General features: G+C 45.3%; 1 long non-coding RNA gene and 20 other non-coding genes across 21 annotated transcripts; 7 read left to right on the top strand and 14 right to left on the bottom strand.

Annotated features, from left to right (window-relative positions):
- Positions 1-31,755: 31,755 nt before the first annotated feature.
- LOC137098028 (uncharacterized) lies at positions 31,756-34,408 on the bottom strand. The gene is made up of 2 exons (XR_010910583.1): positions 32,768-34,408; positions 31,756-32,596 (listed from the first exon to the last, which is right to left on the bottom strand). It is a non-coding gene; the product is annotated as an uncharacterized lncRNA (long non-coding RNA).
- Positions 34,409-67,625: 33,217 nt separating this feature from the next.
- trnas-gcu (transfer RNA serine (anticodon GCU)) lies at positions 67,626-67,707 on the bottom strand. Its single transcript has one exon. It is a non-coding gene; the product is annotated as a tRNA-Ser (tRNA).
- A 1,232-nt stretch (positions 67,708-68,939) lies between these two features.
- On the top strand, positions 68,940-69,012 carry trnaa-cgc (transfer RNA alanine (anticodon CGC)). The gene has a single exon. It is a non-coding gene; the product is annotated as a tRNA-Ala (tRNA).
- Positions 69,013-74,051: 5,039 nt separating this feature from the next.
- Positions 74,052-74,133, bottom strand: trnas-gcu (transfer RNA serine (anticodon GCU)). Its single transcript has one exon. It is a non-coding gene; the product is annotated as a tRNA-Ser (tRNA).
- A 5,380-nt stretch (positions 74,134-79,513) lies between these two features.
- On the bottom strand, positions 79,514-79,595 carry trnas-gcu (transfer RNA serine (anticodon GCU)). The gene has a single exon. It is a non-coding gene; the product is annotated as a tRNA-Ser (tRNA).
- Positions 79,596-80,439: 844 nt separating this feature from the next.
- On the top strand, positions 80,440-80,512 carry trnaa-agc (transfer RNA alanine (anticodon AGC)). Its single transcript has one exon. It is a non-coding gene; the product is annotated as a tRNA-Ala (tRNA).
- Positions 80,513-81,215: 703 nt separating this feature from the next.
- trnas-gcu (transfer RNA serine (anticodon GCU)) lies at positions 81,216-81,297 on the bottom strand. Its single transcript has one exon. It is a non-coding gene; the product is annotated as a tRNA-Ser (tRNA).
- Positions 81,298-91,457: 10,160 nt separating this feature from the next.
- trnas-gcu (transfer RNA serine (anticodon GCU)) lies at positions 91,458-91,539 on the bottom strand. The gene has a single exon. It is a non-coding gene; the product is annotated as a tRNA-Ser (tRNA).
- Positions 91,540-92,383: 844 nt separating this feature from the next.
- On the top strand, positions 92,384-92,456 carry trnaa-agc (transfer RNA alanine (anticodon AGC)). The gene has a single exon. It is a non-coding gene; the product is annotated as a tRNA-Ala (tRNA).
- A 703-nt stretch (positions 92,457-93,159) lies between these two features.
- trnas-gcu (transfer RNA serine (anticodon GCU)) lies at positions 93,160-93,241 on the bottom strand. Its single transcript has one exon. It is a non-coding gene; the product is annotated as a tRNA-Ser (tRNA).
- A 6,756-nt stretch (positions 93,242-99,997) lies between these two features.
- On the bottom strand, positions 99,998-100,079 carry trnas-gcu (transfer RNA serine (anticodon GCU)). Its single transcript has one exon. It is a non-coding gene; the product is annotated as a tRNA-Ser (tRNA).
- An 844-nt stretch (positions 100,080-100,923) lies between these two features.
- On the top strand, positions 100,924-100,996 carry trnaa-agc (transfer RNA alanine (anticodon AGC)). The gene has a single exon. It is a non-coding gene; the product is annotated as a tRNA-Ala (tRNA).
- A 703-nt stretch (positions 100,997-101,699) lies between these two features.
- trnas-gcu (transfer RNA serine (anticodon GCU)) lies at positions 101,700-101,781 on the bottom strand. Its single transcript has one exon. It is a non-coding gene; the product is annotated as a tRNA-Ser (tRNA).
- Positions 101,782-108,508: 6,727 nt separating this feature from the next.
- trnas-gcu (transfer RNA serine (anticodon GCU)) lies at positions 108,509-108,590 on the bottom strand. The gene has a single exon. It is a non-coding gene; the product is annotated as a tRNA-Ser (tRNA).
- Positions 108,591-118,750: 10,160 nt separating this feature from the next.
- On the bottom strand, positions 118,751-118,832 carry trnas-gcu (transfer RNA serine (anticodon GCU)). Its single transcript has one exon. It is a non-coding gene; the product is annotated as a tRNA-Ser (tRNA).
- Positions 118,833-128,992: 10,160 nt separating this feature from the next.
- On the bottom strand, positions 128,993-129,074 carry trnas-gcu (transfer RNA serine (anticodon GCU)). The gene has a single exon. It is a non-coding gene; the product is annotated as a tRNA-Ser (tRNA).
- An 8,457-nt stretch (positions 129,075-137,531) lies between these two features.
- Positions 137,532-137,613, bottom strand: trnas-gcu (transfer RNA serine (anticodon GCU)). The gene has a single exon. It is a non-coding gene; the product is annotated as a tRNA-Ser (tRNA).
- Positions 137,614-139,248: 1,635 nt separating this feature from the next.
- trnas-gcu (transfer RNA serine (anticodon GCU)) lies at positions 139,249-139,330 on the bottom strand. Its single transcript has one exon. It is a non-coding gene; the product is annotated as a tRNA-Ser (tRNA).
- Positions 139,331-140,174: 844 nt separating this feature from the next.
- Positions 140,175-140,247, top strand: trnaa-agc (transfer RNA alanine (anticodon AGC)). The gene has a single exon. It is a non-coding gene; the product is annotated as a tRNA-Ala (tRNA).
- Positions 140,248-141,876: 1,629 nt separating this feature from the next.
- Positions 141,877-141,949, top strand: trnaa-agc (transfer RNA alanine (anticodon AGC)). The gene has a single exon. It is a non-coding gene; the product is annotated as a tRNA-Ala (tRNA).
- Positions 141,950-143,578: 1,629 nt separating this feature from the next.
- trnaa-agc (transfer RNA alanine (anticodon AGC)) lies at positions 143,579-143,651 on the top strand. Its single transcript has one exon. It is a non-coding gene; the product is annotated as a tRNA-Ala (tRNA).
- The last annotated feature ends 528 nt before the right edge of the window (positions 143,652-144,179 follow it).

Genomic DNA, 144,179 nt, shown 5'->3' with positions numbered 1-144,179 from the left:
ATCGAAAATAATCTGGCTTTATTCCATGATATTCCCACTCAAACTCATGTGATTAGCCATGACATTGATGTAGGTGAACACAAACCTATTAAACAACATGCGTATTGCGTCCATCCCACGAAACGAACAGTGATGCAACAGTGATGTATCTCCCTGACCATGGCTTTGCTGTCCACAGTAATAGTCCATGGAGTTTACCTTCTGTTCTTGTTCCCAAACCAGACCAGACACACCGGTTCTGTAATGATTACCGCAAAGTAAACGCTATCATGAAACCAGACTCGTTTCCGCTTCCACGAATGGATGACTGTGTAGACCATGTTGGTTCTGCCAAATATGTCACCAAACTGGACCTCCTAAAAGGGTACTGGCAGGTCCCGTTAACACCACATTGTCTGAAATTAGTGCCTTTGTCACCCCAGACCATGTCCTCCAGTATACAGTTATGCCATTTGGATGGAGAAATGCCGCAGCCACTTTCCAGCGGCTGATGAATACAATGCTTTCAGGTGTGAACACATGTGAAGTATACTTAGATGACATACTGGCCTATTCAGCAACCTGGTCTGAGCACCTGAAAACCCTTGAAATTGTTAGTCGCTTGCGTGCTGCTTCCCTCACTCTTAACCTGGCGAAATGTGAGTTTGGGAAAGCGGTCATTACCTACTTGGGCAAACAAGTAGGACAGGGCCAAGTGTGCCCTGTTGCTGCTAAAGTTCAGGCCATCCTTGACTTCCCAGACGTGCCGTGAGCTCCACCGCTTTCTCTGGATCGCTGGACATTACCATGCCTTCTGTAAAAACTTCTCAGACATCACTGCTCCATTGACTAGCCTTGTAAGCCACAAAACCCCATACCAGTGGTCAGAGAAATGTCAGTCTGCTTTTCAAGCTGCTAAAACTCTCCTCTGCAGTGCCCCTGTGCTAGCCGCCTCAAACTTTACGCATCCGTTTAAGTTGTAAGTAGATGCCAGTGCTCTCGGCGCAGGTGCAGTGCTCCTGCAGGAGGATGATGCTGGTATAGACGATCCAATTTGCTACTTTTCTAAAAAGTTCAAAAAACACCAGCTCCTGTTGTGCTGTAGCACTGTTGAAAAAAAGGCATTAGCTGTGCTACTGGCATTACAACATTTTGAAGTGTATTTATTTTCCAGTCCCATACCCACCGTTGTTTACTCTGACCACAATCCTCTCTTGTTTCTGACTCAGATGCGGAACAACAACAACCGTCTCGTGCTGGTCTTTGCTGCTAAGGATTTTAATATTATAATTCGTTATAAAAGGGGTCCAGACAACATGTTGGCTGATGCTCTGTCTCGGTGTTAGGCAGAATAAAACATTTACTTGTGGCAAATGATTTTTTTTGGGGGGGGGGGGGAGCTGTTATGACCCGAGTCATTATGTTTGTAAGTGTTATGTTGTCTTTTTCTCCTCCTCTTGTTTTTTTGTGTGGGTGTGTTTTTGTGTGGGTGTGTCTAAGGGGGTGGGGTTGACCCACAGGTGGTCGGCACGGATTGGTCCATTCAAACTCATTGTCGCCACCTGATTGGACAGGATGGAGCGTCCTTCTCCATTTATAGCAAGATGACAGCAGCCCCAGCTGGTCCACCTCCGCCACGCCAAACCAACCCAGCATTTGTTCGCGACTCTCAACTGGACTTACAGGGAGCTCCGCACTTTGTTTTGTGAATTTGGATATTTCTGTAAAAATTGTAAATATAACTCACTGTAAATTATGTTACAGTTAGTGTTATTAGGTGTGTTCACATGTTTAGGTTTGTTATGTAAAGTGTATGTGTTAGCCGGCACCGTGAGGGAAGGTGATGGGTATATGAATGTATATGGGTATGAATGGGCCTCACGGTGATCGGCTACTTGTGGGTGTGTTCAAAATAAAGCTCAGCTATCTCTGTTGTGAGAGGTAGCTGTAAAAAGGCAAGAGCTGTGTTGTGATTGCTTCTGTCAAACAGCTCGAGGCACTTGGGGTCGTGCGGTGTATGGGGCGCAAGTGTTCTCCCTTCCGCCTGCCATTTTGAACTGTTCGTTTGACGTTAGCTTGCTAGCACCCAAGCTAGCCGATTAGGTTAGTTAAGTCAGTTAGGGTTAGCCTTAGCTTTAGCTTCACCGCCTCCCACAGTTAGCTCCCATAAACCGTGGGTTGCTACATTGGTGTCAGCAAGTGGGATTAATCGTCTAGTAGACGCCATAATGGAGCGAAGCATAGGCGAGTTAGAGCGTGCAGTCCTAGAGAGCAGCGTGCTGGTGGAGCACCTCGAGCTGGGGGGACGGCGAAAGGCTAGCGAGTCACGCCGACCCGATGGCACCAGTGTGGGCCGGTCTACACACTGCAACCCTGACCACGGGAGACACGGACCGTTACCCATAACGCCAGTAAAGCTACCACGCTACAGTGGGCTGACTCCACTGGAACCTTACCTCGCCCAGGTCGAGTTGGCTGCCCTCCATGGGGGATGGAGCGGTAAGGAAACGGCTACTCACCTGGCCCTGGCCCTGGAAGGTCCTGCTTTGCAGGTGCTTGCTGACCTACTCCCAGAGTATCGTCGGGAGCTCCAAGCCAACACTGCCGCTCTCCAACGGCGCTTCGGGCAGAGAACCTCCGTCGAGCAGAGCAGAGAGCAGCTAGCAGCTTCAGACATGACGGAGAGAGCTTGGGGGCTTTCACCACTCATGTACAGATCTACACCCAACGCGGCTACCCCACCTTTCTGGCTGCAGCCCGAGAGGAACTGAGCCTCCACTCCTTTCTGCGGGGGCTAGCACCAGAGCGGCTTCGCCAACATGTCCGACTGTCCACACCCCGCTCACTGGAAGAGGCCCTGAGAGAAGCCGAGTGTGCAGAGGAGGTGTTGGGGCTGGTTCAGCACCGGGCCGATCCCCGTCCTGGCACAGGCCAGTCAGGGCAGCCAGCCGGGGGGGCGCCGGGGAGTGCCTAGAGGGAGAGGTAACCAGCCGAGCCCAGCCAGCTGTCACACGACGACGACCGAGGGACGATCGCTGCCACCGCTGTGGGGAGCCAGGGCACCGCTGGTCCTCTCCCCGCAGACTGGACTCCCACCACCACTGAAGTGCTTACGGTGACGGGAGAAAAGACAGTTATGCCAGGCAAGAAACTGTTACCTGTGGTGGTGGGGGCGCAACAGATAAGCCATGAGTTTTGGCTTGCAGACATTAGAGACGACTGCATTGTGGGTCTGGATCTGCTGGCCCGCTGGGGGGCTTGTGTCGACGTGCCGGGGTCTGCTATCTGTCTCGGTGCAGAGACCATACCCCTCCGGTCAGGCCGGAGTGCTGCTAGAGAATCCCAGAGACACCATGGGAGCTGCACAGCCAGGGCCAGCGTACCCTAGCTGCCTCATCGAGACCATCGCTCTCCAGCCCAGGCAGGGCAGGAGAGGCAACGGAGACGCCGCGGGAGCCGCACAGCCAGGGCCAGCGTACCCCAACAGCCACTCCCCCGTGCCTCTGCTCCTCCCTCTGATGAGACTGCTGCTGCTGTTGCAGAGCTAGCGCAGCGGAGCGGTGGACAGCTTGACGCAGTGCAGCGGCAGCAGCTGAACAGCCTGCTGCAGGACTTCGTAGACATTTTTGCTGCCAGGGACGAGGACTGCACTAGGACAGGCCTGGTGCAGCACCACATTGACACTGGTGATGCGCCTCCCATTCGCTTGCGGCCCCATAGACTGCCGTTGGTGAAATGCCAAGCCGCACAGGAACTGATCGAGAGCATGGTGGCCAATGACATCATCGAGCCCTCGGACACCCCGTGGGCTGCACCAATGGTGATGGTGCAGAAAAAAACAGTAAAATGGTGCCCCTGTGTGTATTATAGGTGTTTAAACGCAGTAACTAAGAAAGACTCTTACCCGCTGCCCCGCATCAACGATGCCCTGGACTATGTTGCTGGATCCTGCTGGTTCAGCTCTTTGGACTTGCGTAGGGGGTACTGGCAAGTAGAGCTGTCACCAGAGGCCCGCTCAAAGACTGCTTTCACCATCGGGCAAGGACCGTGGCAGTTTAAAGTAATGCCTTTTGGACTTTGCAATGCCCCGGCCACCTTTGAACGGTTGATGGAGCGTGTTCTTAAGGACATTCCACGGAGCCGCTGTGTGGTCTACCTGGACGACCTGCTGGTGCACGCCAAGGGCTTCAAGGATGCCATCAATAACCTTGCAGGCATGTTCATGGCCATTCGTCAGGCTTGACTGCGACTTAACCCAGCGAAATGCCACTTGCTGGCGAGAGAGACTCAGTTCCTGGGTCACGTGATCACCGAGCATAGGGTGACGACGGACCGGGCCAAGGTGGCTGCTATTAAGGAGTGGCCCCAGCCAACCACCACCAGTGAGCTGAGGAGTTTCCTTGGCCTAGCCTCCTATTACCGGAGGTTTGTAAAAGACTTGGCCACCATTGCCAGTCCCCTCCACCGAGTGACTGAGAAGGGCCGGCGGTTCGAGTGGTCTGAGGCCTGCTCAAGGGCTTTCCAACGTTTGAAGGTGGCCCTCTCGGAGGCTCCTGTCCTGGCGTACCCCGACCCCCAGCAGCCGTTCATTGTGGACACATATGCCAGTGGAGTGGGAATTGGAACGGTAATCTCTCAAAGGGGGGAGACAGGAGAACGAGTGGTGGCCTACTAAAGCTGCAGTCTGAGCCGCCCTGAACGCAACTATTGTGTGACTAGGCGAGAACTGTTGGCGGTGGTCCTGGCTGTAAGACACTTTAGACCATATCTCCTTGGCACTAGGTTCACTTTGAGGACCGACCACGCCTCTCTCACCTGGCTGCTCAACTTCAAGCAGCCCGAGGGCCAGGTGGCAAGGTGGCTGGAGATCCTCCAGGAGTATGACTTTGAGATCCATTACAGGGCATCAGCATTGCCATGCTGTCGCCCTCTCCCGACGCCCCTGTCTTTTGGACGATTGCCGCTACTGTCGCCACCATGAGGAACGAGAGCTGGGGCCATCAGCAGCTGCAGTCACCACCGGGGAGGGAGAGCCGTTCAGCAGAGAACAGCTGCAGCAGCATCAGGAGATGGATCCGGTGCTGGCTGAGGTTCGGAGCTGGCTGGAGACTCAACAACAACCAGAATGGCCGGCCATTTCAGCCAGAGGGCCAGAGATCAAGCTGCTTCACTCACAGTGGGGCAGGCTGGAGCTCTGTGACGGTATCCTCTACCGGCGGTGGTGGGCACCAGGTGGGGGGGCTGACCGCCTGCAACTCTTGGTCCCCAGTGCTCTTCGGGCGGAGGTACTCCGGTGGGTCCATGGATCTGCCGGGGCTGGCCACTTTTGAAACTCCAAGACGGTGTGCCGTTTGCGACAGCGTTTCTACTGGCCTGGCTGCCGTCAGGACGCGGAGCTTCACGTCCACTGCTGTGATGACTATACAGCTCAAAAAGGACCCACCCAACGCTCCTGAGGGCCTCTGCAGCAGTACCTGGTCGGGGCGCCTATGGAAAGGGGCGGCGTGGATATCCTGGGCCCTTTTCCCACTACCAAGGCTGGCAATCGCTACATCCTGGTCGCAATGGACTACTTCACCAAGTGGCCTGAGGCATATGCAGTTCCGGACCAGACTGCCACCACAGCTGCCCAGCGACTGGTGGAGGACATGTTCTCCCGATTTGGGGTACCGGAGGAACTGCACAGCGACCAGGGGCGGAACTTTGAGAGCCGGCTGTTTGCTGAGGTGTGCCAGCGGCTCGGGGTGAGAAAGACTTGGACCACACCACTCCACCCTCAGAGGGATGGACTGGTGGAGCGGTTTAATCGCACCCTCGCAACTCAGCTTGCCATTCTAACCAGCCGGCATCAGAAGGACTGGGACCAGCACCTACCCCTGGTCCTGTTGGCTTACCGGACTGCTGTCCAGGAGTCCAGCCAATGTACCCCAGCCACACTGATGTTTGGGAGGGAGCTCCGGACACCAGTGGACTTGGTTTTAGGGCCACCCCCGGAGCCTGAAATTACGGGGGGGCCCAGAGTTGGATAACCTCAGGCGGCTCAAGGAGCGCCTTAGTGTGGTCCATCAGCTGGCTTGGGAATCGAAAGGGGATGCTGGAGCCCGACAAAAGCGGGCATATGATGGACGGTGCCATGGACACCCTTTTTCAGTTGGGGACAATTTCTGGGTGTACTGCCCTGTGAGGAAGCGGGGGCTCTCGCCAAAACTCACCAGCCACTGGCAGGGGCCCGGAGAGATCCTGGACCGGATCTCTGAGGTGGTGTATCAGGTTCGCATGCCGGGAAGGGGGCGGAGGGTGGTGCTATACAGGGATCGGCTGGCGCCATATCATCCTCTGGCTCCGAATCAGACAGAACCGGAGGACAGTCTTTTGTCACTCCCAGTGCCAGCATGAACAATGGTGGACTTGGGGCTGAGCCTGGTACGGTGAGTGGGCCGCTACAAAGACTGCCGGGACAGTTAAGAGACTTTGTTGTGGGAGTGAGTGACTGAGGGTTGTGGGGACACTGAACCCTCTTTGGGGGGGGCAGTGTAACGGCCCAGCAAGTGGGTTAGTGTGGGGGCGGATGCAATCTGCCCAGAGGGAATTATGGCTAAATGTGTAGTGAATAGTTCTGTGCTTTAATTGCTTAAATGTTAAATGTTGTTAAATGATTACGTTACAGTTAGTGTTATTAGGTGTGTTCACATGTTTAGGTTTGTTATGTAAAGTGTATGTGTTAGCCGGCACCGTGAGGGAAGGTGATGGGTGTATGAATGGCGCTCATGGTGATCGGCTACTTGTGGGTGTGTTCAAAATAAAGCTCAGCTATCTCTGTTGTAAGAGGTAGCTGTAAAAAGGCAAGAGCAGTGTCAAACAGCTCGAGACACTTGGGGTCGTGCGGTGTATGGAGCGCGAGTGTTCTCCCTTCCTCCTGCCATTTTGAATTGTTCGTTTGACGTTAGCTTGCTAGCACCCAAGCTAGCCGATTAGGTTAGTTAAGTCAGTTAGGGTTAGCTTTAGCTTCACCGCCTCCCACAGTTAGCTCCCATAAACTGTGGGTTGCTACAATATACTCAGTATAGTCAAAGTGAGAATAAATTTCCTGAATACACACTGAAAGTAAATGGTCAATGTGACATTTTTGGTAGACAGTGGAGCAACTAGGTCAATATTAAAAGCAACTGAACTTGTAACATCTCCTAAAATGACTGGTAACTTTGTGTACAGTGTTGGTGTTTCTGGAAAAATGCAAAAAGAGTATTTAACCCAGGCATTGCTTTGTGTTGATTCTAAAGATCAACCTTTCAAACATGCATTCATGTTATCAAAATTGTGCCCCGTCAATCTGTTAGGACGTGATTTAATGTTTAAACTTGGGATTTGTTTGATGCCGACATCAGAGGGCATACAAGTATTCAGTAATTTGGATTTGCAAACACACACCATGTTGAAGTACAGTCCTGATTCTTTGTTATATGTGTATGAATGGAAGTTGCAGCGGTCTGTTTTGTCTGGAGACTTACTCTCAGATGCACGTGCTTTGGTGTCTCTGATTAGCACAGAGTTCATGTCAGACGGTGATTTACATTGTACAGCGCATGTTTCACATGGCCCTGACGTTCCTTACGAACAGAGATGGAATTCAGTGAGGTCTGACAAATTAACTACAGTGTTTTTATATTGGTCTGATCAAAGATGTGCACTGTCTGTCTCTCTAAATGAGAAACAAAATTGTCTCTATGATGTCTCAAATGCTGTTCCCCACATCTCACTGGCCAAGTCAGAATCAGATGAATAGGAAAATGTAGGATATTTTGTTAAAAAGTGTTCTTCTGTGCATGACTGGAAACAACTTGACACTGAATCAATTGTGATGTTTTCGTCGTATGCTCGTGCGTATAGACAGTCCTTCACCTCTCTTTTGCATGCTGCACGCACTGTCTCTCTAATGCCTGAGCTGAGAAAATACACACACACACACACACACACACACACACACACAGCTCCTCTTTCTTATCAGAAACAGAGGAAGCGACCGTACCAGCATTAAAGAGTGTGACAAAGACAAAAGCCAGCCCACTGAGTGGCGCTTTGTTCAGGATCTGCAAGAAGTAAATGCTCCATTTACCCCAGAGCTAACAATGTTCCAAACCCTTATGTAGACCTGGCGAATGCATTTTTCAGTGTGCCTGTTCATCCTGAAAGTCAGTTCTGGTTTGCTTTTTGGTTTGGTGATCGTATGTGGACCTGGAGCCGGATGGCACAGGGTTACTGTGAATCTCCACAAAAATACAATGAAGCTTTATGCAGAAGTTTTGAATCTCTTACTCTCACTTCTGGTTCTACCTTGTTGCAATATGTTGATGACATAATGATCTGCAGTCCCACACGTGAACAGTGTGAGGTGGATACATTTGCTCTGCTTAAACATTTGGCGGATGAAGGCCATTAAGCCAGCTTGTCTAAACTTCAGTTTGTACAACGGAGAGTTTTCTTTCTTGGTCATGTTAACACAGCGGAGGGAAAAACGTGTTGATGCTATTCAGAATCTACCGAAACCAGTCACTAAGAAACAAATGATGTCTTTCCTGGGAGTGTGCTCTTACTGCAGAAACTTTATACCTAATTATGCTGTTCTTGAAGCTCCTCTCAGTGCATTGATTCATCGCAAATCACTGAAATTACATGACACAGTCACCTGTACTCCGGAGGCAAATAAAGCTGTTGTTGATATGAAACTTATCTTGAAGTCAGCTCCCACTCTTGGTCTGCCCAATCCTACACAGCCCTTTGTGTAAACTGCGGATGAGAAAAACAGCTGTATGACTTCTGTTCTCTTGCAACAACACGGTGGTAAACTGAGGGCTGTGGCCTATTTTTCTTCTAAACATGATCCAGTTGCTGCTGGTCTTCCTCGCTGTTGAGAGCTGTGGCAGCAGCAGAAAAAGCTGTTCTTGCATCACGTGACATTGTAGGATGTTCTGATCTTACTTTGCTTGTTCCACATGCTGTTTCCATTATTCTTTTGGAACAAAAGACTTCACATTTGTCTACAGTCCGCTGGCTGAGCTATAATACTGTGCTTTTGGACATGCCTAACATAACAGCAAAGCGATGCACTGTGCTTAATCCTGCCACACTTCAATTCAATTCAAATTCAATTCCAAGTGTTTATTGTCATATGCACAGATAGAACACATGTTTCCCTGTACAATGAAATTCTTACTTTGCCCTCCACTCTGAATGTCAAACAGTAAGTAAAATGAGAATTGACAAAAAATAGAAATAAAATAAAATACAAATAAAATAAAAAATAAGCGCAAACAAAATAAGATCAATAAGGCAATAAAGGTGAGGTAGTGCAGTTCTGAGTAAGGCAATAAAGTGAGGTACTGCCGTTCTCAGTGCGGTATTGCAATTCTGAAAAAAAAAATTAGTGTGCAAATACAAAATGTGATTCGTAAACAGTTGTGTCCATGTAAACAGTTGTGTCCATGTAACAGTTATGTTATGTTATGTTCATGGTTGCAACTCCTGTCAGCTGTTTAGGATTCTGATGGCAGAGGGGAAGAAAGAGTTTTTCAGCCTTGAGGTTCTACATTTCACACTTCTGTACCTCCGTCTTGAGGGCAGAAGTGTGAACAGTCCGTGCTGGGGGTGGGAAGGGTCTTTGAGTATGGACACAGCTCTCCTGTGGACTCTGCGGTGGTAGATGCTCTGCAGAGAGGGCAGTGGAGTCCTGGTGATCTTCTGTGCAGTCTTCACCACTCTCTGCAGACGTTTGCGGTCCATGGCAGTAGTGCTGCCGTACCACACCGTGATGCAGTTGGTCAGGACACTCTCAATGACGCAGCTGTAGAAGTTGCTGAGGATCTTAGGCGACATGCCAAACTTCCTCAGCCTCCTCAAAAAATACAGCCACTGTTGGGCCTTCTTGACCAGCTGCGTGATGTGAGGTGTCCAAGTGAGGTCCTCAGTGATGTGGACATCCAGATATTTAAAGCTGCTTTTAAATGCCATAAATATTATTTATGTAATTTTTCTATGTCGTTTACATATTATTTAAATGTTTGTGTGATTTATTTAATTGTTTAGGTAGGAACTATAGGTTTTCTCTTTGTTGCACACGGACACCTTTTTAAGACAAGTGCTCGGTAAAAGAAGAACATGTGGAGCGGTAATTTAAAGAGCTGAAGTTATGGTGTCTTACGTGATGTGTTGAGTTTCATAAGTTGTTTTTGTTTTGTTATATATATTTTAATTCATTCTCTCCTGGATGTGCAGCCAGCGAGGTATGTGTAATAAGTTTGCATCCCGTTTTACATTTTATTTACGTATTTGATGTTTATGTTATCCACTTCGTGTACAACGTGATTTGTCTATGTGATGTTTTATATGTTTAATAGTTCGACGGTGGATATACAGTACCTAAAGCAAGAGCAACAAGCGCTAATTAAGAGGGAATAAATCATTCAGTTGCAAAGAGCTTCGGTGTTGTGTCTTTCCTGGAGGGAGTGATAGTCGAACTCGGACATGCCGAATCTTCTCGATCTTGTAAGAGTCCCGACAGCTCGCCGACACGGAACTCAGATAAGACATTACAAAAATGTTAAAGACACCCAAGTTCATCAGTTTTCTGAAGATGTCCATGAGATAGACACCAAAGGTGTGTCTTGAACGTGACAAGGACTGATAACTGATATTAGAGGATTAATAATAATTGAAATATTGTGAAGGTATTGAATGCGAAGAAAGTGATTGATTATTTGAAAGAAGTATTCCTTGCCACATTAAGTATATTGAATTGAATTTTAAGGGTTATTTACGGTTCAATGTTTCTAATGTTCACTCTAGTGTTCCAATAAGCATCTTGTTTATATTATTGTTACTTTGTTATTCAAATGTGATGTTTACCTACTATAGTAAGATTTGGAAACAGTAATGTGTTTAATTAACATATATGCTTAAGAAGTTGCAAACCAATGCAGTTAAGGGCCTTTATCACTCTGAAATAGTTTTGTAACAAAATGTCTCATACAAGTAAAGAAGCTCAGAGTGTGTTAGCTGGCATAGAACAAGAGGTGGATGTGTCAAACTTTCCACAACCAACATCACCGTCTGAAGAGCCTCGTAGAAGTGAAAGAGCCCGAACATTAACAGAAAAGGGAAAGGAATTTCAGAAAGAAAAACTTAAGGTTCTCCTGCTACACTTTGACAGCACATATGAACGATGGAAGGCTTTAACTAAGGTTGCTAAAAAATCTGTAATAAAAAAAGATCCCAGAGATATTCTACAGGTGCACGTTGTCAGCATTCAAAGAGAGTTATCTGAGCTGAACAGTATTTATGATGAATACAGAAAAATTGATCGCCCAGCTCATGACATGCGTCGCAAGATGGACAACTGTACATCAATTACTGAGATTGTAGTGCAAAACGCTCAGTCTCAAATTCAAGGAGCAGAGGAACAGATCATTTGGCCTGACGCAAAATCAGTATTTGCATCCTCTGTATCCAGTGTTTCACCTTCTGCTTCCAGCTGTTCTAAGGTTAATTCTATGTACTCTAATACTTCCTCAATAAAAAGACAAGAAGCTGCTGCTGAATATGCTGCCACACAAGCCGTTTTAAAGATTATGACTGAACAAGAGTCTTATCAACAGAGACTATACAACCTTGAGGCTGAAGAAAAAAGGATAATTGCAGAACAAGAAGCTGCTGCATTAACTCATCGCCTGCAAGAAGAAAAGGAAGAAACGGAACGAAGAATAGAAAGAGAGAAAGAAAGGGCCTCTCTCTTAAAGAAACAACAAGAAGAGAATGCTGCAAGAAGAAGGTCTGTAGAAACCTTAAAGAGGGAGCTTGAGCGCTTAGAAGAATTGAAAAGGCTAAATGCAGCCAAGGCAAAACTTCAAGTTTACGATGAAGGTGAAATCAATCAGATTAAGGGATTCGTAGCACACAGCTCTGAACATCTTACAGTTACGCAGAAAGACATTCAAGTGAACAATGTAAATCAGCAACCAAAACCACCAAAGGCTGGGACTCCTACCAGTGCAAGCAAAATTGAAACAGGAGAGCTTGTAAAGGTTTTGGCTGAGGCCATATCAGCAAATAGGCTTCCCATTCCAGAACCTGCAGTCTTTTATGGAGATCCACTTAAGTTTGCTCATTGGAAGGCATCCTTTCAGACTCTGATTGAGCAGAAAAACATTCCAACCTCAGAGAAAATCTTCTTCCTTCAGAGGTATATTGGAGGACCAGCTCGAGAGGCCTTAGAAGGCTATTTTCTAATTGGTTCAGAAGAGTCATATGATGCAGCTTGGAAAATGCTCAGTGAACGATATGGACATCCATTTGTCATTGCAAAGGCTTTCAGAGACAAGCTATATTTCTGGCCAAAAATAGCCTCAAAGGAAAGTTCTGAGTTAAGGAAATTTGTGGACTTCTTGTGCAGTTGTGAATGCGCTATGAATCAGAATGAGAGTCTACAAATCCTTGATGATGGAAATGAGAACCAGAAACTGGCAGCCAAGCTACCTGACTGGTTAAGCACCAGATGGAACAGAAAGGCCACATAGTATCAACTGGAACATGGGAGATTCCCAAGGTTCAGTTATTTTGTAACATTCCTTTCATTGGAAGCTAGTATTGCTTGCAATCCTATTACATCTTATCAAGCATTGGAATCAGAAAGGGTGAAGACAAAGAACAAGAACACCGTACCTTTTAAGAACCAACCCATTGGTACCAAGATATTCACAACAAATATCAGTGAAAGAAACGTAGTTACATGTCTGTTTTGTAAGAAAAGGGGACATGGTTTGCATAAGTGTCATAAATTATTGGAAAGGACAGTTGCAGACAGAATTAAGTTTATTAAGGACGAAGAACTATGCTTCGGCTGTTTGAGCACAGGCCATCAGTCTAAGAAATGTAACAAGAGGATGGTTTGTGAAGTCTGCTCAAAACGTCATCCCACATGTTTACACCAAGATCGCTCAAACCAAGAACAAGGAGCTAAAAGAGAACAATCTAAATGGAGAGATTGCTGTAAGGAAAGAATGACATAATCAGTACAACAAAGTCTCACCAAAGAAATCACATCCAACAGAGTTGTACAAGAAGGTAACAGTGTACAGACTTCAGCTATAGTTCCTGTGTATGTGTCATCACCAAGAGATCCAAACAATGAAGTACTTGTTTACGCTCTGTTAGATTCACAGAGTGACTCTTCATTCATTCTTGAAGAAGTAGCTGATGCTTTAAACATGGACACAGAACAAGTAAGGCTAAAACTATCGACAATGTCATCTAAAGGGACAATTGTTGCCTGTAAAAGACTTAATGGTCTACAGATAAGAGGACTACATTCATCTAAGAAGATCACAGTACCAACAGCTTATACTCGTGAGTTCATTCCCGCCAATCGGACACATATTCCAACTCCAGAGACTGCTAAGGCATGGAGTCATTTAGAACATCTTGCAAAACACATAGCTCCCCAGAAGGAGTGTGAGATTGGTCTTCTGATTGGTTATAATTGCCCACAAGCCTTATTACCTAGAGAAGTTGTAAGTGGAGAAGAAAACCAACCCTTTGCACAAAAAACAGATTTAGGTTGGAGCATAGTGAGCTATGGTGTCCCATGTGAGAACTATGGTGATGCTATTGGAGTAAGTGATCGTATCATTGTAAAGCAGGTGATACCAGAACCTACAACAATAGTTAAACTCAGAAGTGAGGTTAACTATGTGTGTAAGACTCAAATCAAAAAAATGACCACTCCAGATAATGTAATCAAGATGCTAGAATCCGATTTCAGTGAAAGAGATGTTGGAGAAGAAACTCTCTCTCAGGAAGATTTTAACTTCCTCACCAAGATGAAGAATGGAATCAAGCATAAACAAGATGGTCATTACGAGATGCCCTTACCTTTCAAACAAGATAGGCCAAACCTTCCCAACAATAAGGCATGTGCTGTACAGTGTTTGTCAAGTTTGAAACGCAGATTCAAGAGAGACCAGAAATACTACACTGACTACAAGAACTTCATGAAAGACCTCATAGTTCGTGGTGAGGCAGAAAAGGTCCCAGAAGAAGAACTGAACAACAAACCAGTCTGGTATATTCCTCATCATGGTGTATACCACCCTCAAAAGCCTGGGAAGATACGTGTAGTTTTTGATTGTTCAGCAAGATTTCAAGACACATCACTGAATGATCATCTTCTTACAGGCCCAGAACTCTCAAACACCTTGCTAGGAGTTCTTTGTAGGTTTCGTAAGGCCCAATTGCCGTCATGTGCGATGTGGAACGCATGTTCCATCAGTTCCATGTTAAACGTGAAGACCAAGACTACTTAAGGTTCTTATGGTGGGAGAGCAATGATCTAGAATCAACACCATCAGTATTTCGGATGAAGGTTCATCTGTTTGGGGCAGCGTCCTCACCTGGGTGTGCCAATTTTGGTCTGAAACATTTAGCCGCTCAGTGTCAAGATCAATTCAGTCAAAGTACTGTTAAATTCATTCAGAGGAGTTTTTATGTTGACGATGGACTGGTGAATGTTACTTCTGATGCTGAGGCAATCCAACTCATTAAGGAAGCTAGAGAACTTTGCAGTACAGGCAAGCTGAGACTACATAAGTTTGTTTCCAACAGCAAGGATGTAATACAAGCATTACCAAAGGAAGAGTGTGCTGATAGTATCAAAACCCTGGATATGGCTTTGGGAGAACCACTCTTTGAGAGAGCCCTTGGTATTCAGTGGTGCGTATTCTCTGATGACTTCCAATTTAGAATTACTGTCAAAGAACAGCCACTAACTAGAAGAGGTGTGTTGTCGACAGTAGCTTCCATCTATGACCCTTTGGGATTCCTAGCACCCTTTGTCCTACGGGGAAAGCAAATCTTGCAGCAACTGTGTCAAGATAAAGTTGGTTGGGATGAGTCTCTTCCAGAAGAACTCAGAACACAATGGATGTCATGGCTACAAGACCTTCAAAATTTGTCCAAAGTAAGGATCAGAAGATGCTATTTACCAGTAAACTTCACTGATGTCAGGCAATATGAGCTTCACCATTTCTCAGACGCGAGTGCCACAGGTTATGGGGAGTGTACATATCTTAGAGCAATTAATGCTAACGGAGATGTCCATTGCTCACTTGTTATGGGGAAGGCACGTGTTGCTCCTACTAAGATAACCACAATACCACGGCTTGAGCTTTCTGCGGCAGTGGTAGCAGCAAGGACAAGTGTTGTTCTTAGAGATGAGCTTGAAATAAATGGTCTTCAAGAACATTTTTGGACTGATTCAAGAGTAGTTCTTGGATATATAAATAATGATGCAAGACGCTTTCATGTGTTTGTGGCAAACAGAGTCCAAAGAATCAAGTCCAGTACAGACCCTCAGCAATGGCATTTTGTGCAGTCTGAAGATAATCCTGCAGACCATGCTTCCAGAGGTCTAACTGCAGAACAACTAGTTGCTTCAAACTGGTTCACTGGCCCAGACTTTCTATGGGAAAAGGAGCTACCCATAGGTACAGTGGTGGAAGAGGTCAGTAAAGATGATCCAGAACTTCGGAAGGTGCAGGTGCTCAACACCAGTGTAAAGGTAGATAGGACACTGTTAGACCGCATGACAAAGTTTTCTGACTGGAATAGAGCCGTCAAGGCTATTGCTCGTCTTAAGTGCTTTGCTCAGCAAATTAAAGGACTTAGACCAAAACCAAAGGAAACCACAAGTGTTGAGGAAAGGCAAGAAGCAGAACTTTACATCATAAAACTAGTCCAAAGAGAAACATTCAACAGTGAAATCAAAGGTTTAGAAAAAAGCAAGGAAATAAGATCAAAGGACAAAGCCAATAAGCTACACAAATTAAATCCTTTTGTGGACGAGCATGGTGTGCTTCGAGTAGGTGGACGTTTGACAAGAGCTAGCCTTCACCCATATGTCAAACATCCTGTCATTTTGCCAAAGGCAAGTCATGTGTCTTCTTTACTTATTAAGCATTACCATGAGAAGGTACATCATCAGGGAAGAGGTATGACTGTAAATGAACTGCGATCCAATGGGATATGGATCATAGGATGTAGCAGTGCAGTTGCTTCACACATTTATAAATGCACAAGGTGCAGAAAGTACAGAAGGACTGCACAGGCGCCAAAGATGGCAGACTTACCTGAAGAAAGAGTGGAAATGACACCTCCATTCACGTACTGTGGCATAGATTGCTTCGGACCATTCTATGTGAAGGAAGGGAGGAAAGAACTGAAAGGATATGGTCTTCTTTTTACGTGCATGTGCTCTAGAGCCATACATATTGAAATGTTGGACGATCTTACAACAGATGCCTTTATCAACGCATTGCGTGCATTTATTGCAATACGTGGAAATGTAAGACAGCTAAGAAGTGATCAAGGCACTAACTTTGTAGGCGCAAAGAGAGAGTTCATGAATGCAATGAAGGACCTGAATCAAGAACAACTTAAAACATATGGATGTGAGTTTATCACAAACATTCCATCATCCAGTCATATGGGAGGTGTATGGGAGAGACAGATAAGGACAATTAGAAGTGTTCTCACAGCGATTCTGGATCAGTCTGCTAAAAGACTTGACAGTGCCTCACTCAGAACCTTTCTGTATGAAGTAATGGCTATTATAAATAGCAGACCTCTAACAACAGAGCATTTGAATGACCCCACAAGTCTCGAACCTCTCACGCCAAATCATATTCTTTTGATGAAGTCTGGAGTAATATTGCCCCCTCCTGGTCAGTTCGTAAGTCAGGATCTTTACCTACGTAAGAGGTGGCGCCGGGTGCAGTTCTTGGCAAATGAATTTTGGAGCAGGTGGAAGAAGGAATATCTCCTTAATCTTCAGCAAAGACAAAGATGGCAAAAGGACAGAAGAAACACAAAGGTTAATGACATTCTCATCCTTAAGGAAGATAGTTCTCCACAAACTCATTGGAAGCTGGCAAGGGTGACAGAGGTGTATCCTAGTAGTGATGGAAAAGTTAGGAAAGTAAAACTATTGATCAGTGACTCCAGCTTGAATAGTGAAGGAAAGCGTACTTCTAAGCCAGTGTATCTAGATAGACCTGTGCACAAGACTATTCTACTCCTTGAAGCAGAATAAATGTTATGATTGCTTTCAAGGATATAGTATTCACTCATTGTCTTAGCTTAGGTAAGAGGGATAAAGTTTAATTGTTAAGTGAAATCACAATAATGTGATTTGGTGGGAGTTTAAATGCCATAAATATTATTTATGTAATTTTTCTATGTCGTTTACATATTATTTAAATGTTTGTGTGATTTATTTAATTGTTTAGGTAGGAACTATAGGTTTTCTCTTTGTTGCACACGGACACCTTTTTAAGACAAGTGCTCGGTAAAAGAAGAACATGTGGAGCGGTAATTTAAAGAGCTGAAGTTATGGTGTCTTACGTGATGTGTTGAGTTTCATAAGTTGTTTTTGTTTTGTTATATTTATTTTAATTCATTCTCTCCTGGATGTGCAGCCAGCGAGGTATGTGTAATAAGTTTGCATCCCGTTTTACATTTTATTTACGAATTTGATGTTTATGTTATCCACTTCGTGTACAACGTGATTTGTCTGTGATGTTTTATATGTTTAATAGTTCGACGGTGGATATACAGTACCTAAAGCAAGAGCAACAAGTGCTAATTAAGAGGGAATAAATCCATCAGTTGCAAAGAGCTTCGGTGTTGTGTCTTTCCTGGAGGGAGTGATACTGCTCACCCTCTCCACTTCAAGCTCCCGGATGAACGGTGGCTGATGCGTTCTCCTCTCCTTTCGCATGTCCACTATCATTTCCTTCGTTTTGTCCGTGTTGAGGGTGAGGTTGTTGTCTCCACACCATGACACCACACTGGCCACCTCCCTCCTGTAAGCTGCCTCGTCACCGCCAGCAATGCGTCCTATCACTGCGGTGTCGTACGCAAACTTCAGGATGATGATGTCTTTGTGGGAGGCGACACAATCATAGGTGAACAGGGTGTAGAGGATGGGGCTGAGTACACAACCCTGCGGAGTGCCAATGTTTGTGATGAGTCTGGCTGAAGTCCTGTTACTTTTGCCTACTCCTGATGATGGTGAACCTCATAACTGTATTACTTCTCTTCAACAGGTCTGTATCCCTAGACCTGATCTTCAAGAAATGCCACTGACTAACCCTGATCTTGTTCTGTTTGTCGTCAGACCTGCCCAGGGGCGGAATAGCAGAAGAGATGTAGATCTCTTTAACATTCGAGTACATTCAATTCAATTCAACTTTATTTATATATTAAGTAACAATATGGTTTGACATTATATTTCTGAGATTTTTGGGCCACAATCACTAAGACTTCAGTTTTGTCTGAGTTAAGAAGTAAAGAATTGTGGGACATCCAGGCCTTTATGTCTTGTAGGCATATTTGAAGTCTTATTATATGATTATTTTCATCTGGTGCCATTGATAAATATAGCTGGGTATTATCAGCATAGCAGTGGAAATTTATGGACGTTTTTATAATAATGTTGCCTAAAGGAGACATTTATAAAGTAAAAAGTATTGGTCCTAGCACGGGGAAAAATACGCAGGATCATAGATCTTACTGAGGGCGGAGGTGTTGAGCTACGGGGGAGATCAGGCAGGGCAGGAGAGGAGCACAGCAGGAGATCAGGAAGGGAGGGAGGACAACTTAAGTCGGCTGGCAGAAAACAAGGCAAACAAAAACGGGAAGACCCGAACAAAGTACAAAAAGCAAAGTGAAAACTAAAACAAGTAGCAACAGAAAAATGCAGGAGAGCAGACTATAACTCAGACCCTGCTTAAAAAAGTTAATACAAAAAGCTTCTTTCAAAAACAAATTTACCAGGTAGGAAAACAGATGTTCAAAAATACTAGTTAAACAAAAATCAAACAGGCGTCCACTGGGACACTGTCATCAGGCAAGCAGGTAGAACAAAGTAGCAGCAGAACATAGGCTCTCAAAAAAAAACTAACGTAGGAATTTTCAGAAGAAACATAAACTCAAACTAGAACTTTAGCGAGGATTTTCAGGACCAGAGATAGGCTTGTCACCAGGCAGGTAGGAAAGACGATCTGGCAGAGAGGGAAGGGTGAACGGAGCATATAAGGGGAAGCCACAGGTAAAAGGAATGAGGCTGATTGGGGATCAAGAGAGAGAGAGAGAGAGAGCGAGAGACCAAAGGAAAACAGAGTGGGGAGTAGAGAGTACTGACCACCAGGGCCACAAGAATCAGACTCACAGCCGTGACACTACATGGATGAACACAATCAAGTGATTCTTGTGACATAAAACCAAAATCACTCTCTCACATTTACTCATGTCCTCCTCATCTTCCTTCTTATCCTCCTCATCTTCTTTTTTTCTGAAACATATTTTAATCAAGCTGTTGAGCACGTTCCCATCCTCCAACTGCAGAGACAGAAAAAGCACCTGATAGGCGTCATTGAGACAATCATTCACAAAGTCAAACTCATCTCCGTAGCTGACGGACTTCAGGATGCGCTCCACCCAGTTGGCCGAGACATATTTCTCAAAGAGCTCCTTTGCGGACAGTAGAGTGAGGCAGAGTTCCTTAAGGGCTGTTTTGTACATCAGCAGAGTTTTCCGCTCTCTCCCTGGAATCGATGGACTTAACCAGCTGTTCCAGAGCTTTGACTCGGTCAGAAACACTGCAACACCGCCTCTTGTTGCCCTTCACATTTTCAGCCAGGCTGTAGATCTGTGAGGCTATGGACAAGATGGGCTCTATAAAGTCCATGATCACCTAGAGACACTGAAAGTAGCTTATATGAGCAGAATAATAGAAAAACAATCAATTTAATTTGGAATTAAGGTCGACTTTCTATGAAAACAGTGTAAGAGTGTTTTTCAGGTTTACGCCTACAATAGGAACCAGCAGGCTCAAATTGCGTATATTTCGCAAAAGCCCAAGAAGAATGAGGCCACATACTTTCAAAAACTTGAAATGTTGTTTGGCTCATTTGCATAGTTTTTTTCTCTCCCTCCTCTTGTATCCAATCCTTCGTAAGAGCAGTAAACTCCACAAGAGCGTGTCTCCAGTAATGCTGTTCATAAGCACCAGTGAAGTACTATGGTAGGCATTATAGTAGTATTAGGTACTATGTTTTTCTTTACAAAACTACAGAGCAACATCACATTGAGAACAAAAACCCATCAGGAGACACAGAAACCCATCAGCAGAAAGGTTTACTGTAGAAACATTTAAGAACTAGGATTACACACCTTTTAGTGGAAGTCCTATTGTCTTGAAGTGTAAAATTAAAAATGTAGGCTGCAACTTCTCCCTCTGCAGCTCATCAGTTGCTGTCGCTCTGTCAGTTTCTCTTCTAGCAGACTGCAGACGAGATTGGTGACTGTCGACCTCAGACGGAACTTTGTAACTTTATCCGAAAGTTGCACACCAAGCATTTATTGCATATGCCCAAATAATAGCATCAGTGTACCCAGCACTTACTGTTTGGGTTTTATAAAACACACGAGAACATTAAGCATGTGTTAAAATGTAGTTGAGTTGGGGATATGTCTATGAACTGGCAGCGATTAGCAGCAACGCTTAGCATTAGTAATTAACAGCGTTAGCAATTTGCCGCCAGCATTAGCGAATGGCATGAGCAATCTACAGGCTATTTAAAATAATGATAAATATCACAAATGGTCAATTTAAATCAGTAAAGTCAGGTAAAACGTATATATTTAATTTGGACGAGGTCTAGCAGTTCGTTACTGTACTTTTAGCTGTTACTGTTACTGCTAAACCCAGTTTTTGTATGTGAAAGGGGGCACAGTGTAGTAAAACAACATGGAAATGTAGCTAATAAAGCCGCCAGAGAAAACACCTGGTTTGCTGGTAGAAAATTACATAGATCAAACAGAAAGTTTACCCGGGAAGGCTGTCAGCGAGTTAACTAGATAACCGGTAAGACTTGCATTGTATGCAGTTAAAGATTCAGATTCAAACAACTTTATTGATCCAATGGGGAAATTCTATTTTAGGAATACTTTAATATCCTTGGGTGACCCATGGCTTGTTGTTTTGGAAGAAATGGACAATTTTTGTTGGTACACGGATGTCAACACAGAAGTTGATTTACTCTATAATGCAGCCTGTCAGACAGTCCACCAATGTCTTCACCCTGTGACTCAAAACATCACTGCTGGGCATTTTTACTGTTTTGGTGGTGGATCAGGTTGTGGTCAGACCTGCCCAGGGGCGGAACGGCAGAAGAAATTTAGGTCTCTTTAACATTCGAGTACATTCAATTCAATTCAACTTTATTTATATAGCGCCAATTCACAACAAAGTCATCTCAGGGCACTTTACAGAATAAAGTCAAGATTATAAAGATGTATAGAGAGAACCCAACATTTCCCCCTGGAGCAAGCCATAGGCAACAGTGGAGGGGACAAACTCCCCATAACAGAAGAAACCTCCAAGAAAACCAGGCTAAGGGTGGACGGCCATCTGCCTTGACCGGTTGGGGTGAGCGGAAAGTGAAGAGAGAAAAGAACAGAGCAACAAAAAGCAACAACAAAACATCAGGCAGGGTGGTAGGACCAGTAGTTGCACGCTGGAAGACACACAGCTTCAAAGCCGGGGGACACCTGCAGAAAGGGACAGAGAGAGGGGGACAGAGGAGGACAAAGACAACTACGGGAGAAAACAAACAGAGTTAATGACATAGAGTAGTGACAATTGTGGGGTGAGAGGAGAGGAGAGAGGGTCAAGAGGAGGAAAGGAGCTCAGTGCATCGGGGGGTGGGTCCCCCAGCAGTCTAAGCCTATAGCAGCATAACTATAACTAACTATATGCTTTATTAAAGAGGAAGGTTTTAAGCCTAGACCTAAAAGTAGAGAGGGTGTCTGCTTCCCGAATCTGAACTGGGAGCTGGTTCCACAGCAGATGCGCTTGATAGCTAAAGGTTCTACCTACCATTCTACCTTTGGAAATTCTGGGAACCACAAGTAGGCCTACATTCTGAGATCAAAGTGGTCTGCTGGGATGATATGGAACTATGAGGTCTTCTATATATGATGGAGCCTGACCATTCAGGGCTTTATATGTACGAAGCAGGGTGTATGAGCCAACCAAGGGGGTTAGTTTAGTTACTTGTTTTATGTAATGTTTGCTGTGTGTGTGATGTAATTGTTTATATAATGTGTCTATGTACTGATGATGTCTTTAGTGACATCATATGGCTTTGATAGTTTGCCTTTGATGATTGCCTTTGTGGATTACCTTTAAGTTTGTTGACCAGTGGTCAAGGAAACAATGCAATGCTAAGGGTTTGTTAAGGAGAGATTCAGTTTTAGCTCAGCTACTGAAGGGTGTAAACGTGACACAGTAACTGGAGCATAGGAACTCTGACTACAAGAAAGGTGTGGACTGCAACAAGGTGGAAGAAAAGGGTTCTGTGTGTAGCTGTAGAGGCACACGGTTTCTTACCGAGTTTTACGAGTCCTGCAAGTCCCGTGAGTTCAGACATACTTTGGGAAACTTGTTTGATGTAACAGCTAGTGAGCGTGCTTGTGAGATCACCGTGCTTAAAGTTGTATGTACAATTGATCTGTCATTGGCTAAGTTGAGAAGCAAGTACAATAAATGTTCAATGTTTGTCTAACAACAATCTCTGGAGTGAAGTATAATCTGAAGAGTCAGGAGCGTTAGATTCGAGTAAGATCACCTCTACATTAGTAAGAAACCATCTCTACACTAAGCACTATTAAGAGACTGATGGAAAGACGGGTTGCTTCAGATGTTGATCCGGACAGCGTGATGGACCAACAGGCAAGGCCAAGCAGCGAAGCCGCTGAGGAGGCCTCACAGGTGGTACATGAAGATGCTTTGCGGAGTCTGAAGAACAAAAGAAAGGCTAAGTTAGAGCAGCTGCTGAGACAAAGGAGCAAGATCCACCAGTTCATGGATGAAGATTGCTATTCGGTAGTGGAGGACAGGATGCTACCAGCGTTCTACCAGCTGCTTAAAGAGTTATGTGATATAAATGACTCACTCAAGGAAACTTACCAAGAGCGTAAGCTTGAAGATGACATGGAGATCGATCAAGATTGGTTCGATACGAGGCTGTCTGCGCTCAGGGGACGTGGCGACGACATCGCATGTCGGTTAACAGAGGTACGCCAACATCGTGAGGAAGCACGTAAGGCAAATGAGAGCGTTGCTCCCGAGGACAGTGTGTCTGTAGCATCCACAAGGAGATCTAGGAAATCTAGAACAAGTTCTGTCACATCTTCAGCTACAAAGGCATGCCTTAAGGCCGAAATAGAAAGAGCTGAGCTATTAGCAAGGGCAGAAGCGTTAAAGCAAAGACACGCGATAGAGCAGGAAGAAGCTAGGCTTAGGGCATTAAGGGTGCAGGAGGAGGCTAAATTTAAGGCAGAAAAGGAAGAATTAGAAATGAACGCCGCTCTTGCAGCTGCTAAAGCACGAAGTCAGATCATGAGTAAACGTGCAGGCCTCACTGAGTCACGTGGTCCAAATGTTGGCACTGATGACTTCCATCTTAGTCAGGCAAAGACGACGTATGCTGGGGAAGAGGTACCTGTTGTGGGTAGTGTGGCTGTTCAGATTGAAAGGGCAAGAGAAGAAGCCGTAAAGGGGTACAGATTAGGGTACAGTACAGATTACAGTGGGGAAGTAACGACTGGGGCTCGCGGCTGTGATACCAAAGCAAGGGCTGTTAAACAGCTTCCAGGATCAATGTTTAGTGGTGCTCAGTGTCAAACCGACCGTACCGAAGTTCCGGATAAACAACTCAGGGTTTATACTAACCCTCCTCAAGCGATTCCTATCTTTAGTGGAGATCCTTTAGACTATGATGTTTTCATCAAAGCGTTTGAAAACTCAGTGAAGAATAGCGGGGGGGATGACAGTCAGCGACTCTATCTGCTGCACCAGCACACGAGAGGACAACCTAAGGAGATTGTGCAAAGTTGCTTTAGCATGCAACCAGACGAAGGATATCACAGGGCCAGGTTTCTTTTAAAGAAGCACTTTGGTAATGAATATACAGTTGCAGCAGCCTACATGGAAAAGGTTTTGAATTGGCAAACAATTAAGGATGAAGATGGCAAAGCCCTATATTCATTCGCTCTTTTTCTAACCAATTGTGTGAGTTCCATGGACTGTATGGCAGAGCTTAATACTACAATCAGCATACGAACAATTATTTCCAAGCTTCCATATAAGTTGAGAGAGAAATGGAGGGATGTGGCTCATGACCTGAATGAAAACCACAACCGTAGAGCTACGTTTGCAGATGTAGTTAAGTTTATCACTGATGTATCAGAGAAATCACTGCATCCTTGCTACGGGGACTTGGGAAGACTTAAGGAACACTTAAAAGGGCCTGCAGCTGCCTTTGGGAAAGTAAGTGGAATGAAAAGGAGTTTTACCACTACTGCAAAGCAAGTTACTACTCAAAGGGATGCAAGTATAGAGCCTGGTTTTAGTAAGACAAGCTCTTTCAATACCACCAAAGCATCACCCAAGCCTATCACTACCATCAAGGCCTCACAAGAGTCTTGTCTCTTTTGCCACGAGGGACACACATTCGACCATTGTCAAAAACTACAGAATACGCCTTACAAAGAGAAGATAGAGTTTCTCAGGAAGGAAGGTTTATGTTTCAGATGTTTAAAATCGGGGCATATGAGCGGCACTGCCAGGAAGTGGTAAACTGTCAATTATGTTCCGGAACGCACAACACGTTGCTGCACGTGAAGCCAAAGGAAAGGCAGTCCGTGGATCGTGACAATCTGGCAGTGTTCAACGGATTGGTGAACAGCAAACGTAAACAGAATTTTGACGACATGCCCAAGAACACCGAGTGCATCCTTGCCATCATTCCAGTCCGAGTAAAAGCCAAAAAGGGTAACAAAGTAATCACTTTATATGCATTCTTGGATCCTGGCAGCACAGCTACGTTTTGCACAGATGAACTTCTTGATGAGCTGAATCTACGTGGGAAAAAGGTTAGCCTTATTGTTACAACCATGACAGAAAGCAAAGTTGTGACAAGTACTATGGTGACAGAGTTGGAGGTAGGCCACCTGAACTCAAATACCTTCATAGAGCTAAAGGAAGTGTTTTCACAAAAGGCTATTCCGGTAAGCAGGAATAACATCCCGCGACAAGAAGATATGGATAAATGGCCACATCTTAAAGGAGTACAAGTACCTCTCATTGATGCAGCCATAGGTCTGTTGATTGGAACTGATGCTGCCAAGATGATGGAACCAAAGGAAGTTATTCCTAGTGTCGATGATGGGCCCTTTGCAGTCAGAACCATACTGGGTTGGACAGTCAATGGGCCACTAAAGGTGGATGGTTGCAATACAAGCAGGAATGAAATAATGCAAGCCGTGTCAAATCGTGTATCTGTGGCCAGGCTGGAAGACCTGTGGAAACAACAGTTTAAATATGACTTTCCTGAGGATGGGCAAGAGGAAAGGTATGAGATGTCTAAGGCGGATCGTCTGTTCATGGAGAGGGTGAGACAATCTGCTAGGTTGGTAGACGGTCATTACTGCCTTGATCTCCCATTAAAGGAGTTGAACATTAAAATGCCAAACAACCGGGCCGTAGCAGAACAACGTGCTACAACTCTGAAGAGGAAGTTTCTCAGGAATCCGTCATTCAGGGCAGATTATATTACCTTCATGAATGATACAATCACCAAGAAATATGCGGTAAAGGTTCCAATTGAAGACCTTGGCCGTTGTGATGGGAAAGTTTGGTATATTCCACATCATGGGGTGTACCACCCTAAAAAGCTTAAGCTTCGTGTGGTGTTTGACTGTGGCGCGTCATATCAGGGAACCTCTTTGAATGAGCAACTCCTTCAAGGACCTAATCTTACCAGCACAATAATTGGAGTTCTATTCTATTCGGTAGTGGAGGACAGGATGCTACCAGCGTTCTACCAGCTGCTTAAAGAGTTATGTGATATAAATGACTCACTCAAGGAAACTTACCAAGAGCGTAAGCTTGAAGATGACATGGAGATCGATCAAGATTGGTTCGATACGAGGCTGTCTGCGCTCAGGGGACGTGGCGACGACATCGCATGTCGGTTAACAGAGGTACGCCAACGTCGTGAGGAAGCACGTAAGGCAAATGAGAGCGTTGCTCCCGAGGACAGTGTGTCTGTAGCATCCACAAGAAGAGGAATTTTATCCATGTTGAGCTCAGTGTACGATCCATTTTCAGGGCTAGTTGATTCGGCAGGTGAGTTGTTACACACTCCTTAGCGGATTCCGACTTCCATGGCCACCGTCCTGCTGTCTATATCGACCAACACCTTTTCTGGGGTCTGATGAGCGTCGGCATCGGGCGCCTTAACCCGGCGTTCGGTTCATCCCGCAGCAGAGAAACTTCCTCTTCAGAGTTGTAGCACGTTGTTCTGCTACGGCCCGGTTGTTTGGCATTTTAATGTTCAACTCCTTTAATGGGAGATCAAGGCAGTAATGACCGTCTACCAACCTAGCAGATTGTCTCACCCTCTCCATGAACAGACGATCCGCCTTAGACATCTCATACCTTTCCTCTTGCCCATCCTCAGGAAAGTCATATTTAAACTGTTGTTTCCACAGGTCTTCCAGCCTGGCCACAGATACACGATTTGACACGGCTTGCATTATTTCATTCCTGCTTGTATTGCAACCATCCACCTTTAGTGGCCCATTGACTGTCCAACCCAGTATGGTTCTGACTGCAAAGGGCCCATCATCGACACTAGGAATAACTTCCTTTGGTTCCATCATCTTGGCAGCATCAGTTCCAATCAACAGACCTATGGCTGCATCAATGAGAGGTACTTGTACTCCTTTAAGATGTGGCCATTTATCTATATCTTCTTGTCGCGGGATGTTATTCCTGCTTACCGGAATAGCCTTTTGTGAAAACACTTCCTTTAGCTCTATGAAGGTATTTGAGTTCAGGTGGCCTACCTCCAACTCTGTCACCATAGTACTTGTCACAACTTTGCTTTCTGTCATGGTTGTAACAATAAGGCTAACCTTTTTCCCATGTAGATTCAGCTCATCAAGAAGTTCATCTGTGCAAAACGTAGCTGTGCTGCCAGGATCCAAGAATGCATATAAAGTGATTACTTTGTTACCCTTTTTGGCTTTTACTCGGACTGGAATGATGGCAAGGATGCACTCGGTGTTCTTGGGCATGTCGTCAAAATTCTGTTTACGTTTGCTGTTCACCAATCCGTTGAACACTGCCAGATTGTCACGATCCACGGACTGCCTTTCCTTTGGCTTCACGTGCAGCAACGTGTTGTGCGTTCCGGAACATAATTGACAGTTTACCACTTCCTGGCAGTGCCTGCTCATATGCCCCGATTTTAAACATCTGAAACATAAACCTTCCTTCCTGAGAAACTCTATCTTCTCTTTGTAAGGCGTATTCTGTAGTTTTTGACAATGGTCGAATGTGTGTCCCTCGTGGCAAAAGAGACAAGACTCTTGTGAGGCCTTGATGGTAGTGATAGGCTTGGGTGATGCTTTGGTGGTATTGAAAGAGCTTGTCTTACTAAAACCAGGCTCTATACTTGCATCCCTTTGAGTAGTAACTTGCTTTGCAGTAGTGGTAAAACTCCTTTTCATTCCACTTACTTTCCCAAAGGCAGCTGCAGGCCCTTTTAAGTGTTCCTTAAGTCTTCCCAAGTCCCCGTAGCAAGGATGCAGTGATTTCTCTGATACATCAGTGATAAACTTAACTACATCTGCAAACGTAGCTCTACGGTTGTGGTTTTCATTCAGGTCATGAGCCACATCCCTCCATTTCTCTCTCAACTTATATGGAAGCTTGGAAATAATTGTTCGTATGCTGATTGTAGTATTAAGCTCTGCCATACAGTCCATGGAACTCACACAATTGGTTAGAAAAAGAGCGAATGAATATAGGGCTTTGCCATCTTCATCCTTAATTGTTTGCCAATTCAAAACCTTTTCCATGTAGGCTGCTGCAACTGTATATTCATTACCAAAGTGCTTCTTTAAAAGAAACCTGGCCCTGTGATATCCTTCGTCTGGTTGCATGCTAAAGCAACTTTGCACAATCTCCTTAGGTTGTCCTCTCGTGTGCTGGTGCAGCAGATAGAGTCGCTGACTGTCATCCCCCCCGCTATTCTTCACTGAGTTTTCAAACGCTTTGATGAAAACATCATAGTCTAAAGGATCTCCACTAAAGATAGGAATCGCTTGAGGAGGGTTAGTATAAACCCTGAGTTGTTTATCCGGAACTTCGGTACGGTCGGTTTGACACTGAGCACCACTAAACATTGATCCTGGAAGCTGTTTAACAGCCCTTGCTAATAGAAACAACCGGGCCGTAGCAGAACAACGTGCTACAACTCTGAAGAGGAAGTTTCTCAGGAATCCGTCATTCAGGGCAGATTATATTACCTTCATGAATGATACAATCACCAAGAAATATGCGGTAAAGGTTCCAATTGAAGACCTTGGCCGTTGTGATGGGAAAGTTTGGTATATTCCACATCATGGGGTGTACCACCCTAAAAAGCTTAAGCTTCGTGTGGTGTTTGACTGTGGCGCGTCATATCAGGGAACCTCTTTGAATGAGCAACTCCTTCAAGGACCTAATCTTACCAGCACAATAATTGGAGTTCTAACCAGGTTTCGTCAGGAACCCGTAACAATAGTAGCAGATGTGGAAGCCATGTTCCACCAGGTAAAGGTCTCGTCGGCCGACGCTGATCTACTCAGATTCCTATGGTGGCCAGACGGTGATGTTAGTCGACCAATGGCAGAATACAGGATGGAGGTACATCTGTTCGGAGCCACTTCATCACCCAGTTGTGCTAATTATGCGCTCCGCCGATGCGCGGAGGACAATACACATCTGTTCGATGACTGCACAGTAAACACAGTGCTACGAAACTTCTATGTAGACGACTGTCTAAAGTCGGTGGAGACTGTTGAAAAGGCTGAGTCTCTTTACCACAGTTTGAAAACTATGTGTCAGATGGGTGGCTTTAGGCTAAACAAATGGATCAGCAATGATAGCAGGGTGTTAGCAGCCATTCCAGAGGAGGAGAAAGCGACAGAAATAATGGACCTAGACTTGGACAAAAATGCACTTCCAGTAGAAAGGGTATTGGGCGTGCAATGGTGCATTCAGTCTGATCAGTTCAAGTTCAGGGTTGTTATTCAAAGTAAGCCCCCCACAAGAAGAGGAATTTTATCCATGTTGAGCTCAGTGTACGATCCATTGGGAATGCTTGCACCTGTGAATTTATATGCTAGGAACATTATGCAGGAGCTTTGCAGAATGAAGTTGGGATGGGATGAAATAGTGCCTGAACATCTCGCCCAAATGTGGTCTCAGTGGGTGCAAGGTCTTGAGCAGCTAACTGACTTTGGAATTGAGAGATGTTTCAAGCCAAAAGACTTTGGTCAAACTGTGTCCGCTCAACTGCATCATTTTGCAGACGCTAGTGAGAATGGCTATGGGACAGTAACATACTTAGTCCAGCGTAACATCAGTAACCAAGCTCACAGCGCCTTTGTGTTGGGAAAGGCAAGGGTTGCCCCCTTAAAACCCATGACTATCCCTCGTCTGGAGCTTACTGCAGCAACCTTAGCAGTTCGTATAGACAAGATGCTAAGGAAGGAGTTGGAACTACCATTGGAAGACTCTGTGTACTGGACTGACAGTACAGCGGTGCTAAAGTACATCAGCAACGAAACATCAAGGTTTCGCACGTTTGTAGCTAACAGGGTGTCAGCGATTCAGCAGACCTCAACAGTCTCTCAGTGGCACTACGTAAACTCTCATCTTAATCCGGCAGATGGCGCATCAAGGGGACAGAAAGTGAAAGCCTTTCTGCGAAACAAGCTGTGGGTGTCCGGACCTGACTTTCTTACACAGGCAGTCGGGAATTGGCCACGGAACCCAGACTCTCAAGAGATTGATCTGGATGTAGCCGATCCTGAAGTGAAGAGAAATGTCACGGTGAATGTTCTTGCAGTTGAAGAAAGCACTGACATAGTGCAAAGGTTGATGGAGTACTACTCATCATGGACACGCTTAAAAAGGGCCGTGGCGTGGTTTCTGAGATTGAAAGATATGCTTCTAACATCATCCAGAAGAAGAAAGGGGCTGTTACAAAATACCGTCCAAAATATCCAGCTTCGAAGGAAAAAGCTAAACTACAAGACAAGGAAAAAGAACCTAACTGTGGATGAGCTCAAAGAAGCAGAGGTAGACATAATTCGTCATTGCCAGCGAAAGAGCTTTCCGGATGAAATCTCATCTCTGCTAAAAGGGGAAGCAGTAAAAAGGAGCAGTCACATACATAGACTAAATCCGGTGCTTCAGGATGGAATTCTTCGCGTAGGTGGACGGCTCAGCAGAGCTGCCATGCCTGAAGAGTCCAAGCATCCCGCTATTCTGGCTAAAAATCATCGAGTATCTCAGCTTATACTGCAGGACATCCATGAACAAATAGGCCATGGTGGTCGCAACCATGTCTTGTCTACTTTGCGTCAAAGATACTGGATACCAAATGCAATCTCAGCCATCAGAAAGATTTTATCCAGTTGTCGCACCTGTCGAAGATTACATGGAGCAACTGGGCGGCAACAAATGGCAGACCTCCCTCTTAGTAGGGTCTTACCTGATGAACCACCGTTTACTAGAACAGGTGTCGATTGCTTTGGTCCCTTTACTATAAAACGAGGAAGAACAACTGCAAAAAGGTATGGTGTCATATTCACATGTATGGCTACCAGAGCTGTTCACATAGAGGTGGCAGCGTCATTGGACACGGATTCATTCATAAATGCACTTCGACGTTTTATTGCAAGAAGAGGTCAAGTTTTAGAAATTCACTCAGATAATGGAACAAACTTTGTTGGTGCTGAGAGAGAGCTCAAAAGGTCTCTAGAAGAGTGGAACATGTCAAAAATTGAAAATAGGCTGACTCAGAGTGGTATCAAATGGATGTTTAATCCTCCATCTGCTTCACATTTTGGAGGGGTATGGGAACGTCTAATTCGATCTGTTAGAAAGGTACTCAGCGCTACATTGAAGGATCAGAGTTTGGATGAAGAGGGTCTGCAGACATTACTCTGCGAGGTGGAAGCCATTTTAAATAGTCGGCCAATAACTACACCTTCGGATGATCCGAATGACTTGGAGGCTTTGACGCCAAATCACCTTCTCCTCCTAAAAACCCAGCCTTCGATACCCCAGGGAGTTTTCCAAGAAGATGATCTTTACAGCCGCCGTAGATGGAGACAAGTCCAGTATATGGCAGATCTCTTTTGGAAACGTTGGGTTAAAGAATATCTACCTGAGCTTCAAAGGCGGCAAAAATGGACACATGCAAAGCGTAATTTTGTTCCTGGGGACATTGTGTTGATTGTGGATGAGTCAGCGCCTCGTAACTCCTGGGTGATTGGCAGGATCATCCACGCAATACAGGATGAGCGAGGTTTGGTCCGCCAGGTTCGTATCAAAACGAGGACCAACGAGTTCGATAGACCCATAACCAAGGTCTGTCTTCTCCAGGAATCAGAGTGAGACAGTGGTAAAGACTGATCTCCTACGGTGTGTTAAGTGCTGGTAACCTCTGGCACCAGAAGAAAGAAGAAAGAACACCATAGAAGAATAGTCATGATGTTTAAGGATTTTTATTTTGTGTTTGTATTGTTTTGGTTTTGTGTAAAGTAATTTAGTAATTGTTTCCAACATTAAATGTCTAATATTGGAGCACAATTAGGGCCCGGGTGTGTATGAGCCAACCAAGGGGGTTAGTTTAGTTACTTGTTTTATGTAATGTTTGCTGTGTGTGTGATGTAATTGTTTATATAATGTGTCTATGTACTGATGATGTCTTTAGTGACATCATATGGCTTTGATAGTTTGCCTTTGATGATTGCCTTTGTGGATTACCTTTAAGTTTGTTGACCAGTGGTCAAGGAAACAATGCAATGCTAAGGGTTTGTTAAGGAGAGATTCAGTTTTAGCTCAGCTACTGAAGGGTGTAAACGTGACACAGTAACTGGAGCATAGGAACTCTGACTACAAGAAAGGTGTGGACTGCAACAAGGTGGAAGAAAAGGGTTCTGTGTGTAGCTGTAGAGGCACACGGTTTCTTACCGAGTTTTACGAGTCCTGCAAGTCCCGTGAGTTCAGACATACTTTGGGAAACTTGTTTGATGTAACAGCTAGTGAGCGTGCTTGTGAGATCACCGTGCTTAAAGTTGTATGTACAATTGATCTGTCATTGGCTAAGTTGAGAAGCAAGTACAATAAATGTTCAATGTTTGTCTAACAACAATCTCTGGAGTGAAGTATAATCTGAAGAGTCAGGAGCGTTAGATTCGAGTAAGATCACCTCTACATTAGTAAGAAACCATCTCTACACTAAGCACTATTAAGAGACTGATGGAAAGACGGGTTGCTTCAGATGTTGATCCGGACAGCGTGATGGACCAACAGGCAAGGCCAAGCAGCGAAGCCGCTGAGGAGGCCTCACAGGTGGTACATGAAGATGCTTTGCGGAGTCTGAAGAACAAAAGAAAGGCTAAGTTAGAGCAGCTGCTGAGACAAAGGAGCAAGATCCACCAGTTCATGGATGAAGATTGCTATTCGGTAGTGGAGGACAGGATGCTACCAGCGTTCTACCAGCTGCTTAAAGAGTTATGTGATATAAATGACTCACTCAAGGAAACTTACCAAGAGCGTAAGCTTGAAGATGACATGGAGATCGATCAAGATTGGTTCGATACGAGGCTGTCTGCGCTCAGGGGACGTGGCGACGACATCGCATGTCGGTTAACAGAGGTACGCCAACGTCGTGAGGAAGCACGTAAGGCAAATGAGAGCGTTGCTCCCGAGGACAGTGTGTCTGTAGCATCCACAAGGAGATCTAGGAAATCTAGAACAAGTTCTGTCACATCTTCAGCTACAAAGGCATGCCTTAAGGCCGAAATAGAAAGAGCTGAGCTATTAGCAAGGGCAGAAGCGTTAAAGCAAAGACACGCGATAGAGCAGGAAGAAGCTAGGCTTAGGGCATTAAGGGTGCAGGAGGAGGCTAAATTTAAGGCAGAAAAGGAAGAATTAGAAATGAACGCCGCTCTTGCAGCTGCTAAAGCACGAAGTCAGATCATGAGTAAACGTGCAGGCCTCACTGAGTCACGTGGTCCAAATGTTGGCACTGATGACTTCCATCTTAGTCAGGCAAAGACGACGTATGCTGGGGAAGAGGTACCTGTTGTGGGTAGTGTGGCTGTTCAGATTGAAAGGGCAAGAGAAGAAGCCGTAAAGGGGTACAGATTAGGGTACAGTACAGATTACAGTGGGGAAGTAACGACTGGGGCTCGCGGCTGTGATACCAAAGCAAGGGCTGTTAAACAGCTTCCAGGATCAATGTTTAGTGGTGTTCAGTGTCAAACCGACCGTACCGAAGTTCCGGATAAACAACTCAGGGTTTATACTAACCCTCCTCAAGCGATTCCTATCTTTAGTGGAGATCCTTTAGACTATGATGTTTTCATCAAAGCGTTTGAAAACTCAGTGAAGAATAGCGGGGGGGATGACAGTCAGCGACTCTATCTGCTGCACCAGCACACGAGAGGACAACCTAAGGAGATTGTGCAAAATTGCTTTAGCATGCAACCAGACGAAGGATATCACAGGGCCAGGTTTCTTTTAAAGAAGCACTTTGGTAATGAATATACAGTTGCAGCAGCCTACATGGAAAAGGTTTTGAATTGGCAAACAATTAAGGATGAAGATGGCAAAGCCCTATATTCATTCGCTCTTTTTCTAACCAATTGTGTGAGTTCCATGGACTGTATGGCAGAGCTTAATACTACAATCAGCATACGAACAATTATTTCCAAGCTTCCATATAAGTTGAGAGAGAAATGGAGGGATGTGGCTCATGACCTGAATGAAAACCACAACCGTAGAGCTACGTTTGCAGATGTAGTTAAGTTTATCACTGATGTATCAGAGAAATCACTGCATCCTTGCTACGGGGACTTGGGAAGACTTAAGGAACACTTAAAAGGGCCTGCAGCTGCCTTTGGGAAAGTAAGTGGAATGAAAAGGAGTTTTACCACTACTGCAAAGCAAGTTACTACTCAAAGGGATGCAAGTATAGAGCCTGGTTTTAGTAAGACAAGCTCTTTCAATACCACCAAAGCATCACCCAAGCCTATCACTACCATCAAGGCCTCACAAGAGTCTTGTCTCTTTTGCCACGAGGGACACACATTCGACCATTGTCAAAAACTACAGAATACGCCTTACAAAGAGAAGATAGAGTTTCTCAGGAAGGAAGGTTTATGTTTCAGATGTTTAAAATCGGGGCATATGAGCGGGCACTGCCAGGAAGTGGTAAACTGTCAATTATGTTCCGGAACGCACAACACGTTGCTGCACGTGAAGCCAAAGGAAAGGCAGTCCGTGGATCGTGACAATCTGGCAGTGTTCAACGGATTGGTGAACAGCAAACGTAAACAGAATTTTGACGACATGCCCAAGAACACCGAGTGCATCCTTGCCATCATTCCAGTCCGAGTAAAAGCCAAAAAGGGTAACAAAGTAATCACTTTATATGCATTCTTGGATCCTGGCAGCACAGCTACGTTTTGCACAGATGAACTTCTTGATGAGCTGAATCTACGTGGGAAAAAGGTTAGCCTTATTGTTACAACCATGACAGAAAGCAAAGTTGTGACAAGTACTATGGTGACAGAGTTGGAGGTAGGCCACCTGAACTCAAATACCTTCATAGAGCTAAAGGAAGTGTTTTCACAAAAGGCTATTCCGGTAAGCAGGAATAACATCCCGCGACAAGAAGATATAGATAAATGGCCACATCTTAAAGGAGTACAAGTACCTCTCATTGATGCAGCCATAGGTCTGTTGATTGGAACTGATGCTGCCAAGATGATGGAACCAAAGGAAGTTATTCCTAGTGTCGATGATGGGCCCTTTGCAGTCAGAACCATACTGGGTTGGACAGTCAATGGGCCACTAAAGGTGGATGGTTGCAATACAAGCAGGAATGAAATAATGCAAGCCGTGTCAAATCGTGTATCTGTGGCCAGGCTGGAAGACCTGTGGAAACAACAGTTTAAATATGACTTTCCTGAGGATGGGCAAGAGGAAAGGTATGAGATGTCTAAGGCGGATCGTCTGTTCATGGAGAGGGTGAGACAATCTGCTAGGTTGGTAGACGGTCATTACTGCCTTGATCTCCCATTAAAGGAGTTGAACATTAAAATGCCAAACAACCGGGCCGTAGCAGAACAACGTGCTACAACTCTGAAGAGGAAGTTTCTCAGGAATCCGTCATTCAGGGCAGATTATATTACCTTCATGAATGATACAATCACCAAGAAATATGCGGTAAAGGTTCCAATTGAAGACCTTGGCCGTTGTGATGGGAAAGTTTGGTATATTCCACATCATTGGGTGTACCACCCTAAAAAGCTTAAGCTTCGTGTGGTGTTTGACTGTGGCGCGTCATATCAGGGAACCTCTTTGAATGAGCAACTCCTTCAAGGACCTAATCTTACCAGCACAATAATTGGAGTTCTATTCTATTCGGTAGTGGAGGACAGGATGCTACCAGCGTTCTACCAGCTGCTTAAAGAGTTATGTGATATAAATGACTCACTCAAGGAAACTTACCAAGAGCGTAAGCTTGAAGATGACATGGAGATCGATCAAGATTGGTTCGATACGAGGCTGTCTGCGCTCAGGGGACGTGGCGACGACATCGCATGTCGGTTAACAGAGGTACGCCAACGTCGTGAGGAAGCACGTAAGGCAAATGAGAGCGTTGCTCCCGAGGACAGTGTGTCTGTAGCATCCACAAGAAGAGGAATTTTATCCATGTTGAGCTCAGTGTACGATCCATTTTCAGGGCTAGTTGATTCGGCAGGTGAGTTGTTACACACTCCTTAGCGGATTCCGACTTCCATGGCCACCGTCCTGCTGTCTATATCGACCAACACCTTTTCTGGGGTCTGATGAGCGTCGGCATCGGGCGCCTTAACCCGGCGTTCGGTTCATCCCGCAGCAGAGAAACTTCCTCTTCAGAGTTGTAGCACGTTGTTCTGCTACGGCCCGGTTGTTTGGCATTTTAATGTTCAACTCCTTTAATGGGAGATCAAGGCAGTAATGACCGTCTACCAACCTAGCAGATTGTCTCACCCTCTCCATGAACAGACGATCCGCCTTAGACATCTCATACCTTTCCTCTTGCCCATCCTCAGGAAAGTCATATTTAAACTGTTGTTTCCACAGGTCTTCCAGCCTGGCCACAGATACACGATTTGACACGGCTTGCATTATTTCATTCCTGCTTGTATTGCAACCATCCACCTTTAGTGGCCCATTGACTGTCCAACCCAGTATGGTTCTGACTGCAAAGGGCCCATCATCGACACTAGGAATAACTTCCTTTGGTTCCATCATCTTGGCAGCATCAGTTCCAATCAACAGACCTATGGCTGCATCAATGAGAGGTACTTGTACTCCTTTAAGATGTGGCCATTTATCTATATCTTCTTGTCGCGGGATGTTATTCCTGCTTACCGGAATAGCCTTTTGTGAAAACACTTCCTTTAGCTCTATGAAGGTATTTGAGTTCAGGTGGCCTACCTCCAACTCTGTCACCATAGTACTTGTCACAACTTTGCTTTCTGTCATGGTTGTAACAATAAGGCTAACCTTTTTCCCACGTAGATTCAGCTCATCAAGAAGTTCATCTGTGCAAAACGTAGCTGTGCTGCCAGGATCCAAGAATGCATATAAAGTGATTACTTTGTTACCCTTTTTGGCTTTTACTCGGACTGGAATGATGGCAAGGATGCACTCGGTGTTCTTGGGCATGTCGTCAAAATTCTGTTTACGTTTGCTGTTCACCAATCCGTTGAACACTGCCAGATTGTCACGATCCACGGACTGCCTTTCCTTTGGCTTCACGTGCAGCAACGTGTTGTGCGTTCCGGAACATAATTGACAGTTTACCACTTCCTGGCAGTGCCTGCTCATATGCCCCGATTTTAAACATCTGAAACATAAACCTTCCTTCCTGAGAAACTCTATCTTCTCTTTGTAAGGCGTATTCTGTAGTTTTTGACAATGGTCGAATGTGTGTCCCTCGTGGCAAAAGAGACAAGACTCTTGTGAGGCCTTGATGGTAGTGATAGGCTTGGGTGATGCTTTGGTGGTATTGAAAGAGCTTGTCTTACTAAAACCAGGCTCTATACTTGCATCCCTTTGAGTAGTAACTTGCTTTGCAGTAGTGGTAAAACTCCTTTTCATTCCACTTACTTTCCCAAAGGCAGCTGCAGGCCCTTTTAAGTGTTCCTTAAGTCTTCCCAAGTCCCCGTAGCAAGGATGCAGTGATTTCTCTGATACATCAGTGATAAACTTAACTACATCTGCAAACGTAGCTCTACGGTTGTGGTTTTCATTCAGGTCATGAGCCACATCCCTCCATTTCTCTCTCAACTTATATGGAAGCTTGGAAATAATTGTTCGTATGCTGATTGTAGTATTAAGCTCTGCCATACAGTCCATGGAACTCACACAATTGGTTAGAAAAAGAGCGAATGAATATAGGGCTTTGCCATCTTCATCCTTAATTGTTTGCCAATTCAAAACCTTTTCCATGTAGGCTGCTGCAACTGTATATTCATTACCAAAGTGCTTCTTTAAAAGAAACCTGGCCCTGTGATATCCTTCGTCTGGTTGCATGCTAAAGCAACTTTGCACAATCTCCTTAGGTTGTCCTCTCGTGTGCTGGTGCAGCAGATAGAGTCGCTGACTGTCATCCCCCCCGCTATTCTTCACTGAGTTTTCAAACGCTTTGATGAAAACATCATAGTCTAAAGGATCTCCACTAAAGATAGGAATCGCTTGAGGAGGGTTAGTATAAACCCTGAGTTGTTTATCCGGAACTTCGGTACGGTCGGTTTGACACTGAGCACCACTAAACATTGATCCTGGAAGCTGTTTAACAGCCCTTGCTAATAGAAACAACCGGGCCGTAGCAGAACAACGTGCTACAACTCTGAAGAGGAAGTTTCTCAGGAATCCGTCATTCAGGGCAGATTATATTACCTTCATGAATGATACAATCACCAAGAAATATGCGGTAAAGGTTCCAATTGAAGACCTTGGCCGTTGTGATGGGAAAGTTTGGTATATTCCACATCATGGGGTGTACCACCCTAAAAAGCTTAAGCTTCGTGTGGTGTTTGACTGTGGCGCGTCATATCAGGGAACCTCTTTGAATGAGCAACTCCTTCAAGGACCTAATCTTACCAGCACAATAATTGGAGTTCTAACCAGGTTTCGTCAGGAACCCGTAACAATAGTAGCAGATGTGGAAGCCATGTTCCACCAGGTAAAGGTCTCGTCGGCCGACGCTGATCTACTCAGATTCCTATGGTGGCCAGACGGTGATGTTAGTCGACCAATGGCAGAATACAGGATGGAGGTACATCTGTTCGGAGCCACTTCATCACCCAGTTGTGCTAATTATGCGCTCCGCCGATGCGCGGAGGACAATACACATCTGTTCGATGACTGCACAGTAAACACAGTGCTACGAAACTTCTATGTAGACGACTGTCTAAAGTCGGTGGAGACTGTTGAAAAGGCTGAGTCTCTTTACCACAGTTTGAAAACTATGTGTCAGATGGGTGGCTTTAGGCTAAACAAATGGATCAGCAATGATAGCAGGGTGTTAGCAGCCATTCCAGAGGAGGAGAAAGCGACAGAAATAATGGACCTAGACTTGGACAAAAATGCACTTCCAGTAGAAAGGGTATTGGGCGTGCAATGGTGCATTCAGTCTGATCAGTTCAAGTTCAGGGTTGTTATTCAAAGTAAGCCCCCCACAAGAAGAGGAATTTTATCCATGTTGAGCTCAGTGTACGATCCATTGGGAATGCTTGCACCTGTGAATTTATATGCTAGGAACATTATGCAGGAGCTTTGCAGAATGAAGTTGGGATGGGATGAAATAGTGCCTGAACATCTCGCCCAAATGTGGTCTCAGTGGGTGCAAGGTCTTGAGCAGCTAACTGACTTTGGAATTGAGAGATGTTTCAAGCCAAAAGACTTTGGTCAAACTGTGTCCGCTCAACTGCATCATTTTGCAGACGCTAGTGAGAATGGCTATGGGACAGTAACATACTTAGTCCAGCGTAACATCAGTAACCAAGCTCACAGCGCCTTTGTGTTGGGAAAGGCAAGGGTTGCCCCCTTAAGTAAGTAGTGAGCGTGCTTGTGAGATCACCGTGCTTAAAGTTGTATGTACAATTGATCTGTCATTGGCTAAGTTGAGAAGCAAGTACAATAAATGTTCAATGTTTGTCTAACAACAATCTCTGGAGTGAAGTATAATCTGAAGAGTCAGGAGCGTTAGATTCGAGTAAGATCACCTCTACACAGGGTTTTAAATTCTATTCTAAATTTAATGGGAAGCCAATGGAGCCTAGAGGTAACAAATGCATGGACCAGTTTTTCGGCATCATTTTGAGACAGGATGCTCAAAATTTGGGCAATGTTCCATATGTGAGGTAAAGGACAAATCCTGGTCAAAAATAACTCCAAGGTTCTTTGCAGTAGTACTGGAGGCCAGACTTTTGCCATCTAGAGTAACAATATGGTTGGAAATCATATTTCTGAGATTTATGGGCCCAAATATTAGGACTTCAGTTTTGTCAGTTTGTCAGTTTAGAAGTAAAGAATTTTAGGACATCCAGGCCTTAATGTCTTGTAGACATGCTTGAAGCTTGATTAATTTGATTTTTTTCATCTGGTTCCATAGATAAATCTAGCTGGGTATCATCAGCATAGCAATGGAAATTTATGCTTTCTAAAAATGTTGCTTAAAGGAGACATATATAAAGTAAAAAATATTGGTCCTAACACAGAGCCTTGTGGAACTCCATAGCTAACCTTTGTTTGCATGGAGGATTCATCATTAACATGAGTAAATTTAAATCTATCAGATAGATCAGATTTAAACCAACCTAGTGCATCTCCTTGAATCCCAACTCATGTTCCAGTCTCTGCAATAAAATGTTGTGATCAATTGTGTCAAATGCAGCACTAAGATCTAACACAGGGGTCTCAGACTCGCAGCCCGGGGTCTAATCGCGGTCCGCGAGACAATATTTTGTGGCCCGCAGGACAATATGAAAGTTTAATGTTAGTGCGGCCCACGAGTTTTATATGAATGGCACTTTACCGCGTTGTGTGAGGTAAGTTCCTTTTTTTGTGCAAGCTGGAGCTGAAGGAACCTACCAATCACAGTGGAGTATATGGCTCCCGGGGGCGGGCCATCAGCCGGGCTTAATGCAAGGAGAGAAACTTTGCAAAGCTATGGAAGCGCCCGTGTAACATCACATAGCCGTCATAGAATTACTACTTGTTACTGTGTTTGAAATGAGCATGTTTGACTTCGAGCTGGACAAAGTCAATGTTAACGGCGTTAACGACCAACACCGATGTTCCGTTTACGATGTCTCTAAGGGGTCTGGCCCTCAGGTAATTTGAGTTTGAGACCCCTGGATTAAACAGACGGTGGTCTAGCCACCTTCGCGTGAGGTTCCAGGAGCGTTGTTGTGGCCGCTACTTGCGGCGATCGGACGGCCAGGCGGTTCCGAACTATTTTTCTAACACTTCCTAACCAGGTCCGAACACTTCTGAATGAGGTCCAAACACTTCGTAACGGATGTCCGAACACTTCCGAACATCTCATAACGTGGTCCAAACCCAGATGGGAACACTCGGAACAAATGGTGCAAAAGAGCCAATCAATTCCTAACAGAACCTCGCCCGTTGATTGGATGTTTCTTCTCGGTGGGAGCGTCGTAGAGCCATGACGGCCAAGCTTCGAGAAGTTGCCATTCTAAATCAAAAATTGATCACAATCCGGCCGCTGGAGGTTACAGGTAAAGTTTGTCAAACACTGAATGAATTAAAGAGAAAGTTTTAGCTTATTGCATGGATCTTCTACTTATGGTACAATCCTTAAGATGGACTGTACAAAAAAGGTACAGTAGATGAAGATCTAAGCATTATGCCTACTGATAATAAACAATTGTAATTTAGGCAGAATATTTAGGCCAGCTGGTTTTATCCACCTCAGCAGCCCAAACCATTTCCTCCTGATCCTGGTTGGTAATATAGACAGAGGATGTTCATCTGGGCACCGATGAGTATGTGGTGGATTCCTATGAAATGTCCACAGTGTAGGTGGAAAATGCCCCATTCTGGAATCTACCCAAAGGTGAGGGAGGTGATCGACATGGACAGCTGCTAATACATAGTTGGAGGGACTATCCACGTTGCAGCAATTGCAAGCTACCTGTATGCCCATGGAGCCAGGATATCCTTGTCCAACTGGATGTGGCACACACAAGCCTGTTTCCAGCAGTATTAACTACGCAACTATCTCTAGACAGGAAATGTGTAACTTCCTTAAACCAAGGACCAGTGGCAACAGTTCCTCCTACCTCCACTCAGCTTCAGAGGAACTGCACGTTGCGGAGTGGGCACGACAGACCCTCCAGTACCTCTCTGAGTGTGAGCTTCAATTGAAGAAGACGGCTATCATTCCATCTGCAACTGCAGGTGATTATCGTCCTCCTCCGCCCTTCAGGCCCCTTCCGCTTGCCCAGTGGTTTGAAACTGTCCATGGCAATGATATACTTAGGCATTTGGATGAGATTAAAGGTGTGATCACTTCTACCTATGGTAGAATCCTTAAGTTGGACTCTACAAAAAAGGTACAGTAGATGAAGATCTAAGCATTATGCCTACTGATAATAAACAATTGTAATTTATGCAGTTAATTTTATGTTGTTATTATAGTGATACAATTTAGCATATTTAATAGTAAGCTTCTGAATTTTTCCTACAAAATGTAATCTGTTTTACAGATCACAAAAAAGCTGGCTGGTGGTATTGGGGACACTGCTGCATGGATGACAAACAGTGGCAATGAACTTGGCCAGGTTCTGAACAGCGTTTTGACAACAGGCGAAAGCGCAGGGCTGGAGGAGCTGTGCCAGGGCATCGTTAAGCGCTACGAGGAGAGCCTGAGCCAGAGGTGATTTATGTTGACCGTGACTACTGCAGTCAGTCAGGTAAGTTATTGTTCTATGGTATCACAAACAATGTCATGTAATTTTATTACCCAAAAGTCTGTGATTACAAATTTCATAAGGAAATGAATTCTTAATTTCCAGCATTTTTTGTTTTTCACAGGTGTGCCTCCAGTGCTGAGGATCTTTAGGCCATGGAAGTCTGTGGTAACCACAGAGCACCACCCTCTCTATGGTACTTTTTTGTTCTAAGCTTTCTTCCTGTATTTTTGAGTGGGATCAGGAGGATGTGGAACGGCTGAAGCAGGCCAAGAAAGGGGAGTGGAAAAGGTGCCATAGTGGACATGTTCCCACTGAAGCACAGATCATGTCCAGCATCAGCTCAGGTGAACTGGCAACGCACTGCAGACGGAGGACACACAGTGTTGAGAAGATCCGAGCCATGATTTCAGGGCTCCTGGAATCAGTGTGGGTGCTGACTGACACCACAGGGCTTCCTCTGGTGAACCCAGGCAGCATGGCCCATGTATGGGTAGTGCAGCAGAAGCACCTGGAGTGGATTGAGGACCCCACGGGTGTAGAATTATACACAAAGACAGGGACACTCCAAAAGGGTGGAAAAGTCCTCGATGTCCTTAGGTGTGGCAGAGGGTCCTCCTCACTAGAGAGTTTTCATCGCCATCAGTGTGCCTTCATTCTAGGTAAATTCCAAATATCAACTTGCAGTATGTCTGTTAAATATCATTGTTAAATATTGTTTGAAATTAATTTTTTATTCCTTATGTGTCTCCTTACTATCACTTTTCAGTTTACCCGCTGTGACTATAGTGGTTTCTTGGGATGGGAGACAGTAGATGACCTAGCAGCCTACCTAGTTGGAATGAATAGAATGATCACTGCCTTAGCAACAAAAGAGGAGGGCGACATAGTCTGCCTTTACACAGCTCTCCATCCCATGGATAAGGCACCTACAAAGTATAGCCAAATAGCTAGAAGGAAGACCGTACCAGGACCTTAGAGAGCATCCAGATGCCGAAAAACTGGTCCATGCATTTGTTACCTCTAGGTTGGACTACTGTAATTCCCTACTTTCAGGATGCCCCAGTAACTCCCTAAAGAGCCTGCAATTAATCCAAAATGCTGCAGCAAGAGTGCTGACTGGAACTAGCAAGAGAGATCATATTTCACCTTCACTAGCTTCTCTCCATTGGCTTCCCATTAAATGTAGAATAGAATTTAAAACCCTGCTTCTTACATATAAAGTTCTGAATGGTCAGGCTCCATCATATTTAGAAGACCTTATAGCACCATATCATCCCAGTAGACCACTTCGCTCTCAGAATGCAGGCCTACTTGTGGTTCCCAGAATTTCCAAAAGTAGAATGGGAGGTAGAGCCTTTAGCTATCAAGCTCCTCTCCTGTGGAACCAGCTCCCAGTTCAGATTCGGGAAGCAGACACCCTCTCTACTTTTAAGTCTAGGCTTAAAACCTTCCTTTTTAATAAAGCATATAGTTAGTTATAGTTATGCTGCCATAGGCTTAGACTGCTGGGGGACCCACCCCCCAATGCACTGAGCTCCTTTCCTCCTCTTGACCATCTCTCCTCTCCTCTCATCCAGCAATTGTCACCACTGTATGTCATTAACTCTGTGTGTTCTCTCCCGTAGTTGTCTTTGTCCTCCTCTGTCCCCCTCTCAATGTCCCTTTCTGCAGGTGTCCCCCGGCTTTGAAGCTGTGTGTCTTCCAGCGTGAAGCTACTGATCCTACCAATCTGCCAGATGTTTTGTTGTTGCTTTTGTTGCTCTGTTCTTTTCTCTCTCCCCTTTCCACTCACCCCAACCGGTCGAGGCAGATGGCCGTCCACCCTGAGCCTGGTTCTGCTGGAGGTTTCTTCCGTTAAAGGGAGTTTTTCCTCTCCACTGTTGCCTATGGCTTGCTCCAGGGGGAATTGTTGGGTTCTCTTTATATATCTTTATAATCTTGACTTTATTCTGTAAAGTGCCCAGAGATGACTTTGTTGTGAATTGGCGCTATATAAATAAAGTTGAATTGAATTGAATTGAATCCAGGTGAGGTGATTTCATGCAATTTGCAGTTACTGTTTTGTAAAGTAGTAGTCACTTATTTGTATCTTTCCTAGTTTACAGCACTATATACTGTGCTTTTCCACAGACTGTTCATGACTCACGGGCAGGACCCTGAAGTCCACAGGATCTGTGAATGTTTGCCTGAAACTTTTAAAAGAGTTTCAGCATGGACGAAACAAACCGAAGGACAAAAAGGGAAAAATTTTGCCAATTCCACAATCTATTGTGGTGGTGTACAGCCATCTGAAACAACTGGTGGAAGACAGCAGGGCAATTCTGAGCCAGACCAGAATAGTTGTGGTCCCACTAAACATCACCACAGTGTCTTCACGTGTATTTTTTGATATAATCATGGCAGTTATCAAAATGGAAAAAATTTAAAAAGCCTACATGGCAGCCTACATTTGCCATGTAGGCTGCTAAGTAGGGACAAACACACAGACAGGGACATGCTGCTGCAGGGCATCGTACTCTCCAAGCAAGTGCACCTAGCAAAGGAGCCAGTGCCTAAAGTGCAGTCTCTTCCATCTGCTCCTGCGGAGCATGGGCATGAGACCATTGTGTTTGAGGAGCCAGAAAACCAGGAAGGGGGAATACATAATACGGAAGCACACCTCAGACAGGTCAGTGGCGTCTAACCGGCCTTTATGGTCATGGCCCAGACCACCACCTGGATCTTACCTACCCGCTTCAGCCTTCTCCTCTCCTTCCAGATCCTACCCACCATTTCCGAACTACCCATTGTTGGGATTGTATAATGTTTTTTAGTGTGTGTTGTGTTTTGGGTTTTGTATAGTCAGGTTTTAAATTGTTAATGTATATAGTCTTTAGTTGTTTTGTTTGCACTCTCTCTTTAAAAAAAGTGGAAAAAAAACAACTCTTGTGGTGTAAAAGCAACACATCCATCCTTTGGGTGGAAGACTCCAGGTGCAAATCCTGGCAAGAGTGAGTTATGTGCATAATCAGTATTTCATTTAGTACGTTTCATATACCAGTTTTCATTAAGAAATTTTAAATATAATCTGTAATCCTACTATGTGTTTATATTGAGGTAATAATGGGTGGTTGAGGTGTTTATATCAAGATGTGATTCTAATGATTTGGCCTAATTCATGTTTAAAATGAATTAGGGGCAAAACATTTGAACCATATCTCAATGTATCCTGAAGTATTAACATTTTCTATGTTATTGTTACTGTGTATTATGGATTTTATATTTAATTTTTCTCCTTTTCTTTCTCTTTCCCACCACTTCCTTTTTTGTGCAAGTTGGAGCTAAATGAACCTACCAATCACACGGGACTATATGGCTCCCGAGGGCGGGCCATCAGCCGGGGTTGATGCAAGCAAAGAAACATTGCACAACTATGGAGGCGCCTGTGTAACATCACATAGCCGTCATAGAATTACTACTTGTTACTGTGTTTGAAATGAGCATGTTTGATTTCGAGCTGGACGAAGTCAATGTTACTAGCGTTAAGGACCAACACCGATGTTCCGTTGACGATGTCACTAAGGGGTGAGGACCTTCGATGGGGCCATTCAGCAAGCTCCCACTTGGTGTCCCACTTTAGAGTCAGGCTGGAGCCTCATCAAGGGCTTACCTGCCTCAGTTGTATAGTCAACGGAACATCGGTGTTGGGTAGGACGTACAGCTGAATCTATGGGGTGTCATGGTCCCAGTGCACTTCCTGTTTTTGGACTTTTATTTTGTGGCTTCTTCTCCCTACTTCTTATGCCTGGTTCCTTTGCCCAGCTTTACCCTCGTTGTCCCTCATTGTTTGTACCTGTTCCCTCCTCTATTTAAGTTCAGTCTTCCCTTCACACCCCTTGTCGTCGTTGTCGTCACCCTCACCAACCCCACAGTAGACTCTGGACTTTTGGAAAAACTCAACTTTGTGTTTCTTGGACTTTCTTGGCTTCATGGACTCTTTAATCATGGACCCTGTGCTTTTGTGTTGTTTTTGGTCTGAGGTTTGCCTTTTGTTTAATTCAGTGTTTTGGTCTAGTCTCTAGTTTTCTCCACTTGTTTTGATCCTGTTTTTTTGTGTTTTAGGTATGCTGGTGTGTTCTTCAGTTTGCCAGTGCTTTATGCTCCGTTTGTTCGTGTCTGCCTCCCCTTAGTTCTTGTGTTAGTTTATGTGCTCCCCCAACTCTGTTAATTTGGTATCTTTCCCTTCCAGTGTGTTTTAAGTCGTGCTTTGTTTTACTTTTAATTATTACAACGTGTGTTCCTTTGTTCTGTAGTTTGTCTCCTTTTATATTCCTGTTAGTCTCCTTAGCCTGCCCCTTGTGTTTACCTGCTTTAGTAGTTTTATGTTTATCTGTGCCTTATTTATTTAGTAGGCTTTGTTTTGTTTTTTATTCTCTAATTTCCTAGCCTAACTTGTCCCTGAGCCTTAGCTGTTTATTTTGGTAAATTCTCCTTCCCTCTTGTTTCAACGTCCACTCTGTTGTCACCTTAGATTCTATTAAGTTAACTCAACTATTGTGCTGGTCCTGTGGTTAGTTGTTAGTCTGAATCTGTTCTGAATCTGGTTTCTAGTATTCTCCTGTTAGGAGCGACTTCTGTTCACCATTTAAGTCTCTGTCAATAAAAGCCCCTTGTTATTTGCAATCCCTCTCACAGTCTCCTCACTTGGGTCCTCCCTTAACCAAACAGTGACAGTAGGATCTGGCCAGATATTGGACCCTGAGACGTGTGTAAGGGGCAAACCATGAATCTGTCTGAGGCAATCGAATTTTGGCTTCAGATTAGGGAGCAGTCAGACTCTCATGATTATTTTTTTAAGACCCCAGTCGTTGTTATTCAGTTAGGTACATTGCATTGTTAGGTACTCAGACCAAATCGCTTGTCCCTAATTCCCCTCAGTCTGCCCCTATTCCTGAGTGTATTTCTGGGCCGGCTGACTCTCCCTCTGCCCCTGACACTACCCCTGAGTCTGCCACAGCACTGCCTGCCCCTAGGCAGGCCTGCTGCCCACCTGTTCCAGTTCTGTTTCCTGTAGAGCCTACTCCTCTGACACCTGAGATGTCAGCCCCCGTTTCTGGGCTAGCTTCATGTCAGGTCGACACTCTCCCTCACTCGGTCTTGAGTGTCACAGACCAGTCCGCCACTGAACCACAGGTAGCTTTACCCTCCCTACACAAGAAACGCTCAGCGAGACATCGAATCCTGGATTAGGCAATAATTCCCCTCTACCTGCTCCTATCTCTGCGTGGGCCACCACCACCTCGGATTCTGGCCCCGGTCCAGTTCCTGCACCTTCTCCTACTGGCCCTGCACCTACATCTGCACCCGCTCCTGCAGTTCCTACTCCTGCCCCTGTTCCGGTGCGGGTCGACGCCGCCACCTCTGCTCTTGTTTCGGTGCGGGTCGACGCCGCCACCTCTGCTCCTGTTCTGGGGCGGCTTCTTTGGGGAGTGGACTCTTCCTCTGGTGACTCTGCCCGCTCGTGTTGTTCCTGTCGCGGCGCTGAGGGTGGCAACCGCTCTTCTAGTTCCTGTTCCTGTCCCGGCGCTGAGGGCGGCAACCGCTCCTCTAGTGCCTGTTCCTGTCCCGGCGCCAAGGGCGGCGGTTGTTTGTCCCGTCTCTGTTTGTCCCGTCTCTGTTTGTCCCTTCTCTGTCTGTCCACGTCCAGCTCCCGACTCTCATCCTGCTCCCGCCCCTGCCTTCAGACCGGTCAGTGCTCCGCCGGGCCCCGATGCCAACCCTGCTATGGCACCTGCCTCCGGGTCACTCGATGCCTCGTGTGGCTTCGACTCAAGTCCTGCTATGGCACCTGCCTCCGGGTCGCTAGCCGCCTCGCCCAGCCTCGACTCTGGTCCTGGCTCTGCTCCTGGCTCCAGGTCGGCCGATGCTCCCTTTGGTCCAGCTCCTCGTTCCTCTCTACGGGGTTCCAGTCATCGTCGCCGGCCTCCTGTCCGGCCCCCGGAGGGCTTCTGCCGTCGCCGCCAGCCAACTGCCTGGCTCCCTGCTGGGCCTCCTGTCTGTCCCCGGAGAGCTTCAGCCCAAGCCCCCCTCCAGTCCCCCACCTTGAATCTGTTCTGAATCGGTTTTCTAGTATCCTCCTGTTAGGAGCAACTTCTGTTCACCATTTAAGTCTCAATAAAGCCAATAAAAGCCCCTTGTTATTTGCAATCGCTCTCATTCTCCTCACTTGGGTGTAGAGGTGATCTTACTTGAATCTGACGCTCCTGACTCTTCAGCACATACTTCACTCCAGAGATCGTTGTTAGACAAACATTGAACATTTATTGTATTTGCTTCTCAACTTAGCCAATGACGGATCAATTGTACATACAACTTTAAGCACAGTGATCTCACAAGCACGCTCACTAGCTGTTTCATCAAACAAGTTTCCCAAAGTATGTCTGAACTCACAGGACTTGCAGAACTCGTAGAACTCGGTAAGAAACCGTGTGCCTCTACAGCTACACACAGAACCCTTTTCTTCTACCTTGTTGCGGTCCACACCTTTCTTGTAGTCAGAGTTCCTCTGCTTCAGTTACTGTGTCACGTTTACACCCTTCAGTAGCTGAGCTAAAAACTCCATATCTCCTTATCAAACCCTTAGCATTGCATTGTTTCCTTGACCACTGGTCAACAAACTTAAAGGTAATCTACAAAGGCAATCATCAAAGGCAAATTATCAAAGCCATATGATGTCACTAAAGACATCATCAGTACATAGGCACATCACAAACGCACATTACATAAACAATTACATTACACACAAGCAAACATTACATAAAACAAGTAACTAAACTAACCGCCTTGGTTGGCTCATACATATTTGGGCCCTAATTGTGCTCCAATATTAGACATTTAATGTTGGAAACAATTACTAAATTACTTTGCACAAACCCAAAACAATAACACAATAATAATAATAAAACAATAATCCACAAACATGACTATTCTTCTATGGTGTTCTTTCTTTTTTCTTCTGGTGCCAGAGGTTGCCAGCACTTAACACACCGTAGGAGATCAGTCTTTACCACTGTCTCACTCTGATTCCTGGAGAAGACAGACCTTGGTTAGTGGTCTATCGAACTCGTTGGTCCTCGTCTTGATACGAACCTGACGGACTAAACCTCGCTCATCCTGTATTGTGTGGATGATCCTGCCAATCACTCAGGAGTTACGAGGCGCCAATTCATCCACAATCAACACAATGTCCCCAGGAACAAAATTACGCTTTGCATGTGTCCATTTTTGCCGCCTTTGAAGCTCAGGTAGATATTCTTTAACCCAACGTTTTCAAAAGAGATCTGCCATATACTGGACTTGTCTCCATCTACGCAGCTGTAAAGATCATCTTCCTGGAAAACTCCCTGAGGTATCGAAGTCTGGGTTTTTAGGAGGAGAAGGTGATTTGGCGTCAAAGCCTCCAAGTTATTTGGATAATCAGAAGGTGTAGTTATTGGCCAACTATTTAGAATGGCTTCCACCTTGCAGAGCAATGTCTGCAGACCCTCTTCATCCAAACGTTGATCCTTCAATGTAGCGCTGAGTACCTTTCTAACAGATCGAATTAGACGTTCCCATACCCCTCCAAATTGTGAAGCAGATGGAGGATTAAACATCCACTTGATACTACTCTGAGTCAGCTTATTTTCAATTTTTGACATGTTCCACTCTTCTAGAGACCTTTTGAGTTCTCTCTCAGCACCAACAAAGTTTGTTCCATTATCTGAGTGAATTTCTAAAACTTGACCTCTTCTTGCAATAAAACGTCGAAGTGCATTAATGAATGAATCCGTGTCCAATGACGCTGCCACCTCTATGTGAACAGTTCTGGTAGCCATACATGTGAATATGACACCATACCTTTTTGCAGTTGTTCTTCCTCGTTTTATAGTAAAGGGACCAAAGCAATCGACACCTGTTCTAGTAAACAGTGGTTCCTCAGGTAAGACCCTACTATGAGGGAGGTCTGCCATTTGTTGCCGCCCAGTTGCTCCATGTAATCTTTGACAGGTACGACAGCTGGATAAAATCTTTCTGATGGCTGAGATTGCATTTGGTATCCAGTATCTTTGACGCAAAGTAGACAAGACATGGTTGCGACCACCATGGCCTATCCGTTCATGGATGTCCTGCAGTATAAGCTGAGATACTCGAGGATTGTTAGCCAGAATACCGGGATGCCTGGATTCTTCAGGCATGGCAGCTCTGCTGGGCCGTCCACCTACGCGAAGAATTCCATCCTGAAGCACTGGATTTAGTCTATGTATGTGACTGCTCCGTTTTACTGCTTCCCCTTTTAGCAGAGATGAGATTTAATCCAGAAAGCTCTTTCGCTGGCAATGACGAATTATGTCTACCTCTGCTTCCTTGAGCTCATCTACAGTTAGGTTCTTTTTTCTTGTCTTGTAGTTCAGCTTTTTCCTCCAAAGCTGGATATTTTGGACGGTAGTTAGTAACAGCCCCTTTCTTCTTCTGGATGATGAAGCATATCTTTCAATCTCAGAAACCACGCCATGGCCCGTTTTAAGCGTGTCCATGATGAGTAGTACTCCACCAACCTTTGTACTATGTCAGTGCTTTCTTCAACTGCAAGAACATTCACTGTGACATTTCTCTTCACTTCAGGATCGGCTACATCCACATCTATCTGTTGAGAGTCTGGGTTCTGTGGCCAATTCCCGACTGCCTGTGTAAGAAAGTCGGGTCCGGATACCCACAGCTTGTTTCGCAGAAAGGCTTTCACTTTCTGCCGGATTAAGCTGAGAGTTTACGTAGTGCCACTGAGAGACTGTTGAGGTCTGCTGAATAGCTGACACCCTGTTAGCTACAAACATGCGAAACCTTGATGTTTCATTGCTGATGTACTTTAGCACCGAGTCTTTCAGTGGTAGTTCCAATTCCTTCCTTAGCATTTTGTCTATGTGAACTGCTAAGGTTGCTGCAGTAAGCTCCAGACGAGGGATAGTCATGGGTTTTAAGTGGGCAACCCTTGCCTTTCCCAACACAAAGGCGCTATGAGCTTGGTTACAGATGTTACGCTGGACTAGTATTTTACTGTCCCATAGCCATTCTCACTAGCGTCTGCAAAATGATGCAGTTGAGCGGACACAGTCTGACCAAAGTCTTTTGGCTTGAAACATCTCTCAATTCCAAAGTCAGTTAGCTGCTTGCACTCACTGAGACCACATTTGGGCAAGATGTTCAGGCACCGTTTCATCCCATCCCAACTTCATTCTGCAAAGCTCCTGCATAATGTTCCTAGCATTTAAATTCACAGGTGCAAGCATTCCCAATGGATCGTACACTGAGCTCAACATGGATAAAATCCCTCTTCTTGTGGGGGGCTTACTTTGAATAACGACCCTGAACTTGAATTGATCAGACTGAATGCACCATTGCACGCCCAATACCCTTTCTACTGGAAGTGCATTTTTTTCCAAGTCTAGATCCATTGTTTCTGTCGCTTTCTCCTCCTCTGGAATGGCTGCTAACACCCTCCTATCATTGCTGATCCATTTGTTTAGTCTAAAGCCACCCATCTGACACATAGTTTTCAAACTGTGGTAAAGAGACTCAGCCTTTTCAACAGTCTCCACCGACTTTAGACAGTCATCTACATAGAATTTTCGTAGCACTGTGTTTATTGTGCAGTCATCGAACAGATGTGTATTGTCTTCTGCGCATCGGCGGAGCGCATAACTAGCACAACTGGATGATGAAGTGGCTCCGAATAGATGTACCTCCATCCTGTATTCTGCCATTGGTCGACTAACATCACCATCTGGCCACCATAGGAAACTGAGTAGATCAGCGTCAGCCGACGAGACCTTTACCTGGTGGAACATGGCTTCCACATCTGCTACTATTGTTACCGGTTCCTGACGAAACCTGGTTAGAACTCCAATTATTGTGCTGGTAAGATTAGGTCCTTGAAGGAGTTGCTCATTGAAAGAGGTTCCCTGATATGACGCGCCACAGTCAAACACCACACGAAGCTTAAGCTTTTTAGGGTGGTACACCCCATGATGTGGAATATACCAAACTTTCCCATCACAGCGGCCAAGGTCTTTAATTGGAACCTTTACCGCATATTTCTTGGTGATTGTATCATTCATGAAGGTAATATAATCCACCCTGAATGACGGATTCCTGAGAAACTTCCTCTTCAGAGTTGTAGCACGTTGTTCTGCTACGTCCCGGTTCAGCTCATCAAGAAGTTCATCTGTGCAAAACGTAGCTGTGTTGCCAGTATCCAAGAATGCATATGAAGTGACTACTTTGTTGCCCTTTTTTGCTTTTACTCGGACAGGAATGATGGCAAGGATGCCCTCGGTGTTCTTGGGCATGTCATCGAAATTCTGTTTACGTTTGCTGTTCACCAATCCGTTGAACACTCCCGGATTGTAATGATCCACAGACTGCCTTTCCTTTGGCTTCACGTGCAGCAACGTGTTGTGCGTCCCGGAACATAATTGACAGTTTACCACTTCCTGGCAGTGCCTGCTCGTATGCCCCGATTTTAAACATCTGAAACATAAACCTTCCTTCCCGAGAAACTCTATCTTCTCTTTGTAAGGCGTATTCTGTAGTTTTTGACAATGGTCGAATGTATGTCCCTCGTGGCAAAAGAGACAAGACTCAGGTGAGGCTTTGATGGTAGTGATAGGCTTGGGTGAGGCTTTGGTAGTATTGGAAGGGCTTGTCTTACTACAACCAGGCTCTATACTTGCATCCCTTTGAGTGGTAACTTGCTTTGCAGTAGTGGTAAAACTCTTTTTCATGCCACTTACTTTCCCAAACGCAGCTGCAGGCCCTTTTAAGTGTTCTTTAAGTCTTCCTAAGTCCCCGTAGCAAGGATGCAGTGATTTGTCTGATACATCAGTGATAAACTTAACTACATCTGCAAACGTAGGCCTATGGTTGTGGTTTTCATTCAGGTCATGAGCCACATCCATCCACTTCTCTCTCAACTTATATGGAAGCTTGGAAATAATCGTCCGTATGCTGATTGTAGTATTAAGCTCTGCCATACAGTCCATGGAACTCACACAATTGGTTAGAAAAAGAGCAAATGAATAGAGGGCTTTTCCATCTTCATCCTTAATTGTTTGCCAATTCAAAACCTTTTCTGTCACACTTTGATGTGTATTTATGCCCCAGAGTCTACCAGTGTCAATAGGGGGAGGGAGACTGACTGGTAAGTGAGGGTTGTGGACACTGTTAGCCGGGTTTGGGTCCTCGGAGCAGTCTGACAACATAAGCGACCTTCGCTGCATCTGAGGCGTAGGTTTGTGGCTGCTGGGCGAAGACCAGATGACACAGGAGGAGGAAGCCCAGACACTTGTCCAGGTCGCTGGAGAAGGGCTCGGGGGGAGGCACGTATGACTCGCGGACCGCGGGAGCGGTAGGCGGCTGCGGCGGTGGAGCAGACTCGATGGAGGAGGCAGACATGGAGCACTGAACCCTAAGTGTGTCCGTCACCTGTGAGAGCAGCTGGGAATTCCGGTCCAAGACCTCCTCGATCCGCCGCATCCGGTGGTCATGCTGGCCCAGGAGAGCCCCCTGGCTGGAGACCGCACGCTGCAGGTGGCTCGCGTCTGCTGGGTCCATTTTGCTGGCCAAATCGTTCTGTCACACTTTGATGTGTATTTAATGTTTTGCGGACCCAGAAAGAGAGACGGAACCAGGCGGTTAGGAAGGCGTGAATGTTTATTCAGGGGAAGGTATAGTGCATTGGGTTGGGGGAAAAGGGGAGCGCTGCCGGGAGGCGATGTCTGGAGAACGGAGATGCTGGTCCGAGGAGCTTGATGCCTTGTGCGGGGGGGAGCGATTGGGCGGCGAGTCACAGGTGGAGGTTGAATGGTGACCGCGGGATAAGGAGCCGTGGAGACGAGGAGCCGAGGGGATCGCTGAACACAGCAGGACGGCCGGATGATCTGAGGGCAGGGAGACAAAGAGCTGGTTAGCTGTTTCTAACTAATGGGTTTTTACCAGGAGCCTAATGTACACGAGTACCAAGGAGGTTACTGCGACGATTTGGCAACTTGTGGCGTGGAGGAGACCGGTATATGAACTGCTGTCATTAGGATGAGTGATTGCTTGCAGGTGTGGCCGCCGCTGTAGTCCAGGTGCACTGGGAGAAAGAAAACAATCAGGGAGAGAGAGAGAGAGAGAGCAGGAGGGAAGGGGAGGATAGAAGGGCGGATGCTGTGACATTTTCCATGTAGGCTGCTGCAACTGTATATTCATTACCAAAGTGCTTCTTTAAAAGAAACCTGGCCCTGTGATATCCTTCGCTTGGTTGCATGCTAAAGCAACTTTGCACAATCTCCTTAGGTTGTCCTCTCGTGTGTTTGTGCAGCAGATAGAGTCGCTGACTGTCATCCCCCCCGTTATTCTTTACCGCGTTCAAAAATGCTGTGATGAAAACATCATAGTTTAAAGGATCTCCACTAAAGATAGGAATCGCTTGAGGAGGGTTAGCATAAACCCTGAGTTGTTTATCCGGAACTTCAGTACGGTCGGTTTGATACTGAGCACCACTAAACATTGATTCTGGAAGCTGATTAACAGCCCTTGCTTGGGTATAACAGCCGCGAGCCCCAGTCGTTACTTCCCCACTGTAATCTGTACTGTACCCATATCTGTACCCCCTTACAGCTTCTTCTCTTGCCCTTTCAATCTGAACAGCCACATTACCGACAACAGGTACCTCTTCCCCAGCATACGTCGTCTTTGCCTGACTAAGATGGAAGTCATCAGTGCCAACATTTGGACCATGTGACTCAGTGGGGCCTGCACGTTTATTTATGATCTGACTTCGTGCGTTAGCAGCTGCAAGAGCGGCGTTCATTTCCAATTCTTCTTTTTCTGCCTTAAATTTAGCCTCCTCCTGCACCCTTAACGCCCTAAGCCTAGCTTCTTCTTGCTCTATTGCGTGTCTTTGCCTTAACGCTTCTGCCCTTGCTAATAGCTCAGCTCTTTCTATTTCAGCCTTAAGGCATGCCTTTGTAGTTGAAGATGTGACAGAACTCGTTCTAGATTTCCTAGATCTCCTTGTGGATGCTATAAACACACTGTCCTTGGGAGCAATAGCTTACACTCTTGGTAAGTTTCCTTGAATGAGTCATTTATATCACACAACTCTTTAAGCAGCTGGTAGAACGCTGGTAACATCCTGTCCTCCACAACCGAATAGCATTCTTCATTCATGAACTGGTGGATCTTGCTCCTTTGTCTCAGCAGCTGATCAAACTTGGCCTTTCTTTTGTTCTTCAGACTCCGCAAAGCATCTTCACGTACCATCTGTGAGGCCTCCTCAGTGGCTTCGCTGCTTGGCTTTAACTGTTGGTCCATCACGCTGTCTGGATCAACATCTGAAGCAACCCTTCTTTCCATCAGTCTCTTAATAGTGCTTAGCCCATGTAGAGGCACACGATTTATTACTAATGTAGAGGTGATCTTAGTCGAATCTGACGCTCCTGACTCTTCAGCACATACTTCACTCCAAAGATCGTTGTTAAGTAGACATTGAACATTTATTGTACTTGCTTCTCAACTTAGCCAATGACGGATCAATTGTACATACAACTTTAAGCACAGTGATCTCACAAGCACGCTTACTAGCTGTTACATCAAACAAGTTTCCCAAAGTATGTCTGAACTCACAGAACTCACAGGATTTGCAGAACTCGTAGAACCCTTCCTGTGCTTTAAATGGAGCTCAAAGCCAAGTTCAGGCAGGTGAGTGGAAAAGCAGACAAGCTAGCAAGGCAATTTTTGAGAAAACTGACCCCCGGCTCCTCTGAGCCTGTGCCTATTTGGGAACACATATTTGTGCAAAAAGTTTTTCTATAACTTCAATAAGTCCAAGTACAGGTCCTAACTGACGATCATCTTCAAGCCATAGTGAGGGTCTCAACTGCTTCCTCCCTCAAGCTAAATGTGGCTCAGCTATGTGAGAGGAAGCGCTGCCAGGTCTCTGGCAGCAAGAAGTAGGCAGGAGAAGCCATGTTCAGAATTATAGCTAAAGAACTGTTAGTAGTGTTGTTTGAGAAGATTAGATTTTTTTTTAACAAAGCTTTATAGTGGAATATCTGATGCGGCCCAGCCACACCCAAACTATTACCTCCTGCCGCCCTCAGGTAATTTGAGACCCCTGGAATCAACAGACGGTGGCCTAGCCAACTTCGCGTGAAGTTCCAGGAGCATTGTTGTGGCCGCCGCTTGCGGTGATCGGGCGGTCAAGCGGGTCCGAACGCTTTACTAAACAGGTCTGAACACTTCTTAACGAGGTCCGAACACTTCCTAACGGAGGTCCGAACGTCTCCTAACATGGTCCGAACACAAATGCGAACAATGGGGCAAAAGAGCCAATCAATTCCTAAAAGAAGCTCGCCCGTTGATTGGATGTTTATTCTCGGTGGGAGGGTCGTAGAGCTCATGACGGCCAAGCTTCGAGAAGTTGCCGTTCAAAATCAAAAATTTATCATGAATCACGGCTGCTGGAGTGAGGTTGTAGGTAAAGTTTGTCAAACACTGAATGAATTAAAGAAAAAGTTTTAACTTATTTATTACATTGAGTAAAGTGAGTGAAAACCTCGGTAGTGTAGCTGTCATATCATTGGTTAACGTGTAGTTCACTAGTTAGGTTACATATTTTCTGTATGAGTGGAGATGAAATTGTGGTTAGAGTATTTGTTGGGTTTCATTTGTTAAAGCAGAGCTTGCTTCTAAATGCACTAGCTTAACTCTAACATTACAATGCTAAAGGCCATGGGGTGAATTGAGGGATATGTTGGCAACATCACAGTGAAATTTACCTCACTGACTTAAATTCTACTTTTACAAGCTTATACTACTGGAGATTGTATTAAGAGGTGGTTTTTGGTGGTCACAGAGCTTCAGTATGTTAAATATCCTGTGTTACAAGTGACAACAATTATTTGCTTGGCTGTGCAATTATTTTCTTTCTGCAGCTTAACAAGGAAGTCCAACTCCTACTGGATGGACATCTGAGTACCATTTCACTACTGGCAAAAAACTGGTAGCAGGAAATGGAAAGAGGCCCTGGAGTGTATTGATGCTTGCCCATTGCAGAGCCAGAAGATGGTGGACCTTTTTGGCAGACAGATACCCATTTTTATGTATGCACATTTCTGCATAAAACTCATAAAACTCAAATTACAAATATTTTGACCCTTATGGCAAATAGTTTGACCCTTATGGACTTACTACTTCTTCCCCTGCCCTCAGTCAGCAGAACAAGTAAAGACGGAGGCAGGAACAAATTCAAAGAGGCAGCTGCTCAAGTAAGGCAGAGGCATCCTAGTCAGGAACAGCTGTTAGGGAGGTAGGGACATCACAGGTAGCACAGGGATTGGAATATTCAATGTTTAGTAAGGTTGTGGATGGAGAAAGATTCTCAGAGCACCTTTCTGACAACCACGCTGAGGAGAGATGTGATACCTGTGGGGCCAACGTTAAGGGCACTATAGGGCTGCTGCAGCACATTGAGACTCAACATTACGGGGCCTTATTGGCTTCACCATCTCCTACTGGAGATGGAAAAAAACAATAGCAACATCCATCCTTTGAGTGTAGGACTCCGGGTGCAAATCCTGGCAAGATCGTGTTATGTGCACAATCAATATTTCATTTACTAGGTTTCATATACCAGTTTTCATTAAGATATTTGTAATATCATTTGTATTATGGATTTTATATTGAATTTTTCTCCTTTTCTTTCTCTTTCTCTGTTACGCCCCATTGGCCACCTTGTCCGTTAAGCAAGGAAGCCAACGAGACTTTAATCGGTAAAGACAGACCTACAGGATTTCTAGGTCACCTCACAGGCTTTAATAAGAAAACCTAGAATATCTCCTCTGAATACAAAGTCTAAGTACCTTTGCGAGGTCAATGCCCACAATCTCCAATGCCTCATACCTCTCACGAGCGACAGTCAAAGTGACGCGCAAACCTTTATTATACAGATGATGCACTTCTGAGTTGGCTGACGAATGTCAATCCTGACAGTATTTCCTTCCGTATGTCCACACTCAAGCACAAGAGCAGACTGCAGCCTATCAAGGAAGATTATAGCCAACTCTTCTAAGGCTGCAATTAAACACTTTGGAGATTCTCTTTGGCAAAAAGGTGCACTCCATTAGCACCAAAACCTCATGCCACACCAACTGTTTGTTCCCTCCAACTGCTTCTGACCTTGTCAACAAGCCCGTGACTGTCACGTATTCGGGCTCCACAGTCTACAAACATGGAGGACATAAGGGGTGGATATTGAGAGTTCGTCCGGTAGGTTTGCAAATTCTGCCTTCTGAACACAGGGAGGAAAAAAAGCTTGCAGGGGAATTAGCTCAAATGGTAGACCGCTTGCTCAGCATGCAAGAGGTAGTGGGATTGATGCCCACATTCTCCACAATCCTTTGATTTCCTTTTTCCCATAAATGGATGAAATTGTTAAAAATTTTCAGCCTCCATACCCCACATGTGCAGATCATAAACAATTAGAATTGGAAATTGCCTGTCAGAAGTACAGCTCAAAAGGCGACCAGTTTGCTATCTGATCAGCTAAACACATGGCAACCAGTCAGTGTATTTAGGCTTGTAGACACGGTCAAGACGTTCTGCTGAAGTTCCAACCGAGTATCACTGGGGTCGTCACTAGACGACAGTAATGTGACACCTGAACCAAATGTTGCAGAGCAGCATGGAATACACACCCTATTATACAGCCTATCAAGTAAGCTCTTCCAAAGCTGCTTGTCCAGTGGGCTTAATCACCTGCACTCACATGTCAACAGTCTGATTTCTGCATCAACTGTCACACTCGAGTTCTCTGCACAAAACAGTATTTGGTTTACCATTGGATGTTGTAAGTCCAGCAGAAGGTTTTATCTGTATTTGTCTAAAAACACTTTAATCTGACATGCGACAAGGATGGCATTCGAACCCACGCGTGCAGATCACGATAGATTAGCAGTCCATCGCCTTAACCACTCGGCCACCTCGTCCATTAAGCAAGGAAAGGCGCCGAGACTTTGATCGGCAAAGACAGACCTACAGGATTTCTAGGTCACCTCGCAGGCTTTAATGAGAAAGCCTAGTAATATCTCCTCTCTGAATATAAGGTCCAAGTAACTTTGCAAGGGAATTAGCTCAAATTGTAAAGCACTAGCTTTGTATAAAAGAAGTAGTGGGATCAATACCCACATTCTCCAAATGGCTCATGTGAGGGAAATTTCAAAATTTAGGTAACACTGTTTCACTGTTTTCACACTTCTCACAGACCCACTATCAAACCTGCTTACACCAGTGCCTCCTCACGTTTTGCTCCGCAGCAAGACATCCTGTCTCTGGCCACACAAAGAAGTGATAAGGTAGATATCAACTATAAAACTACCTACACCTGAACATTTGCTTCCCAGAAGGGAGCCCACGGGAACCAGCACAAATCATCAATCTCAAGAACTTAAAAGACTATGAAGACAAAAGGACAAAGTAACATGAACTTGTTAATTAAGACTCCTGACCACATTGTATGAAGGTTGATTTGCATTGACTCATCCCTTTGTTCTTTGTGTGAACCCAGCTGTTGAGTTGTATGTATAAAAGGCTGAACAACCTACACATCTTGGTCAATCAGATTGGCCCGCTCTAGAGTGTAGCTCTGTTCTGCTCTGCATGTTTCTCTATTTGCTGATTAAATTCACCGTTATCATTCACTTGTAAGTTGCCTTTTTGCCTCCTAACTTGCCTTACAGTTTTTGCCACGACAGAATTGGTGTCAGAAAAGTGGGATTGGACGCGTGGTCTGGACTCTGATGGATGAACAGTAGCAGTGCACAAGTAACAGCTGATTCCTCCCTATGGTTGAGAAGCTCTTCTCCTGAGGAGCCCACCCACCGATCCAATCCAGAAGCGATACGGACCGTAATACGGCGGTGAAACAGCAACGGAGAAAGACGCGAGCAGACCAGAACTTGGTAAGAGAGCTCTATAAAACTCACTACTGGTTGGGTAGTTGACAAGACGTTGTCTTAGTTGAACCGTTGTGCTATTGACTACTGTTGTATGCAGCGCAGTAAACTCTGAGTCGCACGAGGAAAGGTAGCGCTAGGGAACGGCAACTAGAGGAATGGGTATAGTACAGTTACTAGAGAAATGAGCGCCTGGCCTGGGCACAGTCTACCAACTGATTTGTCACCATTATGTGAAGAAATGTCAAAAAAATACAAGGGTAGTTGTAATCAATTGACTGAATGGTGGGAATTGGGGTTTCCTAAAGAGGGTAGTCTGAGTAGCAGACAGTTAGCTCAGTTAAAAGATAAACTGGAAAAGAGAGAAAGGGAGAGCGCAGAGCATCACAAGTCCTTGTCCAAACGAAGTAAAAGAAAGCATAAGGTGTTCCAACCTGATTGGAAGGCATTTAGTATGTGGAAAGATGAATGTCATGTGAGGGAGAGTAGAATGTTTAGACGACAGAATGCAAATGAACATGAGAAGCCAAAACAGAAAGAACCAGAAAATGTAGTTTATAGACCAAAAGATTGTTCTGACACTGAACCTCTGTATCCTGTATTGTCTGAGTTTCACAAGGTGGATCCAGATCTGGACTCTGCTCCTCCACTGCCTCCCCCACCATACCAGAGCCAAGCAGCACAGCAGGGGGAAATCCAAGCCAGCCCTCCCCCATCAGAAAATGCAGCAGCCACACAAAGAGCACAAAGGGGCAACACCTCTGAGGAATCACTCCTGGAGCCCAGCCCTGGAAGTGTGAAAAGACACTCCATGCACACCAGATCAAAAGGACATAACTTTCCCCCCAATCTTGAAGAACAAATAGAAGATGGCATGCATGTTCTGACTTTTCCTATGATTGAGGTGGGAGGAGTTCATGGCCCCCAACTTGTTTTCCGCCCCTGGACAGAATTGGACATTAAGGAAGCAATTGAGAAAGTCACTCACCCAAAAAGAAATGCAAACAAGTGGGGAGAGGACTTCCAGAACATGGTGCAGGACTACAAACCAACATTTCAGGAATTGGAGTGCCTGCTGAAGCGACAGCTGGGATGTGATTTTCACAAGGTCAGACACTTGTTTACCAACTCCAATCTCAGGCTTCGTCTGAAGCAGCAAGACTGGGAACATGAGGACAATGCTTTATACAGGCACGCTGTAACACTACTGGTGCAGGGTGTGCAAGCAAAGTTTCCGCTTAAGCAAGACATGAGTGTGATCAGTGCCATACAGCAGGAGCCAAACGAGTCTGTGGGAGCATTTCTCGCACGGCTAACTGAGGCATATGACATACACAGTGGTCATGTTCCACCAGAAGATGGACTGGGAAGGAACCCCATGAGTTCCTATGAGGCCCATCTTAAGGATGCTTTTCTAAACAGGACGAAACCAGAAATTGCAGAGGCAGTAAAACAGAGTTGTTTGACTTGGAAAATCTGTCCACTCAGAGACATTTTGCAACATGCAGAACATGCAGAAGAAACACAGAGGCGGAATGAAGAACAAAGGAAACAGAGGCGCCAACATAAGCTTGATTCTGCACAATACACCATGTTCAATGCCATGTCCAACATGACAGCTCGTGGCCACGGACAAAGAAGCGGACGTGGCCTGGGAAGAAGACGACACCAGCATGACCCAGAAGCTTGTTACCGGTGTGGTGAGAAGGGCCACTGGGCAAGGGACTGCTTTGTGAATAAGCAACAAGCTGACTGAGTGGGAGAGCAGGGGGAGCAGACGCTGGATCAGGTGACACCTATACAGGAACAGACATCAGATCAGGTGAAGCGCACCCTCACATTCACACACACAAAAACAAAACCCAGATATGATCTGCATAATTTTACAAGTACAAAATATTCCCAGAGATTTGCCTTTTCGTTGAAAATCATGAAGTGACCTTCTTAGTTGATTCGGGAGCTACAAGCTCTGTTCTGAAGACTGGCTCATTACCAAGTCCTCCCAAATTGAGTGTTAGATCATGCCTTACAATAGGAGCTAGTGGAAAACCTGTTTTAGAAAATTGCTCTGTTCCTCTCAAATGCAGTTTGGGGAAACAGACCATCAAACACTCATTCATAGTGTCACAAAACTGTCCAGTTAATCTATTAGGGAGAGATTTGATGTGTCAATTTGGAATAGTACTTTGTTCAACACTTGATGGAATCAAAGTCTTAAAACAGGGAGATGAAGAATATCCATCACAGCTCAATCAGATGATTAACATCCATTCACAATATGCATATAAATGGCAACTTGTTGACAACACGCCTGTTGTACAGCAGCTTACAGATTTTGCACACACACACAGCACACAAGCAGAAACATTCCAACATCATAAGATACTACACTGCACAGCACACATAAATGAAAGACCAGAAAGTGAATATGAAAGTCAGTGGTATGTTGAATATGAAAGTCAGTGGTATGTTGAAAATGGGGAATCGGAAGTGATATGTTTGACAAATGTGTATTGGACAAGGACGGCTGCGGTTGCCTCTGTCTCACTCTCCTCTAAACAGGAAGTACTATTTAAGGGGGACACTCCACATATCCCATTGGCAAAACCTTCTGACTGGAGTTGGCAAGAACTGGGCCCATGGTTGCAGAGCCGGCTGCTCCTCGAGGATTTCCAACCAACAGCATCAGATCCTAGGACGGAATACAGTAGGAAGGGTGATGTACATCGTACACAATTTAAATCAATTGTGCAAGCTTTTAGAACAGTTGAGCTCATTGATGGCCATGACACCGCACAGGCTGCAGCCTATACCATCACAGAAACTAGTTTACCACCAGAGCTCGAGCAAATTCCAAAATCTCTCTGGGCAGCCCATAAATATGATGTAGGTCTTATGAGAGATGCAGAACCTCTGACAGTACATCCAAAATCAGAGTACAGGCCATGTCAGAAGCAATATCCTTTAAAGCAGGAAGCCATCGATGGCATAAGGCCTGTGTTTAATTCTCTGCTAAAAGCAGGTGTAATAATTCCATGTAGCAATTCCCCAGTGCGCACTCCCATATTCCCTGTTAAAAAAATTAGAGACCAAGGTCAACCAACTGAGTGGCGCTTTGTGCAAGATTTGCAGGCGGTGAACGCAGCCGTTCACCCCCGGGCGCCAGAAGTAAGTAATCCCCAAACCATTTTGTCTCTGGTACCACCAAATTCAACTTACTTCTCAGTAATAGATCTGGCCAATGCCTTCTTCTCTGTCCCTGTACACAAGGACAGCCAGTACTGGTTTGCTTTTTCATTTGAAGGGAAGGTTTATACTTGGACCCGTTGTCCTCAGGGCTATTCTGAAAGTCCAGGTTACTTTCATCAAGCTCTCAACAGAAACCTCCAAGATCTTAATTTGCCGGCCGGCTCACCGATCTTACAGTACGTAGATGATCTGCTGATTTGTAGTCCAACTGAAGACGCATGCAAAATTGATACGGTGCACCTTTTAAAACATCTTGCAGATAATGGCCATAAAATAAGTCTCACAAAAAATGCAATTTGTGCAGCAAAAGGTGACATATCTGGGCCATGTGATCACCCCAGAGGGCAAAACACTGTCACCAAAACGAATTCTTGCAATTCAAAATATTCCTAAGCCTGTTACAAAAAAACAGATGATGAGTTTCCTTGGCATGACATCATTCTGCAGACAGTGGATCCCAAATTACTCTTTGCGCGAAGCTTCCCTGTCTGCTATGGTGCATGGTAAACAACTTTCAGCGCGTGATAAAATTAAATGGACTATTGAAGGAGAAAAAGCGTTTAGTGATCTTAAGGCAGCACTCACTGCAGCTCCCACTTTGGGTCTGCCAAATCCTAACATGCCTTTTACTCAATTTGTTGATCAAAAAGACAGTTACATGACCTCTGTGTTATGCCAATCTCACGGGGGTAAACTGCGGCCTGTTGCTTATTTTTCATCAAAGCTGGATCCAGTAGCAGCAGGTCTTCCCCTCTGTCTGAGAGCAGTTGCTGCAGCAGAAAAAGCTGTTTTGGTGTCACGTGATTTGGTTGGCTATTCTGATTTGATACTTATGGTTCCGCACGCTGTTACACACATATTACACACACAGAAAACTGCACATCTGTCAACTCAGCGTTGGTTGAGATACCACACAGTATTGTTGGAAATGCCTAACATCACTGTGAAAAGATGTAATGTGTTGAATCCTGCTACTCTTCTTCCTACAGTGGAGGATGGAGATCCTCATAACTGCACAGAGGTTCTGGAAACCATATGTACTCCCAGACCTGATCTCACAGACACACCAATCTTGAATGCTGAATTAGAGTTATTTGTTGATGGGTCTGCTTCCCGAGATGTCAAAACGGGTAGAAACCTAGTTGGATTTGCTGTTGTCACCAAACATAATGTCATTTCCAGTGGTGCACTACCCTCTCACCTGTCTGCTCAGGCAGCCGAGCTGATAGCCCTTACGGAAGCTTGTAAATTGGCTGAAGAAAAAACTGTCAATATCTACACTGACTCACGTTATGCATTTGGTGTCGTCCATGATTTTGGTTGTCTCTGGAGACAAAGGGGTTTTATGACATCAGCCGGAACACCCATTGCACACCACACTCTGGTTGCAGCACTCTTAAATGCAATCCTGTTACCTAAACAAATATCAGTAATAAAATGTGATGCTCATACTAACAAAACAGATCCCATTTCTACAGGAAATTCAGCAGCAGATGCCGCAGCAAAAGCAGCAGCCAGGACGGGACAAATGTTTCACCTAACTCTGCTTTCTCTTCCACAGGAACTCAACCCACAGGCTGACCTGTCAACCATGCAGTCATTGGCAAGCATATCTGAAAAAACTCTATGGAGAAAATCAGGTGCAACACTACAAAATGGGGTATGGCTTGGCCCAGATGATAAACCTTGCTTACCTAAGGCTTATTTCCATTTGTATGCAAAATTAGCTCATGGTAAAGATCATGCTTGCAAGGGAGGGATGTGTGCATATGTCAACACTCACTGGTACACCAGGGGTTTTTCAACATATGCAGCTGAATACTGTAGAAAATGTTTAATCTGTGCCGCAAACAATCCCTCTGGTGCCATTAAAATGCCATTGCAAGGTCACCCCCCACCTGATGGGCCTTTTGAACATTGGATGATTGACTTCATTGAATTGTCACCATGCCAAAACAAAAGATATTGCTTGACCATGGTTTGCATATTTAGCAAGTGGGTAGAGGTTTTCCCTTCATCCAAACAGGATGCATCCACAGTGGTAAAAGCCCTAATAAAAGACATCATTGTTCGCTGGGGTATTCCAAAAAAGATCAGTAGCGACAATGGTCCTGGGTTTGCCAACAAAGTGTTGAAGGATTTGTCAAATTATTTTGGGTTTGAATTCAAATATCACTGTTCTTATCACCCTCAGAGTGCAGGTGCAATAGAGCGACAAAATGGAATCCTCAAAGCAAAACTAACAAAATGCTGTGAAGAAACAGGTTTGACATGGGTTGAAGCATTACCATTGGTACTGTTCTATATGCGTACGAGAGCAAGAACAACACATGGGTTAAGTCCATTTGAAATCATATTTGTAAAACCTCCTAGTATAGGGCTTAATCCCATCAAACAAAGTCTGATGACTGGGCGTCATGAAGACATGATGCTGGATTACTTTGCAAAACTTTCTGCCTCTCTCTCAGTTCTTCGTCCCCAGGTGAAAGCAGCCCTGTCCACCCCCGCAGACACCACCCTGCATGATCTCAAGCCAGGTGACTGGGTGCTCATCAAGGACCACCGGAGAAAACACTGGAGGCAGAGACGTTTCACAGGACCACATCAAGTACTGCTGACTTCCAGTACAGCTGTGAAGGTGGAGGGACGCGCCACGTGGGTCCACGCCAGCCCCTGCAAGAAGATCCTCACACCTGAACCAGAAAAGGAACTATACCCAGGAGAACACCGACTAGACAAGGAAACAACCGCCGTGGAAAACGACCAGCAAGGTACAGACAGTCAAATTTGTCCCCTGAATTGTTCACCCCGGTGAGGGGGGAGAAGTGCTGATTGGGCTCAGCCCGCACTTCAAGCTCCAACAAACGTCAAGAAGGGTGAATACAGGAAGGTGACAAAGGCGACATCTGGTGCCCAACGATGGAGAACTCTGGCCATGATGACACCAGCCCCTGGGGCTGGGGATGTCGTGTTTGGAAAATGGAAGGCCTTCATCTTGTCCCTTTTCACAGGTGTCGTTATAGGCATTACTGCCCTAACCCTGTGTGGAGGTTGCCTTATTCCGTGTGCACGTGGACTAATAATGCGTGCAATAGACCATTCCATCTCACACCAAATGACTATACAAAGTATGCCTTTACTTAGAGACAGTGCTTCCCTTGAGTCCTTCCACATCCCCAACTGGGAACCTCCATATTATGAAACTGATAGCATTGAGTTAAATTGATTTGGCCTAATCTGGGAACATAATGATGAAATGTTTTGAAAATCTTTGTGAATTAACATTTATGATGAACTGTCCCTACTGTTGCTTAGCCTTATTAAATCCTGATCATGTAATTATCATAAAATGATAAAAGGGGGGATGTGTGAGGGAAATTTCAAAATTTAGGTAACACTGTTTCACTGTTTTCACACTTCTCACAGACCCACTATCAAACCTGCTTATACCAGTGCCTCCTCACCTTTTGCTCCCCAGCAAGACATCCTGTCTCTGGCCACACAAAGAAGTGATTAGGTAGATATCAACTATAAAACTACCTACACCTGAAAATTTGCTTCCCAGAAGGGAGCCTACGGGAAACAGCACAAATCATCGATCTCAAGAACTTAAAAGACTATGAAGACAAAAGGACAAAGTAACATGAACTTGTTAATTAAGACTCCTGACCACATTGTATGAAGGTTGATTTGCATTGACTCATCCCTTTGTTCTTTGTGTGAACCCAGCTGTTGAGTTCTATGTATAAAAGGCTGAACAACCTACACATCTTGGTCAATCAGATTGGCCCGCTCTAGAGTATAGCTCTGTTCTGCTCTGCATGTTTCTCTATTTGCTGATTAAATTCACTGTTATCATTCACTTGTAAGTTGCCTTTTTGCCTCCTAACTTGCCTTACAGTTTTTGCCACGACACACACCTTATTATACAGCCTATCTGCAGCCTATCAAGGAAGCTCTTCCAAAGCTGCTTGTCCAGTGGGCTTAATCACCTGCACTCACATGTAAACAGTCTGATTTCTGCATCAACTGTCACACTCGAGTTCTCTGCACAAAACAGTATTTGGTTTACCATTGGATGTTGTAAGTCCAGCAGAAGGTTTTATCTGTGTTTCTCTAAAAACACTTTAATCTGACATGCGACGAGGATGGGATTCAAACCCACGCGTGCAGAGCACAATAGATTAGCAGTCCATCGCCTTAACCACTCGGCCACCTCGTCCATTAAGCAAGGAAGGGCGCCGAGACTTTGATCGGCAAAGACAGACCTACAGGATTTCTAGGTCACCTCGCAGGTTTTAATGAGAAAGCCTAGAATATCTCCTCTCTGAATATAAGGTCCAATTAACTTTGCAAGAAAATTAGCTCAAATTGTAAAGCACTAGCTTTGTATGCAAGAAGTAGTGGGATCAATACCCACATTCTCCAAATGGCTCATACCTCTCCTGACCTCGTCAAGGTGACGCGCAATCCTTTATCATACAGGTGATGCACTTCTGAGATGGCTTGTGACTATATCTGTAGATGGATGCTGAGGTTGGAGCTGCCAGGCAGGAGGTCTAGAGGAAGACCAAAGCGGAGATTTATGGATGTAGTAAGGGAGGACATGAAGTTAGTTGGTATGAGTGAAGAGGATGCAGAGGACAGGGTTAGATGGAGGCACATGATTCGCTGTGGCGACCCCTGAAAGGGAACAGCCGAAAGGAAAAGAAGAAGCACTTCTGAGATGGCCGACGAATGTGAATCCTGACAGTATTTCCATCCGTGTGTCTACACTCAAGCACAAGAACAGACTGCAACCTATCAAGGAAGATTGTAGCCAACTCTTCTAAGGCTGCAATTAAACACTTTGGAGATTCACTTTGGTAAAAAGGTGCACTCCATTAGCATCAAAACCTCATGCCACACCAACTGTTTGTTCCCTCCGACGGTCTAGAGGAAGACCAAAGCGGAGATTTTTGGATGTAGTAAGAGAGGACATGAAGTTAGTTGGTGTGAGTGAAGAGGATGCAGAGGACAGGGTTAGATGGAGGCACATGATTCGCTGTGGCGACCCCTGAAAGGGAACAGCCGAAAGGAAAAGAAGAAGCACTTCTGAGATGGCCGACGAATGTCAACCCTGACAGTATTTTCATCCGTGTGTCTACACTCAAGCACAAGAACAGACTGCAGCCTATCAAGGAAGATTGTAGCCAACTCTTCTAAGGCTGCAATTAAACACTTTGGAGATTCTCTTTTGCAAAAAGGTGCACTCCATTAGCACCAAAACCTCATGCCACACCAACTGTTTGTTCCCTCCGACTGCTTCTGGCCTTGTCAACAAGGCCCGTGACTGTCACGTATTCAGGCTCCACAATCTACAAACACAGAGGACATAAGGGGTGGATATTGAGAGTTTGTCCGGTACGTTTGCAAATTCTGCCCTGTGAACACAGGGAGGAAAAAAAGCTTGCAGGGGAATTAGCTCAAATGGTAGAGCGCTTGCTTCGCATGCAAGAGGTAGTGGGATCAATGCCCACATTCTCCACAATCCTTTGATTTCCTTTTTCCCATAAATGGATGAAATTGTTAAAAGGTTTCAGCCTCCATATCCCACATGTGCAGATCACAATCAATTAGAATGGGAAATTGCCTGTCAGCAGTACAGCTAAAAAGGCGACCAGTTTGCCGTCTGATCAACTAAACACATGGCAGCCAGTCAATGAATTTAGGCTTGTACACACAGTCAAAACGTTCTGCTGAAGTTCCAACCGAGTATCAGTGGGGGCTAACAGCCATTTCAGAAATTGCTGATTTCCTGGAACTTTTACACACTACCATATTTAGGGTTAACAGAGAATGGTTGGAAAAGAGAACATATCCAGTGAGTGGCAGTTTTGTGGGGGACTCTGCCTGTATGTGTCTCCACAGGCCTTGTATCTCTGGTGTCCTGTTCACTAGACGACATTAATGTGACACCTGAATCAAATGTTTTGTAGCCCCAGCGGGCAGAGCAGCATGGAATACACACCTTATTATACAGCCTATCTGCAGCCTATCAAGGAAGCTCTTCCAAAGCTGCTTGTCCAGTGGGCTTAATCACCTGCACTCACATGTCAACAGTCTGATTTTTGTATCAACTGTCACACTCGAGTTCTCTGCACAAAACAGTATTTGGTTTACCATTGGATGTTGTAAGTCCAGCAGAAGGTCTTATCTGTGTTTGTCTAAAAACACTTTAATCTGACATGCAACAAGGATGGGATTCGAACCCACGCGTGCAGAGCACAATGGATTAGCGGTCCATCGCCTTAACCACTCAGCCAGCTCTCATCCGTGTCTACACTCAAGCACAAGAACAGACTGCAGCCTATCAAGGAAGATTGTAGCCAACTCTTCTAAGGCTGCAATTAAACACTTTGGAGATTCTCTTTGGCAAAAAGGTGCACTCCATTAGCACCAAAACCTCATGCCACACCAACTGTTTGTTCCCTCCGACTGCTTCTGGCCTTGTCAACAAGGCCCGCGACTGTCACGTATTCGGGCTCCACAATCTACAAACACAGAGGACATAAGGGGTGGATATTGAGAGTTTGTCCGGTACGTTTGCAAATTCTGCCCTGTAAACACAGGGAGAAAAAAAAAAAAAAAAAAATGCAACCTCAAGGGGGCACAAGCCAGTGTCTTCTTGTGCCAGTCCCAAGTCTGGATAAATGCAGAAGGTTGTGGCAGGAAGGGCATCCGATGTAAAACACATGCCAAATCAAACATGCGAATCGTGACAAAGACTTCCATACCGGATCGGTCGGGGCCCGGGTTAACAAGGACCGCCACCGGTGCTGTTGACCTACAGGGTACCGGTGGAAATTGGACTACTGTTGGTCGAAGTCGAAGACGAAGAAGAAGAGGAGGAAGGTGTGTTCGTAGGCAGAGAGAGAAGAGGAAAGCTAAGAATGTAGGACTGACAGTAGGGACTTTGAATGTTGGTACTATGACAGGGAAGGCTAGGGAGTTGATCGACATGATGCAGAGAAGGAAGGTGGACATACTGTGTGTCCAGGAGACCAGGTGGAAAGGTAGTAAGGCTAGAAGCTTAGGAGCAGGGTTTAAGTTGTTTTACCATGGGTCAGATAGGAAGAGAAATGGAGTAGGAGTTATATTGAAAGAGGATTTTGTGAGGAATGTTCTAGAGGTGAAAAGAGTATCAGACAGGTTGATGAGTCTGAAGCTGGAAGTTGAAAGGGTGATGTTCAATGATGTGAGTGGTTATGCCCCACAGGTAGGATGTGAGTTAGAAGAGAAGGAGAAATTCTGGAGTGAGTTAGATGAAGTGATGCAGAGCATCCCCAGAGGTGAGAGAGTTGTCATTGGTGCAGATTTCAATGGGCATGTAGGTGAAGGGAACAGATGTGATGAGACTGTTATGGGCAGGTTTGGTGTTCAGGACAGGAACGCAGAAGGTCAGATGGTGGTTGACTTTGCAAAGAGGATGGAAATGGCTGTAGTAAACACTTTCTTTCAGAAGAGGCAGGAACATAGGGTGACGTACAAGAGCGGAGGGAGAAGCACTCAGGTAGACTACATCTTGTGTAGACGTTGTAATCTGAAAGAGATCAGTGACTGTAAAGCATTGGTAGGGGAGAGTGTAGCCAGACAACACAGGATGGTGGTGTGTAAAATGATGCTGGTGGTGAGGAAGATAAGGAGGACTAAGGCAGAGCAGAGGACGAAGTGGTGGAAGTTGAAAAAGGAAGAATGTCGTTTAGTTTTCAGGGAGGAGCTGAGACAGACTCTGGGTGGTTTGGAGGTGCTTCCAGATGACTGGACTACTACAGCTAATTTGATCAGGGAGACAGGTAGGAGGGTACTCGGTGTGTCATCTGGAAAGAGGAAAGCGGACAAGGAGACTTGGTGGTGGAACGAGGAAGTTCAGGAGTGTATACAGAGAAAGAGGTTAGCTAAGAAGAAGTGGGACACTGAGAGGACTGAAGAGAGTAGACAGGAGTACAGGGAGATACAGCGTAAGGTGAAGATAGAGGTGGCAAAGGCCAAACAAAGAGCATATGAGGACTTGTATGCTAGGTTGGACACTAAAGAGGGAGAGGTGGATTTGTACAGGTTGGCCAGACAAAGAGATAGAGATGGAAATGATGTGCAGCAGGTTAGGGTGATTAAAGATAAGGATGGAAATGTATTGACAGGTGCCAGGAGTGTGATGGGAAGATGGAAGGAGTACTTTGAAGAGTTGATGAACGAGGAAAATGAAAGGGAACGAAGAGTAGAAGAGGTGACTGGTGTGGAGCAGGAAGTAGCAAAGATTAGTAAGAGTGAAGTGAGGAGGACATTGAAGAGGATGAAGAGCGGAAAGGCAGTTGGTCCTGATGACATACCTGTGGAGGTATGGAAGTGTCTAGGAGAGGTGGCAGAAGAGTTTTTGACTAGTTTGTTTAACAAGATCTTGGAGAGTGAGAGGATGCCAGAGGACTGGAGGAAAAGTGTACTGGTACCAATTTTTAAGAACAAGGGAGATGTGCAGAGCTGTGGCAACTACAGAGGAATAAAGCTGATGAGTCACACAATGAAGTTGTGGGAAAGAGTAGTGGAAGCTCGGCTAAGGGCAGAGGTGAACATTTGTGAGCAGCAATATGGTTTCATGCCTAGAAAGAGTACAACAGATGCAGTATTTGCTTTGAGGACGCTGATGGAGAAGTACAGAGAGGGTCATAGGGAGTTGCATTGTGTCTTCGTAGATTTAGAAAAAGCGTATGACAGGGTGCCGAGAGAGGAGCTGTGGTATTGTATGAGAAAGTCTGGAGTGGCAAAGAAGTATGTTAGAGTGGTGCAGGACATGTATGAGAGCTGTAAGACAGTGGTGAGGTGTGCTGTAGGTGTGACAGAGGAGTTCAAGGTGGAGGTGGGTCTGCATCAAGGATCGGCTTTGAGCCCCTTCTTGTTTGCTCTGGTGATGGACAGACTGACAGATGAGGTTAGACAAGAATCTCCCTGGACTATGATGTTTGCAGATGACATTGTTATTTGTAGTGAGAGCAGGGAGCAGGTGGAGGAAAATCTAGAGAGGTGGAGGTCTGCTCTGGAAAACAGAGGAATGAAGCTTAGCCGCAGCAAGACAGAATACATGTGTGTCAATGAGAGGGACCCTGGTGGAACCGTGAGGTTACAGGGAGCATACGTGAAGAAGGTGCAGGACTTTAAGTACTTAGGGTCAACGATTCAGAGCAACGGTGAGTGTGGAAAAGAGGTGAAGAGGCGAGTGCAGGCAGGTTGGAACGGGTGGAGAAAAGTGTCAGGTGTGTTGTGTGATAAAAGAGTATCAGCGAGAATGAAAGGAAAGGTGTTCAAGACGGTGGTGAGACCAGCAATGTTGTTCGGCTTAGAGACAGTGGCACTGAAGAAAAGACAGGAGGCAGAGCTGGACGTAGCAGAGCTTAAGATGTTGAGGTTCTCTTTGGGAGTGACGAGGATGGACAGGATCAGGAATGAGTACATCAGAGGGACAGCTCATGTTAGATATTTTGGAGATAAAGTCAGAGAGGCCAGATTGAGGTGGTTTGGACATGTTCAGAGGAGAAACTGTGAATATATCGGTAGAAGGATGCTGAGGTTGGAGCTGCCAGGCAGGAGGTCTAGAGGAAGACCAAAGAGGAGATTTATGGATGTAGTGAGGGAGGACATGAAGTTAGTTGGGGTGAGTGAAGAGGATGCAGAGGATAGAGTTAGATGGAGGCACATGATTCGCTGTGGCGACCCCTCAAAGGGAGCAGCCGAAAGGAAAAGAAGAAGAAACACAGGGAGGAAAAAAAGCTTGCAGGTGAATTAGCTCAAATGGTAGAGCTCTTACTTAGCATGCAAGAGGTAGTGGGATTGATGCCCACAATCCTTTGATTTCCTTTTTTCCATAAATGGATGAAATTGTTAAAAAGTTTCAGCCTCCATATCCCACATGTGCAGATCACAATCAATTAGAAAGGGAAATTGCCTGTCAGCAGTACAGCTAAAAAGGCGACCAGTTTGCCGTCTGATCAGCTAAACACATGGCAGCCAGTCAATGCATTTAGGCTTGTACACACAGTCAAAACTTTCTGCTGAAGTTCCAACCGAGTATCAGTGGGGGCGAACAGCCATTTCAGAAATTGCTGATTTCCTGGAACTTTTACACACTACCATATTTAGGGTTAACAGAGAATGGTAAATGGGAAAGGAGAACATATCCAGTGAGTAGCAGTTTTGTGGGGACTCTGCCTGCATGTGTCTCCACAGGCCTTGTATGTGTGGTGTCCTGTTCACTAAACGACATTAATGTGACACCTGAACCAAATGTTTTGTAGCCCCAGTGGGCAGAGCAGCATGGAATACACACCTTATTATACAGCTTACCAAGGAAGCTCTTCCAAAGCTGCTTGTCCAGTGGGCTTAATCACCTGCACTCACATCTCAGCAGTCTGATTTCTGCATCAACTGTCACACTCGAGTTCTCTGCACGAAACAGTATTTGGTTTACCATTGGATGTTGTAAGTCCAGCAGAAGGTTTTATCTGTGTTTCTCTAAAAACACTTTAATCTGACATGCGACGAGGATGGGATTCAAACCCACGCGTGCAGAGCACAATGGATTAGCAGTCCATCGCCTTAACCACTCGGCCACCTCGTCAATTAAGCAAGGAAGGGCGACGAGACTTTGATCAGCAAAGACAGACCTACAGGATTTCTAGGTCACCTCGCAGGGTTTAATAAGAACACCTAGAATATCTCCTCTCTGAATTTAATATCCAAGTACCTTTGCAAGGGAATTAGCTTAAATGGTAAAGCACTAGCTTTGTATGCAAGAAGTAGTGGGATCAATACCCACATTCTCCAAATGCCTCATGCCTCCGCTGACCTCGTCAAGGTGACGCGCAATCCTTTATCATACAGGCGATGCACTTCTGAGATGGCTTGTGAATATATCTGTAGATGGATACATAGGTTGGAGCTGCCAGGCAGGAGGTCTAGAGGAAGACCAAAGCGGAGATTTATGGATGTAGTAAGGGAGGACATGAAGTTAGTTGGTATGAGTGAAGAGGATGCAGAGGACAGGGTTAGATGGACGCACATGATTCGCTGTGGCGACCCCTGAAAGGGAACAGCCAAAAGGAAAAGAAGAAGCACTTCTGAGATGGCCGACGAATGTCAATCCTGACAGTATTTCCATCCGTGTGTCTACACTCAAGCACAAGAACAGACTGCAGCCTATCAAGGAAGATTGTAGCCAACTCTTCTAAGGCTGCAATTAAACACTTTGGAGATTCTCTTTGGCAAAAAGGTGCACTCCATTAGCACCAAAACCTCATGCCACACCAACTGTTTGTTCCCTCCGACTGCTTCTGGCCTTGTCAACAAGGCCCGTGACTGTCAAGTATCGGGCTCCACAATCTACAAACACAGAGGACATAAGGGGTGGATATTGAGAGTTTGTCCGGTACGCTGTGAACACAGGGAGGAAAAAAAGCTTGCAGGGGAATTAGCTCAAATGGTAGAGTGCTTGCTGAGCATGCAAGAGGTAGTGGGATCGATGCCCACATTCTCCACAATCTTTTGATTTCCTTTTTCCCATAAATGGATGAAACTGTTAAAAAGTTTCAGCCTCCATATCCCACATGTGCAGATCACAATCAATTAGAATGGGAAATTGCCTGTCAGCAGTACAGCTAAAAAGGCGACCAGTTTGCCGTCTGATCAGCTAAACACATGGCAGCCAGTCAATGCATTTAGGCTTGTACACACAGTCAAAACGTTCTGCTGAAGTTCCAACCGAGTATCAGTGGGGGCGAACAGCCATTTCAGAAATTCAATTCAATTCAACTTTATTTATATAGCGCCAATTCACAACAAAGTCATCTCAGGGCACTTTACAGAATAAAGTCAAGATTATAAAGATATATAAAGAGAACCCAACAATTCCCCCTGGAGCAAGCCATAGGCAACAGTGGAGAGGAAAAACTCCCTTTAACGGAAGAAACCTCCAGCAGAACCAGGCTCAGGGTGGACGGCCATCTGCCTCGACCGGTTGGGGTGAGTGGAAAGGGGAGAGAGAAAAGAACAGAGCAACAAAAAGCAACAACAAAACATCGGGCAGATTGGTAGGACCAGTAGCTGCACGCTGGAAGACACACAGCTTCAAAGCCGGGGGACACCTGCAGAAAGGGACAGAGAGAGGGGGACACAGGAGGACAAAGACAACTACGGGAGAGAACACACAGAGTTAATGACATACAGTGGTGAGAATTGCGGGGTGAGAGGAGAGGAGAGATGGTCAAGAGGAGGAAAGGAGCTCAGTGCATTGGGGGGTGGGTCCCCCAGCAGTCTAAGCCTATGGCAGCATAACTATAACTAACTATATGCTTTATTAAAGAGGAAGGTTTTAAGCTTAGACTTAAAAGTAGAGAGGGTGTCTGCTTCCCGAATCTGAACTGGGAGCTGGTTCCACAAGAGAGGAGCTTGATAGCTAAAGGCTCTACCTCCCATTCTACTTTTGGAAATTCTGGGAACCACAAGTAGGCCTGCATTCTGAGAGCGAAGTGGTCTACTGGGATGATATGGTGCTATGAGGTCTTCTATATATGATGGAGCCTGACCATTCAGAGCTTTATATGTAAGAAGCAGGGTTTTAAATTCTATTCTAAATTTAATGGGAAGCCAATGGAGAGAAGCTAGTGAAGGTGAAATATGATCTCTCTTGCTAGTTCCAGTCAGCACTCTTGCTGCAGCATTTTGGATTAATTGCAGGCTCTTTAGGGAGTTACTGGGGCATCCTGAAAGTAGGGAATTACAGTAGTCCAACCTAGAAGTAACAAATGCATGGACCAGTTTTTCGGCATCACTTTGAGACAGTATGCTCCTAATTTTGGCAATGTTCCGTAGGTGGAAGAAGGCTGTTCTAGAGATTTGTTTTATATGTGACTTAAAGGACAGATCCTGATCAAAAATAACTCCAAGGTTCCTTGCAGTAGTACTGGAGGCCAGACTTATGCCATCTAGGGTAACAATATGGTTGGACATCATATCTCTGATATTTTTGGGCCCAAATACTATGACTTCAGTTTTGTCTGAGTTTAAAAGTAAAAAATTGTGGGACATCCAGGCCTTTATGTCTTGTAGGCATGCTTGAAGCTTTATTAACTGATTATTTTCATCTGGTTCCATAGATAAATATAGCTGGGTATCATCAGCATAACAGTGGAAATTTATGGAGTGTTTTCTAATAATGTTGCCTAAAGGAGACATATATAAAGTAAAAAGTATTGGTCCTAACACAGAGCCTTGTGGAACTCCATAGCTAACCTTTGTGTGCATGGAGGATTCATCATTAACATGAACAAATTGAAATCTATCAGACAGATAGGATTTAAACCAACCTAGTGCAGTTCCTGTAATTCCAATTTCATGTTCCAGTCTCTGTAATAAAATGTTATGATCAATGGTATCAAATGCGGCACTAAGATCTAACAGAACAAGTATAGAGATGAGTCCATTATCTGAGGCCATGAGAAGATCGTTGGTGACTTTTACCAGTGCTGTTTCTGTACTATGATGAACTCTAAATCCTGACTGAAACTCTTCATACAAATTATTCCTATGAAGGTGATCACATAATTGTTTTGCGACTACTTTTTCAATTATTTTAGAAATAAAGGGGAGATTGGATATTGGTCTGTAATTGGCAAAAACACCTGGGTGAAGACAGGGTTTTTTAAGTAATGGTTTAATTACAGCTACCTTATAGGCCTGTGGTACATAGCCTGTTTCTAAAGATAGATTGATGATATCTAATATGAACGTATCTATTAAGGGTAAAGCTTCCTTGAGCAGCTTAGTTGGAATAGGGTCTAGCAGAGAGGTTGTTGGTTTAGAGCTTAGAAATTGCTGATTTCCTGGAACTTTTACACACTACCATATTTAGGGTTAACAGAGAATGGTTGGAGAAGAGAACATATCCATTGAGTAGCAGTTTTGTGGGGGACTCTGCCTGCAAGTGTCTCCACAGGCCTTGTATCTGTGGTGTCCTGTTCACTAGACGACATTAATGTGACACCTGAACCAAATGTTGCAGAGCAGCATGGAATACAAACCCTATTATACAGCCTATATGGAGCCTATCAAGGAAGCTCTTCCAAAGCTGCTTGTCCAGTGGGCTTAATCACCTGCACTCACATGTCAACAGTCTGATTTCTGCATCAACTGTCACACTCGAGTTCTCTGCACAAAACAGTATTTGGTTTACCGTTGGGTGTTGTAAGTCCAGCAGAAGGTTTTATCTGTGTTTGTCTAAAAACACTTCAATCTGACATGCGACGAGGATGGGATTAAAACCCACGCGTGCAGAGCACAATGGATTAGCAGTCCATCGCCTTAACCACTCGGCCACCTCGTCAATTAAGCAAGGAAGGTCGACGAGACTTTGATCAGCAAAGACAGACCTACAGGATTTCTAGGTCACCTCGCAGGGTTTAATAAGAACACCTAGAATATCTCCTCTCTGAATTTAATATCCAAGTACCATTGCAAGGGAATTAGCTTAAATGGTAAAGCACTAGCTTTGTATGCAAGAAGTAGTGGGATCAATACACACATTCTCCAAATGCCTCATGCCTCCCCTGACCTCGTCAAGGTGACACGCAATCCTTTATCATACAGGTGATGCACATCTGAGATGGCTTGTGAATATATCTTTAGATGGATACATAGGTTGGAGCTGCCAGGCAGGAGGTCTAGAGGAAGACCAAAGCGGAGATTTATGGATGTAGTAAGGGAGGACATGAAGTTAGTTGGTATGAGTGAAGAGGATGCAGAGGACAGGGTTAGATGGAGGCACATGATTCGCTGTGGCGATCCCTGAAAGGGAACAGCCGAAAGGAAAAAAAGAAGCACTTCTGAAATGGCCGACGAATGTCAATCCTGACAGTATTTCCATCCGTGTGTCTACACTCAAGCACAAGAACAGACTGCAGCCTATCAAGGAAGATTGTAGCCAACTCTTCTAAGGCTGCAATTAAACACTTTGGAGATTCTCTTTGGCAAAAAGGTGCACTCCATTAGCACCAAATCCTCATGCCACACCAACTGTTTGTTCCCTCCGACTGCTTCTGGCCTTGTCAACAAGGTCCGTGACTGTCACGTATTCGGGCTCCACAATCTACAAACACAGAGGACATAAGGGGTGGATATTGAGAGTTTGTCCGGTACGCTGTGAACACAGGGAGGAAAAAAAGCTTGCAGGGGAATTAGCTCAAATGGTAGAGCGCTTGCTTAGCATGTAAGAGGTAGTGGGATCGATGCCCACATTCTCCACAATCCTTTGATTTCCTTTTTCCCCATAAATGGATGAAACTGTTAAAAAGTTTCAGCCTCCATATCCCACATGTGCAGATCACAATCAATTAGAATGGGAAATTGCCTGTCAGCAGTACAGCTAAAAAGGCGACCAGTTTGCCGTCTGATCAGCTAAACACATGGCAGCCAGTCAATGCATTTAGGCTTGTACACACAGTCAAAACGTTCTGCTGAAGTTCCAACCGAGTATCAGTGGGGGCGATCAGCCATTTCAGAAATTGCTGATTTCCTGGAACTTTTACACACTACCATATTTAGGGTTAACAGAGAATGGTTGGAAAAGAGAACATATCCAGTGAGTAGCAGTTTTGTGGGGGACTCTGCCTGCATGTGTCTCTACAGGCCTTGTATCTGTGGTGTCCTGTTCACTAGACAACATTAATGTGACACCTGAACCAAATGTTTTGTAGCCCCGGTGGGCAGAGCAGCATGGAATACACACCTTATTATACAGCCTATCTGCAGCATATCAAGGAAGCTCTTCCAAAGCTGCTTGTCCAGTGAGCTTAATCACCTGCATTCACATGTCAACAGTCTGATTTCTACATCAACTGTCACACTCGAGTTCTCTGCACAAAACAGTATTTGGTTTACCATTGGATGTTGTAAGTCCAGCAGAAGGTTTTATCTGTGTTTGTCTAAAAACACTTTAATCTGACATGCGACGAGGATGGGATTCGAACCCACGCGTGCAGAGCACAATAGATTAGCAGTCCATAGCCTTAACCACTCGGCCACCTCGTCAATTAAGCAAGGAAGGGCGACGAGACTTTGATCAGCAAAGACAGACCTACAGGATTTCTAGGTCACCTCGCAGGGTTTAATAAGAACACCTAGAATATCTCCTCTCTGAATTTAATTTCCAAGTACCTTTGCAAGGGAATTAGCTTAAATGGTAAAGCACTAGCTTTGTATGCAAGAAGTAGTGGGATCAATACCCACATTCTCCAAATGCCTCATGCCTACCCTGACCTCGTCAAGGTGACGCGCAATCCTTTATCATACAGGCGATGCACTTCTGAGATGGCTTGTGAATATATCTTTAGATGGATACATAGGTTGGAGCTGCCAGGCAGGAGGTCTAGAGGAAGACCAAAGTGGAGATTTATGGATGTAGTAAGGGAGGACATGAAGTTAGTTGGTATGAGTGAAGAGGATGCAGAGGACAGGGTTAGATAGACGCACATGATTCGCTGTGGCGACCCCTGAAAGGGAACAGCCGAAAGGAAAAGAAGAAGCACTTCTGAGATGGCCGACGAATGTCAATCCTGACAGTATTTCCATCCGTGTGTCTACACTCAAGCACAAGAACAGACTGCGGCCTATCAAGGAAGATTGTAGCCAACTCTTCTAAGGCTGCAATTAAACACTTTGGAGATTCTCTTTGGCCAAAAGGTGCACTCCATTAGCACCAAAACCTCATGCCACACCAACTGTTTGTTCCCTCCGACTGCTTCTGGCCTTGTCAACAAGGCCCGTGACTGTCAAGTATTCGGGCTCCACAATCTACAAACACAGAGGACATAAGGGGTGGATATTGAGAGTTTGTCCGGTACGCTGTGAACACAGGGAGGAAAAAAAGCTTGCAGGGGAATTAGCTCAAATGGTAGAGCGCTTGCTTAGCATGCAAGAGGTAGTGGGATCGATGCCCACATTCTCCACAATCGTTTGATTTCCTTTTTCCCATAAATGGATGAAACTGTTAAAAAGTTTCAGCCTCCATATCCCACATGTGCAGTTCACAATCAATTAGAATGGGAAATTGCCTGTCAGCAGTACAGCTAAAAAGGCGACCAGTTTGCCGTCTGATCAGCTAAACACATGGCAGCCAGTCAATGCATTTAGGCTTGTACACACAGTCAAAACGTTCTGCTGAAGTTCCAACCGAGTATCAGTGGGGGCGATCAGCCATTTCAGAAATTGCTGATTTCCTGGAACTTTTACACACTACCATATTTAGGGTTAACAGAGAATGGTTGGAAAAGAGAACATATCCAGTGAGTAGCAGTTTTGTGGGGGACTCTGCCTGCATGTGTCTCTACAGGCCTTGTATCTGTGGTGTCCTGTTCACTAGACGACATTAATGTGACACCTGAACCAAATGTTTTGTAGCCCCGGTGGGCAGAGCAGCATGGAATACACACCTTATTATACAGCCTATCTGCAGCATATCAAGGAAGCTCTTCCAAAGCTGCTTGTCCAGTGAGCTTAATCACCTGCATTCACATGTCAACAGTCTGATTTCTACATCAACTGTCACACTCGAGTTCTCTGCACAAAACAGTATTTGGTTTACCATTGGATGTTGTAAGTCCAGCAGAAGGTTTTATCTGTGTTTGTCTAAAAACACTTTAATCTGACATGCGACGAGGATGGGATTCGAACCCACGCGTGCAGAGCACAATAGATTAGCAGTCCATAGCCTTAACCACTCGGCCACCTCGTCAATTAAGCAAGGAAGGGCGACGAGACTTTGATCAGCAAAGACAGACCTACAGGATTTCTAGGTCACCTCGCAGGGTTTAATAAGAACACCTAGAATATCTCCTCTCTGAATTTAATTTCCAAGTACCTTTGCAAGGGAATTAGCTTAAATGGTAAAGCACTAGCTTTGTATGCAAGAAGTACTGGGATCAATACCCACATTCTCCAAATGCCTCATGCCTCCCCTGACCTCGTCAAGGTGACGCGCAATCCTTTATCATACAGGCGATGCACTTCTGAGATGGCTTGTGAATATATCTTTAGATGGATACATAGGTTGGAGCTGCAAGGCAGGAGGTCTAGAGGAAGACCAAAGCGGAGATTTATGGATGTAGTAAGGGAGGACATGAAGTTAGTTGGTATGAGTGAAGAGGATGCAGAGGACAGGGTTAGATGGAGGCACATGATTCGCTGTGGCGACCCCTGAAAGGGAACAGCCGAAAGGAAAAGAAGAAGCACTTCTGAGATGGCCGACGAATGTCAATCCTGACAGAATTTCCATCCGTGTGTCTACACTCAAGCACAAGAACAGACTGCGGCCTATCAAGGAAGATTGTAGCCAACTCTTCTAAGGCTGCAATTAAACACTTTGGAGATTCTCTTTGGCCAAAAGGTGCACTCCATTAGCACCAAAACCTCATGCCACACCAACTGTTTGTTCCCTCCGACTGCTTCTGGCCTTGTCAACAAGGCCCGTGACTGTCAAGTATTCGGGCTCCACAATCTACAAACACAGAGGACATAAGGGGTGGATATTGAGAGTTTGTCCGGTACGCTGTGAACACAGGGAGGAAAAAAAGCTTGCAGGGGAATTAGCTCAAATGGTAGAGCGCTTGCTTAGCATGTAAGAGGTAGTGGGATCGATGCCCACATTCTCCACAATCCTTTGATTTCCTTTTTCCCATAAATGGATGAAACTGTTAAAAAGTTTCAGCCTCCATATCCCACATGTGCAGATCACAATCAATTAGAATGGGAAATTGCCTGTCAGCAGTACAGCTAAAAAGGCGACCAGTTTGCCGTCTGATCAGCTAAACACATGTCAGCCAGTCCATGCATTTAGGCTTGTACACACAGTCAAAACGTTCTGCTGAAGTTCCAACCGAGTATCAGTGGGGGCGATCAGCCATTTCAGAAATTGCTGATTTCCTGGAACTTTTACACACTACCATATTCAGGGTTAACAGAGAATGGTTGGAAAAGAGAACATATCCAGTGAGTAGCAGTTTTGTGGGGGACTCTGCCTGCATGTGTCTCTACAGGCCTTGTATCTGTGGTGTCCTGTTCACTAGACGACATTAATGTGACACCTGAACCAAATTTTTTGTAGCCCCGGTGGGCAGAGCAGCTTGGAATACACACCTTATTATACAGCCTATCTGCAGCCTATCAAGGAAGCTCTTCCAAAGCTGCTTGTCCAGTGGGCTTAATCACCTGCACTCATATGTCAACAGTCTGATTTCTGCATCAACTGTCACACTCGAGTTCTCTGCACAAAACAGTATTTGGTTTACCATTGGATGTTGTAAGTCCAGCAGAAGGTTTTATCTTTGTTTGTCTAAAAACACTTTAATCTGACATGCGACGAGGATGGGATTCAAACCCACGCGTGCAGAGAACAATAGATTAGCAGTCCATCGCCTTAACCACTCGGCCACCTTGTCAACTAAGCAAGGAAGGGCGACGAGACTTTGATCAGCAAAGACAGACCTACAGGATTGCTAGGTCAACTCGCAGGGTTTAATAAGAACACCTAGAATATCTCCTCTCTGAATTTAATATCCAAGTACCTTTGCAAGGGAATTAGCTTAAATGGTAAAGCACTAGCTTTGTATGCAAGAAGTAGTGGGATCAATATACACATTCTCCAAATGCCTCATGCCTCCCCTGACCTCGTCAAGGTGACGCGCAATCCTTTATCATACAGGTGATGCACATCTGAGATGGCTTGTGAATATATCTTTAGATGGATACATAGGTTGGAGCTGCCAGCCAGGAGGTCTAGAGGAAGACCAAAGCGGAGATTTATGGATGTAGTAAGGGAGGACATGAAGTTAGTTGGTATGAGTGAAGAGGATGCAGAGGACAGGGTTAGATGGAGGCAGATGATTCGCTGTGGCGACCCCTGAAAGGGAACAGCCGAAAGGAAAAGAAGAAGCACTTCTGAGATGGCCGACGAATGTCAATCCTGACAGAATTTCCATCCGTGTGTCTACACTCAAGCACAAGAACAGACTGCGGCCTATCAAGGAAGATTGTAGCCAACTCTTCTAAGGCTGCAATTAAACACTTTGGAGATTCTCTTTGGCCAAAAGGTGCACTCCATTAGCACCAAAACCTCATGCCACACCAACTGTTTGTTCCCTCCGACTGCTTCTGGCCTTGTCAACAAGGCCCGTGACTGTCAAGTATTCGGGCTCCACAATCTACAAACACAGAGGACATAAGGGGTGGATATTGAGAGTTTGTCCGGTACGCTGTGAACACAGGGAGGAAAAAAAGCTTGCAGGGGAATTAGCTCAAATGGTAGAGCGCTTGCTTAGCATGTAAGAGGTAGTGGGATCGATGCCCACATTCTCCACAATCCTTTGATTTCCTTTTTCCCATAAATGGATGAAACTGTTAAAAAGTTTCAGCCTCCATATCCCACATGTGCAGATCACAATCAATTAGAATGGGAAATTGCCTGTCAGCAGTACAGCTAAAAAGGCGACCAGTTTGCCGTCTGATCAGCTAAACACATGTCAGCCAGTCCATGCATTTAGGCTTGTACACACAGTCAAAACGTTCTGCTGAAGTTCCAACCGAGTATCAGTGGGGGCGATCAGCCATTTCAGAAATTGCTGATTTCCTGGAACTTTTACACACTACCATATTCAGGGTTAACAGAGAATGGTTGGAAAAGAGAACATATCCAGTGAGTAGCAGTTTTGTAGGGGACTCTGCCTGCATGTGTCTCTACAGGCCTTGTATCTGTGGTGTCCTGTTCACTAGACGACATTAATGTGACACCTGAACCAAATTTTTTGTAGCCCCGGTGGGCAGAGCAGCTTGGAATACACACCTTATTATACAGCCTATCTGCAGCCTATCAAGGAAGCTCTTCCAAAGCTGCTTGTCCAGTGGGCTTAATCACCTGCACTCATATGTCAACAGTCTGATTTCTGCATCAACTGTCACACTCGAGTTCTCTGCACAAAACAGTATTTGGTTTACCATTGGATGTTGTAAGTCCAGCAGAAGGTTTTATCTTTGTTTGTCTAAAAACACTTTAATCTGACATGCGACAAGGATGGGATTCAAACCCACGCGTGCAGAGCACAATAGATTAGCAGTCCATCGCCTTAACCACTCGGCCACCTCGTCAACTAAGCAAGGAAGGGCGACGAGACTTTGATCAGCAAAGACAGACCTACAGGATTGCTAGGTCACCTCGCAGGGTTTAATAAGAACACCTAGAATATCTCCTCTCTGAATTTAATATCCAAGTACCTTTGCAAGGGAATTAGCTTAAATGGTAAAGCACTAGCTTTGTATGCAAGAAGTAGTGGGATCAATACACACATTCTCCAAATGCCTCATGCCTCCCCTGACCTCGTCAAGGTGACGCGCAATCCTTTATCATACAGGTGATGCACATCTGAGATGGCTTGTGAATATATCTTTAGATGGATACATAGGTTGGAGCTGCCAGGCAGGAGGTCTAGAGGAAGACCAAAGCGGAGATTTATGGATGTAGTAAGGGAGGACATGAAGTTAGTTGGTATGAGTGAAGAGGATGCAGAGGACAGGGTTAGATGGAGGCACATGATTCGCTGTGGCGATCCCTGAAAGGGAACAGCCGAAAGGAAAAAAAGAAGCACTTCTGAGATGGCCGACGAATGTCAATCCTGACAGTATTTCCATCCGTGTGTCTACACTCAAGCACAAGAACAGACTGCAGCCTATCAAGGAAGATTGTAGCCAACTCTTCTAAGGCTGCAATTAAACACTTTGGAGATTCTCTTTGGCAAAAAGGTGCACTCCATTAGCACCAAATCCTCATGCCACACCAACTGTTTGTTCCCTCCGACTGCTTCTGGCCTTGTCAACAAGGTCCGTGACTGTCACGTATTCGGGCTCCACAATCTACAAACACAGAGGACATAAGGGGTGGATATTGAGAGTTTGTCCGGTACGCTGTGAACACAGGGAGGAAAAAAAGCTTGCAGGGGAATTAGCTCAAATGGTAGAGCGCTTGCTTAGCATGTAAGAGGTAGTGGGATCGATGCCCACATTCTCCACAATCCTTTGATTTCCTTTTTCCCATAAATGGATGAAACTGTTAAAAAGTTTCAGCCTCCATATCCCACATGTGCAGATCACAATCAATTAGAATGGGAAATTGCCTGTCAGCAGTACAGCTAAAAAGGCGACCAGTTTGCTGTCTGATCAGCTAAACACATGGCAGCCAGTCAATGCATTTAGGCTTGTACACACAGTCAAAACGTTCTGCTGAAGTTCCAACCGAGTATCAGTGGGGGCGATCAGCCATTTCAGAAATTGCTGATTTCCTGGAACTTTTACACACTACCATATTCAGGGTTAACAGAGAATGGTTGGAAAAGAGAACACATCCAGTGAGTAGCAGTTTTGTGGGGGACTCTGCCTGCATGTGTCTCTACAGGCCTTGTATCTGTGGTGTCCTGTTCACTAGACGACATTAATGTGACACCTGAACCAAATTTTTTGTAGCCCCGGTGGGCAGAGCAGCTTGGAATACACACCTTATTATACAGCCTATCTGCAGCCTATCAAGGAAGCTCTTCCAAAGCTGCTTGTCCAGTGGGCTTAATCACCTGCACTCATATGTCAACAGTCTGATTTCTGCATCAACTGTCACACTCGAGTTCTCTGCACAAAACAGTATTTGGTTTACCATTGGATGTTGTAAGTCCAGCAGAAGGTTTTATCTGTGTTTGTCTAAAAACACTTTAATCTGACATGCGACAAGGATGGGCTTCAAACCCACGCGTGCAGAGCACAATAGATTAGCAGTCCATCGCCTTAACCACTCGGCCACCTCGTCAACTAAGCAAGGAAGGGCGAAGACACTTTGATCAGCAAAGACAGACCTACAGGATTGCTAGGTCACCTCGCAGGGTTTAATAAGAACACCTAGAATATCTCCTCTCTGAATTTAATATCCAAGTACCTTTGCAAGGGAATTAGCTTAAATGGTAAAGCACTAGCTTTGTATGCAAGAAGTAGTGGGATCAATACACACATTCTCCAAATGCCTCATGCCTCCCCTGACCTCGTCAAGGTGACGCGCAATCCTTTATCATACAGGTGATGCACATCTGAGATGGCTTGTGAATATATCTTTAGATGGATACATAGGTTGGAGCTGCCAGGCAGGAGGTCTAGAGGAAGACCAAAGCGGAGATTTATGGATGTAGTAAGGGAGGACATGAAGTTAGTTGGTATGAGTGAAGAGGATGCAGAGGACAGGGTTAGATGGAGGCACATGATTCGCAGTGGCGATCCCTGAAAGGGAACAGCCGAAAGGAAAAAAAGAAGCACTTCTGAAATGGCCGACGAATGTCAATCCTGACAGTATTTCCATCCGTGTGTCTACACTCAAGCACAAGAACAGACTGCAGCCTATCAAGGAAGATTGTAGCCAACTCTTCTAAGGCTGCAATTAAACACTTTGGAGATTCTCTTTGGCAAAAAGGTGCACTCCATTAGCACCAAATCCTCATGCCACACCAACTGTTTGTTCCCTCCGACTGCTTCTGGCCTTGTCAACAAGGTCCGTGGCTGTCACGTATTCGGGCTCCACAATCTACAAACACAGAGGACATAAGGGGTGGATATTGAGAGTTTGTCCGGTACGCTGTGAACACAGGGAGGAAAAAAAGCTTGCAGGGGAATTAGCTCAAATGGTAGAGCGCTTGCTTAGCATGTAAGAGGTAGTGGGATCGATGCCCACATTCTCCACAATCCTTTGATTTCCTTTTTCCCCATAAATGGATGAAACTGTTAAAAAGTTTCAGCCTCCATATCCCACATGTGCAGATCACAATCAATTAGAATGGGAAATTGCCTGTCAGCAGTACAGCTAAAAAGGCGACCAGTTTGCCGTCTGATCAGCTAAACACATGGCAGCCAGTCAATGCATTTAGGCTTGTACACACAGTCAAAACGTTCTGCTGAAGTTCCAACCGAGTATCAGTGGGGGCGATCAGCCATTTCAGAAATTGCTGATTTCCTGGAACTTTTACACACTACCATATTCAGGGTTAACAGAGAATGGTTGGAAAAGAGAACATATCCAGTGAGTAGCAGTTTTGTGGGGGACTCTGCCTGCATGTGTCTCTACAGGCCTTGTATCTGTGGTGTCCTGTTCACTAGACGACATTAATGTGACACCTGAACCAAATTTTTTGTAGCCCCGGTGGGCAGAGCAGCTTGGAATACACACCTTATTATACAGCCTATCTGCAGCCTATCAAGGAAGCTCTTCCAAAGCTGCTTGTCCAGTGGGCTTAATCAACTGCACTCGTATGTCAACAGTCTGATTTCTGCATCAACTGTCACACTCGAGTTCTCTGCACAAAACAGTATTTGGTTTACCATTGGATGTTGTAAGTCCAGCAGAAGGTTTTATCTGTGTTTGTCTAAAAACACTTTAATCTGACATGCGACGAGGATGGGCTTCAAACCCACGCGTGCAGAGCACAATAGATTAGCAGTCCATCTCCTTAACCACTCGGCCACCTCGTCAATTAAGCAAGGAAGGGCGACGAGACTTTGATCAGCAAAGACAGACCTACAGGATTGCTAGGTCACCTCGCAGGGTTTAATAAGAACACCTAGAATATCTCCTCTCTGAATTTAATATCCAAGTACCTTTGCAAGGGAATTAGCTTAAATGGTAAAGCACTAGCTTTGTATGCAAGAAGTAGTGGGATCAATACACACATTCTCCAAATGCCTCATGCCTCCCCTGACCTCGTCAAGGTGACGCGCAATCCTTTATCATACAGGTGATGCACATCTGAGATGGCTTGTGAATATATCTTTAGATGGATACATAGGTTGGAGCTGCCAGGCAGGAGGTCTAGAGGAAGACCAAAGCGGAGATTTATGGATGTAGTAAGGGAGGACATGAAGTTAGTTGGTATGAGTGAAGAGGATGCAGAGGACAGGGTTAGATGGAGGCACATGATTCGCTGTGGCGATCCCTGAAAGGGAACAGCCGAAAGGAAAAAAAGAAGCACTTCTGAGATGGCCGACGAATGTCAATCCTGACAGTATTTCCATCCGTGTGTCTACACTCAAGCACAAGAACAGACTGCAGCCTATCAAGGAAGATTGTAGCCAACTCTTCTAAGGCTGCAATTAAACACTTTGGAGATTCTCTTTGGCAAAAAGGTGCACTCCATTAGCACCAAATCCTCATGCCACACCAACTGTTTGTTCCCTCCGACTGCTTCTGGCCTTGTCAACAAGGTCCGTGACTGTCACGTATTCGGGCTCCACAATCTACAAACACAGAGGACATAAGGGGTGGATATTGAGAGTTTGTCCGGTACGTTTGCAAATTCTGCCCTGTGAACACAGGGAGGAAAAAAAGCTTGCAGGGGAATTAGCTCAGATGGTAGAGCACTTGCTTAGCATGCAAGAGGTAGTGGGATTGATGCCCACATTCTCCACAATCGTTTGATTTCCTTTTTCCATAAATGGATGAAACTGTTAAAAAGTTTCAGCCTCCATATCCCACATGTGCAGATCACAATCAATTAGAATGGGAAATTGCCTGTCAGCAGTACAGCTAAAAAGGCGACCAGTTTGCCGTCTGATCAGCTAAACACATGGCAGCCAGTCAATGCATTTAGGTTTGTACACACAGTCAAAACGTTCTGCTGAAGTTCCAACCGAGTATCAGTGGGGGCGAACAACCATTTCAGAAATTGTTGATTTCCTGGAACTTTTACACACTACCATATTTAGGGTTAACAGAGAATGGTTGGAAAAGAGAACATATCCAGTGAGTAGCAGTTTTGTGGGGGACTCTGCCTGCATGTGTCTCCACAGGCCTTGTATCTGTGGTGTCCTGTTCACTAGACGACATTAATGTGACACCTGAACCAAATGTTTTGTAGCCCCGGTGGGCAGAGCAGCATGGAATACACACCTTATTATACAGCCTATCTGCAGCCTATCAAGGAAGCTCTTCCAAAGCTGCTTGTCCAGTGGGCTTAATCACCTGCACTCACATGTCAACAGTCTGATTTCTGCATCAACTGTCACACTCGAGTTCTTTGCACAAAACAGTATTTGGTTTACCATTGGATGTTGTAAGTCCAGCAGAAGGTTTTATCTGTGTTTGTCTAAAAACACTTTAATCTGACATGCGAAGAGGATGGGATTCGCACCCACGCGTGCAGAGCACAATGGATTAGCAGTCCATCGCCTTAACCACTCGGCCACCTCGTCAATTAAGCAAGGAAGGGCGACGAGACTTTGATCAGCAAAGACAGACCTAAAGGATTTCTAGGTCACCTCGCAGGGTTTATTAAGAACACGTAGAATATCTCCTCTCTGAATTTAATATCCAAGTACCTTTGCAAGGGAATTAGCTTAAATGGTAAAGCACTAGCTTTGTATGCAAGAAGTACTGGGATCAATACCCACATTCTCCAAATGCCTCATGCCTCCCCTGACCTCGTCAAGGTGACGCGCAATCCTTTATCATACAGGCGATGCACTTCTGAGATGGCTTGTGAATATATCTTTAGATGGATACATAGGTTGGAGCTGTAAGGCAGGAGGTCTAGAGGAAGACCAAAGCGGAGATTTATGGATGTAGTAAGGGAGGACATGAAGTTAGTTGGTATGAGTGAAGAGGATGCAGAGGACAGGGTTAGATGGAGGCACATGATTCGCTGTGGCGACCCCTGAAAGGGAACAGCCGAAAGGAAAAGAAGAAGCATTTCTGAGATGGCCGACGAATGTCAATCCTGACAGAATTTCCATCCGTGTGTCTACACTCAAGCACAAGAACAGACTGCGGCCTATCAAGGAAGATTGTAGCCAACTCTTCTAAGGCTGCAATTAAACACTTTGGAGATTCTCTTTGGCCAAAAGGTGCACTCCATTAGCACCAAAACCTCATGCCACACCAACTGTTTGTTCCCTCCGACTGCTTCTGGCCTTGTCAACAAGGCCCGTGACTGTCAAGTATTCGGGCTCCACAATCTACAAACACAGAGGACATAAGGGGTGGATATTGAGAGTTTGTCCGGTACGTTTGCAAATTCTGCCCTGTGAACACAGGGAGGAAAAAAAGCTTGCAGGGGAATTAGCTCAGATAGTAGAGTGCTTGCTTAGCATGCAAGAGGTAGTGGGATTGATGCCCACATTCTCCACAAACGTTTGATTTCATTTTTCCCATAAATGGATGAAACTGTTAAAAAGTTTCAGCCTCCATATCCCACATGTGCAGATCACAATCAATTAGAATGGGAAATTGCCTGTCAGCAGTACAGCTAAAAAGGCGACCAGTTTGCTGTCTGATCAGCTAAACACATGGCAGCCAGTCAATGCATTTAGGCTTGTACACACAGTCAAAACGTTCTGCTGAAGTTCCAATCGAGTATCAGTGGGGGCGATCAGCCATTTCAGAAATTGCTGATTTCCTGGAACTTTTACACACTACCAAATTTAGGTTTAACAGAAAATGTTTGGAAAAGAGAACATATCCACTGAGTAGCAGTTTTGTGTGGGACCCTGCCTGCATGTGTCTCCACAGGCCTTGTATCTGTGGTGTCCTGTTCACTAGACGACATTAATGTGACACCTGAACCAAATGTTTTGTAGCCCCGGTGGGCAGAGCAGCATGGAATACACACCTTATTATACAGCCTATCTGCAGCCTATCAAGGAAGCTCTTCCAAAGCTGCTTGTCCAGTGAGCTTAATCACCTGCACTCACATGTCAACAGTCTGATTTCTGCATCAACTGTCACACTCGAGTTCTCTGCACAAAACAGTATTTGGTTTACCATTGGATGTTGTAAGTCCAGCAGAAGGTTTTATCTGTGTTTGTCTAAAACCACTTTAATCTGACATGCGACGAGGATGGGATTCCAACCCATGCGTGCAGAGCACAATGGATTAGCAGTCCATCGCCTTAACCACTCGGCCACCTCGTCAATTAAGCAAGGAAGGGCGACGAGACTTTGATCAGCAAAGACAGACCTACAGGATTTCTAGGTCACCTCGCAGGGTTTAATAAGAACACCTAGAATATCTCCTCTCTGAATTTAATATCCAAGTACCTTTGCAAGGGAATTAGCTTAAATGGTAAAGCACTAGCTTTGTATGCAAGAAGTAGTGGGATCAATACCCACATTCTCCAAATGCCTCATGCCTACCCTGACCTCGTCAAGGTGACGCGCAATCCTTTATCATACAGGCGATGCACTTCTGAGATGGCTTGTGAATATATCTTTAGATGGATACATAGGTTGGAGCTGCCAGGCAGGAGGTCTAGAGGAAGACCAAAGCGGAGATTTATGGATGTAGTAAGGGAGGACATGAAGTTAGTTGGTATGAGTGAAGAGGATGCAGAGGACAGGGTTAGATAGACGCACATGATTCGCTGTGGCGACCCCTGAAAGGGAACAGCCGAAAGGAAAAGAAGAAGCACTTCTGAGATGGCCGACGAATGTCAATCCTGACAGTATTTCCATCCGTGTGTCTACACTCAAGCACAAGAACAGACTGCAGCCTATCAAGGAAGATTGTAGCCAACTCTTCTAAGGCTGCAATTAAACACTTTGGAGATTCTCTTTGGCAAAAAGGTGCACTCCATTAGCACCAAAACCTCATGCCACACCAACTGTTTGTTCCCTCCGACTGCTTCTGGCCTTGTCAACAAGGCCCGTGACTGTCAAGTATTCGGGCTCCACAATCTACAAACACAGAGGACATAAGGGGTGGATATTGAGAGTTTGTCCGGTACGCTGTGAACACAGGGAGGAAAAAAAGCTTGCAGGGGAATTAGCTCAAATGGTAGAGCGCTTGCTTAGCATGCAAGAGGTAGTGGGATCGATGCCCACATTCTCCACAATCGTTTGATTTCCTTTTTCCCATAAATGGATGAAACTGTTAAAAAGTTTCAGCCTCCATATCCCACATGTGCAGTTCACAATCAATTAGAATGGGAAATTGCCTGTCAGCAGTACAGCTAAAAAGGCGACCAGTTTGCCGTCTGATCAGCTAAACACATGGCAGCCAGTCAATGCATTTAGGCTTGTACATACAGTCAAAACGTTCTGCTGAAGTTCCAACCGAGTATCAGTGGGGGCGATCAGCCATTTCAGAAATTGCTGATTTCCTGGAACTTTTACACACTACCATATTTAGGGTTAACAGAGAATGGTTGGAAAAGAGAACATATCCAGTGAGTAGCAGTTTTGTGGGGGACTCTGCCTGCATGTGTCTCTACAGGCCTTGTATCTGTGGTGTCCTGTTCACTAGACGACATTAATGTGACACCTGAACCAAATGTTTTGTAGCCCCGGTGGGCAGAGCAGCATGGAATACACACCTTATTATACAGCCTATCTGCAGCATATCAAGGAAGCTCTTCCAAAGCTGCTTGTCCAGTGAGCTTAATCACCTGCATTCACATGTCAACAGTCTGATTTCTACATCAACTGTCACACTCGAGTTCTCTGCACAAAACAGTATTTGGTTTACCATTGGATGTTGTAAGTCCAGCAGAAGGTTTTATCTGTGTTTGTCTAAAAACACTTTAATCTGACATGCGACGAGGATGGGATTCGAACCCACGCGTGCAGAGCACAATAGATTAGCAGTCCATAGCCTTAACCACTCGGCCACCTCGTCAATTAAGCAAGGAAGGGCGACGAGACTTTGATCAGCAAAGACAGACCTACAGGATTTCTAGGTCACCTCGCAGGGTTTAATAAGAACACCTAGAATATCTCCTCTCTGAATTTAATTTCCAAGTACCTTTGCAAGGGAATTAGCTTAAATGGTAAAGCACTAGCTTTGTATGCAAGAAGTACTGGGATCAATACCCACATTCTCCAAATGCCTCATGCCTCCCCTGACCTCGTCAAGGTGACGCGCAATCCTTTATCATACAGGCGATGCACTTCTGAGATGGCTTGTGAATATATCTTTAGATGGATATATAGGTTGGAGCTGCAAGGCAGGAGGTCTAGAGGAAGACCAAAGCGGAGATTTATGGATGTAGTAAGGGAGGACATGAAGTTAGTTGGTATGAGTGAAGAGGATGCAGAGGACAGGGTTAGATGGAGGCACATGGTTCGCTGTGGCGACCCCTGAAAGGGAACAGCCGAAAGGAAAAGAAGAAGCACTTCTGAGATGGCCGACGAATGTCAATCCTGACAGAATTTCCATCCGTGTGTCTACACTCAAGCACAAGAACAGACTGCGGCCTATCAAGGAAGATTGTAGCCAACTCTTCTAAGGCTGCAATTAAACACTTTGGAGATTCTCTTTGGCCAAAAGGTGCACTCCATTAGCACCAAAACCTCATGCCACACCAACTGTTTGTTCCCTCCGACTGCTTCTGGCCTTGTCAACAAGGCCCGTGACTGTCAAGTATTCGGGCTCCACAATCTACAAACACAGAGGACATAAGGGGTGGATATTGAGAGTTTGTCCGGTACGCTGTGAACACAGGGAGGAAAAAAAGCTTGCAGGGGAATTAGCTCAAATGGTAGAGCGCTTGCTTAGCATGTAAGAGGTAGTGGGATCGATGCCCACATTCTCCACAATCCTTTGATTTCCTTTTTCCCATAAATGGATGAAACTGTTAAAAAGTTTCAGCCTCCATATCCCACATGTGCAGATCACAATCAATTAGAATGGGAAATTGCCTGTCAGCAGTACAGCTAAAAAGGCGACCAGTTTGCCGTCTGATCAGCTAAACACATGTCAGCCAGTCCATGCATTTAGGCTTGTACACACAGTCAAAACGTTCTGCTGAAGTTCCAACCGAGTATCAGTGGGGGCGATCAGCCATTTCAGAAATTGCTGATTTCCTGGAACTTTTACACACTACCATATTCAGGGTTAACAGAGAATGGTTGGAAAAGAGAACATATCCAGTGAGTAGCAGTTTTGTGGGGGACTCTGCCTGCATGTGTCTCTACAGGCCTTGTATCTGTGGTGTCCTGTTCACTAGACGACATTAATGTGACACCTGAACCAAATTTTTTGTAGCCCCGGTGGGCAGAGCAGCTTGGAATACACACCTTATTATACAGCCTATCTGCAGCCTATCAAGGAAGCTCTTCCAAAGCTGCTTGTCCAGTGGGCTTAATCACCTGCACTCATATGTCAACAGTCTGATTTCTGCATCAACTGTCACACTCGAGTTCTCTGCACAAAACAGTATTTGGTTTACCATTGGATGTTGTAAGTCCAGCAGAAGGTTTTATCTGTGTTTGTCTAAAAACACTTTAATCTGACATGCGACGAGGATGGGATTCAAACCCACGCGTGCAGAGAACAATAGATTAGCAGTCCATCGCCTTAACCACTCGGCCACCTTGTCAACTAAGCAAGGAAGGGCGACGAGACTTTGATCAGCAAAGACAGACCTACAGGATTGCTAGGTCACCTCGCAGGGTTTAATAAGAACACCTAGAATATCTCCTCTCTGAATTTAATATCCAAGTACCTTTGCAAGGGAATTAGCTTAAATGGTAAAGCACTAGCTTTGTATGCAAGAAGTAGTGGGATCAATATACACATTCTCCAAATGCCTCATGCCTCCCCTGACCTCGTCAAGGTGACGCGCAATCCTTTATCATACAGGTGATGCACATCTGAGATGGCTTGTGAATATATCTTTAGATGGATACATAGGTTGGAGCTGCCAGGCAGGAGGTCTAGAGGAAGACCAAAGCGGAGATTTATGGATGTAGTAAGGGAGGACATGAAGTTAGTTGGTATGAGTGAAGAGGATGCAGAGGACAGGGTTAGATGGAGGCACATGATTCGCTGTGGCGACCCCTGAAAGGGAACAGCCGAAAGGAAAAGAAGAAGCACTTCTGAGATGGCCGACGAATGTCAATCCTGACAGAATTTCCATCCGTGTGTCTACACTCAAGCACAAGAACAGACTGCGGCCTATCAAGGAAGATTGTAGCCAACTCTTCTAAGGCTGCAATTAAACACTTTGGAGATTCTCTTTGGCCAAAAGGTGCACTCCATTAGCACCAAAACCTCATGCCACACCAACTGTTTGTTCCCTCCGACTGCTTCTGGCCTTGTCAACAAGGCCCGTGACTGTCAAGTATTCGGGCTCCACAATCTACAAACACAGAGGACATAAGGGGTGGATATTGAGAGTTTGTCCGGTACGCTGTGAACACAGGGAGGAAAAAAAGCTTGCAGGGGAATTAGCTCAAATGGTAGAGCGCTTGCTTAGCATGTAAGAGGTAGTGGGATCGATGCCCACATTCTCCACAATCCTTTGATTTCCTTTTTCCCATAAATGGATGAAACTGTTAAAAAGTTTCAGCCTCCATATCCCACATGTGCAGATCACAATCAATTAGAATGGGAAATTGCCTGTCAGCAGTACAGCTAAAAAGGCGACCAGTTTGCCGTCTGATCAGCTAAACACATGTCAGCCAGTCCATGCATTTAGGCTTGTACACACAGTCAAAACGTTCTGCTGAAGTTCCAACCGAGTATCAGTGGGGGCGATCAGCCATTTCAGAAATTGCTGATTTCCTGGAACTTTTACACACTACCATATTCAGGGTTAACAGAGAATGGTTGGAAAAGAGAACATATCCAGTGAGTAGCAGTTTTGTAGGGGACTCTGCCTGCATGTGTCTCTACAGGCCTTGTATCTGTGGTGTCCTGTTCACTAGACGACATTAATGTGACACCTGAACCAAATTTTTTGTAGCCCCGGTGGGCAGAGCAGCTTGGAATACACACCTTATTATACAGCCTATCTGCAGCCTATCAAGGAAGCTCTTCCAAAGCTGCTTGTCCAGTGGGCTTAATCACCTGCACTCATATGTCAACAGTCTGATTTCTGCATCAACTGTCACACTCGAGTTCTCTGCACAAAACAGTATTTGGTTTACCATTGGATGTTGTAAGTCCAGCAGAAGGTTTTATCTTTGTTTGTCTAAAAACACTTTAATCTGACATGCGACAAGGATGGGATTCAAACCCACGCGTGCAGAGCACAATAGATTAGCAGTCCATCGCCTTAACCACTCGGCCACCTCGTCAACTAAGCAAGGAAGGGCGACGAGACTTTGATCAGCAAAGACAGACCTACAGGATTGCTAGGTCACCTCGCAGGGTTTAATAAGAACACCTAGAATATCTCCTCTCTGAATTTAATATCCAAGTACCTTTGCAAGGGAATTAGCTTAAATGGTAAAGCACTAGCTTTGTATGCAAGAAGTAGTGGGATCAATACACACATTCTCCAAATGCCTCATGCCTCCCCTGACCTCGTCAAGGTGACGCGCAATCCTTTATCATACAGGTGATGCACATCTGAGATGGCTTGTGAATATATCTTTAGATGGATACATAGGTTGGAGCTGCCAGGCAGGAGGTCTAGAGGAAGACCAAAGCGGAGATTTATGGATGTAGTAAGGGAGGACATGAAGTTAGTTGGTATGAGTGAAGAGGATGCAGAGGACAGGGTTAGATGGAGGCACATGATTCGCTGTGGCGATCCCTGAAAGGGAACAGCCGAAAGGAAAAAAAGAAGCACTTCTGAGATGGCCGACGAATGTCAATCCTGACAGTATTTCCATCCGTGTGTCTACACTCAAGCACAAGAACAGACTGCAGCCTATCAAGGAAGATTGTAGCCAACTCTTCTAAGGCTGCAATTAAACACTTTGGAGATTCTCTTTGGCAAAAAGGTGCACTCCATTAGCACCAAATCCTCATGCCACACCAACTGTTTGTTCCCTCCGACTGCTTCTGGCCTTGTCAACAAGGTCCGTGACTGTCACGTATTCGGGCTCCACAATCTACAAACACAGAGGACATAAAGGGGTGGATATTGAGAGTTTGTCCGGTACGTTTGCAAATTCTGCCCTGTGAACACAGGGAGGAAAAAAAGCTTGCAGGGGAATTAGCTCAGATGGTAGAGCACTTGCTTAGCATGCAAGAGGTAGTGGGATTGATGCCCACATTCTCCACAATCGTTTGATTTCCTTTTTCCATAAATGGATGAAACTGTTAAAAAGTTTCAGCCTCCATATCCCACATGTGCAGATCACAATCAATTAGAATGGGAAATTGCCTGTCAGCAGTACAGCTAAAAAGGCGACCAGTTTGCCGTCTGATCAGCTAAACACATGGCAGCCAGTCAATGCATTTAGGTTTGTACACACAGTCAAAACGTTCTGCTGAAGTTCCAACCGAGTATCAGTGGGGGCGAACAACCATTTCAGAAATTGTTGATTTCCTGGAACTTTTACACACTACCATATTTAGGGTTAACAGAGAATGGTTGGAAAAGAGAACATATCCAGTGAGTAGCAGTTTTGTGGGGGACTCTGCCTGCATGTGTCTCCACAGGCCTTGTATCTGTGGTGTCCTGTTCACTAGACGACATTAATGTGACACCTGAACCAAATGTTTTGTAGCCCCGGTGGGCAGAGCAGCATGGAATACACACCTTATTATACAGCCTATCTGCAGCCTATCAAGGAAGCTCTTCCAAAGCTGCTTGTCCAGTGGGCTTAATCACCTGCACTCACATGTCAACAGTCTGATTTCTGCATCAACTGTCACACTCGAGTTCTTTGCACAAAACAGTATTTGGTTTACCATTGGATGTTGTAAGTCCAGCAGAAGGTTTTATCTGTGTTTGTCTAAAAACACTTTAATCTGACATGCGAAGAGGATGGGATTCGCACCCACGCGTGCAGAGCACAATGGATTAGCAGTCCATCGCCTTAACCACTCGGCCACCTCGTCAATTAAGCAAGGAAGGGCGACGAGACTTTGATCAGCAAAGACAGACCTAAAGGATTTCTAGGTCACCTCGCAGGGTTTATTAAGAACACGTAGAATATCTCCTCTCTGAATTTAATATCCAAGTACCTTTGCAAGGGAATTAGCTTAAATGGTAAAGCACTAGCTTTGTATGCAAGAAGTACTGGGATCAATACCCACATTCTCCAAATGCCTCATGCCTCCCCTGACCTCGTCAAGGTGACGCGCAATCCTTTATCATACAGGCGATGCACTTCTGAGATGGCTTGTGAATATATCTTTAGATGGATACATAGGTTGGAGCTGTAAGGCAGGAGGTCTAGAGGAAGACCAAAGCGGAGATTTATGGATGTAGTAAGGGAGGACATGAAGTTAGTTGGTATGAGTGAAGAGGATGCAGAGGACAGGGTTAGATGGAGGCACATGATTCGCTGTGGCGACCCCTGAAAGGGAACAGCCGAAAGGAAAAGAAGAAGCATTTCTGAGATGGCCGACGAATGTCAATCCTGACAGAATTTCCATCCGTGTGTCTACACTCAAGCACAAGAACAGACTGCGGCCTATCAAGGAAGATTGTAGCCAACTCTTCTAAGGCTGCAATTAAACACTTTGGAGATTCTCTTTGGCCAAAAGGTGCACTCCATTAGCACCAAAACCTCATGCCACACCAACTGTTTGTTCCCTCCGACTGCTTCTGGCCTTGTCAACAAGGCCCGTGACTGTCAAGTATTCGGGCTCCACAATCTACAAACACAGAGGACATAAGGGGTGGATATTGAGAGTTTGTCCGGTACGTTTGCAAATTCTGCCCTGTGAACACAGGGAGGAAAAAAAGCTTGCAGGGGAATTAGCTCAGATAGTAGAGTGCTTGCTTAGCATGCAAGAGGTAGTGGGATTGATGCCCACATTCTCCACAAACGTTTGATTTCATTTTTCCCATAAATGGATGAAACTGTTAAAAAGTTTCAGCCTCCATATCCCACATGTGCAGATCACAATCAATTAGAATGGGAAATTGCCTGTCAGCAGTACAGCTAAAAAGGCGACCAGTTTGCTGTCTGATCAGCTAAACACATGGCAGCCAGTCAATGCATTTAGGCTTGTACACACAGTCAAAACGTTCTGCTGAAGTTCCAATCGAGTATCAGTGGGGGCGATCAGCCATTTCAGAAATTGCTGATTTCCTGGAACTTTTACACACTACCAAATTTAGGTTTAACAGAAAATGTTTGGAAAAGAGAACATATCCACTGAGTAGCAGTTTTGTGTGGGACCCTGCCTGCATGTGTCTCCACAGGCCTTGTATCTGTGGTGTCCTGTTCACTAGACGACATTAATGTGACACCTGAACCAAATGTTTTGTAGCCCCGGTGGGCAGAGCAGCATGGAATACACACCTTATTATACAGCCTATCTGCAGCCTATCAAGGAAGCTCTTCCAAAGCTGCTTGTCCAGTGAGCTTAATCACCTGCACTCACATGTCAACAGTCTGATTTCTGCATCAACTGTCACACTCGAGTTCTCTGCACAAAACAGTATTTGGTTTACCATTGGATGTTGTAAGTCCAGCAGAAGGTTTTATCTGTGTTTGTCTAAAACCACTTTAATCTGACATGCGACGAGGATGGGATTCCAACCCATGCGTGCAGAGCACAATGGATTAGCAGTCCATCGCCTTAACCACTCGGCCACCTCGTCAATTAAGCAAGGAAGGGCGACGAGACTTTGATCAGCAAAGACAGACCTACAGGATTTCTAGGTCACCTCGCAGGGTTTAATAAGAACACCTAGAATATCTCCTCTCTGAATTTAATATCCAAGTACCTTTGCAAGGGAATTAGCTTAAATGGTAAAGCACTAGCTTTGTATGCAAGAAGTAGTGGGATCAATACCCACATTCTCCAAATGCCTCATGCCTACCCTGACCTCGTCAAGGTGACGCGCAATCCTTTATCATACAGGCGATGCACTTCTGAGATGGCTTGTGAATATATCTTTAGATGGATACATAGGTTGGAGCTGCCAGGCAGGAGGTCTAGAGGAAGACCAAAGCGGAGATTTATGGATGTAGTAAGGGAGGACATGAAGTTAGTTGGTATGAGTGAAGAGGATGCAGAGGACAGGGTTAGATAGACGCACATGATTCGCTGTGGCGACCCCTGAAAGGGAACAGCCGAAAGGAAAAGAAGAAGCACTTCTGAGATGGCCGACGAATGTCAATCCTGACAGTATTTCCATCCGTGTGTCTACACTCAAGCACAAGAACAGACTGCAGCCTATCAAGGAAGATTGTAGCCAACTCTTCTAAGGCTGCAATTAAACACTTTGGAGATTCTCTTTGGCAAAAAGGTGCACTCCATTAGCACCAAAACCTCATGCCACACCAACTGTTTGTTCCCTCCGACTGCTTCTGGCCTTGTCAACAAGGCCCGTGACTGTCAAGTATTCGGGCTCCACAATCTACAAACACAGAGGACATAAGGGGTGGATATTGAGAGTTTGTCCGGTACGCTGTGAACACAGGGAGGAAAAAAAGCTTGCAGGGGAATTAGCTCAAATGGTAGAGCGCTTGCTTAGCATGCAAGAGGTAGTGGGATCGATGCCCACATTCTCCACAATCGTTTGATTTCCTTTTTCCCATAAATGGATGAAACTGTTAAAAAGTTTCAGCCTCCATATCCCACATGTGCAGTTCACAATCAATTAGAATGGGAAATTGCCTGTCAGCAGTACAGCTAAAAAGGCGACCAGTTTGCCGTCTGATCAGCTAAACACATGGCAGCCAGTCAATGCATTTAGGCTTGTACATACAGTCAAAACGTTCTGCTGAAGTTCCAACCGAGTATCAGTGGGGGCGATCAGCCATTTCAGAAATTGCTGATTTCCTGGAACTTTTACACACTACCATATTTAGGGTTAACAGAGAATGGTTGGAAAAGAGAACATATCCAGTGAGTAGCAGTTTTGTGGGGGACTCTGCCTGCATGTGTCTCTACAGGCCTTGTATCTGTGGTGTCCTGTTCACTAGACGACATTAATGTGACACCTGAACCAAATGTTTTGTAGCCCCGGTGGGCAGAGCAGCATGGAATACACACCTTATTATACAGCCTATCTGCAGCATATCAAGGAAGCTCTTCCAAAGCTGCTTGTCCAGTGAGCTTAATCACCTGCATTCACATGTCAACAGTCTGATTTCTACATCAACTGTCACACTCGAGTTCTCTGCACAAAACAGTATTTGGTTTACCATTGGATGTTGTAAGTCCAGCAGAAGGTTTTATCTGTGTTTGTCTAAAAACACTTTAATCTGACATGCGACGAGGATGGGATTCGAACCCACGCGTGCAGAGCACAATAGATTAGCAGTCCATAGCCTTAACCACTCGGCCACCTCGTCAATTAAGCAAGGAAGGGCGACGAGACTTTGATCAGCAAAGACAGACCTACAGGATTTCTAGGTCACCTCGCAGGGTTTAATAAGAACACCTAGAATATCTCCTCTCTGAATTTAATTTCCAAGTACCTTTGCAAGGGAATTAGCTTAAATGGTAAAGCACTAGCTTTGTATGCAAGAAGTACTGGGATCAATACCCACATTCTCCAAATGCCTCATGCCTCCCCTGACCTCGTCAAGGTGACGCGCAATCCTTTATCATACAGGCGATGCACTTCTGAGATGGCTTGTGAATATATCTTTAGATGGATATATAGGTTGGAGCTGCAAGGCAGGAGGTCTAGAGGAAGACCAAAGCGGAGATTTATGGATGTAGTAAGGGAGGACATGAAGTTAGTTGGTATGAGTGAAGAGGATGCAGAGGACAGGGTTAGATGGAGGCACATGGTTCGCTGTGGCGACCCCTGAAAGGGAACAGCCGAAAGGAAAAGAAGAAGCACTTCTGAGATGGCCGACGAATGTCAATCCTGACAGAATTTCCATCCGTGTGTCTACACTCAAGCACAAGAACAGACTGCGGCCTATCAAGGAAGATTGTAGCCAACTCTTCTAAGGCTGCAATTAAACACTTTGGAGATTCTCTTTGGCCAAAAGGTGCACTCCATTAGCACCAAAACCTCATGCCACACCAACTGTTTGTTCCCTCCGACTGCTTCTGGCCTTGTCAACAAGGCCCGTGACTGTCAAGTATTCGGGCTCCACAATCTACAAACACAGAGGACATAAGGGGTGGATATTGAGAGTTTGTCCGGTACGCTGTGAACACAGGGAGGAAAAAAAGCTTGCAGGGGAATTAGCTCAAATGGTAGAGCGCTTGCTTAGCATGTAAGAGGTAGTGGGATCGATGCCCACATTCTCCACAATCCTTTGATTTCCTTTTTCCCATAAATGGATGAAACTGTTAAAAAGTTTCAGCCTCCATATCCCACATGTGCAGATCACAATCAATTAGAATGGGAAATTGCCTGTCAGCAGTACAGCTAAAAAGGCGACCAGTTTGCCGTCTGATCAGCTAAACACATGTCAGCCAGTCCATGCATTTAGGCTTGTACACACAGTCAAAACGTTCTGCTGAAGTTCCAACCGAGTATCAGTGGGGGCGATCAGCCATTTCAGAAATTGCTGATTTCCTGGAACTTTTACACACTACCATATTCAGGGTTAACAGAGAATGGTTGGAAAAGAGAACATATCCAGTGAGTAGCAGTTTTGTGGGGGACTCTGCCTGCATGTGTCTCTACAGGCCTTGTATCTGTGGTGTCCTGTTCACTAGACGACATTAATGTGACACCTGAACCAAATTTTTTGTAGCCCCGGTGGGCAGAGCAGCTTGGAATACACACCTTATTATACAGCCTATCTGCAGCCTATCAAGGAAGCTCTTCCAAAGCTGCTTGTCCAGTGGGCTTAATCACCTGCACTCATATGTCAACAGTCTGATTTCTGCATCAACTGTCACACTCGAGTTCTCTGCACAAAACAGTATTTGGTTTACCATTGGATGTTGTAAGTCCAGCAGAAGGTTTTATCTTTGTTTGTCTAAAAACACTTTAATCTGACATGCGACGAGGATGGGATTCAAACCCACGCGTGCAGAGAACAATAGATTAGCAGTCCATCGCCTTAACCACTCGGCCACCTTGTCAACTAAGCAAGGAAGGGCGACGAGACTTTGATCAGCAAAGACAGACCTACAGGATTGCTAGGTCACCTCGCAGGGTTTAATAAGAACACCTAGAATATCTCCTCTCTGAATTTAATATCCAAGTACCTTTGCAAGGGAATTAGCTTAAATGGTAAAGCACTAGCTTTGTATGCAAGAAGTAGTGGGATCAATATACACATTCTCCAAATGCCTCATGCCTCCCCTGACCTCGTCAAGGTGACGCGCAATCCTTTATCATACAGGTGATGCACATCTGAGATGGCTTGTGAATATATCTTTAGATGGATACATAGGTTGGAGCTGCCAGGCAGGAGGTCTAGAGGAAGACCAAAGCGGAGATTTATGGATGTAGTAAGGGAGGACATGAAGTTAGTTGGTATGAGTGAAGAGGATGCAGAGGACAGGGTTAGATGGAGGCACATGATTCGCTGTGGCGACCCCTGAAAGGGAACAGCCGAAAGGAAAAGAAGAAGCACTTCTGAGATGGCCGACGAATGTCAATCCTGACAGAATTTCCATCCGTGTGTCTACACTCAAGCACAAGAACAGACTGCGGCCTATCAAGGAAGATTGTAGCCAACTCTTCTAAGGCTGCAATTAAACACTTTGGAGATTCTCTTTGGCCAAAAGGTGCACTCCATTAGCACCAAAACCTCATGCCACACCAACTGTTTGTTCCCTCCGACTGCTTCTGGCCTTGTCAACAAGGCCCGTGACTGTCAAGTATTCGGGCTCCACAATCTACAAACACAGAGGACATAAGGGGTGGATATTGAGAGTTTGTCCGGTACGCTGTGAACACAGGGAGGAAAAAAAGCTTGCAGGGGAATTAGCTCAAATGGTAGAGCGCTTGCTTAGCATGTAAGAGGTAGTGGGATCGATGCCCACATTCTCCACAATCCTTTGATTTCCTTTTTCCCATAAATGGATGAAACTGTTAAAAAGTTTCAGCCTCCATATCCCACATGTGCAGATCACAATCAATTAGAATGGGAAATTGCCTGTCAGCAGTACAGCTAAAAAGGCGACCAGTTTGCCGTCTGATCAGCTAAACACATGTCAGCCAGTCCATGCATTTAGGCTTGTACACACAGTCAAAACGTTCTGCTGAAGTTCCAACCGAGTATCAGTGGGGGCGATCAGCCATTTCAGAAATTGCTGATTTCCTGGAACTTTTACACACTACCATATTCAGGGTTAACAGAGAATGGTTGGAAAAGAGAACATATCCAGTGAGTAGCAGTTTTGTAGGGGACTCTGCCTGCATGTGTCTCTACAGGCCTTGTATCTGTGGTGTCCTGTTCACTAGACGACATTAATGTGACACCTGAACCAAATTTTTTGTAGCCCCGGTGGGCAGAGCAGCTTGGAATACACACCTTATTATACAGCCTATCTGCAGCCTATCAAGGAAGCTCTTCCAAAGCTGCTTGTCCAGTGGGCTTAATCACCTGCACTCATATGTCAACAGTCTGATTTCTGCATCAACTGTCACACTCGAGTTCTCTGCACAAAACAGTATTTGGTTTACCATTGGATGTTGTAAGTCCAGCAGAAGGTTTTATCTTTGTTTGTCTAAAAACACTTTAATCTGACATGCGACAAGGATGGGATTCAAACCCACGCGTGCAGAGCACAATAGATTAGCAGTCCATCGCCTTAACCACTCGGCCACCTCGTCAACTAAGCAAGGAAGGGCGACGAGACTTTGATCAGCAAAGACAGACCTACAGGATTGCTAGGTCACCTCGCAGGGTTTAATAAGAACACCTAGAATATCTCCTCTCTGAATTTAATATCCAAGTACCTTTGCAAGGGAATTAGCTTAAATGGTAAAGCACTAGCTTTGTATGCAAGAAGTAGTGGGATCAATACACACATTCTCCAAATGCCTCATGCCTCCCCTGACCTCGTCAAGGTGACGCGCAATCCTTTATCATACAGGTGATGCACATCTGAGATGGCTTGTGAATATATCTTTAGATGGATACATAGGTTGGAGCTGCCAGGCAGGAGGTCTAGAGGAAGACCAAAGCGGAGATTTATGGATGTAGTAAGGGAGGACATGAAGTTAGTTGGTATGAGTGAAGAGGATGCAGAGGACAGGGTTAGATGGAGGCACATGATTCGCTGTGGCGATCCCTGAAAGGGAACAGCCGAAAGGAAAAAAAGAAGCACTTCTGAGATGGCCGACGAATGTCAATCCTGACAGTATTTCCATCCGTGTGTCTACACTCAAGCACAAGAACAGACTGCAGCCTATCAAGGAAGATTGTAGCCAACTCTTCTAAGGCTGCAATTAAACACTTTGGAGATTCTCTTTGGCAAAAAGGTGCACTCCATTAGCACCAAATCCTCATGCCACACCAACTGTTTGTTCCCTCCGACTGCTTCTGGCCTTGTCAACAAGGTCCGTGACTGTCACGTATTCGGGCTCCACAATCTACAAACACAGAGGACATAAGGGGTGGATATTGAGAGTTTGTCCGGTACGCTGTGAACACAGGGAGGAAAAAAAGCTTGCAGGGGAATTAGCTCAAATGGTAGAGCGCTTGCTTAGCATGTAAGAGGTAGTGGGATCGATGCCCACATTCTCCACAATCCTTTGATTTCCTTTTTCCCATAAATGGATGAAACTGTTAAAAAGTTTCAGCCTCCATATCCCACATGTGCAGATCACAATCAATTAGAATGGGAAATTGCCTGTCAGCAGTACAGCTAAAAAGGCGACCAGTTTGCTGTCTGATCAGCTAAACACATGGCAGCCAGTCAATGCATTTAGGCTTGTACACACAGTCAAAACGTTCTGCTGAAGTTCCAACCGAGTATCAGTGGGGGCGATCAGCCATTTCAGAAATTGCTGATTTCCTGGAACTTTTACACACTACCATATTCAGGGTTAACAGAGAATGGTTGGAAAAGAGAACACATCCAGTGAGTAGCAGTTTTGTGGGGGACTCTGCCTGCATGTGTCTCTACAGGCCTTGTATCTGTGGTGTCCTGTTCACTAGACGACATTAATGTGACACCTGAACCAAATTTTTTGTAGCCCCGGTGGGCAGAGCAGCTTGGAATACACACCTTATTATACAGCCTATCTGCAGCCTATCAAGGAAGCTCTTCCAAAGCTGCTTGTCCAGTGGGCTTAATCACCTGCACTCATATGTCAACAGTCTGATTTCTGCATCAACTGTCACACTCGAGTTCTCTGCACAAAACAGTATTTGGTTTACCATTGGATGTTGTAAGTCCAGCAGAAGGTTTTATCTGTGTTTGTCTAAAAACACTTTAATCTGACATGCGACAAGGATGGGCTTCAAACCCACGCGTGCAGAGCACAATAGATTAGCAGTCCATCGCCTTAACCACTCGGCCACCTCGTCAACTAAGCAAGGAAGGGCGACGAGACTTTGATCAGCAAAGACAGACCTACAGGCTTGCTAGGTCACCTCGCAGGGTTTAATAAGAACACCTAGAATATCTCCTCTCTGAATTTAATATCCAAGTACCTTTGCAAGGGAATTAGCTTAAATGGTAAAGCACTAGCTTTGTATGCAAGAAGTAGTGGGATCAATACACACATTCTCCAAATGCCTCATGCCTCCCCTGACCTCGTCAAGGTGACGCGCAATCCTTTATCATACAGGTGATGCACATCTGAGATGGCTTGTGAATATATCTTTAGATGGATACATAGGTTGGAGCTGCCAGGCAGGAGGTCTAGAGGAAGACCAAAGCGGAGATTTATGGATGTAGTAAGGGAGGACATGAAGTTAGTTGGTATGAGTGAAGAGGATGCAGAGGACAGGGTTAGATGGAGGCACATGATTCGCAGTGGCGATCCCTGAAAGGGAACAGCCGAAAGGAAAAAAAGAAGCACTTCTGAAATGGCCGACGAATGTCAATCCTGACAGTATTTCCATCCGTGTGTCTACACTCAAGCACAAGAACAGACTGCAGCCTATCAAGGAAGATTGTAGCCAACTCTTCTAAGGCTGCAATTAAACACTTTGGAGATTCTCTTTGGCAAAAAGGTGCACTCCATTAGCACCAAATCCTCATGCCACACCAACTGTTTGTTCCCTCCGACTGCTTCTGGCCTTGTCAACAAGGTCCGTGACTGTCACGTATTCGGGCTCCACAATCTACAAACACAGAGGACATAAGGGGTGGATATTGAGAGTTTGTCCGGTACGCTGTGAACACAGGGAGGAAAAAAAGCTTGCAGGGGAATTAGCTCAAATGGTAGAGCGCTTGCTTAGCATGTAAGAGGTAGTGGGATCGATGCCCACATTCTCCACAATCCTTTGATTTCCTTTTTCCCCATAAATGGATGAAACTGTTAAAAAGTTTCAGCCTCAATATCCCACATGTGCAGATTACAATCAATTAGAATGGGAAATTGCCTGTCAGCAGTACAGCTAAAAAGGCGACCAGTTTGCCGTCTGATCAGCTAAACACATGGCAGCCAGTCAATGCATTTAGGCTTGTACACACAGTCAAAACGTTCTGCTGAAGTTCCAACCGAGTATCAGTGGGGGCGATCAGCCATTTCAGAAATTGCTGATTTCCTGGAACTTTTACACACTACCATATTTAGGGTTAACAGAGAATGGTTGGAAAAGAGAACATATCCAGTGAGTAGCAGTTTTGTGGGGGACTCTGCCTGCATGTGTCTCTACAGGCCTTGTATCTGTGGTGTCCTGTTCACTAGACAACATTAATGTGACACCTGAACCAAATGTTTTGTAGCCCCGGTGGGCAGAGCAGCATGGAATACACACCTTATTATACAGCCTATCTGCAGCATATCAAGGAAGCTCTTCCAAAGCTGCTTGTCCAGTGAGCTTAATCACCTGCATTCACATGTCAACAGTCTGATTTCTACATCAACTGTCACACTCGAGTTCTCTGCACAAAACAGTATTTGGTTTACCATTGGATGTTGTAAGTCCAGCAGAAGGTTTTATCTGTGTTTGTCTAAAAACACTTTAATCTGACATGCGACGAGGATGGGATTCGAACCCACGCGTGCAGAGCACAATAGATTAGCAGTCCATAGCCTTAACCACTCGGCCACCTCGTCAATTAAGCAAGGAAGGGCGACGAGACTTTGATCAGCAAAGACAGACCTACAGGATTTCTAGGTCACCTCGCAGGGTTTAATAAGAACACCTAGAATATCTCCTCTCTGAATTTAATTTCCAAGTACCTTTGCAAGGGAATTAGCTTAAATGGTAAAGCACTAGCTTTGTATGCAAGAAGTACTGGGATCAATACCCACATTCTCCAAATGCCTCATGCCTCCCCTGACCTCGTCAAGGTGACGCGCAATCCTTTATCATACAGGCGATGCACTTCTGAGATGGCTTGTGAATATATCTTTAGATGGATACATAGGTTGGAGCTGCAAGGCAGGAGGTCTAGAGGAAGACCAAAGCGGAGATTTATGGATGTAGTAAGGGAGGACATGAAGTTAGTTGGTATGAGTGAAGAGGATGCAGAGGACAGGGTTAGATGGAGGCACATGATTCGCTGTGGCGACCCCTGAAAGGGAACAGCCGAAAGGAAAAGAAGAAGCACTTCTGAGATGGCCGACGAATGTCAATCCTGACAGAATTTCCATCCGTGTGTCTACACTCAAGCACAAGAACAGACTGCGGCCTATCAAGGAAGATTGTAGCCAACTCTTCTAAGGCTGCAATTAAACACTTTGGAGATTCTCTTTGGCCAAAAGGTGCACTCCATTAGCACCAAAACCTCATGCCACACCAACTGTTTGTTCCCTCCGACTGCTTCTGGCCTTGTCAACAAGGCCCGTGACTGTCAAGTATTCGGGCTCCACAATCTACAAACACAGAGGACATAAGGGGTGGATATTGAGAGTTTGTCCGGTACGCTGTGAACACAGGGAGGAAAAAAAGCTTGCAGGGGAATTAGCTCAAATGGTAGAGCGCTTGCTTAGCATGTAAGAGGTAGTGGGATCGATGCCCACATTCTCCACAATCCTTTGATTTCCTTTTTCCCATAAATGGATGAAACTGTTAAAAAGTTTCAGCCTCCATATCCCACATGTGCAGATCACAATCAATTAGAATGGGAAATTGCCTGTCAGCAGTACAGCTAAAAAGGCGACCAGTTTGCCGTCTGATCAGCTAAACACATGTCAGCCAGTCCATGCATTTAGGCTTGTACACACAGTCAAAACGTTCTGCTGAAGTTCCAACCGAGTATCAGTGGGGGCGATCAGCCATTTCAGAAATTGCTGATTTCCTGGAACTTTTACACACTACCATATTCAGGGTTAACAGAGAATGGTTGGAAAAGAGAACATATCCAGTGAGTAGCAGTTTTGTGGGGGACTCTGCCTGCATGTGTCTCTACAGGCCTTGTATCTGTGGTGTCCTGTTCACTAGACGACATTAATGTGACACCTGAACCAAATTTTTTGTAGCCCCGGTGGGCAGAGCAGCTTGGAATACACACCTTATTATACAGCCTATCTGCAGCCTATCAAGGAAGCTCTTCCAAAGCTGCTTGTCCAGTGGGCTTAATCACCTGCACTCATATGTCAACAGTCTGATTTCTGCATCAACTGTCACACTCGAGTTCTCTGCACAAAACAGTATTTGGTTTACCATTGGATGTTGTAAGTCCAGCAGAAGGTTTTATCTTTGTTTGTCTAAAAACACTTTAATCTGACATGCGACGAGGATGGGATTCAAACCCACGCGTGCAGAGAACAATAGATTAGCAGTCCATCGCCTTAACCACTCGGCCACCTTGTCAACTAAGCAAGGAAGGGCGACGAGACTTTGATCAGCAAAGACAGACCTACAGGATTGCTAGGTCACCTCGCAGGGTTTAATAAGAACACCTAGAATATCTCCTCTCTGAATTTAATATCCAAGTACCTTTGCAAGGGAATTAGCTTAAATGGTAAAGCACTAGCTTTGTATGCAAGAAGTAGTGGGATCAATATACACATTCTCCAAATGCCTCATGCCTCCCCTGACCTCGTCAAGGTGACGCGCAATCCTTTATCATACAGGTGATGCACATCTGAGATGGCTTGTGAATATATCTTTAGATGGATACATAGGTTGGAGCTGCCAGGCAGGAGGTCTAGAGGAAGACCAAAGCGGAGATTTATGGATGTAGTAAGGGAGGACATGAAGTTAGTTGGTATGAGTGAAGAGGATGCAGAGGACAGGGTTAGATGGAGGCACATGATTCGCTGTGGCGACCCCTGAAAGGGAACAGCCGAAAGGAAAAGAAGAAGCACTTCTGAGATGGCCGACGAATGTCAATCCTGACAGAATTTCCATCCGTGTGTCTACACTCAAGCACAAGAACAGACTGCGGCCTATCAAGGAAGATTGTAGCCAACTCTTCTAAGGCTGCAATTAAACACTTTGGAGATTCTCTTTGGCCAAAAGGTGCACTCCATTAGCACCAAAACCTCATGCCACACCAACTGTTTGTTCCCTCCGACTGCTTCTGGCCTTGTCAACAAGGCCCGTGACTGTCAAGTATTCGGGCTCCACAATCTACAAACACAGAGGACATAAGGGGTGGATATTGAGAGTTTGTCCGGTACGCTGTGAACACAGGGAGGAAAAAAAGCTTGCAGGGGAATTAGCTCAAATGGTAGAGCGCTTGCTTAGCATGTAAGAGGTAGTGGGATCGATGCCCACATTCTCCACAATCCTTTGATTTCCTTTTTCCCATAAATGGATGAAACTGTTAAAAAGTTTCAGCCTCCATATCCCACATGTGCAGATCACAATCAATTAGAATGGGAAATTGCCTGTCAGCAGTACAGCTAAAAAGGCGACCAGTTTGCCGTCTGATCAGCTAAACACATGTCAGCCAGTCCATGCATTTAGGCTTGTACACACAGTCAAAACGTTCTGCTGAAGTTCCAACCGAGTATCAGTGGGGGCGATCAGCCATTTCAGAAATTGCTGATTTCCTGGAACTTTTACACACTGCCATATTCAGGGTTAACAGAGAATGGTTGGAAAAGAGAACATATCCAGTGAGTAGCAGTTTTGTAGGGGACTCTGCCTGCATGTGTCTCTACAGGCCTTGTATCTGTGGTGTCCTGTTCACTAGACGACATTAATGTGACACCTGAACCAAATTTTTTGTAGCCCCGGTGGGCAGAGCAGCTTGGAATACACACCTTATTATACAGCCTATCTGCAGCCTATCAAGGAAGCTCTTCCAAAGCTGCTTGTCCAGTGGGCTTAATCACCTGCACTCATATGTCAACAGTCTGATTTCTGCATCAACTGTCACACTCGAGTTCTCTGCACAAAACAGTATTTGGTTTACCATTGGATGTTGTAAGTCCAGCAGAAGGTTTTATCTTTGTTTGTCTAAAAACACTTTAATCTGACATGCGACAAGGATGGGATTCAAACCCACGCGTGCAGAGCACAATAGATTAGCAGTCCATCGCCTTAACCACTCGGCCACCTCGTCAACTAAGCAAGGAAGGGCGACGAGACTTTGATCAGCAAAGACAGACCTACAGGATTGCTAGGTCACCTCGCAGGGTTTAATAAGAACACCTAGAATATCTCCTCTCTGAATTTAATATCCAAGTACCTTTGCAAGGGAATTAGCTTAAATGGTAAAGCACTAGCTTTGTATGCAAGAAGTAGTGGGATCAATACACACATTCTCCAAATGCCTCATGCCTCCCCTGACCTCGTCAAGGTGACGCGCAATCCTTTATCATACAGGTGATGCACATCTGAGATGGCTTGTGAATATATCTTTAGATGGATACATAGGTTGGAGCTGCCAGGCAGGAGGTCTAGAGGAAGACCAAAGCGGAGATTTATGGATGTAGTAAGGGAGGACATGAAGTTAGTTGGTATGAGTGAAGAGGATGCAGAGGACAGGGTTAGATGGAGGCACATGATTCGCTGTGGCGATCCCTGAAAGGGAACAGCCGAAAGCAAAAAAAGAAGCACTTCTGAGATGGCCGACGAATGTCAATCCTGACAGTATTTCCATCCGTGTGTCTACACTCAAGCACAAGAACAGACTGCAGCCTATCAAGGAAGATTGTAGCCAACTCTTCTAAGGCTGCAATTAAACACTTTGGAGATTCTCTTTGGCAAAAAGGTGCACTCCATTAGCACCAAATCCTCATGCCACACCAACTGTTTGTTCCCTCCGACTGCTTCTGGCCTTGTCAACAAGGTCCGTGACTGTCACGTATTCGGGCTCCACAATCTACAAACACAGAGGACATAAGGGGTGGATATTGAGAGTTTGTCCGGTACGCTGTGAACACAGGGAGGAAAAAAAGCTTGCAGGGGAATTAGCTCAAATGGTAGAGCGCTTGCTTAGCATGTAAGAGGTAGTGGGATCGATGCCCACATTCTCCACAATCCTTTGATTTCCTTTTTCCCATAAATGGATGAAACTGTTAAAAAGTTTCAGCCTCCATATCCCACATGTGCAGATCACAATCAATTAGAATGGGAAATTGCCTGTCAGCAGTACAGCTAAAAAGGCGACCAGTTTGCTGTCTGATCAGCTAAACACATGGCAGCCAGTCAATGCATTTAGGCTTGTACACACAGTCAAAACGTTCTGCTGAAGTTCCAACCGAGTATCAGTGGGGGCGATCAGCCATTTCAGAAATTGCTGATTTCCTGGAACTTTTACACACTACCATATTCAGGGTTAACAGAGAATGGTTGGAAAAGAGAACACATCCAGTGAGTAGCAGTTTTGTGGGGGACTCTGCCTGCATGTGTCTCTACAGGCCTTGTATCTGTGGTGTCCTGTTCACTAGACGACATTAATGTGACACCTGAACCAAATTTTTTGTAGCCCCGGTGGGCAGAGCAGCTTGGAATACACACCTTATTATACAGCCTATCTGCAGCCTATCAAGGAAGCTCTTCCAAAGCTGCTTGTCCAGTGGGCTTAATCACCTGCACTCATATGTCAACAGTCTGATTTCTGCATCAACTGTCACACTCGAGTTCTCTGCACAAAACAGTATTTGGTTTACCATTGGATGTTGTAAGTCCAGCAGAAGGTTTTATCTGTGTTTGTCTAAAAACACTTTAATCTGACATGCGACAAGGATGGGCTTCAAACCCACGCGTGCAGAGCACAATAGATTAGCAGTCCATCGCCTTAACCACTCGGCCACCTCGTCAACTAAGCAAGGAAGGGCGACGAGACTTTGATCAGCAAAGACAGACCTACAGGATTGCTAGGTCACCTCGCAGGGTTTAATAAGAACACCTAGAATATCTCCTCTCTGAATTTAATATCCAAGTACCTTTGCAAGGGAATTAGCTTAAATGGTAAAGCACTAGCTTTGTATGCAAGAAGTAGTGGGATCAATACACACATTCTCCAAATGCCTCATGCCTCCCCTGACCTCGTCAAGGTGACGCGCAATCCTTTATCATACAGGTGATGCACATCTGAGATGGCTTGTGAATATATCTTTAGATGGATACATAGGTTGGAGCTGCCAGGCAGGAGGTCTAGAGGAAGACCAAAGCGGAGATTTATGGATGTAGTAAGGGAGGACATGAAGTTAGTTGGTATGAGTGAAGAGGATGCAGAGGACAGGGTTAGATGGAGGCACATGATTCGCAGTGGCGATCCCTGAAAGGGAACAGCCGAAAGGAAAAAAAGAAGCACTTCTGAAATGGCCGACGAATGTCAATCCTGACAGTATTTCCATCCGTGTGTCTACACTCAAGCACAAGAACAGACTGCAGCCTATCAAGGAAGATTGTAGCCAACTCTTCTAAGGCTGCAATTAAACACTTTGGAGATTCTCTTTGGCAAAAAGGTGCACTCCATTAGCACCAAATCCTCATGCCACACCAACTGTTTGTTCCCTCCGACTGCTTCTGGCCTTGTCAACAAGGTCCGTGACTGTCACGTATTCGGGCTCCACAATCTACAAACACAGAGGACATAAGGGGTGGATATTGAGAGTTTGTCCGGTACGCTGTGAACACAGGGAGGAAAAAAAGCTTGCAGGGGAATTAGCTCAAATGGTAGAGCGCTTGCTTAGCATGTAAGAGGTAGTGGGATCGATGCCCACATTCTCCACAATCCTTTGATTTCCTTTTTCCCCATAAATGGATGAAACTGTTAAAAAGTTTCAGCCTCCATATCCCACATGTGCAGATCACAATCAATTAGAATGGGAAATTGCCTGTCAGCAGTACAGCTAAAAAGGCGACCAGTTTGCCGTCTGATCAGCTAAACACATGGCAGCCAGTCAATGCATTTAGGCTTGTACACACAGTCAAAACGTTCTGCTGAAGTTCCAACCGAGTATCAGTGGGGGCGATCAGCCATTTCAGAAATTGCTGATTTCCTGGAACTTTTACACACTACCATATTCAGGGTTAACAGAGAATGGTTGGAAAAGAGAACATATCCAGTGAGTAGCAGTTTTGTGGGGGACTCTGCCTGCATGTGTCTCTACAGGCCTTGTATCTGTGGTGTCCTGTTCACTAGACGACATTAATGTGACACCTGAACCAAATTTTTTGTAGCCCCGGTGGGCAGAGCAGCTTGGAATACACACCTTATTATACAGCCTATCTGCAGCCTATCAAGGAAGCTCTTCCAAAGCTGCTTGTCCAGTGGGCTTAATCACCTGCACTCGTATGTCAACAGTCTGATTTCTGCATCAACTGTCACACTCGAGTTCTCTGCACAAAACAGTATTTGGTTTACCATTGGATGTTGTAAGTCCAGCAGAAGGTTTTATCTGTGTTTGTCTAAAAACACTTTAATCTGACATGCGACGAGGATGGGCTTCAAACCCACGCGTGCAGAGCACAATAGATTAGCAGTCCATTGCCTTAACCACTCGGCCACCTCGTCAATTAAGCAAGGAAGGGCGACGAGACTTTGATCAGCAAAGACAGACCTACAGGATTGCTAGGTCACCTCGCAGGGTTTAATAAGAACACCTAGAATATCTCCTCTCTGAATTTAATATCCAAGTACCTTTGCAAGGGAATTAGCTTAAATGGTAAAGCACTAGCTTTGTATGCAAGAAGTAGTGGGATCAATACACACATTCTCCAAATGCCTCATGCCTCCCCTGACCTCGTCAAGGTGACGCGCAATCCTTTATCATACAGGTGATGCACATCTGAGATGGCTTGTGAATATATCTTTAGATGGATACATAGGTTGGAGCTGCCAGGCAGGAGGTCTAGAGGAAGACCAAAGCGGAGATTTATGGATGTAGTAAGGGAGGACATGAAGTTAGTTGGTATGAGTGAAGAGGATGCAGAGGACAGGGTTAGATGGAGGCACATGATTCGCTGTGGCGATCCCTGAAAGGGAACAGCCGAAAGGAAAAAAAGAAGCACTTCTGAGATGGCCGACGAATGTCAATCCTGACAGTATTTCCATCCGTGTGTCTACACTCAAGCACAAGAACAGACTGCAGCCTATCAAGGAAGATTGTAGCCAACTCTTCTAAGGCTGCAATTAAACACTTTGGAGATTCTCTTTGGCAAAAAGGTGCACTCCATTAGCACCAAATCCTCATGCCACACCAACTGTTTGTTCCCTCCGACTGCTTCTGGCCTTGTCAACAAGGTCCGTGACTGTCACGTATTCGGGCTCCACAATCTACAAACACAGAGGACATAAGGGGTGGATATTGAGAGTTTGTCCGGTACGTTTGCAAATTCTGCCCTGTGAACACAGGGAGGAAAAAAAGCTTGCAGGGGAATTAGCTCAGATGGTAGAGCACTTGCTTAGCATGCAAGAGGTAGTGGGATTGATGCCCACATTCTCCACAATCGTTTGATTTCCTTTTTCCATAAATGGATGAAACTGTTAAAAAGTTTCAGCCTCCATATCCCACATGTGCAGATCACAATCAATTAGAATGGGAAATTGCCTGTCAGCAGTACAGCTAAAAAGGCGACCAGTTTGCCGTCTGATCAGCTAAACACATGGCAGCCAGTCAATGCATTTAGGTTTGTACACACAGTCAAAACGTTCTGCTGAAGTTCCAACCGAGTATCAGTGGGGGCGAACAACCATTTCAGAAATTGTTGATTTCCTGGAACTTTTACACACTACCATATTTAGGGTTAACAGAGAATGGTTGGAAAAGAGAACATATCCAGTGAGTAGCAGTTTTGTGGGGGACTCTGCCTGCATGTGTCTCCACAGGCCTTGTATCTGTGGTGTCCTGTTCACTAGACGACATTAATGTGACACCTGAACCAAATGTTTTGTAGCCCCGGTGGGCAGAGCAGCATGGAATACACACCTTATTATACAGCCTATCTGCAGCCTATCAAGGAAGCTCTTCCAAAGCTGCTTGTCCAGTGGGCTTAATCACCTGCACTCACATGTCAACAGTCTGATTTCTGCATCAACTGTCACACTCGAGTTCTTTGCACAAAACAGTATTTGGTTTACCATTGGATGTTGTAAGTCCAGCAGAAGGTTTTATCTGTGTTTGTCTAAAAACACTTTAATCTGACATGCGAAGAGGATGGGATTCGCACCCACGCGTGCAGAGCACAATGGATTAGCAGTCCATCGCCTTAACCACTCGGCCACCTCGTCAATTAAGCAAGGAAGGGCGACGAGACTTTGATCAGCAAAGACAGACCTAAAGGATTTCTAGGTCACCTCGCAGGGTTTATTAAGAACACGTAGAATATCTCCTCTCTGAATTTAATATCCAAGTACCTTTGCAAGGGAATTAGCTTAAATGGTAAAGCACTAGCTTTGTATGCAAGAAGTACTGGGATCAATACCCACATTCTCCAAATGCCTCATGCCTCCCCTGACCTCGTCAAGGTGACGCGCAATCCTTTATCATACAGGCGATGCACTTCTGAGATGGCTTGTGAATATATCTTTAGATGGATACATAGGTTGGAGCTGTAAGGCAGGAGGTCTAGAGGAAGACCAAAGCGGAGATTTATGGATGTAGTAAGGGAGGACATGAAGTTAGTTGGTATGAGTGAAGAGGATGCAGAGGACAGGGTTAGATGGAGGCACATGATTCGCTGTGGCGACCCCTGAAAGGGAACAGCCGAAAGGAAAAGAAGAAGCACTTCTGAGATGGCCGACGAATGTCAATCCTGACAGAATTTCCATCCGTGTGTCTACACTCAAGCACAAGAACAGACTGCGGCCTATCAAGGAAGATTGTAGCCAACTCTTCTAAGGCTGCAATTAAACACTTTGGAGATTCTCTTTGGCCAAAAGGTGCACTCCATTAGCACCAAAACCTCATGCCACACCAACTGTTTGTTCCCTCCGACTGCTTCTGGCCTTGTCAACAAGGCCCGTGACTGTCAAGTATTCGGGCTCCACAATCTACAAACACAGAGGACATAAGGGGTGGATATTGAGAGTTTGTCCGGTACGTTTGCAAATTCTGCCCTGTGAACACAGGGAGGAAAAAAAGCTTGCAGGGGAATTAGCTCAGATAGTAGAGTGCTTGCTTAGCATGCAAGAGGTAGTGGGATTGATGCCCACATTCTCCACAAACGTTTGATTTCATTTTTCCCATAAATGGATGAAACTGTTAAAAAGTTTCAGCCTCCATATCCCACATGTGCAGATCACAATCAATTAGAATGGGAAATTGCCTGTCAGCAGTACAGCTAAAAAGGCGACCAGTTTGCTGTCTGATCAGCTAAACACATGGCAGCCAGTCAATGCATTTAGGCTTGTACACACAGTCAAAACGTTCTGCTGAAGTTCCAATCGAGTATCAGTGGGGGCGATCAGCCATTTCAGAAATTGCTGATTTCCTGGAACTTTTACACACTACCAAATTTAGGTTTAACAGAGAATGTTTGGAAAAGAGAACATATCCACTGAGTAGCAGTTTTGTGTGGGACCCTGCCTGCATGTGTCTCCACAGGCCTTGTATCTGTGGTGTCCTGTTCACTAGACGACATTAATGTGACACCTGAACCAAATGTTTTGTAGCCCCGGTGGGCAGAGCAGCATGGAATACACACCTTATTATACAGCCTATCTGCAGCCTATCAAGGAAGCTCTTCCAAAGCTGCTTGTCCAGTGAGCTTAATCACCTGCACTCACATGTCAACAGTCTGATTTCTGCATCAACTGTCACACTCGAGTTCTCTGCACAAAACAGTATTTGGTTTACCATTGGATGTTGTAAGTCCAGCAGAAGGTTTTATCTGTGTTTGTCTAAAACCACTTTAATCTGACATGCGACGAGGATGGGATTCCAACCCATGCGTGCAGAGCACAATGGATTAGCAGTCCATCGCCTTAACCACTCGGCCACCTCGTCAATTAAGCAAGGAAGGGCGACGAGACTTTGATCAGCAAAGACAGACCTACAGGATTTCTAGGTCACCTCGCAGGGTTTAATAAGAACACCTAGAATATCTCCTCTCTGAATTTAATATCCAAGTACCTTTGCAAGGGAATTAGCTTAAATGGTAAAGCACTAGCTTTGTATGCAAGAAGTAGTGGGATCAATACCCACATTCTCCAAATGCCTCATGCCTACCCTGACCTCGTCAAGGTGACGCGCAATCCTTTATCATACAGGCGATGCACTTCTGAGATGGCTTGTGAATATATCTTTAGATGGATACATAGGTTGGAGCTGCCAGGCAGGAGGTCTAGAGGAAGACCAAAGCGGAGATTTATGGATGTAGTAAGGGAGGACATGAAGTTAGTTGGTATGAGTGAAGAGGATGCAGAGGACAGGGTTAGATGGAGGCACATGATTCGCTGTGGCGACCCCTGAAAGGGAACAGCCGAAAGGAAAAGAAGAAGCACTTCTGAGATGGCCGACGAATGTCAATCCTGACAGAATTTCCATCCGTGTGTCTACACTCAAGCACAAGAACAGACTGCGGCCTATCAAGGAAGATTGTAGCCAACTCTTCTAAGGCTGCAATTAAACACTTTGGAGATTCTCTTTGGCCAAAAGGTGCACTCCATTAGCACCAAAACCTCATGCCACACCAACTGTTTGTTCCCTCCGACTGCTTCTGGCCTTGTCAACAAGGCCCGTGACTGTCAAGTATTCGGGCTCCACAATCTACAAACACAGAGGACATAAGGGGTGGATATTGAGAGTTTGTCCGGTACGCTGTGAACACAGGGAGGAAAAAAAGCTTGCAGGGGAATTAGCTCAAATGGTAGAGTGCTTGCTTAGCATGTAAGAGGTAGTGGGATCGATGCCCACATTCTCCACAATCCTTTGATTTCCTTTTTCCCATAAATGGATGAAACTGTTAAAAAGTTTCAGCCTCCATATCCCACATGTGCAGATCACAATCAATTAGAATGGGAAATTGCCTGTCAGCAGTACAGCTAAAAAGGCGACCAGTTTGCCGTCTGATCAGCTAAACACATGTCAGCCAGTCCATGCATTTAGGCTTGTACACACAGTCAAAACGTTCTGCTGAAGTTCCAACCGAGTATCAGTGGGGGCGATCAGCCATTTCAGAAATTGCTGATTTCCTGGAACTTTTACACACTACCATATTCAGGGTTAACAGAGAATGGTTGGAAAAGAGAACATATCCAGTGAGTAGCAGTTTTGTGGGGGACTCTGCCTGCATGTGTCTCTACAGGCCTTGTATCTGTGGTGTCCTGTTCACTAGACGACATTAATGTGACACCTGAACCAAATTTTTTGTAGCCCCGGTGGGCAGAGCAGCTTGGAATACACACCTTATTATACAGCCTATCTGCAGCCTATCAAGGAAGCTCTTCCAAAGCTGCTTGTCCAGTGGGCTTAATCACCTGCACTCATATGTCAACAGTCTGATTTCTGCATCAACTGTCACACTCGAGTTCTCTGCACAAAACAGTATTTGGTTTACCATTGGATGTTGTAAGTCCAGCAGAAGGTTTTATCTTTGTTTGTCTAAAAACACTTTAATCTGACATGCGACGAGGATGGGATTCAAACCCACGCGTGCAGAGAACAATAGATTAGCAGTCCATCGCCTTAACCACTCGGCCACCTTGTCAACTAAGCAAGGAAGGGCGACGAGACTTTGATCAGCAAAGACAGACCTACAGGATTGCTAGGTCACCTCGCAGGGTTTAATAAGAACACCTAGAATATCTCCTCTCTGAATTTAATATCCAAGTACCTTTGCAAGGGAATTAGCTTAAATGGTAAAGCACTAGCTTTGTATGCAAGAAGTAGTGGGATCAATATACACATTCTCCAAATGCCTCATGCCTCCCCTGACCTCGTCAAGGTGACGCGCAATCCTTTATCATACAGGTGATGCACATCTGAGATGGCTTGTGAATATATCTTTAGATGGATACATAGGTTGGAGCTGCCAGGCAGGAGGTCTAGAGGAAGACCAAAGCGGAGATTTATGGATGTAGTAAGGGAGGACATGAAGTTAGTTGGTATGAGTGAAGAGGATGCAGAGGACAGGGTTAGATGGAGGCACATGATTCGCTGTGGCGACCCCTGAAAGGGAACAGCCGAAAGGAAAAGAAGAAGCACTTCTGAGATGGCCGACGAATGTCAATCCTGACAGAATTTCCATCCGTGTGTCTACACTCAAGCACAAGAACAGACTGCGGCCTATCAAGGAAGATTGTAGCCAACTCTTCTAAGGCTGCAATTAAACACTTTGGAGATTCTCTTTGGCCAAAAGGTGCACTCCATTAGCACCAAAACCTCATGCCACACCAACTGTTTGTTCCCTCCGACTGCTTCTGGCCTTGTCAACAAGGCCCGTGACTGTCAAGTATTCGGACTCCACAATCTACAAACACAGAGGACATAAGGGGTGGATATTGAGAGTTTGTCCGGTACGCTGTGAACACAGGGAGGAAAAAAAGCTTGCAGGGGAATTAGCTCAAATGGTAGAGCGCTTGCTTAGCATGTAAGAGGTAGTGGGATTGATGCCCACATTCTCCACAATCCTTTGATTTCCTTTTTCCCATAAATGGATGAAACTGTTAAAAAGTTTCAGCCTCCATATCCCACATGTGCAGATCACAATCAATTAGAATGGGAAATTGCCTGTCAGCAGTACAGCTAAAAAGGCGACCAGTTTGCCGTCTGATCAGCTAAACACATGTCAGCCAGTCCATGCATTTAGGCTTGTACACACAGTCAAAACGTTCTGCTGAAGTTCCAACCGAGTATCAGTGGGGGCGATCAGCCATTTCAGAAATTGCTGATTTCCTGGAACTTTTACACACTACCATATTCAGGGTTAACAGAGAATGGTTGGAAAAGAGAACATATCCAGTGAGTAGCAGTTTTGTAGGGGACTCTGCCTGCATGTGTCTCTACAGGCCTTGTATCTGTGGTGTCCTGTTCACTAGACGACATTAATGTGACACCTGAACCAAATTTTTTGTAGCCCCGGTGGGCAGAGCAGCTTGGAATACACACCTTATTATACAGCCTATCTGCAGCCTATCAAGGAAGCTCTTCCAAAGCTGCTTGTCCAGTGGGCTTAATCACCTGCACTCATATGTCAACAGTCTGATTTCTGCATCAACTGTCACACTCGAGTTCTCTGCACAAAACAGTATTTGGTTTACCATTGGATGTTGTAAGTCCAGCAGAAGGTTTTATCTTTGTTTGTCTAAAAACACTTTAATCTGACATGCTACAAGGATGGGATTCAAACCCACGCGTGCAGAGCACAATAGATTAGCAGTCCATCGCCTTAACCACTCGGCCACCTCGTCAACTAAGCAAGGAAGGGCGACGAGACTTTGATCAGCAAAGACAGACCTACAGGATTGCTAGGTCACCTCGCAGGGTTTAATAAGAACACCTAGAATATCTCCTCTCTGAATTTAATATCCAAGTACCTTTGCAAGGGAATTAGCTTAAATGGTAAAGCACTAGCTTTGTATGCAAGAAGTAGTGGGATCAATACACACATTCTCCAAATGCCTCATGCCTCCCCTGACCTCGTCAAGGTGACGCGCAATCCTTTATCATACAGGTGATGCACATCTGAGATGGCTTGTGAATATATCTTTAGATGGATACATAGGTTGGAGCTGCCAGGCAGGAGGTCTAGAGGAAGACCAAAGCGGAGATTTATGGATGTAGTAAGGGAGGACATGAAGTTAGTTGGTATGAGTGAAGAGGATGCAGAGGACAGGGTTAGATGGAGGCACATGATTCGCTGTGGCGATCCCTGAAAGGGAACAGCCGAAAGGAAAAAAAGAAGCACTTCTGAGATGGCCGACGAATGTCAATCCTGACAGTATTTCCATCCGTGTGTCTACACTCAAGCACAAGAACAGACTGCAGCCTATCAAGGAAGATTGTAGCCAACTCTTCTAAGGCTGCAATTAAACACTTTGGAGATTCTCTTTGGCAAAAAGGTGCACTCCATTAGCACCAAATCCTCATGCCACACCAACTGTTTGTTCCCTCCGACTGCTTCTGGCCTTGTCAACAAGGTCCGTGACTGTCACGTATTCGGGCTCCACAATCTACAAACACAGAGGACATAAGGGGTGGATATTGAGAGTTTGTCCGGTACGCTGTGAACACAGGGAGGAAAAAAAGCTTGCAGGGGAATTAGCTCAAATGGTAGAGCGCTTGCTTAGCATGTAAGAGGTAGTGGGATCGATGCCCACATTCTCCACAATCCTTTGATTTCCTTTTTCCCATAAATGGATGAAACTGTTAAAAAGTTTCAGCCTCCATATCCCACATGTGCAGATCACAATCAATTAGAATGGGAAATTGCCTGTCAGCAGTACAGCTAAAAAGGCGACCAGTTTGCTGTCTGATCAGCTAAACACATGGCAGCCAGTCAATGCATTTAGGCTTGTACACACAGTCAAAACGTTCTGCTGAAGTTCCAACCGAGTATCAGTGGGGGCGATCAGCCATTTCAGAAATTGCTGATTTCCTGGAACTTTTACACACTACCATATTCAGGGTTAACAGAGAATGGTTGGAAAAGAGAACACATCCAGTGAGTAGCAGTTTTGTGGGGGACTCTGCCTGCATGTGTCTCTACAGGCCTTGTATCTGTGGTGTCCTGTTCACTAGACGACATTAATGTGACACCTGAACCAAATTTTTTGTAGCCCCGGTGGGCAGAGCAGCTTGGAATACACACCTTATTATACAGCCTATCTGCAGCCTATCAAGGAAGCTCTTCCAAAGCTGCTTGTCCAGTGGGCTTAATCACCTGCACTCATATGTCAACAGTCTGATTTCTGCATCAACTGTCACACTCGAGTTCTCTGCACAAAACAGTATTTGGTTTACCATTGGATGTTGTAAGTCCAGCAGAAGGTTTTATCTGTGTTTGTCTAAAAACACTTTAATCTGACATGCGACAAGGATGGGCTTCAAACCCACGCGTGCAGAGCACAATAGATTAGCAGTCCATCGCCTTAACCACTCGGCCACCTCGTCAACTAAGCAAGGAAGGGCGACGAGACTTTGATCAGCAAAGACAGACCTACAGGATTGCTAGGTCACCTCGCAGGGTTTAATAAGAACACCTAGAATATCTCCTCTCTGAATTTAATATCCAAGTACCTTTGCAAGGGAATTAGCTTAAATGGTAAAGCACTAGCTTTGTATGCAAGAAGTAGTGGGATCAATACACACATTCTCCAAATGCCTCATGCCTCCCCTGACCTCGTCAAGGTGACGCGCAATCCTTTATCATACAGGTGATGCACATCTGAGATGGCTTGTGAATATATCTTTAGATGGATACATAGGTTGGAGCTGCCAGGCAGGAGGTCTAGAGGAAGACCAAAGCGGAGATTTATGGATGTAGTAAGGGAGGACATGAAGTTAGTTGGTATGAGTGAAGAGGATGCAGAGGACAGGGTTAGATGGAGGCACATGATTCGCTGTGGCGATCCCTGAAAGGGAACAGCCGAAAGGAAAAAAAGAAGCACTTCTGAAATGGCCGACGAATGTCAATCCTGACAGTATTTCCATCCGTGTGTCTACACTCAAGCACAAGAACAGACTGCAGCCTATCAAGGAAGATTGTAGCCAACTCTTCTAAGGCTGCAATTAAACACTTTGGAGATTCTCTTTGGCAAAAAGGTGCACTCCATTAGCACCAAATCCTCATGCCACACCAACTGTTTGTTCCCTCCGACTGCTTCTGGCCTTGTCAACAAGGTCCGTGACTGTCACGTATTCGGGCTCCACAATCTACAAACACAGAGGACATAAGGGGTGGATATTGAGAGTTTGTCCGGTACGCTGTGAACACAGGGAGGAAAAAAAGCTTGCAGGGGAATTAGCTCAAATGGTAGAGCGCTTGCTTAGCATGTAAGAGGTAGTGGGATCGATGCCCACATTCTCCACAATCCTTTGATTTCCTTTTTCCCCATAAATGGATGAAACTGTTAAAAAGTTTCAGCCTCCATATCCCACATGTGCAGATCACAATCAATTAGAATGGGAAATTGCCTGTCAGCAGTACAGCTAAAAAGGCGACCAGTTTGCCGTCTGATCAGCTAAACACATGGCAGCCAGTCAATGCATTTAGGCTTGTACACACAGTCAAAACGTTCTGCTGAAGTTCCAACCGAGTATCAGTGGGGGCGATCAGCCATTTCAGAAATTGCTGATTTCCTGGAACTTTTACACACTACCATATTCAGGGTTAACAGAGAATGGTTGGAAAAGAGAACATATCCAGTGAGTAGCAGTTTTGTGGGGGACTCTGCCTGCATGTGTCTCTACAGGCCTTGTATCTGTGGTGTCCTGTTCACTAGACGACATTAATGTGACACCTGAACCAAATTTTTTGTAGCCCCGGTGGGCAGAGCAGCTTGGAATACACACCTTATTATACAGCCTATCTGCAGCCTATCAAGGAAGCTCTTCCAAAGCTGCTTGTCCAGTGGGCTTAATCACCTGCACTCGTATGTCAACAGTCTGATTTCTGCATCAACTGTCACACTCGAGTTCTCTGCACAAAACAGTATTTGGTTTACCATTGGATGTTGTAAGTCCAGCAGAAGGTTTTATCTGTGTTTGTCTAAAAACACTTTAATCTGACATGCGACGAGGATGGGCTTCAAACCCACGCGTGCAGAGCACAATAGATTAGCAGTCCATCGCCTTAACCACTCGGCCACCTCGTCAATTAAGCAAGGAAGGGCGACGAGACTTTGATCAGCAAAGACAGACCTACAGGATTGCTAGGTCACCTCGCAGGGTTTAATAAGAACACCTAGAATATCTCCTCTCTGAATTTAATATCCAAGTACCTTTGCAAGGGAATTAGCTTAAATGGTAAAGCACTAGCTTTGTATGCAAGAAGTAGTGGGATCAATACACACATTCTCCAAATGCCTCATGCCTCCCCTGACCTCGTCAAGGTGACGCGCAATCCTTTATCATACAGGTGATGCACATCTGAGATGGCTTGTGAATATATCTTTAGATGGATACATAGGTTGGAGCTGCCAGGCAGGAGGTCTAGAGGAAGACCAAAGCGGAGATTTATGGATGTAGTAAGGGAGGACATGAAGTTAGTTGGTATGAGTGAAGAGGATGCAGAGGACAGGGTTAGATGGAGGCACATGATTCGCTGTGGCGATCCCTGAAAGGGAACAGCCGAAAGGAAAAAAAGAAGCACTTCTGAGATGGCCGACGAATGTCAATCCTGACAGTATTTCCATCCGTGTGTCTACACTCAAGCACAAGAACAGACTGCAGCCTATCAAGGAAGATTGTAGCCAACTCTTCTAAGGCTGCAATTAAACACTTTGGAGATTCTCTTTGGCAAAAAGGTGCACTCCATTAGCACCAAATCCTCATGCCACACCAACTGTTTGTTCCCTCCGACTGCTTCTGGCCTTGTCAACAAGGTCCGTGACTGTCACGTATTCGGGCTCCACAATCTACAAACACAGAGGACATAAGGGGTGGATATTGAGAGTTTGTCCGGTACGTTTGCAAATTCTGCCCTGTGAACACAGGGAGGAAAAAAAGCTTGCAGGGGAATTAGCTCAGATGGTAGAGCACTTGCTTAGCATGCAAGAGGTAGTGGGATTGATGCCCACATTCTCCACAATCGTTTGATTTCCTTTTTCCATAAATGGATGAAACTGTTAAAAAGTTTCAGCCTCCATATCCCACATGTGCAGATCACAATCAATTAGAATGGGAAATTGCCTGTCAGCAGTACAGCTAAAAAGGCGACCAGTTTGCCGTCTGATCAGCTAAACACATGGCAGCCAGTCAATGCATTTAGGTTTGTACACACAGTCAAAACGTTCTGCTGAAGTTCCAACCGAGTATCAGTGGGGGCGAACAACCATTTCAGAAATTGTTGATTTCCTGGAACTTTTACACACTACCATATTTAGGGTTAACAGAGAATGGTTGGAAAAGAGAACATATCCAGTGAGTAGCAGTTTTGTGGGGGACTCTGCCTGCATGTGTCTCCACAGGCCTTGTATCTGTGGTGTCCTGTTCACTAGACGACATTAATGTGACACCTGAACCAAATGTTTTGTAGCCCCGGTGGGCAGAGCAGCATGGAATACACACCTTATTATACAGCCTATCTGCAGCCTATCAAGGAAGCTCTTCCAAAGCTGCTTGTCCAGTGGGCTTAATAACCTGCACTCACATGTCAACAGTCTGATTTCTGCATCAACTGTCACACTCGAGTTCTTTGCACAAAACAGTATTTGGTTTACCATTGGATGTTGTAAGTCCAGCAGAAGGTTTTATCTGTGTTTGTCTAAAAACACTTTAATCTGACATGCGAAGAGGATGGGATTCGCACCCACGCGTGCAGAGCACAATGGATTAGCAGTCCATCGCCTTAACCACTCGGCCACCTCGTCAATTAAGCAAGGAAGGGCGACGAGACTTTGATCAGCAAAGACAGACCTAAAGGATTTCTAGGTCACCTCGCAGGGTTTATTAAGAACACGTAGAATATCTCCTCTCTGAATTTAATATCCAAGTACCTTTGCAAGGGAATTAGCTTAAATGGTAAAGCACTAGCTTTGTATGCAAGAAGTACTGGGATCAATACCCACATTCTCCAAATGCCTCATGCCTCCCCTGACCTCGTCAAGGTGACGCGCAATCCTTTATCATACAGGCGATGCACTTCTGAGATGGCTTGTGAATATATCTTTAGATGGATACATAGGTTGGAGCTGTAAGGCAGGAGGTCTAGAGGAAGACCAAAGCGGAGATTTATGGATGTAGTAAGGGAGGACATGAAGTTAGTTGGTATGAGTGAAGAGGATGCAGAGGACAGGGTTAGATGGAGGCACATGATTCGCTGTGGCGACCCCTGAAAGGGAACAGCCGAAAGGAAAAGAAGAAGCACTTCTGAGATGGCCGACGAATGTCAATCCTGACAGAATTTCCATCCGTGTGTCTACACTCAAGCACAAGAACAGACTGCGGCCTATCAAGGAAGATTGTAGCCAACTCTTCTAAGGCTGCAATTAAACACTTTGGAGATTCTCTTTGGCCAAAAGGTGCACTCCATTAGCACCAAAACCTCATGCCACACCAACTGTTTGTTCCCTCCGACTGCTTCTGGCCTTGTCAACAAGGCCCGTGACTGTCAAGTATTCGGGCTCCACAATCTACAAACACAGAGGACATAAGGGGTGGATATTGAGAGTTTGTCCGGTACGTTTGCAAATTCTGCCCTGTGAACACAGGGAGGAAAAAAAGCTTGCAGGGGAATTAGCTCAGATAGTAGAGTGCTTGCTTAGCATGCAAGAGGTAGTGGGATTGATGCCCACATTCTCCACAAACGTTTGATTTCATTTTTCCCATAAATGGATGAAACTGTTAAAAAGTTTCAGCCTCCATATCCCACATGTGCAGATCACAATCAATTAGAATGGGAAATTGCCTGTCAGCAGTACAGCTAAAAAGGCGACCAGTTTGCTGTCTGATCAGCTAAACACATGGCAGCCAGTCAATGCATTTAGGCTTGTACACACAGTCAAAACGTTCTGCTGAAGTTCCAATCGAGTATCAGTGGGGGCGATCAGCCATTTCAGAAATTGCTGATTTCCTGGAACTTTTACACACTACCAAATTTAGGTTTAACAGAGAATGTTTGGAAAAGAGAACATATCCACTGAGTAGCAGTTTTGTGTGGGACCCTGCCTGCATGTGTCTCCACAGGCCTTGTATCTGTGGTGTCCTGTTCACTAGACGACATTAATGTGACACCTGAACCAAATGTTTTGTAGCCCCGGTGGGCAGAGCAGCATGGAATACACACCTTATTATACAGCCTATCTGCAGCCTATCAAGGAAGCTCTTCCAAAGCTGCTTGTCCAGTGAGCTTAATCACCTGCACTCACATGTCAACAGTCTGATTTCTGCATCAACTGTCACACTCGAGTTCTCTGCACAAAACAGTATTTGGTTTACCATTGGATGTTGTAAGTCCAGCAGAAGGTTTTATCTGTGTTTGTCTAAAACCACTTTAATCTGACATGCGACGAGGATGGGATTCCAACCCATGCGTGCAGAGCACAATGGATTAGCAGTCCATCGCCTTAACCACTCGGCCACCTCGTCAATTAAGCAAGGAAGGGCGACGAGACTTTGATCAGCAAAGACAGACCTACAGGATTTCTAGGTCACCTCGCAGGGTTTAATAAGAACACCTAGAATATCTCCTCTCTGAATTTAATATCCAAGTACCTTTGCAAGGGAATTAGCTTAAATGGTAAAGCACTAGCTTTGTATGCAAGAAGTAGTGGGATCAATACCCACATTCTCCAAATGCCTCATGCCTACCCTGACCTCGTCAAGGTGACGCGCAATCCTTTATCATACAGGCGATGCACTTCTGAGATGGCTTGTGAATATATCTTTAGATGGATACATAGGTTGGAGCTGCCAGGCAGGAGGTCTAGAGGAAGACCAAAGCGGAGATTTATGGATGTAGTAAGGGAGGACATGAAGTTAGTTGGTATGAGTGAAGAGGATGCAGAGGACAGGGTTAGATGGAGGCACATGATTCGCTGTGGCGACCCCTGAAAGGGAACAGCCGAAAGGAAAAGAAGAAGCACTTCTGAGATGGCCGACGAATGTCAATCCTGACAGAATTTCCATCCGTGTGTCTACACTCAAGCACAAGAACAGACTGCGGCCTATCAAGGAAGATTGTAGCCAACTCTTCTAAGGCTGCAATTAAACACTTTGGAGATTCTCTTTGGCCAAAAGGTGCACTCCATTAGCACCAAAACCTCATGCCACACCAACTGTTTGTTCCCTCCGACTGCTTCTGGCCTTGTCAACAAGGCCCGTGACTGTCAAGTATTCGGGCTCCACAATCTACAAACACAGAGGACATAAGGGGTGGATATTGAGAGTTTGTCCGGTACGCTGTGAACACAGGGAGGAAAAAAAGCTTGCAGGGGAATTAGCTCAAATGGTAGAGTGCTTGCTTAGCATGTAAGAGGTAGTGGGATCGATGCCCACATTCTCCACAATCCTTTGATTTCCTTTTTCCCATAAATGGATGAAACTGTTAAAAAGTTTCAGCCTCCATATCCCACATGTGCAGATCACAATCAATTAGAATGGGAAATTGCCTGTCAGCAGTACAGCTAAAAAGGCGACCAGTTTGCCGTCTGATCAGCTAAACACATGTCAGCCAGTCCATGCATTTAGGCTTGTACACACAGTCAAAACGTTCTGCTGAAGTTCCAACCGAGTATCAGTGGGGGCGATCAGCCATTTCAGAAATTGCTGATTTCCTGGAACTTTTACACACTACCATATTCAGGGTTAACAGAGAATGGTTGGAAAAGAGAACATATCCAGTGAGTAGCAGTTTTGTGGGGGACTCTGCCTGCATGTGTCTCTACAGGCCTTGTATCTGTGGTGTCCTGTTCACTAGACGACATTAATGTGACACCTGAACCAAATTTTTTGTAGCCCCGGTGGGCAGAGCAGCTTGGAATACACACCTTATTATACAGCCTATCTGCAGCCTATCAAGGAAGCTCTTCCAAAGCTGCTTGTCCAGTGGGCTTAATCACCTGCACTCATATGTCAACAGTCTGATTTCTGCATCAACTGTCACACTCGAGTTCTCTGCACAAAACAGTATTTGGTTTACCATTGGATGTTGTAAGTCCAGCAGAAGGTTTTATCTTTGTTTGTCTAAAAACACTTTAATCTGACATGCGACGAGGATGGGATTCAAACCCACGCGTGCAGAGAACAATAGATTAGCAGTCCATCGCCTTAACCACTCGGCCACCTTGTCAACTAAGCAAGGAAGGGCGACGAGACTTTGATCAGCAAAGACAGACCTACAGGATTGCTAGGTCACCTCGCAGGGTTTAATAAGAACACCTAGAATATCTCCTCTCTGAATTTAATATCCAAGTACCTTTGCAAGGGAATTAGCTTAAATGGTAAAGCACTAGCTTTGTATGCAAGAAGTAGTGGGATCAATATACACATTCTCCAAATGCCTCATGCCTCCCCTGACCTCGTCAAGGTGACGCGCAATCCTTTATCATACAGGTGATGCACATCTGAGATGGCTTGTGAATATATCTTTAGATGGATACATAGGTTGGAGCTGCCAGGCAGGAGGTCTAGAGGAAGACCAAAGCGGAGATTTATGGATGTAGTAAGGGAGGACATGAAGTTAGTTGGTATGAGTGAAGAGGATGCAGAGGACAGGGTTAGATGGAGGCACATGATTCGCTGTGGCGACCCCTGAAAGGGAACAGCCGAAAGGAAAAGAAGAAGCACTTCTGAGATGGCCGACGAATGTCAATCCTGACAGAATTTCCATCCGTGTGTCTACACTCAAGCACAAGAACAGACTGCGGCCTATCAAGGAAGATTGTAGCCAACTCTTCTAAGGCTGCAATTAAACACTTTGGAGATTCTCTTTGGCCAAAAGGTGCACTCCATTAGCACCAAAACCTCATGCCACACCAACTGTTTGTTCCCTCCGACTGCTTCTGGCCTTGTCAACAAGGCCCGTGACTGTCAAGTATTCGGGCTCCACAATCTACAAACACAGAGGACATAAGGGGTGGATATTGAGAGTTTGTCCGGTACGCTGTGAACACAGGGAGGAAAAAAAGCTTGCAGGGGAATTAGCTCAAATGGTAGAGCGCTTGCTTAGCATGTAAGAGGTAGTGGGATCGATGCCCACATTCTCCACAATCCTTTGATTTCCTTTTTCCCATAAATGGATGAAACTGTTAAAAAGTTTCAGCCTCCATATCCCACATGTGCAGATCACAATCAATTAGAATGGGAAATTGCCTGTCAGCAGTACAGCTAAAAAGGCGACCAGTTTGCCGTCTGATCAGCTAAACACATGTCAGCCAGTCCATGCATTTAGGCTTGTACACACAGTCAAAACGTTCTGCTGAAGTTCCAACCGAGTATCAGTGGGGGCGATCAGCCATTTCAGAAATTGCTGATTTCCTGGAACTTTTACACACTACCATATTCAGGGTTAACAGAGAATGGTTGGAAAAGAGAACATATCCAGTGAGTAGCAGTTTTGTAGGGGACTCTGCCTGCATGTGTCTCTACAGGCCTTGTATCTGTGGTGTCCTGTTCACTAGACGACATTAATGTGACACCTGAACCAAATTTTTTGTAGCCCCGGTGGGCAGAGCAGCTTGGAATACACACCTTATTATACAGCCTATCTGCAGCCTATCAAGGAAGCTCTTCCAAAGCTGCTTGTCCAGTGGGCTTAATCACCTGCACTCATATGTCAACAGTCTGATTTCTGCATCAACTGTCACACTCGAGTTCTCTGCACAAAACAGTATTTGGTTTACCATTGGATGTTGTAAGTCCAGCAGAAGGTTTTATCTTTGTTTGTCTAAAAACACTTTAATCTGACATGCGACAAGGATGGGATTCAAACCCACGCATGCAGAGCACAATAGATTAGCAGTCCATCGCCTTAACCACTCGGCCACCTCGTCAACTAAGCAAGGAAGGGCGACGAGACTTTGATCAGCAAAGACAGACCTACAGGATTGCTAGGTCACCTCGCAGGGTTTAATAAGAACACCTAGAATATCTCCTCTCTGAATTTAATATCCAAGTACCTTTGCAAGGGAATTAGCTTAAATGGTAAAGCACTAGCTTTGTATGCAAGAAGTAGTGGGATCAATACACACATTCTCCAAATGCCTCATGCCTCCCCTGACCTCGTCAAGGTGACGCGCAATCCTTTATCATACAGGTGATGCACATCTGAGATGGCTTGTGAATATATCTTTAGATGGATACATAGGTTGGAGCTGCCAGGCAGGAGGTCTAGAGGAAGACCAAAGCGGAGATTTATGGATGTAGTAAGGGAGGACATGAAGTTAGTTGGTATGAGTGAAGAGGATGCAGAGGACAGGGTTAGATGGAGGCACATGATTCGCTGTGGCGATCCCTGAAAGGGAACAGCCGAAAGGAAAAAAAGAAGCACTTCTGAGATGGCCGACGAATGTCAATCCTGACAGTATTTCCATCCGTGTGTCTACACTCAAGCACAAGAACAGACTGCAGCCTATCAAGGAAGATTGTAGCCAACTCTTCTAAGGCTGCAATTAAACACTTTGGAGATTCTCTTTGGCAAAAAGGTGCACTCCATTAGCACCAAATCCTCATGCCACACCAACTGTTTGTTCCCTCCGACTGCTTCTGGCCTTGTCAACAAGGTCCGTGACTGTCACGTATTCGGGCTCCACAATCTACAAACACAGAGGACATAAGGGGTGGATATTGAGAGTTTGTCCGGTACGCTGTGAACACAGGGAGGAAAAAAAGCTTGCAGGGGAATTAGCTCAAATGGTAGAGCGCTTGCTTAGCATGTAAGAGGTAGTGGGATCGATGCCCACATTCTCCACAATCCTTTGATTTCCTTTTTCCCATAAATGGATGAAACTGTTAAAAAGTTTCAGCCTCCATATCCCACATGTGCAGATCACAATCAATTAGAATGGGAAATTGCCTGTCAGCAGTACAGCTAAAAAGGCGACCAGTTTGCCGTCTGATCAGCTAAACACATGGCAGCCAGTCAATGCATTTAGGCTTGTACACACAGTCAAAACGTTCTGCTGAAGTTCCAACCGAGTATCAGTGGGGGCGATCAGCCATTTCAGAAATTGCTGATTTCCTGGAACTTTTACACACTACCATATTCAGGGTTAACAGAGAATGGTTGGAAAAGAGAACATATCCATTGAGTAGCAGTTTTGTGGGGGACTCTGCCTGCATGTGTCTCTACAGGCCTTGTATCTGTGGTGTCCTGTTCACTAGACGACATTAATGTGACACCTGAACCAAATTTTTTGTAGCCCCGGTGGGCAGAGCAGCTTGGAATACACACCTTATTATACAGCCTATCTGCAGCCTATCAAGGAAGCTCTTCCAAAGCTGCTTGTCCAGTGGGCTTAATCACCTGCACTCATATGTCAACAGTCTGATTTCTGCATCAACTGTCACACTCGAGTTCTCTGCACAAAACAGTATTTGGTTTACCATTGGATGTTGTAAGTCCAGCAGAAGGTTTTATCTGTGTTTGTCTAAAAACACTTTAATCTGACATGCGACAAGGATGGGCTTCAAACCCACACGTGCAGAGCACAATGGATTAGCAGTCCATCGCCTTAACCACTCGGCCACCTCGTCAATTAAGCACGGAAGGGCGACGAGACTTTGATCAGCAAAGACAGACCTACAGGATTGCTAGGTCACCTCGCAGGGTTTAATAAGAACACCTAGAATATCTCCTCTCTGAATTTAATATCCAAGTACCTTTGCAAGGGAATTAGCTTAAATGGTAAAGCACTAGCTTTGTATGCAAGAAGTAGTGGGATCAATACACACATTCTCCAAATGCCTCATGCCTCCCCTGACCTCGTCAAGGTGACGCGCAATCCTTTATCATACAGGTGATGCACATCTGAGATGGCTTGTGAATATATCTTTAGATGGATACATAGGTTGGAGCTGCCAGGCAGGAGGTCTAGAGGAAGACCAAAGCGGAGATTTATGGATGTAGTAAGGGAGGACATGAAGTTAGTTGGTATGAGTGAAGAGGATGCAGAGGACAGGGTTAGATGGAGGCACGTGATTCGCTGTGGCGATCCCTGAAAGGGAACAGCCGAAAGGAAAAAAGAAGCACTTCTGAGATGGCCGACGAATGTCAATCCTGACAGTATTTCCATCCGTGTGTCTACACTCAAGCACAAGAACAGACTGCAGCCTATCAAGGAAGATTGTAGCCAACTCTTCTAAGGCTGCAATTAAACACTTTGGAGATTCTCTTTGGCAAAAAGGTGCACTCCATTAGCACCAAATCCTCATGCCACACCAACTGTTTGTTCCCTCCGACTGCTTCTGGCCTTGTCAACAAGGTCCGTGACTGTCACGTATTCGGGCTCCACAATCTACAAACACAGAGGACATAAGGGGTGGATATTGAGAGTTTGTCCGGTACGTTTGCAAATTCTGCCCTGTGAACACAGGGAGGAACAAAAGCTTGCAGCGGAATTATATCAAAAGGTAGAGCGCTAGCTTAGCATGCAAGAGGTAGTGGGATCGATGCCCACATTCTCCACAATCCTTTGATTTCCTTTTTCCCATAAATGGATGAAACTGTTAAAAAGTTTCAGCCTCCGTATCCCACATGTGCAGATCACAATCATTTAGAATGGGAAATTGCCTGTCAGGAGTACAGCTAAAAAGGCGACCAGTTTGCCGTCTGATCAGCTAAACACATGGCAGCCAGTCAATGCATTTAAGCTTGTACACACAGTCAAAACGTTCTGCTGAAGTTCCAACCGAGTATCAGTGGGGGCGAACAGCCATTTCAGAAATTGCTGATTTCCTGGAACTTTTACACACTACCATATTTAGGGTTAACAGAGGATGGTTGGAAAAGAGAACATATCGAGTGAGTAGCAGTTTTGTGGGGGACTCTGCCTGCATGTGTCTCCACAGGCCTTGTATCTGTGGTGTCCTGTTCACTAGACGACATTAATGTGACACCTGAACCAAATGTTTTGTAGCCCCGGTGGGCAGAGCAGCATGGAATACACACCTTATTATACAGCCTATCTGCAGCCTATCAAGGAAGCTCTTCCAAAGCTGCTTGTCCAGTGGGCTTAATCACCTGCACTCACATGTCAACAGTCTGGTTTCTGCATCAACTGTCACACTCGAGTTCTCTGCACAAAACAGTATTTGGTTTACCATTGGATGTTGTAAGTCCAGCAGAAGGTTTTATCTGTGTTTGTCTCAAAACACTTTAATCTGACATGCGACGAGGATGGGATTCGAACATTCGCGTGCAGAGCACAATGGATTAACAGTCCATCGCCTTAACCACTCGGCCACCTCGTCAATTAAGCAAGGAAGGGCGACGAGACTTTGATCAGCAAAGACAGACCTACAGGATTTCTAGGTCACCTCGCAGGGTTTAATGAGAACACCTAGAATATCTCCTCTCTGAATTTAATATCCAAGTACCTTTGCAAGGGAATTAGCTTAAATGGTAAAGCACTATCTTTGTATGCAAGAAGTAGTGGGATCAATACACACATTCTCCAAATGCCTCATGCCTCCCCTGACCTCGTCAAGGTGACGCGTAATCCTTTATCATACAGGTGATGCACTTCTGAGATGGCTTGTGAATATATCTTTTAATGGATACATAGGTTGGAGCTGCCAGGCAGGAGGTCTAGAGGAAGACCAAAGCGGAGATTTATGGATGTAGCAAGGGAGGACATGAAGTTAGTTGGTATGAGTGAAGCGGATGCAGACGACAGGGTTAGATGGACGCACGTGATTCGCTGTGGCGACCCCTGAAAGGGAACAGCCGAAAGGAAAAGAAGAAGCACTTCTGAGATGGCCGACGAATGTCAATCCCGACAGTATTTCCATCCGTGTGTCTACACTCAAGCACAAGAACAGACTGCAGCCTATCAAGGAAGATTGTAACCAACTCTTCTAAGGCTGCAATTAAACACTTTGGAGATTCTCTTTGGCAAAAAGGTGCACTCCATTAGCACCAAATCCTCATGCCACACCAACTGTTTGTTCCCTCCGACTGCTTCTGGCCTTGTCAACAAGGCCCGTGACTGTCAAGTATTCGGGCTCCACAATCTACAAACACAGAGGACATAAGGGGTAGATATTGAGAGTTTGTCCGGTACGTTTGCAAATTCTGCCCTGTGAACACAGGGAGGAAAAAAAGCTTGCAGGGGAATTAGCTCAAATGGTAGAGCGCTTGCTTAGCATGCAAGAGGTAGTGGGATCGATGCCAACATTCTCCACAATCCTTTGATTTCCTTTTTCCCATAAATGGATGAAACTGTTAAAAATTTTCAGCCTCCATATCCCACATGTGCAGATCACAATCAACTAGAATGGGAAATTGCCTGTCAGCAGTACAGCTAAAAAGGCGACCAGTTTGCCGTCTGATCAGCTAAACACATGGCAGCCAGTCAATGCATTTAGGCTTGTACACACAGTCAAAACGTTCTGCTGAAGTTCCAACCGAGTATCAGTGGGGGCGAACAGCCATTTCAGAAATTGCTGATTTCCTGGAACTTTTACACACTACCATATTTAGGGTTAACAGAGAATGGTTGGAAAAGAGAACATATCGAGTGAGTAGCAGTTTTGTGGGGGACTCTGCCTGCATGTGTCTCTACAGGCCTTGTATCTGTGGTTTCCTGTTCACTAGACGACATTAATGTGACACCTGAACCAAATGTTTTGTAGCCCCGGTGGGCAGAGCAGCTTGGAATACACACCTTATTATACAGCCTATCTGCAGCCTATCAAGGAAGCTCTTCCAAAGCTGCTTGTCCAGTGGGCTTAATCACCTGCACTCACATGTCAACAGTCTGATTTCTGCATCAACTGTCACACTCGAGTTCTCTGCACAAAACAGTATTTGGTTTACCATTGGATGTTGTAAGTCCAGCAGAAGGTTTTATCTGTGTTTGTCTAAAAACACTTTAATCTGACATGCGACGAGAATGGGATTCGAACCCACGCGTGCAGAGCACAATGGATTAGCAGTCCATCGCCTTAACCACTCGGCCACCTCGTCAATTAAGCAAGGAAGGGCGACGCGACTTTGATCAGCAAAGACAGACCTACAGGATTTCTAGGTCACCTCGCAAGGCTTAATAAGAACACCTAGAATATCTCCTCTCTGAATTTAATATCCAAGTACCTTTGCAAGGGAATAAGCTTAAATGGTAAAGCACTATCTTTGTATGCAAGAAGTAGTGGGATCAATACCCACATTCTCCAAATGCCTCATGCCTCCCCTGACCTCGTCAAGCTGACGCGCAATCCTTTATCATACAGGCGATGCACTTCTGAGATGGCTTGTGAATATATCTTTTAATGGATACATAGGTTGGAGCTGCCAGGCAGGAGGTCTAGAGGAAGACCAAAGCGGAGATTTATGGATGTAGCAAGGGAGGACATGAAGTTAGTTGGTATGAGTGAAGCGGATGCAGACGACAGGGTTAGATGGACGCACGTGATTCGCTGTGGCGACCCCTGAAAGGGAACAGCCGAAAGGAAAAGAAGAAGCACTTCTGAGATGGCCGACGAATGTCAATACCGACAGTATTTCCATCCGTGTGTCTACACTCAAGCACAAGAACAGACTGCAGCCTATCAAGGAAGATTGTAACCAACTCTTCTAAGGCTGCAATTAAACACTTTGGAGATTCTCTTTGGCCAATAGGTGCACTCCATTAGCACCAAAACCTCATGCCACACCAACTGTTTGTTCCCTCCGACTGCTTCTGGCCTTGTCAATAAGGCCCGTGACTGTCAAGTATTCGGGCTCCACAATCTACAAACACAGAGGACATAAGGGGTAGATATTGAGAGTTTGTCCGGTACGTTTGCAAATTCTGCCCTGTGAACACAGGGAGGAACAAAAGCTTGCAGCGGAATTATATCAAAAGGTAGAGCGCTAGCTTAGCATGCAAGAGGTAGTGGGATCGATGCCCACATTCTCCACAATCCTTTGATTTCCTTTTTCCCATAAATGGATGAAACTGTTAAAAAGTTTCAGCCTCCGTATCCCACATGTGCAGATCACAATCATTTAGAATGGGAAATTGCCTGTCAGGAGTACAGCTAAAAAGGCGACCAGTTTGCCGTCTGATCAGCTAAACACATGGCAGCCAGTCAATGCATTTAAGCTTGTACACACAGTCAAAACGTTCTGCTGAAGTTCCAACCGAGTATCAGTGGGGGCGAACAGCCATTTCAGAAATTGCTGATTTCCTGGAACTTTTACACACTACCATATTTAGGGTTAACAGAGGATGGTTGGAAAAGAGAACATATCCAGTGAGTAGCAGTTTTGTGGGGGACTCTGCCTGCATGTGTCTCCACAGGCCTTGTATCTGTGGTGTCCTGTTCACTAGACGACATTAATGTGACACCTGAACCAAATGTTTTGTAGCCCCGGTGGGCAGAGCAGCTTGGAATACACACCTTATTATACAGCCTATCTGCAGCCTATCAAGGAAGCTCTTCCAAAGCTGCTTGTCCAGTGGGCTTAATCACCTGCACTCACATGTCAACAGTCTGATTTCTGCATCAACTGTCACACTCGAGTTCTCTGCACAAAACAGTATTTGGTTTACCATTGGATGTTGTAAGTCCAGCAGAAGGTTTTATCTGTGTTTGTCTAAAAACACTTTAATCTGACATGCGACGAGGATGGGATTCGAACCCACGCGTGCAGAGCACAATGGATTAGCAGTCCATCGCCTTAACCACTCGGCCACCTCGTCAATTAAGCAAGGAAGGGCGACGAGACTTTGATCAGCAAAGACAGACCTACAGGATTTCTAGGTCACCTCGCAGGGTTTAATGAGAACACCTAGAATATCTCCTCTCTGAATTTAATATCCAAGTACCTTTGCAAGGGAATTAGCTTAAATGGTAAAGCACTATCTTTGTATGCAAGAAGTAGTGGGATCAATACACACATTCTCCAAATGCCTCATGCCTCCCCTGACCTCGTCAAGGTGACGCGTAATCCTTTATCATACAGGTGATGCACTTCTGAGATGGCTTGTGAATATATCTTTTAATGGATACATAGGTTGGAGCTGCCAGGCAGGAGGTCTAGAGGAAGACCAAAGCGGAGATTTATGGATGTAGCAAGGGAGGACATGAAGTTAGTTGGTATGAGTGAAGCGGATGCAGACGACAGGGTTAGATGGACGCACGTGATTCGCTGTGGCGACCCCTGAAAGGGAACAGCCGAAAGGAAAAGAAGAAGCACTTCTGAGATGGCCGACGAATGTCAATCCCGACAGTATTTCCATCCGTGTGTCTACACTCAAGCACAAGAACAGACTGCAGCCTATCAAGGAAGATTGTAACCAACTCTTCTAAGGCTGCAATTAAACACTTTGGAGATTCTCTTTGGCAAAAAGGTGCACTCCATTAGCACCAAATCCTCATGCCACACCAACTGTTTGTTCCCTCCGACTGCTTCTGGCCTTGTCAACAAGGCCCGTGACTGTCAAGTATTCGGGCTCCACAATCTACAAACACAGAGGACATAAGGGGTGGATATTGAGAGTTTGTCCGGTACGCTGTGAACACAGGGAGGAAAAAAAGCTTGCAGGGGAATTAGCTCAAATGGTAGAGCGCTTGCTTAGCATGCAAGAGGTAGTGGGATCGATGCCCACATTCTCCACAATCCTTTGATTTCCTTTTTCCCATAAATGGATGAAACTGTTAAAAAGTTTCAGCCTCCATATCCCACATGTGCAGATCACAATCAATTAGAATGGGAAATTGCCTGTCAGCAGTACAGCTAAAAAGGCGACCAGTTTGCCGTCTGATCAGCTAAACACATGGCAGCCAGTCAATGCATTTAGGCTTGTACACACAGTCAAAACGTTCTGCTGAAGTTCCAACCGAGTATCAGTGGGGGCGATCAGCCATTTCAGAAATTACTGATTTCCTTGAACTTTTACACACTACCATATTCAGGGTTAACAGAGAATGGTTGGAAAAGAGAACATATCCAGTGAGTAGCAGTTTTGTGGGGGACTCTGCCTGTATGTGTCTCTACAGGCCTTGTATCTGTGGTGTCCTGTTCACTAGATGACATTAATGTGACACCTGAACCAAATGTTTTGTAGCCCCGGTGGGCAGAGCAGCATGGAATACACACCTTATTATACAGCCTATCTGCAGCCTATCAAGGAAGCTCTTCCAAAGCTGCTTGTCCAGTGAGCTTAATCACCTGCACTCACATGTCAACAGTCTGATTTCTGCATCAACTGTCACACTCGAGTTCTCTGCACAAAACAGTATTTGGTTTACCATTGGATGTTGTAAGTCCAGCAGAAGGTTTTATCTGTGTTTGTCTAAAAACACTTTAATCTGACATGCGACGAGGATGGGATTCGAACCCACGCGTGCAGAGCACAATGGATTAGCAGTCCATCGCCTTAACCACTCGGCCACTTCTTCAATTAAGCAAGGAAGGGCGACGAGACTTTGATCAGCAAAGACAGACCTACAGGATTTCTAGGTCACCTCGCAGGGTTTAATAAGAACACCTAGAATATCTCCTCTCTGAATTTAATATCCAAGTACCTTTGCAAGGGAATTAGCTTAAATGGTAAAGCACTAGCTTTGTATGCAAGAAGTACTGGGATCAATACCCACATTCTCCAAATGCCTCATGCCTCCCCTGACCTCGTCAAGGTGACGCGCAATCCTTTATCATACAGGCGATGCACTTCTGAGATGGCTTGTGAATATATCTTTAGATGGATACATAGGTTGGAGCTGCAAGGCAGGAGGTCTAGAGGAAGACCAAAGCGGAGATTTATGGATGTAGTAAGGGAGGACATGAAGTTAGTTGGTATGAGTGAAGAGGATGCAGAGGACAGGGTTAGATGGAGGCACATGATTCGCTGTGGCGACCCCTGAAAGGGAACAGCCGAAAGGAAAAGAAGAAGCACTTCTGAGATGGCCGACGAATGTCAATCCTGACAGAATTTCCATCCGTGTGTCTACACTCAAGCACAAGAACAGACTGCGGCCTATCAAGGAAGATTGTAGCCAACTCTTCTAAGGCTGCAATTAAACACTTTGGAGATTCTCTTTGGCCAAAAGGTGCACTCCATTAGCACCAAAACCTCATGCCACACCAACTGTTTGTTCCCTCCGACTGCTTCTGGCCTTGTCAACAAGGCCCGTGACTGTCAAGTATTCGGGCTCCACAATCTACAAACACAGAGGACATAAGGGGTGGATATTGAGAGTTTGTCCGGTACGCTGTGAACACAGGGAGGAAAAAAAGCTTGCAGGGGAATTAGCTCAAATGGTAGAGCGCTTGCTTAGCATGCAAGAGGTAGTGGGATCGATGCCCACATTCTCCACAATCCTTTGATTTCCTTTTTCCCATAAATGGATGAAACTGTTAAAAAGTTTCAGCCTCCATATCCCACATGTGCAGATCACAATCAATTAGAATGGGAAATTGCCTGTCAGCAGTACAGCTAAAAAGGCGACCAGTTTGCCGTCTGATCAGCTAAACACATGGCAGCCAGTCAATGCATTTAGGCTTGTACACACAGTCAAAACGTTCTGCTGAAGTTCCAACCGAGTATCAGTGGGGGCGATCAGCCATTTCAAAAATTGCTGATTTCCTTGAACTTTTACACACTACCATATTCAGGGTTAACAGAGAATGGTTGGAAAAGAGAACATATCCAGTGAGTAGCAGTTTTGTGGGGGACTCTGCCTGTATGTGTCTCTACAGGCCTTGTATCTGTGGTGTCCTGTTCACTAGACGACATTAATGTGACACCTGAACCAAATGTTTTGTAGCCCCGGTGGGCAGAGCAGCATGGAATACACACCTTATTATACAGCCTATCTGCAGCCTATCAAGGAAGCTCTTCCAAAGCTGCTTGTCCAGTGAGCTTAATCACCTGCACTCACATGTCAACAGTCTGATTTCTGCATCAACTGTCACACTCGAGTTCTCTGCACAAAACAGTATTTGGTTTACCATTGGATGTTGTAAGTCCAGCAGATGGTTTTATCTGTGTTTGTCTAAAAACACTTTAATCTGACATGCGACAAGGATGGGATTCGAACCCACGCGTGCAGAGCACAATGGATTAGCAGTCCATCGCCTTAACCACTCGGCCACTTCTTCAATTAAGCAAGGAAGGGCGACGAGACTTTGATCAGCAAAGACAGACCTACAGGATTTCTAGGTCACCTCGCAGGGTTTAATAAGAACACCTAGAATATCTCCTCTCTGAATTTAATATCCAAGTACCTTTGCAAGGGAATTAGCTTAAATGGTAAAGCACTAGCTTTGTATGCAAGAAGTACTGGGATCAATACCCACATTCTCCAAATGCCTCATGCCTCCCCTGACCTCGTCAAGGTGACGCGCAATCCTTTATCATACAGGCGATGCACTTCTGAGATGGCTTGTGAATATATCTTTAGATGGATACATAGGTTGGAGCTGCAAGGCAGGAGGTCTAGAGGAAGACCAAAGCGGAGATTTATGGATGTAGTAAGGGAGGACATGAAGTTAGTTGGTATGAGTGAAGAGGATGCAGAGGACAGGGTTAGATGGAGGCACATGATTCGCTGTGGCGACCCCTGAAAGGGAACAGCCGAAAGGAAAAGAAGAAGCACTTCTGAGATGGCCGACGAATGTCAATCCTGACAGAATTTCCATCCGTGTGTCTACACTCAAGCACAAGAACAGACTGCGGCCTATCAAGGAAGATTGTAGCCAACTCTTCTAAGGCTGCAATTAAACACTTTGGAGATTCTCTTTGGCCAAAAGGTGCACTCCATTAGCACCAAAACCTCATGCCACACCAACTGTTTGTTCCCTCCGACTGCTTCTGGCCTTGTCAACAAGGCCCGTGACTGTCAAGTATTCGGGCTCCACAATCTACAAACACAGAGGACATAAGGGGTGGATATTGAGAGTTTGTCCGGTACGCTGTGAACACAGGGAGGAAAAAAAGCTTGCAGGGGAATTAGCTCAAATGGTAGAGCGCTTGCTTAGCATGCAAGAGGTAGTGGGATCGATGCCCACATTCTCCACAATCGTTTGATTTCCTTTTTCCCATAAATGGATGAAACTGTTAAAAAGTTTCAGCCTCCATATCCCACATGTGCAGATCACAATCAATTAGAATGGGAAATTGCCTGTCAGCAGTACAGCTAAAAAGGCGACCAGTTTGCCGTCTGATCAGCTAAACACATGGCAGCCAGTCAATGCATTTAGGCTTGTACACACAGTCAAAACGTTCTGCTGAAGTTCCAACCGAGTATCAGTGGGGGCGATCAGCCATTTCAGAAATTACTGATTTCCTTGAACTTTTACACACTACCATATTCAGGGTTAACAGAGAATGGTTGGAAAAGAGAACATATCCAGTGAGTAGCAGTTTTGTGGGGGACTCTGCCTGTATGTGTCTCTACAGGCCTTGTATCTGTGGTGTCCTGTTCACTAGACGACATTAATGTGACACCTGAACCAAATGTTTTGTAGCCCCGGTGGGCAGAGCAGCATGGAATACACACCTTATTATACAGCCTATCTGCAGCCTATCAAGGAAGCTCTTCCAA

The sequence above is a fragment of the Channa argus genome, chromosome 1 (genome assembly GCF_033026475.1).
Source record: "Channa argus isolate prfri chromosome 1, Channa argus male v1.0, whole genome shotgun sequence".
Lineage (NCBI taxonomy): Eukaryota > Metazoa > Chordata > Actinopteri > Anabantiformes > Channidae > Channa > Channa argus.
This window is presented reverse-complemented; position numbering and strand designations above follow the sequence as displayed.